Source organism: Sceloporus occidentalis, unplaced genomic scaffold (assembly GCF_023333645.1).
Source record: "Sceloporus occidentalis isolate IW3139 unplaced genomic scaffold, rSceOcc1.0.p SCAF_21, whole genome shotgun sequence".
NCBI classification, from domain to species: Eukaryota; Metazoa; Chordata; class Lepidosauria; order Squamata; family Phrynosomatidae; genus Sceloporus; species Sceloporus occidentalis.
In genome coordinates this window covers 6,645,001-6,750,009 of record NW_028317001.1, presented here as the reverse complement: position 1 = coordinate 6,750,009, position 105,009 = coordinate 6,645,001, and the positions used below count along the sequence as shown (strand labels likewise).

Genomic DNA, 105,009 nt, shown 5'->3' with positions numbered 1-105,009 from the left:
CCCCTTGTACACAGCGTTGGGACATTGTTTGCTGGAAGTGACCAAAGTGCAGGGCCACCAGGATCCCCCTGCCCACCTGATGGCCAACACAAAGGCCAAGCAGACGGAGCTGGGCTCCAACAGAAAGAGGCTACCGAGGGTTAACAGCTCTTTGGTAAGTTGCCATCCTGACTGTTATTTTCATCTGTGTCTGGGCTGGATCATGAAAGCAAGCAGAGAAGATACTGTCCCAGTTTGGCAGAGAGAGTCCTGGTTAATCCTCTGTCTCCTCATTTTTTCAGGGGCTTAGGAAATGTCCTATTTCACTCTTCTCCTCCCATTTCCTCCTTTCTCCTCAGGTCCGTTCAGTTGCTGCAAAGTGCATTCCAGGTTCAAAAGAGTCTACAGCCCATCAATGCAAAAGAGGGGAGAGGGGAGGAGAGAAGGGGGCAGGGTCTTGCCCTTGCCAGGAGTCTGAGCCAAAAGCAAAATGCTGTACCCTTTCTCGCTTGTGTGATCTTTATCATTAACAACTTTGGCCATCTTGACCCACTTCTGGTGTTGCTTGTCCACATGTGTGTTGCTTTCCCCATCTGTGAAATGCTGGATGATATGGAAGAATATCTCTGGACTTAAATTGAGGGTGGGCCCAGTGGCCCTGAAGCCCAGAGTACTCTCCAGAACTGTTTTTCAAAAATGAAATTTGCCTCTGAAATTAGGTGAAATATGGCTAAATGAAAACTAATATACATGTTGGAATAGCCAGTATGTTAATCAATCAATAATATTCCAGAAATGGCCGAAATTATATTGTTTATCATATTGTATATTATATTGAAAGGATTCGAGACAAACTGGATCTCAAAGGCTGTAGCTTTTTGCTTTCTTGCAGAATTTAAAGTTTATTTCCTGCACTGAATTCTGAAGTGATGAAATAATATTTGCAATGCACCATGTGCTTTCCTCCCCTTTTGTTTAGTCACTCTCTGGATCAGGGCTATTTTCTATTGCAGGTGACCTTTGCAGATGTGGCTGTATATTTCACTGAGGAGGAATGGAAACTGTTAACGAAGAAACAGAGACTGATGTACAGTTATGTGATGATGGAGAATTATGAGAATGTAGCCTCTGTGGGTAAGGAACCTGAATCCATTTCCCTTCCTGTGAAGACTGAGGGCCCTTTCATAATTCACTGTCAGAGTGCTATGATTCCACTTTAGAATTATAAAATCAAAGAGTTGAAATAGACCACAAGGACCATCCGGTTCAATATTCTGCCATGCAGGAATAGACATTCAAAGCACCCCCAAGAGATGGCTATCCAGCCTCTGTTTAAAGACCTCCAAAGAAAGAGACTCCACCAAACTCTGAGGGAGTATATTCCACTTTTGAAGAGCTCTTACTATCAGGAAGTTCCTCCTAAGGTTTAAGTGGAATCTCTTGTCCCTGTAGCTTGCATCCATTGTTCCATGTCCATTAATTTGAAATTAATAATAATAATAATAATAATAACCATAATGCGATGCCACCATGCTCTGATGGAGTATATTCCACTGTTGAATAGCTCTTATTGTCAGGAAGTTCCTCCTAATATTTTGGTGGAACCTTTTTTCCTGTGGCTTGTGTGATCGAGTTTGGATTCATATAAATTTTGGGTACCAAGCGATCAAAAATCATGACCCCTGACTGACCCCATCACAGCCGCCATTATCCCAAAAGCGAGCTGACCACGTAGCCAGACAAGCCTAGTAGGCCATCGCTAAAGCAGAAAGGTAGATTTAAACCTTTAAAACCAGTTCTGGGAGTTGCCATTGTCGCAGGCAACCTGAATGAGGACAAAGGAAGTTTGCCTCACCTATTGATGGTATTAAGTACCCAGCCATCTACATAGTAGTCTTCTCCCAAAGAAGTGGCAGACCCTTTTGTGTATCCATTGTTTAACTTTAGTCTTAGTCAATAGATAGCCATGAAGACCTTTGTTCCGCAGGTAGCTATAGCCTGAGGATACGTTTCGCAGTATAAATAAGACCCAGATTCCAGCCCTCCTTTGGGCTTTCTGAGCTACAGTTCCAAACCTCAACTCTGTCGAGCAATCGCTCCGGAGCTCTCTTGGGCACTGTGCCCTGCTGAAATCACTTGGGCAAGCCAAAGCCCACTGTCTCTTTCGGGCCTCTTGTTAGCTTAGCCCGCTGGAACTTAGCTCCTAGCCATCGCGGTTGCCGCTTGCTTTCTGTTCCCCGCTGCCGTGTTCACTTACCAACATCCCTCACATCTGTCACTTGGAGAAGACTCCTAAGGTAAATATTTCAATGGTGCCTCTATCCTTTCTCCTTTACCCCCAACTCTTCCCCTCCCTTGCTTTAGCATTGAATGTGCGTGTGCGTGTGTGATCCCTTTTTGGTTGTGTGGCTTTAATAAATGTTTATGTTTTATTTGCAACTCATTGACATTGCAGTCTCTGTTTCTTGGGGTTCGACTATATGACCTCTGGTATACACATAGGGATCCAATCTGCTGCGTGCGTTGTTAGGACACGCCTCTTGTAAATTTGAGCTAATTAAATTTCCCTGATTCGATCCTTCCGAACACTTGCGTCCATTGTTCTGTGTCCTTTGTTCTAGAGCAGCAGAAAGCAAGCTTGCTCCATACTCAGTATCTCTTCAAATACTTGAACAGGGCTGTCATATCCACTCTTAACCTTCTCTTCTCCAAGCTAAACATACCCAGCTCCCTAAGTCATTCCTCAGAGAGCATGGTTTCCAGACCATTCACCATTTTGGTTTCGTTCCTCTGGACATGCTCCAGTTTCTCAACTTCTGTTTGAATTGTGGTGCCCAGAACTGGACACAGGATCATTGCAAGTGAGCCCTGACCAAAACAGAATAGAGTGGAACTATTACTTCCCTTGATCTTTTGGAGGGCTGCCGACCTATTGATACAGCCTAGGATCACATTGGCCTTTTTAGCTGCTGCATAACACTGTTGACACATGTTCAACTTGTGCTCTACTACCATTCCTAGTTCCCTTTCACATGTAATTTAATTGCCATAACAACTTCCTGTGGAATCTTGGAATTTCTAGTTTTAGTGAGGCACTATTGTTCTCCACTTTGTAAGGATTCTCAGTATCCAATCCTAAACTGCCAATTCTGGAATTTTGTGGGAAGGAGCCATGGAGATTAATGCTTTTTGCCCCTAAATGGTCCTCAGCCCATTCCTGAGCAAGTTTCTTGGCTTTTGTGGCCCCTCTTCCAGCCCTTTGAGGCTCTGGAGAGGCTTCGTGGGAAAAAGGCCTCCCTTGGCCCTGCAATGGATCAGAGAGGGCCCAACAGTGGCAAAATGGCCTCCACTTCCACAAAGGGATGCTGTGGGATATTGAGGGGCAAAACATTATACCATATTTTTAGGCAACACAATTTGGGGTTTCCCCTGAGATCCCCTGTGGTCCAATGTGACCACCCCACTTCCGAACAGTAGTCCATCTCTGTCTTAGAGATGCCTTAAGGTTGTTTTAAGGCTCATCCCTCACACTTGACCCTCACTAATATCAGAAACCAGATCCCAGACTCCTTGTTCTGCCTTTCCTAATGCATTAGTTGTATAATGATTGTCTTGCCTTTCTCAAGAAATGAGCCTCAAAGTGTCCCTTTTGTGCATCACACTCTGTGGGTGTGTGTCTGTGATAGAGAGATGGAGGCAATGTGAAAAACAGAAAGGCAGGGAAGAGATGCTGAAGGTCAAATGGTAAAGCAGTGCATATGGGCAAGAGGCAGGGTTGGAGAGCGGAGGGAGAAAAGGAAGGGGATCAGGCCTCTGGGATCCAGGAGGGGAAGGCAGGAGCAAAGCCAGGATCGCCTAGCTTGAAAAACACACAAAGCATCACAAGAAGTAATTTGTATTGTAGCAATAAGGGTAAACATCAATCCATAAAATGAAATCCTAAACCTGGCAGGTAAAAATTGTCCCAAATAACTTTGAGAAATATAGACTTAAAATAGTGGCTTTGGCACGGTTGCTTAGAAAGTTGTATCCTAATCGAGTATCTCCCAAGCTGAGTTATATAACATTTCAAGCAGAATACAAGCTGCACATGGCGTGTTTATAGTGTTTATAGTGGCAGTCCACTCATTAACTTCAAACTTCTAAAATGATTCATATAAAACAGAACAGTCAAATGGATATAGTGCAGAAAACACCGTATACAATCCTATTAATTCCAAAATGGAAGTTGTATAAAAATGTAATAGCCTGACTCTGGGTCATAATTATTTCAAGATATTACATGGGTGTTTCTACATCTGTTCCAAAAAAAAATCTGCTACAAATAATCGCAGATGCACAATATCTGGCAACTTTAACAGTTACCTGCTCCTAATAATACAATTATTTGCAAGCTCTCCTCTCTGACTTCCATCTACTTCACCATCTCTTGTACACACAACTCTAATCCACACCAATCCACATGTGAGCTGTATACTGTATTGGTTGTGAGTCATCTCCTGGTGCCACACAGCATGAAGGGACCTCTGCAGTTAGCTTCCATCATGCCTTGGTCTCTGACTCAGGACTTTATGGCAGTCTCACAGGATATAATGCCACTTGCCAATCAAACTATTTCTCCACATGTTTAATAAAATATTTTTGCAACATTCCTTTTTCTGACTATCTGCTTCCAGTGATTCCCTTAAGTGCCCCTCCAATCTCTTCTTTGTTAACTCCTATAAATAAGGATACAATTGTTCCATGGATTTAGGGGCATAAGTAGTACGGTCATCCTTGGGTTACTAACAGAAACTCTCTTAATTTAATCTCTAATAAGGAGGGGTTAATGAGGGCTAAATCATGGGTAACACCCTCCTCTCTTAACATTGATTTTCAGTCTTATCTGTCACTCTGCTTCTTTACAGAAAAATATTTGAGTCATGAGAGAATCCACACAGGAAAGAAGTCACATAAATGCCACCATTGTGGGAGACATTTTGCTTACAAGTCAATCCTTGTCATGCATCGAAGGGTCCATACAGGAGAGAAGCCATACAAATGCCAGGATTGTGGGAAATGTCTTTCTCAGAAGTCAGACCTAGTGAAACATCAAAGAGTCCACACTGGAGAGAAGCCATACAAATGCCAGCATTGTGGGAAATGTCTTTCTCAGAAGTCACACCTAGTGATACATCAAAGAGTCCACACTGGAGAGAAGCCATACAAATGCCAGCATTGTGGGAAATGTTTTTCTATGAAGTCACACCTAGTGATACATCAAAGAGTCCACACAGGAGAGAAGCCATACAAATGCCAGCATTGTGGGAAATGTTTTTCTATGAAGTCAGTCCTAGTGAGACATCAGAGAATCCACACAGGAGAGAAGCCATACAAATGCCAGCATTGTGGGAAATGTTTTTCTCAGAAGTCACACCAAGTGAGACATCAAAGAGTCCACACAGGAGAGAAGCCATACAAATGCCAGCATTGTGGGAAATGTTTTTATATGAAGTCAGTCCTAGTGACACATCAGAGAGTCCACACAGGAGAGAAGCCATACAAATGCCAGCATTGTGGGAAATGTTTTTCTCAGAAGTCACACCAAGTGAGACATCAAAGAGTCCACACAGGAGAGAAGCCATACAAATGCCAGCATTGTGGGAAATGTTTTTATATGAAGTCAGTCCTAGTGACACATCAGAGAGCCCACACAGGAGAGAATCCATAAAAATGCCAGCATTGTGGCAAATGTTTTTCTCAGAAGTCAGTCCTAGTGGCACATCAGAGAGTCCACACAGGAGAGAAGCCATACAAATGCCAGCATTGTGGGAAATGTCTTTCTCAGAAGTCAGACCTAGTGACACATCAGAGAGTCCACACAGGAGAGAAACCATACAAATGCCAGCATTGTGAGAAATGTTTTACTTCAAAGTCACACCAAGTGAGACATCAAAGAATCCACACTGGAGAGAAGCCATAAAAATGCCAGCAGTGAACTAACATTATTTTTGTCAATAAGGAATAAAAAAATATATTTGCAGTCCTGCTGTGCTAAGAAAAGGCCTTTCTGATTTTGTTTTTCTGTCCATATGTCTGTTTATGTTTTAAAATTGTATTTTGTTAGATTTAGGTTTTAATTGCTAATAGGATAGATAATTGTTTTGGGTTGTAACTTTGGCTGGGGATTGTGGTTCGTGGTAAAAGTTAGCTAAATGGGGGGATGGGATTTGTTGCAGTTGGTTAGAATAGTTTTGGGAATGATAGCGTTTGGAATTTGTGGGATGTTGGCTGAAGAAAGTGGAGGCTGATATTAACAGGAAGGTGGCTAGTTTCTGGGAATGGCAAAGGGGGGCTTGTTACCTGTGGGGCATAGACTGTGGGAATTGAAGGTGGGGGCTAGGTTGTAAGAGGGTGGAGTTTTAGGTTTGGGGGTTTTAATGTATTGTTTGGATTTGAGTGGGCAGTTCTGACGTAAACGCTGAATTTCTGACTATGTGTTCTCAATAAAATTCTTTGTTGTTTCAACAGACTGGACTCATTGGTGTACAGAAGTTCTGCATTTGCCCAAAATTTACCCTTTCTTCTCTCCTCAGCCATCATCTCCATTCCCAGCTATAAGAACAGCAGAGGCAAACACACATACATTTATATATATGTATATATGTGTGTGTTTGTGTGTGTGTGTGTATTATATCTACATACATACAGTATACATAGACTTTATTTCCAATGCAGAGCCTTCCTTTCTTGCCTTTCCTGGGCTCCATTGTGGCCTCTTCGAAGTGTCCTCAAAATAAGGAAGGAAGGGGAGGTTGCTGAACCCCCGGCACACTCCTTCCCTTCCCTCAAAGGCCGCCAATGGAATAAACAGCAGGAGCAGTAAAGCCCTGGTGATCCCTGCGCATGATCAGAAGGGGTCTTCAGATGTATGTGCGCATGCACAGTCTCAGCCCTAAAGCCATTGCTGCCCTCACACTCTGTTCTGAGGGAAGGAAGGATGGAAATGGGGGGAAACCATTCTTTGTTCAGAGGAATGGCTGGAATGTCTTCGGGGGGGGGGCTTGGGGATTATAAGAAGAAGGAATCCCCTCTTCTGTCCCCAACCAAAACGCAGGGGGCCTGCCAGGTCTCCTCTCCCTCTTTCCTTCCCTGCCCCTCCTCGGGGGATTCCTTGGGGCCCTGGTACTTGGGGTTATCATGAGAAGAGAGGGAAGGGGGACCATTGGAGACAGGCATGACCATGGAGGGGGGTCCAAAGATAAAAAAAGGCTTTGAGGAGCCCCCTCCATCCTGGAAAGTGGGGCAGAGGAGAGGCCCTCCCTTCTGATGCCTCATTTGGAGAAGATTTGGCTTCAATAGCATTGGAAACAACATTATTTGGGGGGGGGAGTTTTCTCTGGGGTCTTGGGGGGAGGAGGGGGGAATCTGGGACCTGACTCAGGCACTCCCCCCCCCCCCCGAACCCATTATTAGAGCCTTCCACAGCTCACTGTGATGCTTTAAATTGCCATTTTGCAAATAAAATCTCTCAGATAAGAGCCAACTTGGATGCTGACATTATTGCTGATGCTATAGGTGAGGTGTCCAGTGACTCTGTGAATGGGATCATCCTGGATGAATTTAAATCTGTGAGTACTGAAGACATGGACAAGCTCCTTGGAAGTGTGAAGAAGACAACTTGCCCTCTCAACCCTTGCCCTTCATGGCTAGTCATCCAAGGAGGAGATGCACTTAGGACTCACCTGAGATATATCATAGATGCATCTCTGAGGGAGGGCTATTTTCCATCTTCCATAAATGAAGCGATGGTACAGCCGCTTCTGAAAAAGCCCTCCCTAAATCCCTTGGACATGAACAAATACAGACCGGTCTCCCATCTTCCATTTCTAAATAAGGTGATTGAGAAAGCTGTTGCTCTTCAACTCCACGTGGTCTTGGATGAAACAGATTATCTAGACCCATTTCAAATTGGCTTCAGGATGGGATACGGAGTCGAGACTGTTATGGTCGCCTTAGTAGATTATCTCCGCTTGAGTATGGACAGGGGAAGTGCAACCCTGCTGGTGCTTTTGGATCTCTCAGGGTCCTTCGATACCATCAACCATGGCATCTTTCTTGAACGTCTGAAGGAATTGGGGACGAAGAGGCAATGCATTGCAGTTGTTCTGGTCCTATCTCTTGGGCAGATTCTAGATGGAGATTCTTGGGGATAGTTGGTCCTCTAAGAGGGAGCTTAAATCTGATGTTCCTTAGGACACATAAACATGAAGCTGCTGGGAGAGATCATCTGGAGACATGGCATGGGGTGTTATCAGTATGCTGAGGAATCCCAGATATATCTCTCCATGTCCCGGACTTCAGCGTCAACTAAGAAAGGCATCTCCCCTCTGAATGAATGTCTTGAAGAATTAATGGGCTGGGTGAGAAAAAAACAGAATGAAGCTGAATCCAGATAAGACAGAGCTGCGTAATGCTGGAGATCCTAATCCAGGTATGGAGGTTTGACACGTGTGATCCACCTGTATAAGGGGTCACACTTTCCCTAAAGGACTATGTTAGTAGTTTGGGGGATGCTCCTGGATCCATCACTCCAGATGTCAGCTCAGATACATGTGACGGCGAGGAGTGCCTATTATCTCCTTCAGTTGATATGCTAACTGCACCCAGTCCTGGAAGCTGAAGACCTAAACACTATAGTTCTGATCTTAATTTTATTTCATTATATTTATCAATTATTTCTATTAACTGATTTTCTGAATATATATCTGCTCACCTTTTTCCTCAAATAATTTTTCAAAATATGTAGTGAAAGTATTTTTAATTTTCCCTTGTTCCGTTATGATTGTGTTATTTTGTTTAATTTTAGTTATCATTTTCTTTTCTCTCTCATTCTTTAATCTATTAGCCATCCATCGGCTTATTTTATTAGCATTCTCAAATTGATTTTGCTTTGATCTTCTTAAATTTATAGCTATTTCCTCTGTCATTTTTTTCTCTAATTGTTCTTTCAATAGTTTTATTTCATTCATTATTTTTATCCCCTTTTGTTTGTTGTAGTTTTTGTTCTCTAATTTTAAATTCATTCCTAATTTTTTCCTCTTTCTGCTTTTCTCATTTTTTATTTCCATTGTTCTTTGTATAAATAGTCCCCTTACAAATGCCTTACTAGTATCCCATACAACCTTCATTTTTACCTCCTTTCCACTGTTTCCTTTAAAAACCATCTTTAACTCTCTCTTTACCTTATTTACAAATTCTTCGTCATCTAGGCTATCCTCTTTCATTCTCCATCCTATATTTTTGTCCCAATTTATATTTAATTCCAGCTCTATCATATTATGATCCGACATCGTCCTTGGCCAAATTTCAATTTTTTTCACTTTAGTAACCAGTTGCTTCGTCACGAAAAACATATCCAACCTTGAGAAGGATTTATGTGCATCTGAATGGAAGGTATACCCTCCTTTGTTCCCATTACAATGTGACCAAACATCTAACAAATTAAATTCCTCTTTTAAAACAAAAAACCTCTTGGTAATTTTCCTTGTGTTTTCTTAATTACTTTTTTCTGGGATTTCCTGTCCCAAATTGGATTTAGAACTCCATTGAAATCTCCTGTCAAGATTAATTTGTCATTATCAACTTCTCTCATAACCTCCGCCAAATTTCTGTAAAACGGTTCCTTCTTCTCTAATGGCCCATAAACATTAATCAGTACATATTTAACATTATCTATCAAAATCTCCACACACAAGAATCTACTGTCTTTATCTTTCTTCTTTATATCTCCATCTTTTATTTTTGTTTCCTGTAAACACAATCAATCAAAATTATTCTTCCCTAGATACTGCATTACATGCTTTCTCTTTCTCTCTTGGCTTATTCCTTTTACATTCCACGAAACTATTTTAAGCCCCATTTTCCTTTTAGAGAGGTTCTTATGTCTTTTATGTAGACTTTCCTATCTCTCCTGAGTAACCCTCTTCTGAGCTTTTGTTTCCCAAATTGTCAGTATTTACCTCCTTAATCCCTAGATTATCTCTCCTTCCTTGCCCTTTTCTCTGGGTCTTTTCTTCTCTTTGTCTATTTACACTTTCTCCTTCCTTCTTGTCCCTTTCTTTATTTCTTTCTTCTTGCTCTCTGTTATCTCTGCTTAATCTCTCATAAAAGGCTTTTGCTTGTTCTATTGTACTTATCCTATATCTCCTCTGATGGTAATGAAAGATCACTCCTTCTATCTCATCCCATTTGTACAGTATCTCATTCTTATTGCAAAAGAATATTGTTAGGAATTTATATTCCTGTCTCTTTCTAATTATTTGCAATGGTAAATCCTTATAAATTTCCACTATTCTATCTTCCACAATCAATTTGTCCTCATAATTTCTTTGCAATATTTGCTCTCTCATCCTTGAGCTTGTAAAACATACCGTAATGTCTCTGTCCAATTTCCTTTCCTTTGCTGTCTTTGAGCTAAGTCTAAATATCTTATCAATCTGTGCCTCCATCAAATCCTCCTCAATATCCACATATTTTGCCAGCATAGGTATAATTTTGTGATATATTTCTTCATCTTGTTCTTGTTTAATTTCCCTAATTTTAATTGCCCTTTCCCTATATCTGACCTCCTGCAGAAGATTACTCTGTTGTTCCCTTAATTGAGCCTTTTCCAATTCTTCTGGTTTTTTCCAGACTTTCCGTTCCTTCTAATACTTCCTCCATCTCCACTTTCACTCCTGATATCTCTTTAGCTAAATTGTCTATTTCCCCCCCTAATCCATCTATCTCTTTCTGCATATCCTCCCTTATCTCTTTCCTGTTATCCTTCAATTTATCCCGTATCTCCTTCTTAATTTTTTTTAATTCCGTTAGTTCTTGTAGTATTATAGTAGAGATGTCCGCTTGCCCCAATGATCCTCTTCTCGCTGTCATACTTCTAGTTTGCATTCACTTATGTTTTACCTATTACCTTTTCTCCTAATTTCCTTACTCACTTTAGAGGATTACAATCCCTAATTTACTATTCATGCAAAACCAATATCCGTACTAAAGTATCCATATATCAAATACCAATATGGGAATCAGATAATTATAGTCCTTATTGCTTTAGATGTTTTCCCCTTAATATGTGGGTGCCTTGAGTCTGATTCTCTCTTCCATCACTGTCTAGTCTTTTAATTCCACCTTCTTTCCAGCTGTTTATAGTGAGGTCTGGTTGTTATCTTTATGCTGTTATTTCTCTCTCTTAATTTACTCAGCCTGTCCTCCCAGCTGTCCGTAATGAGCTCCAGCTGTGTTCCTTTCGCTGTTTTATCTCACTTTTGAATTGCTGTCTTCCCCGCTGTCTGCAGTCAACTCCCAATATTTCCAATTTCTTTCGTTGTCCAACAATTACACTCTCCAAATTAATGTTTAAAGTTTGTTTTATCAAGATATCAAATGTCCAGTCCAGTGTCCAGTATCCAATCTTATTCAAATCCTTCTGTTAATTCAAATGCACCAAAGAAAACCCCTTTTGTAAACACAAACATTCAGGTATTCCAATGCTTTAGGATCCGTTATTAACTTTCTACATCAATTTCATACAACTCAATACTTAGTGACTTTCAGCTTAGATACAACAAATAGTCTGTAAAGGAGTAGCAGGCACCTACCACAGAAAAATAAGTTCAGAAGCTTACTCCTCTTTTTTACCTCCGTGTTTATCAGTAATTTACAACAGAGTCCAGCTTTCCTCAGTCCAAGGTTTTCTTTTCCCACACTCTTCCTGGTAAGGAGCTACTGCTCACAGATTCAATTATAACACAGAGAGTTATCAAAATCTTCTTCCTTCTTCAATGTATAAAGTAAAGTTTGCGACGTTGCATCAGAGAATCCACACAGGAGCAAAGCCCTACAAATGCCAGCATTGTGGGAAATGTTTTTCGTCGAAATCAAACCTAGTGATACATCAGAGAGGCCACACTGGAGAGAAACCATACAAATGCCAGCATTGTGGGAAAAGGTATGCCTACAAATCAGTCCTTGTCATGCACTGGAGAATCCACACAGGAGCAAAGCCATACAAATGTCAGCATTGTGGGAAATGTTTTTCATTGAAGTCATACCTAGTGAGACATCAGAGAGTCCACACAGGAGAGAAGCCATACAAATGCCAGCAGTGTGGGAAAGGTTTTTCTTGGAAGTCAGACCTAGTGAGACATCAGAGAGTCCACACAGGAGAGAAGCCATACAAATGCCAGCATTGTGGGAAATGTTTTTCATCGAAATCTTACCTATTGATACATCAGAGAGTCCACACTGGAGAGAAGCCATCCAAATGCCAGCATTGTGGGAAATGTTTTTCTCAGAGGTCAAGCCTAGTGAGACATCAGAGAGTCCACACTGGAGAAAAGCCACACAAATCCCAGAAGTGAAATGACATTATTTTTCTCAAGAAGGAATACAAAGAATATATTTTCAATCTACTGGAGATAAGAAAAGGCTCTTGTGATCTTGTGTGTTAAGTTTGTCTGTTGATATGTCTGTTTAAGTTTTAAAGCTATATTTTGTTAAGTTTTGGTTTTAATTGCTATTAGTATATTTCTTTTCTTTAGTTTATAAATTTGGCTGGGGATTATGGGTTGTGGAGTAGATTAGCTAGATAGAGGGGTGGGATTTGTGGCAGCTGGCTAGAATAGTTAAGGGAATGATAGCTTTTGGAATTTGTGGGATATTGGATGAAGAAAGTTGGTAGTCAGTATTAACATAAAGAGGGCTAGTTTCTGGGCATGGCAAAGGGGGCTTTTTTACCTATGAGGCATAGACTGTGGGAATTGGAGGTGGGGGCTAGGTTTGGAAGAGGGTGGAGTTTTTGGTTTTAGGGATTTAATGTATTCTTTGGCTTGGGGAGGGCAGCTCTGATTTAAAAGCTGAATTTCTCACTATGTATTCTTAATAAAGTTCTTTGCTGTTTCAACACACTGGACTCACTGATGGACAGAAGATGTGAATTTGCACAAAACTGACACTTTCTTCTCTCCTCAGTCCTCAGCTCCATTCCCAGCCATAAGAACAGAGGCAAACACACACACACACAGATACAGATACAGATATAGATACACACACACACACACACACTCATACTCAGAAAAACAGAGCTATATGTACAAAGCAGAGCATTCCCAGCCCTTTTCTCCTGAGTCCAGCTCCGCTGGTTGGGCTCCATTCTGGAAGGAAGGAAAGAAGGACGGAAGGAAGGAAGGGCATACTCCTTCCCTTCTTCCAAAGGCCGAGAGTGGAATAAGCAGCAGCAGCAAGGGCCTTGCGATCCCTGCGCATACTCAGGAGGGGCCTATGGCTGCTAATGTGCATGCAGAGTTTCAGCCTCTGAAGCCATTGCTGCCTTCACAGCCTGCTCTGAGGGAGGGAAGTGGAGGAGAGCCCTTGTTCGTTTGAAGGATTGGCTGGAGGGTCTTCGGGGGGGGGGGGAGGGGGCGGTTGGGTTGTTGTAAGAAGGAATGAAACCCCGATCTCCCCCCAAAGAAAGGCAGGGGACCTGCCAGTCCGCCTCTCCCTCTTTCCTTCCCTGCCCCCTCCTTCAGGGGGTCCTTGGGGCCCAGGTACTTGGGAGGTTATTATGAGAAAAGAGGGCAGGGGGACCATTATTTGTGCCAAATAAAGAACATCACACAGCATAGGCTTCAATAGCATTAGATCAATCAATCAATTTTTTTATTAATGCTTAAGCCAAAGGGCATTCGCATGATTAAAATGTAAAATCGGTGACAGAAATTCAGAATTATAAAATGATCCATCAAATATACATTAAACATAATAAAATCCCAGACAATTAAATAAAACAACATTAAAAATACCTTCAAAGTTTAGATAAGATCATCCCCATGACAATCAACTGCAATGTCCGCTATTATCCTTGCCCGAATTTTGATTGCTGCTGAGGCAAACAGTGAAACCTTATAAGTTACCTGAGAATCAATATCAGACAGGAGAAAAGAAATCTTTTCAGAAGTGGTTTTAGACTCTAAATTGGACAGAATAGATCCCATAAATTTAGTTCTTGGATCAGTATATAGTGAGCAAAAAAGCATATAATGAGGCAAGTCCTCGATTTCTGGAGCTCCACAAATACATAAACGGGAATCCGTAGGTGTGTGTGAATATCTACCATCGATCATGGCTGCAGGCATTGTTTGGAAACGAAGAGCTGTAAAAGCCTGCCTAAGCTTTGGGAATGTAAGCTTCCCTAAGTAAAAAATCCTCTGATGGTCCAATTTATATAATGTAAACCATTTGGAAAATGTCGAATTGTTAATAGCCAGTCTATCCAGATACACATCATGGTTAAAAATGTATTCACGAAGCTTCTCTCTTGAATTCCAGGTAGAAGGATTTTCAGTTAGAGCAGGATATGATTCAAGCAACCTATGGTATCTTAAACTCCACACTTTGCAGCTTGGTAAATGTTGGAAACACAATTTAGGAAAAACCTTAACCAGAGAACCTATTACAGATCTCCAATAGTTAAATAAAGCAAAATGAATGCAAGCTCTGATCGAAGGGAGGCCGACCTCAGCCCGAACTGAAGCTGCAGGTGTTTCAGGTGAAAGTAGAAGCAATTTCTTGAAAATGTATTCTGGATGGCCTCCAGTTTCACCAATTGGGAATCATCCCATCCCCACACAAAGCACCATATAGGATCTGAGCTATAACTTTAGAGCTGGTGCAACCAGATGACCCCCTGCCTGGTTATAGGATCTAAGAATTGCTCCAATAGATCTCACAGCCATTGCTCTACTAGCTTCTATGTGGGGCCATTTTAATAGGTCCTCTGCCCCCAACGGAGGAAATAGTGACCTTCAGCCCAACCTTGACCAGGAAACGGTCCATGGTCCATGGCAATGCAGAGATATGGACTACCTCCACCCACGGATGTGCCTGTTCCGTACAGAAGACTACATCGAGAGTATGACCTGCACAATGCGTGGGATCAGAGATTGGGATGATCTCCTGGGGTCCAAGCAGCCAAACCACAGCCCTGTTATGGCTCTTAGCCCAGCAGACCCTTAAATTCCTTAAATCACGCTGCCTCCATCCAGTGAATTATAAAAGGTTTCCCTTAACCTACACTGGGACCAGTTAAGGAACCTTATTTCTTCTTCGTGGTCTCTGCGAATCACACAAATGGGTTATTTCTGCGCATGCGCAGCAAACTTGGAAACTTCTAGAATCTCCAGGCAGAAAGTCATGTAACTTTCTGCAGCCTCTTGCAACTTTTTGGCGGTAGCCCCGCCCATCCGTATATAAGACCCCTACCGGCCCGCTCTCCTTCAGTTCCTTCATTCCGCTGCGTTTGCAGCTCGAGGAACTTCGCTTGACTTCACTGAATCTCTAAACTGGCTATTGAAACAGGACTGGACCTTTGACCACTCTCTTCGATCACGATTTGGACATTGTCTCAACTCTCTCGGACTCGACGCAGACCGGTAACGACGACCCTTATGGCTTCATTTAAGCAATGCACCAAGTGCGGGGTCAAAATCCCCATGTCCGATGGACATGATAGATGTGTCCTCTGCCTTGGAGAGGAGCACATCCCTGGGGCCTGCAGGCACTGTAAGGCCATGACTGTCCAGGCACTAAAAAATAGGGACCAAAAACTCAAGGCGTCCCTTTATGAAAAAGCCTTTCGCCCTAGTACGACGGTCCAAGAGTCGGCTGCCCAATCTACAGCCGCTGACCCAAAGGCTAAGCCGGAAAAGGCTTCAAAAAGGGCTCATGGAGACAAACAGAAAGCCTCCAAGTCCTCTAAGGACCACCGTGAGGCCAGAAGGGCCAAATCAGCTTCTCCTCCGCCCAAGTCCAGGTGCAAGGGGCCCCCAAGTACCATATCGGTTCCCCCGCCTGCGTCTCATACCGCGGCTACTCCCATTCCGGAGATCACTGCAGCATCGGCCCCGCCACCTCTGGAACCACGGGTCCTCATCTCCTCCCATCTGTCAGTACAAGACAAGGAACTGGAGATTGTTAACTTGGGAGACTCCTCAGAATCTGAAGGAGAAATCCCTGATTCGGATGCTCCCCTCTCACCACAGAGACAGAGACGTCCATCTAGATCGCCGTCCCGTCCATTGAGGCAGAGACAACCATCCAGATCACCGTCCCGACCCAGACGGGTTGGTACTTCTCCGCAAAGGAGAGATAGAGCAGCCTTGGGGACAGAAGCGGACGAAGCCCTAGATAGTGGCCATCCAAATCATTCCCCTCTGGATAGAGACCATTCGGAACGCGACCTCTTCGATACGTACCCGGACTTAGTTTATGACCATCATTCTGGTCAATATCTCCTGCCAGTTGATGTCGAATATCTTCGCCGTACTGCTTCGGACCCTTCCAGAGCGAGGCTTCACTCACCACGGCACCGACCCATTGAGTTGGATGCCGAAGATCCATCCAGACGCCGCTCCCGTAGCAGGGGCCCTTCTCCTGCCAGCCGCAGAGGCAGTCCTGCCAGCCGCAGGGGCAGTAGATCACCTTCAGGATCCCGCTCCCGCTCCGCGTCCCCTTACCTCCAGTTGGACGCTGATCAGCCTCTCTCCTTTGGCGAACCGGACGCACCTTCCCCGACGGATGACGTCCGTTCCTTTTCGGACAGGATAATTAGGATGGCTGATGCCCTTAAATTAGAGGTTGCCCACTCTGAAGAAGTGGCACTCGATCCAGTGGAGCGGAGAATCCATGGTTGTGCCCCAGCACCTCCCTCCCTGGCATTTTTACCCTCATTGGAGAAGATCGCTAGAAGGTCTTGGGACACTCCCGCTACTATTGCCTCCACATCTAGGAAGATCGAAAATCTATATAGAGTCACACCATCTGGACCCACTTGGCTATTTAACCATCCGAAGCCAAATTCAGCTATCGTAGAGGGTTCTCAAACCTCCTTCTCTGCTCGGCCCTCATCTTCCCCTATAGATAAAGAAAGCAGGAAGATAGATGGTTTGGCTAAAAAATGTTATGCTTCTGCTGCGTTGGACATTAAAATAGCTAATTACGCAGCATGTATGGGAGCATATGTCCAGCTCTTAATGGAGAAGATGGACCCAGTCATTGCCGAGCTCCCTGAGGACAAGAAGAGGCTTATGGCCGCCATCAGAAACGAAGTCCATCAGGTAGGAGGCCAGCAAATCATTTCAGTGCGCCACTCCACAGACTGCGCTTCAAAAATCCTTTCCGGATCGGTGGCCCTCCGCAGATACGCCTGGCTACGTTCCTCGGATCTGAACCCCCAGGCAAAATCCACCATCGAAGATATGCCGTTTGACAACTCCGGCTTATTCAACAAAGAAACTGATGAGAAGTTAAGCTTCAAATACAGAATGAAAACCGCCGCCAAAAAGCATGGCATGTCAGCTCCTCCATCTAGACCAGCTCGACAGAGATACACTGGCCAACGCTCTTGGTTCCATCATGGTCAACAGAGTTACAACCAGCCGGACCGTCAGTTTCAGCCTCAGGACACCCCTCAACAGGGCAGGCCATCAAGATCCCCTTCTTCTCATCAGGACCGATGTCAACCATCTCAGGGCCGCTACCAGCAGGGCTATAAAAAGAAGGATACCAGAGGCAAGAAACGCTTTTGAAGCTCCCCAGCGCACTTCGTCACCACTGTAAACAGCCTATGGCCTTTCTTTAACACCTGGGCCTCTATTACTTCAGACTCTTGGGCCCTTAACATCGTTCGATGGGGTTATGCCCTTGAGTTCTCTGAGCTCCCTACCACTGGAGCCGTCATTTCTACTACCCCCTCGGACACCCTTCTCGACGAAGTGCGCTCCCTTTTAGATAAAGGAGCTATCGAGCCTGTACATCCATCACGGGCTCGATCATGCTTTTTCTCTAAGTACTTTATAGTCCCTAAAAAACCTGACGGCCTTAGGCCCATCTTGGACTTACGTGCCTTAAATTCCTTCATAGTATACAAACGTTCCAGGATGGTAACTCTCGCTTCTATTCTGCCACTCTTGCAGAAAGACTCCTGGTTCGCCACCTTGGACCTGAAAGACGCCTACTTCCACATTGGCATTCGAGAAGATCACCGCAGATTCCTCGCCTTCACCATAGGTCAGGACCTTTTTCAATACAAGGTCCTTCCATTCGGTCTCTCGTCAGCTCCAAGAGTCTTCACGAAGTGTATGGCCCCTGTAGTCGCATACCTCCGTCAGAAGGGAATTGCAGTCTTCCCATATCTGGACGACTGGCTGTTCACTGCACCATCAAGGCAATCCCTGCAGCTCCAGATGGACTTTGCACAAAGCCTGTTACGGTCATTGGGAATTTGCATCAACCTGGAAAAGTCACATCTAACTCTATCCAGGCGGATCGATTTCATAGGCACGCTGCTGGACTCACAAGCTGCCAAGGCTTACCTCCCACCGTCCAGATTCCTGACTCTATCTCGGGCCATACGAGCCTGCCTCCATTCCAGACATCTACCAGCCCGTGTGGTACAAGTCGCAATGGGACATTTGGCTTCAACAACTTTCGTAACGCCATGGGCAAGACCACGTCTGAGACCAGTACAATCTTGGTTCCTTTCCGTCTTCGATCCCGTAAAGGACCGACCCGACAAGACGCTCACCATTCCAAGGAAAGTCCAAGCCGCGTTACGTTGGTGGCTCCAGCCAGACAACGTCTGTTCAGGCATGCCCTTTGCCCCACCTCAACCAGACATAACTCTGACAACAGATGCGTCTCTTCAAGGTTGGGGAGCCCATGCATTGGGGCTCACAGTCAAAGACAAATGGTCCCACGAAGACTCAAACCTCCACATCAATGCGTTGGAAATGTTAGCAGTGGAAAAAGCTCTCAGAGCATTCCAAAGCCTGCTCTCCAACAAAGTGGTCCTCCTCCTGACAGACAACACCACGACCATGTACTACCTCAACAAGCAGGGGGGTACGAGGTCGAAGACTCTTTTGGACATCACACTCAGAATATGGGACTGGTGCATACAACACAGAATACTGCTTCAGTGTGTCCACCTCCCAGGAGACGAAAACGAGCTGGCAGCCCAGCTAAGCAGATCCCGGTCAACATGCCACGAGTGGATGTTACACCCAGAAGTAACTGCCACTCTCTTTCAACGGTGGGGCACCCCGATAGTGGATCTGTTCGCCTCACCCAACAATGCTCAACTACAAACCTATTGCTCACAGATTCATGCAGCTGGTTCCCTGAGGAACGCCTTCCAATTTCAATGGACAAACGGTCTCCTGTACCTGTTTCCCCCCTTCCCGCTAATCACCAGGGTATTAGCAAAGATGTGGATGGATTCCACGAATGCCATTCTAATCACTCCATGGTGGCCCAGACAACCTTGGTTCGCCCCTTTGCTACAACGAGCCTAAGAACATCTCCGACTGGGCCACAGACCAGACTTGCTCTCGCTTCACGGTGGACAAGTTCACCACCCCGAGATGGAATCCCTCCAATTGGTGGCATGGAGGATTCGATCCTGAGAGCACTACCATCCGGAGTGCGAGACATTATCAAAGCAGCACAAAGACCGTGTACGCAGAGGTCTTATGCCTATAAATGGAACAAGTTCCTTACCTTCCTACGAACCAGTGATGTGTCACCGTCTAACGTTTCCGTCCCGGTAGTCCTGGACTTTCTTATGACATTGAATACCGCAGGCCTCTCTTTGAGTTCCATAAAGTCTTATTTGTCTGCTATCTCATCACATTACTTATTGCAAGACAAACCGTCCCTGTTTAGGGACCCTCTCATAAAAAGGTTCCTCAGAGGACTCAACAACTTACATCCACCAGTTGCAGATCCTTCTCCACAATGGAGCCTGGATACCGTTTTGGCAATTCTGATGTCCAAACTATTTGAACCCTTAGCTACCACAGATCTGAGACTCCTGACATGGAAAACGGCCTTCCTGGTAGCAATCACGTCAGCCCGTCGGGCCGGTGAACTGTGTGCACTCAGAATGGACCAGCCCTTCCTACGCTTTCACAAAGACAAGGTCGGTCTCCGGACGGACATTTCATTCTTACCAAAGGTGGTGTCTGCTTTCCATGTTAACCAGGACATTGTTTTGCCAACCTTAGCCCCTAGCCCGACCACGGACTCAGAGCGCCAGCTTCACTCCCTGGATGTTCGCAGGGCACTGGCGTTCTGTCTAGACAGAACTGCTGCCACCAGACGGTCGGAGAGACTTTTTGTATGCTACTCCGAGGCCAGGAGGGGACTGCCGGTTTCACCGCAGAGGTTTTCCAAGTGGGTTGCCAGTACCATTCACCTCTGCAATGAACTGGCAAAGAAGCCCCTACCAGGACAGGTTAGAGCCCATGTAACTAGGGCGGTAGCAGCATCCTCGGCCTTTTTAGCTGGGATCCCGCTCGAGGATGTGTGTAAGGCTGCTGTTTGGTCACAACCAATGACATTCATTAAGCACTATAGGCTGGACGCCAGGGCCAGGCAAGATGCAGCCTTTGGGAGGGCAGTGTTACTTTCTGCCATACATTGAGTATTTACACTGTAAATAAATAACACAGTTGTTTGGTTTACATACTTTATTCTCTGTTTGATTTTTCATGGTTGACACTCCCTCCTCCTCTGACTATAGCTCGCTAGTCTAACCCATTTGTGTGATTCGCAGAGACCACGAAGAAAAAGGACAGGTTGCTCACCTGTAACTGTGTTTCTTTGAGTGATCATCTGCGAATTCACACAAACCTGCCCATCCTCCCCTCAGTGTCTGCTCATTTGATAACGCTTGCTGCTGCGCTGTCTGCGGCTCATTCGGAACTGAAGGAGAGCGGGCCGGTAGGGGTCTTATATACGGATGGGCGGGGCTACCGCCAAAAAGTTGCAAGAGGCTGCAGAAAGTTACATGACTTTCTGCCTGGAGATTCTAGAAGTTTCCGAGTTTGCTGCGCATGCGCAGAAATAACCCATTTGTGTGAATTCGCAGATGACCACTCGAAGAAACACAGTTACAGGTGAGCAACCTGTCCTTCTACTTCTTTACTGATCTTCCCAACCATCAACCGAGCCAAAACACATGTAAAAGGAGCGTCGAGTAGTAGATACTACAAGGAGATATCTATTATAAATAATAAATACCGAAGGAAGGAAAAGATACAAACGAAGTCAAAAACTATAGACCAATTTCACTATTAAATATCGACTACAAAATTTTTTCAGCAATTTTGGTAACCAGATTAAAGAATTTTCTAAAGGACTGTATAGATAATGATCAGAAAGGATTCCTGTCTCAAAGACAAATAAGGGAAAACACAAGATTAGTACTAAATGTAATAGAATTCTATGAAAAACATAATGAAAGAGAACTAGGCTTACTATTATTAGACTTAGAGAAAGCATTTGATACAGTGAATTGGGAGACACTCTTTGAAATTATGGGGAAAATGGAATTAGGCGCTAATTTTATAGGTTGGGTTAAAGAAATATACAAAGACAAAAAAGCAAGAATTATTGTAAATGATGAAAAAACAGATTACATCAAAATTAATAGAGGTACAAGACAGGGGTGTCCCCTGTCCCCACTACTGTTTATAATTATAATTGAAAGATTGATTAAAAGGATTAAAAATAATGACTTTATTCAAGGTGTAAAAATAAAGAAACGTGTATAAGGTGAGAGCCTTTGGCGACGATTTGGTGATTTTTTTTAAATGACCCCTGCAAAAGTGCAACAGAACTACTAAAAGCAGTAGAAGAATTCGGAGAAATAACAGGTTGTAAGCTAAATAAAGATAAATCTACAGTAATAATCAAAAATATGTCCCCAGAAAAAGAAAAAAGATTAACAGAAATATTAAAGATAAAAGCAGGAAAAAAGGCTAAATATTTAGGAATAATAATATCAAGCAATCTGAGTGAATTATTTGATATTAACTATAAAAAAGCATGGAAAGAAATTAAACTGAAATTGGAAAAATGGAAAAAATATAACTTATCACTCTTGGGGGAAATAGCAGCAATAAAAATGGTAGTCCTTCCAAAAAGCTTACTCTTATTCCAAATACTCCCAATTGTAATTAAAGACAGTTTTTTTAAAATTTGGCAAAGAGATCTAAACAATTTTATTTGGCAAAAAAAGAGACCTAGAATTAGATTAAAAATAATGCAAGACTCAATTGAGAGAGGTGGATTAGGCTTACCAAATTTAAAATTATATTTTGAGGCATGCTGTTTAATGTGGACCAAAGAATGGATATTGCTAAAAGCCGAAGAATTATTAGATATAGAGGGAGATAATTTACCATTTGGGTGGCACGCATATCTGGGTTATGATAAAGCAAAGGCAAATAAAGAATTTAATTTACATTGTATCAGAAGGTCATTGCTTAAGGTATGGAATAAGTATAAATCTAGAATCATGGCAAAATTCCCCAGCTGGTTCTCCCTGCAGGAAGCTATCCAGAGATTAGAAACCAGACAAAAAACAGATTGGCTAACCTATGCAAAGTTATTAAAGAAAGATAAAAAAGGGAAATTGGAACTTAAAACACAAGAGGAATTCTTTGAGGAAGGGATAAAATTAGATTGGTTTAGGTATTGGCAGATAAGAGAAAGAGTAAAATTGGACTCTAAAATAGCAGATTTTGAAGACAAACAAAGCGAATTTGGAAAAATAATAGAAAAAGAAAATCCAAAATGGATAAAAGAATTTTATAAACTATTGCTAAGTTGGCAGCAAGAAGATGAAATAGTAAAAGAAAACATGATACAATGGGCAAAAAATATTGGCTACCCCTTAAATTTAGATAGATGGGAAGCGGTTTGGAAAAAAAGGCTAAAATATTCAGCTTCACAAAATTTGAAAGAAAGCTATTATAAAACCTTTTTTCGTTGGTACTTAACTCCAGAAAAGATATCAAAAATTTATAAATCAACAAATAACCTATGTTGGAAATGCCAAAAGGAACCTGGGACTTTATATCACTACCTCTGGACGTGCAAACTAGTCAAAAGCTATTGGGAAAAAAAATATATGAGACGATAAATACGATTATACCAGGTAAAATTAAATTTGTCCCTGAAATGTTCTTATTGAATATGTGGGAAGAAGAAGTAGATAGAAAATATGGGGAAATTCTATATTATTTAAGTTCAATGGCAAGACTGGCCTTGACACAAAAATGGAAAGGGAAAAAAAATCCCAAGTAAAAAAGATTGGTTGGAAAAAAATATACGATGCAATAGAAATGGATAAAATGACACAATTACTTAGAGATCAAACATTAGACGAAATAGAAGAAGAGTGGGCTAGTTCTACAATGTCTAGATAATGAATATTAGCAAACAAACATATAGAAAAAATATACTGTAACCAAGATAAAATACAAGATTTGGAAAGTAATTGAGATACACCAATTTTGGAGACTTAAAATAGTTGAGAAAAATAGAAGGACAGAAGGAAAAGTGAGATACGTATAGGATCAGCAAATAAGAAGCAGCAAGTGTTAGAGTAGCTGGAAAAGTTAAAGAAAGACTGCTGTACTGTCGCTGTGGTTGGAGTATTGACTCTAAAAAGTTTGAAGTATCAAAAGGGTGAAGGGAAAAATGGAACAATGATACCCAATAGGATCAGAGAGAGAAGTTGGGAAAGAATGTGGAGAGAGATTGTGGAAGAGAGAGGAATAAGGAGTGAAGGAGGATAAAGTAAGTAATAGAAGGTGAGAGTAAGTAGTAGGAGAGAAGAGAAAGCGAGTTGGAGTGTATGTTAGGTTGAGGAAAGGAAGAAAAGAAAGAAATTAATGGAAAGGAGAGAAATCGAAGTAGAAGGTAACAGTAGAAGTGAGTAGAAACCAAAGATAGAAGTGAGAAAGATAGATACATGAAAAGAGAAGAAAAAGATTAAGGAAATTAAGAACTATTGAGGAAGAAAGAGGGGATACGATACTTAAAACTTGGAACTGAGATATGAAAAGCTGTTCTTACTCTTTTTTTTCTCTTTTTTTAAAAATTTGTATGGTCCTAAGTTATGGCACTTGTATGGTAATATGTTATGTGGTTTTCTTCTATGTCTTTATTCTGCTTAACCTTCCTTATACATAACTTGATATGTAGAAGGGTGAAAGTATGTTGAAATATATAATGGATGTTATAGTTGTCTGTTTTTAAACTTTCAATAAAAATTACTTAAATAAATAAATAAATAAATAAATAATACAACTACATTATAACTGACGCGAGATATTTCATACAAGGGATTAAAACAAATAAATAAACCTAACTGTCCAATTCAGAGACTAACTTCCAAGATCCGCTCTTTAACTCTCTCTCTCGATCTCCAACCGACACAATTCCCCCAACTGTCTCTTGGTCTCTCAGGCCTTATATCTCCTTCTCACGGAAGCTTCCAGAAGAACCTTTATCTTGCTCTCTGATTGGTCAAGAGAGCCTTCCGTAGCAGTGATGTCATTCTACATTTGCATAAACCTCCTTTTACTGCCTGAAGAAGACCTCCATTGACTGGAGCCCTGTTATTACAACAACAAGAAGAACCCTCTTTTCATCAGAAGAGATTCACAACTATACCTTGTTTCCCAGCTGGAAAAATAGGAGGATTCCAGAGGTTTCCATTTCCACTAAGATTAGGAGCACCCAAATTCCTATGGAAGAGGTTTCCTAAGGCATGTGCCAGGACAGAGCAGGGAATGGGGGTTCCTCATGGGCGAATTACCATTTGTCAGCTGAACTTGGGGGTCAGGGTCCCTAAGAAGAGGAGGTGCCAGGGCCCCCCAGAATCCCCTCTGAGCCTCCAGGAGAGCAAGACTCAGGGAAGGGCCAGTCTGCGAGGGGCTGAGAGCCACTTGGACCAAACCTTGAGGGCACTTTCCCAAAAGCTGGTCAGGATTGGTTTCAGGGGCTGGCATTTTCCTCTCAGAGGACCATCAGGATCTCAAAGACTACTCCCCATTTTGGATTTTGCCTTTTGACTGTGCTGCCCTCAGTGGAGACTTGCTTACTCCTAAGGTGCCATGGAGGTGAGCATGGAACGAACGTACAGAGAAGATGGCTTTGGTAATCTTTTCCACCATTGAGCTTACCTTGTGTTGTCTTCAAGCCTGTTAGAAGAAAATAGGAAAGTAATTGGGAGGAGAAAGTCCCACATTAGCTCTCATAAGCTCCCCTGAAGCTTTTCCCAGCATGCCCTAGTCCTCAGTCTCCCTCCCAGGCTCCAGCGTTTCCTAGAGAGATGGAAACTTTCAAGGGAGAGTCCTTGGGGGTCGAGCCAAGCTCTCCTCTGCTTCCCAAGGCCTCCTTCTCCATCAACTGCTGGCCTTTGGAAGGGAGACATAGACTGCTCTTGGGAAAGTTACTTTTGGAGGGACAGGGACTCCCAAAACCTCCCAGTCTGGCTCTAACCTTAAGTATGTCAAATATCTGCAATGAACTGGGCCAGGTCTTACGCCAGGAGTTGGGATCCTGGGGCTCTCGCTCTGTATGCCATTAAGAAAAAGACTGAATCTCCATGACTGGTGCTATGTTTCATACTCTTGGGATGGGCAGCCAGGAAAACAGAATGCTTCAGAGAATTCAAAGGTTTATTGGATGGAGATAGAAGTGCAAGATGCCTTAAAAAATCATATGTTCTGAATCAAAGACAGCATCAAAGAGGCTCTAATAGTTTTACAGGACAGAATCTGGATAGACTCTCCCTCCAAACAAAAAGTATTTCGCACTTCCACTTTCTCTCCTTTCTGGAAATGCTGATGCCTCAAGGACTGGATCCTAAGCAAAACAGAGATACGGTTTGAACTGCAATTCAGAGGTCAAGGTTTGTATGTGGTTTTTGATGCAATTCACTATTTTCAAGGTCCAACTGTATAAATGATTTAATTTTTTAAAAAAAATTGTTATAATTTTAATGCCTTTGCATTGTTTTGAATTTGTACTGTATTAAATTTGTTGTTAGCCACACTGAGACCCAATATTGGGAGAAAGGATGGATGTATATAAACTAAATAAACTGGGGATCCTTTGAAGATCCATGGGTTTCTTGGTGTAAATAGCCCCTCTACCAACAGACAGAGACTGAATGAGTCTGTCCAGAATTGCTATGGGTCATTTTTGGCACCTTGGTTGTATCTCCATTGCCCAAACCTAGCACTTTGAAACCATGAAACTTAAAGGACTCTGTCCAACAGAATCCTGGGATTTCATCTTTCAGGTACTTAGAATTATATAGCAACTCATGAAGGACTGCACTGGGGCTCTCTAGCGATCTCATTCAGCCCAATGCATAAACCGCTGTGATCATAGGAATGGCGGTATATAAATAAAATTTCAATCAATCAATCAAACTCTACCAAGCATCCAGTTCTAAGCACCCCATTCCCAGGTTTCTCTAAGGTGGATCCACAGCGGTTAACATGGCACCAAACTGGTACAATTGGATAATATGTATAGGACTTTGGTTGCCTACTTTCTGGTGTCCCTCCATCTCTCTTATAGGGTTGTGAATTCAGGTCCTGAGGTTTGTGAGCTAAAACCGAGGACCTGGGGCAGGGCCTCTAGCGATCTCTTTCAGCCTAATGCATAAATTACTAACCACAGTCGCTCACAGTTTGTCATTCAGATATAATCAATATATTTTCCTGTGTAGAAATGAAGAGAGACATTTTTAAAGGTCTGTTCCCAAATCAAGGGGAAATGAGAGAATTATTCTTTCTCACTTGCTTGGAGAGACAGGATAAAAAGCGTGAAATCAAAGGCTTTCATGGCTAGCTTTCATAGCTTTTTGTGGGTTTTTCGGGCTATGTGGTCACATTCTAGAAGAGTTTCTTCTGATGTTTCGCCAGCATCTGTGTCTGGCATTTTCAGAGATGCGAGCCACAGATGCTGACGAAACGTCAGGAAGAAACTCTTCTAGAACATGGCCACATAGTCCCAAAAATCCACAAAAAACTAGGGATAAAAGGCATTTAATTTAGCCTCCTTCTTTCTAGCCAGATGGCGAATGCAGAGTATAATAGTGAGCCCTTGTACCACAACAACTGAGAGAAAGCAAGAAACTGCACCAATCCATAGACCCCCGCAATTTTTCTAGTTGAAGAAACCAATGAACTAAGCCTCGCAAATTATAATAAGCTACTGCTCTCACATCTGATCTGGATGTTTGCACAGAGCCCTTTCCTCTTTCCTGGAATTGGGCTCCCTCCAAAATGGAGAAGAGGCAGCCTCATCTCCTGTCTGAAGATCATGCATGAAAACTGGAAGCTCAATGCCAGGCCCTGATGTATCGTATCTTTACTGCCATGTGTAAAAAGGGCAAGGAAAAACACCTGTTACAGGAGAAGAAAGCAAATAAAACCTGATCCTTTCTGGTCCAGGTTTAGGTCCTGGGCAAAAGAAGGGAAACCAGGATTTGACTTGGGAGTTAGCGAATAATAATAATAATAATAATAATAATAATAAAATTTTATTTATATACCGCCTTTCCAGAGATCAAGGCGGTTTCACAACACAACACATATAACAATAAAAACCATTAAAAACATCATAAAAACAAATCATACAGTAAACAGTCTCACGCTAGCTCAACAATGCTGCTGAGAGGAGAGAGGAAGGGAGTACATCAGGGGTCATCAGGGGTCAGGGTACGCCTGCTGGAATAGGTGTGTTTTTAACCCCCTTTTAAATTGTTCCAGCGAGGCGGCCGAGTGGAGCTCGACGGGAAGTGAGTTCCAGAGCTTGGGGGCCGAGGTAGAAAAGGCTCTCGGCGTGGTGGTGACATATCTAGCCTCTGGAACCCTTAGCAATTGCTTCCCGGCAGACCTGAGTGTGCGGGGCGGATTGTATGGAGAGAGGCGGTCCTCCAAGTACCCTGGGCCCAAGCTATTTAGGACTTTATAGGTAATAACCAACACCTTTTATTGCACCCGGAAGTGAATAGGCAGCCAGTGAAGGTCTTTAAGGACAGGTGTTATATGACTGGTCCTGGAAGTACCAGTGACCAGTCTTGCCGCCATATTCTGCCCCAATTGCAGCTTCCGGGTATGGTACAAGGGTGGCCCCATGTAGAGCGCATTGCAGAAATCCAACCGAGAGGTTACCAGAGCTTGTACTACCGTTTCAAGGTCCCTCTGGCCCAGGTAGGGTCGCAACTGGTGTATCAGCCTAAGCTGATAACAGGTGCTCCTGACCGTCGCATCCACCTGAGATGTAAGGTGGAGCGACGAGTCAAGGAGCACCCCCAAACTGCGTACTGAGTCCTTCACGGGAAGCGTGACCCCGTTCAGAACAGGTGGAACCACCACCATCCCTGACCAGGAGAACCTATCACGAGTACCTCCGTTTTCTCTGGATTCAGGCTGAGTCTGTTTTCCCTCATCCAGCCCATTACCGACTCCAGACAGGCAACGAGAGGAGAGATGCCATCCTTGGTCACTGAATCAGTCGGAGACATAGAGAAGACTATTTGGGTGTCTTCAGCGTACTGAAAACCCCGCGCCCCATGCCTCCGGATGATCTCTCCCAGCGGTTTCATGTAAATGTTAAAAAGCATGGGGGACAGAATGGCTCCTTGAGGGACCCCAGATGTAAGGACCCTCTTGTCGGAGCACACGTCCCCCAGCTGCACCATCTGGAATCTCCCAAGGAGATAGGATCGGAACCACTGGAGCGCAGTGCCCCCGATTCCCACCTCTGCTAGGCGCTCCAGAAGGATACCATGGTCAATGGTATCGAAAGCCGCTGAGATGTCCAAGAGCACTAACAGGGACACACTACCCCTGTCCATGCCCAGACGGAGATCATCGACCAAGGAGACCATGGCGGTCTCATCCCCGTAACCCGCCCGAAAGCCGGTTTGAAATGGGTCTAGATAATCCGTTTCATCCAAGATCGATTGAAGCTGGATTGCAACTGCCCTCTCAATCACCTTCCCCAAAAATGGCAATAGCGATACTGGCCGATAATTATTATGCATCAGGGGGTCAAGGGAGGGCTTTTTTAGCAAGGGTTTTACAATGGCCAATTTTAAGCTAGATGGAAATTGCCCATCCCTCAGTGATGTATTAATTATGCGGTGTAACATGGAAGTTACCACCGTCCCCCCCTGAGCTGCTAGCCACGAGGGAAAGGGATCGAGAGAGCAAGTTATCTTCCGAACGCTTCTAAGGATCTTGTCCACATCCTCGGTGCTGACAGACTCAAAATGATCCAGTACGATCAAGTCCACGGAAGCTCTGGAAACCTCTACTCTGGTATCTGCACTAATACTAGCATGAAGACCTTCCCTTATCTGAGGTGTTTTATCCGCGAAGAAGTTGTTAAATTGGTCACAGCAGGCTTTAGATGGTTCCAATATAGGGTTCAGGGCAGGGGGGAGCCGGGTGAGCTCCCTCACTACCCTGAACAGCTCTGTTGGAAGCGACTCCGCGGACGCTATATGTGCAGCAAAGAACGAATTCTTTGCTGCATCTATCACCTCTCCATAGTCCTCCAACAGGAGGTCTAGGAGAGCCTTGTCGGGTAAGCGCTGGTGTCTACGCCAGTCGCGCTCTAGACGTCGCAGCACCCGCTTCCTAGCCCAGAGATCTTCCGTGAACCAGGGCTGTTTTTTGGAAGCAGGCCTGAGAGGACGCTTGGGAGCGATGTTGTGTATAGCCCTGGGGAGATCAGTATCCCAGATGTTAGTCAGGGCATCAACAGAATCGCCGTCATTTCCAACCATATAGCTCTCTAGGGCTTCTTGGAACCTATTGGGTTCCATCAGCCTTCGAGGGTGGACCATTCTAATAGGTCCTTCACCCCGGGAGGGATCTGGGTAGATGCCTTGATTTTTGCCTCCACCAGGAAATGATCTGTCCATGACAGGGCGGAAATATTAGTTATTTCCACCCACGGAATTTCCATGTCCGTACAAAATACCATATCAAGTGTATTACCCGCAGAATGCGTGGACCCCATGACCAGTTGTGACAGACCCATGGCTGTCATGGTATCCATGAATTCCCGAGCCGCACCTGATGGAATATAATTGGTCGCGAAGGGGATGTTGAGGTCCCCCAGGACCAAAAGCCTGGGGCCTCCAGCACCAGCTCCGAGATCAACTGTGTCAGCTCGGTCAGGGAATCTGTTAGCACACGAGGTGGCCGGTAGACCAACAGAATCCCTAGACTGTCCCTGGCCTTCAGGGTCAAGTAAATGCACTCAATGTAGGAAGTTTGTCTTACATGGTTCCTGGATAGTGCCAAGGTGCTCTTATGGATCAAGGCAACACCCCCCCCCCCCGCCCACCTAACCTGGTCTGGTCCTCCACTGAGTACCCGGCAGGTAGGGCCTGAGCCCACATAGCTTCCCCTTCAGGCCCAAGCCAGGTCTCAGTAATGCAAGCCAGGTCACAGTTGTTATCCTCCAGCAGGTCATAGATAATGTGGGTCTTGTTTTTAATGGACCTAGCATTGCACAGGAGCAGAGACAGGGTTTGTGGTACGGTTGGAATGACCCTCAGACCTCTTTGGTTAGAAGAGGGACAGGAAGGAGGGATAGATATTAAGCATCGATCTTGCCCTGCCCTGCCTGCCCTGGGGCCTCCCTGGGGACCAAATCCATCACCCTTCTCTTCCCCCTCAGTCAGCATTCTCACAAAGGAACCAAATTTAGGGGTCTCCCATCGACATCTTGAGGCACCCACCTTTCTTTTCCTTTCCTGCCAAGGAAACCCAGAAGGAGCCCTTCTTCCCAAGCAGCCAACGACCAAAGCCACCAGCCTTCTAGAACCCTATTCAGGCTCCATGCCAACCACTAACAATGGTCCAAGTTCAGGGCTGCTTTATTTGTCTGGCTGAATGCTAGGGAATTCTGGGAACTGTAGTTTTGTGAGATATTTAGTCTTCTCTGTCAGACAACTCAGATGCCATAATAAACTAAAATTCCCAGGATTCCCGAGTACTGAAACAGGGCAGTTGAAGTGGTTTATTTCTGCAAACTGGATTATTTCTGCAATGTGTTTTTGACCTCTGTTACTATTTGAGCGTCCACAAGGCTCTGTGGGTTTGAAGGAAAGATTTATCATCATCATCATCATCATCATCATCATCATCATCATCATTTCTGCAGTGTTTTAGAACCAGATCTGAGAGAGCCCTGCAGCCTGGATCAGCCCAAATGCCAAATATTGCCCGCTCAGCAAAGCCTGGAGATATTAACCTTTAAGGACCAGAGCTCCTCAAAGGCTGACTTTCCCAATCTCTCCTGAGAGACCCTCCTGGACCTAGAGCAGCCTCAGAGAAAGGGGTCCCATTGAATGGGGGCCCCATGTCTTTCTGAGTCTCTGGGTCCAGAGGAAGAGGACTGTTTTCCAGGACCCTCTTCCTAACCTCACAAGGCATCTCTTAGCATTTGCCCAGCATTGCTCTTGAACATGCAAAGATCAGGCAAGCAAGATCTGCTTTGCTGTTTGCAAAAAAAAAGATGGAAAAACAGTGTGCCCTTGGTATCCTTTGGGATTTGGTTTGGATAGCAAAATCCATGGGTGCTAAAGTCCTATTATATAATATGGGTGACCTTGGGTAAGTCACACTCTCTCAGCCTTAGAGGAAGACCAATGGCCAGCTGGAACGCATACAACACACACACATCTACATGAAGAAAATGGCATTCATTCTGGGCCATGAAACCAACTGCGGGGGAAGCTTGGGCAGCAGACACTCTCTCAGCCTCAGAGGAAGACAAAGGGCAAAATGGAAGGCAAACCTGAAGGCAAGGAAAACCTGGGAATAGGGTCACTAGACACAAGTTCAAGGCACGCAGCACACTCCCAACCCCCAAGGCACACTCTCTCAGCCTCAAAGGATGGCAATGGCAAACCCCCTTCGACAAAACCTACAAAGAGACTCCTGTGACAGTCTTGCCTTAGGATCGCCAGGAAGGAATTGAAGGCACACAACACTCCCCCAAAGTCTGGGAGGAAAAGGAGGAGGAAGGCTTAGAGGAAGGGTTGGAGGAGGAGGAAGTCTTAGAGGAAGAGGAGGAGGAGGAGGAGGAGGAAGGGCTGGAGGCGGAGGAAGGCTTAGAGGAAGAGGAGCAGGAGAAAGGCTTAGAAGAAGGACCTGAGGAGGAGGAGGAGGAGGAGGAGGACTTAGAGGAAGGCCGGGAGGAGGAGGAAGGCTTAAAGGTCCTGAGGAGTAGGAGGAGGAAGGCTTAGAGGAAGAGGAGGAGGAGGAGGAGGAGGAAGGGCTGGAGGCGGAGGAAGGCTTAGAGGAAGAGGAGCAGGAGAAAGGCTTAGAAGAAGGACCTGAGGAGGAGGAGGAGGAGGAGGAGGACTTAGAGGAAGGCCGGGAGGAGGAGGAAGGCTTAAAGGTCCTGAGGAGTAGGAGGAGGAAGGCTTAGAGGAAGAGGAGGAGGAGGAGCAGAGAGACCTCTGGAGGATTCTGTAGAGGAAGAAGAAGGGGCTCCTGAGCATACGCAGAGGCCTCTGGGGGAGAAGCCACCGGGAGAAAGCTCCTGGTTGTAACTTATTATTACTATTATTATCAGTAGCATTAGTATTATTAAATTTTATTGATTTATAAAGACATGGAAAGAGGTATTTATAAAGAGTATCTCAGTGAGTCTCTATATTATAGCATCAGGAAAGATTTTAGGTGTTGTTCAGGTTTGGAAATCCTATTGGGGTCCCTTCTGACTTTGGGGCCCTTTCACCCTCCATTTTGGGTTCCCTGAAGGCTGCCAACTGCCAAGCGCTGAAGCAGAGGCAGCCATCTTGTGTTCTGGGGCCATTTTGTGCTGCTTGTGACTGTGGGGAATAATGTTCCGGAACCTTCTCTGAGGCTTCAGTTGAACAGAGGCTTCTCTTTCTCTCCTGAGGCTCCAGAGTCAGAAGGAGGCCAGGCTCCTGGGGCCAAAAGGAAGGAAGTGTGTGTCTTTGTGTGTCTTTTGTGCCTCTTTTCTGAGAGGGTTTTCTTATTACACAGCTCTGCTCTTTCTGGGGAACATGGGTTTTAAAAGGGATCAGAAATGAGAGGATAGTTTTAATACAATCCTTCTTCCTTCTTCTTCTTCTTCACAAACATTGGGCTTTGGCTTCTAAGAGGAGGCTTGTCCCCCCCAAAAGGCCAACAGGAGCTCCTTTGGGAGGTTTTAAAAGTCTCCCCAGTTTCCTTATTAAGAGATTTTCAGGGAAGAAGGAAGGAGACAGACCAGACCATCTCATATTATGACCAAATAAACATAGAAACAAACAAGAACAACAAAAATAAGGATTAGACAGAAAAGCAAACTGCTTTTATTTAAAAAAAGCAAAACCATTTTCACCAGGATAAAAGTATGAATTGGGTTCTTCTATCCTTTATAACCGACTGAGGCTGTGTCTGAACTACAGAAATAATCCGGTTGGAAACCACTTTTTTTCTTTTGTAATTTGTTTATAAACAATCCTTTACAAACAAAAATGAAAAAAAAACCATACCAATACATTTGCATAACAAATACAGCTACAACAACAAAAAAGTACAAATACCTATAACATAGACATACAACATGCAATAAATAACATCCTGATATACAAAACTGTCAGAAATGTACTATTAAGTTACTTCCCAGTTAAGCTAAGATGACCCTTTTATTTAATTTACTTAAATTCCTACAAGGTATCAATACGTGTTAAACCTCTAATGTTCAAGTAGACTTTCCATATGATATCTGGGATTGTAAATTAAAAATTAGCATTACAAAATAAATCAAAGCATGACCAGTCCTCTTTAGTTTTCTCACCTGGTTTATCCCTCATGATTGCGGTTAAAATGTCCAATCCCTTTGCTTCTCTTAGTTTAATTATCCACTCCTCTATTTTAGGAATTTGGATGTTTTTGCAATACTGTGATGTACAAAATTAGTCTGGGAAATCTTTTAGCTACTTCCTTTTTCAGTTTACATGTCAGATTGAGCAAAAAGATCAAAGGGTTTAAAGGTATTTCTTCCTGTAAATGCCATCAAAGAATGCCATCAAAGAAAACCATTATCCTGAAACATGGAAACAAGCTAATATAACTTTGCTGTTAAAAGAAGATAGAGATGCAACTGAGGTAAAGAGCTATAGGCTAATTTCCTTATTAAATATGGATTATAAATTATTTTCTATGATTTTGGCCCATAGACTCAAAAAAGTTCTTAAACACTGGATTCATAAGGACAAGTCAGTGATAACATTCAAAACGTCTGAAATATAATTGAATATTTTCAAAGGCACAACGAAAAAACACTTATCTTTTTAGAAAAGGCCTTCAATAACATAGGATGGGATATGTTATTTGTGACACTTGAAAAATGGAAATAGGAGCTTCTTATTATAGATGGATAAAGGCAATGTATAAAGATCAAAGAGCCAAACTAATTGTTAACTATAAAAAAACAGAGGAATTTGAGATTTCTAAAGGTAAACTGCAAACTTTCCCACTATCACCCCTTTTGTTCATTCTGATACTTGAAGCACTGAATAATAGGATAAGATTACAAAATAAGATCAATGGAATAAAAATTAACATACATTGAGTTTAAAGTGAGAGTCTTCTCAGACGACATTTGTATTCCCTGGAGAACCCAGAAAAGAGCACAAGGGAATTGATGGATGTAATAGTGGGATTGGAATATGTTTCAGGACTAAAAGTAAACAGAGACAAAACAACATTAATAACAGAAAATATGGGGAAAAGGAAGAATAAATCCTGGAAGAAATTAGTGGATTTAAAGTGGGAAAGAAAGTTAAATATCTATGAATAAATGTAACAAATAAAAACTCATATCCATTTCAGAATAACTATGAGACACATGGAAGGAAATCAGAAAAGACCTAGAAAAATGGGGGGAATTACACTTATCGCTATTAGGAACAATATCACTGATCCAAATGAGTTTCCTTCCTGAAATACTGTTTCTGTTTCAAGCGATACCCATCATCCAGAATGAAAAACCATTGAATCTATGGCAAAAGGAAATCTCAAAATGTATTTGGAATAAAAAAAGAGCCAGGATAAAAACGAAAATACTTTGTGATGACAAAAGTAGAGGAGGGCTGGGTTTACCAAACTCAAAACTTTATGATGCTGCTTGTTGTTTAGTTTGTATTAGAGAATGGTTTGTATTAGAGAATGAACAGTTGTTATGTCCGGAGGGTGAACATTTAAGATTTGGGTGGCATGGATACCTAATTTATGGTAAAGAGAAAGTTCATAAAGAAACCTGATATCATTTCGTAAGAAAAGCTCTATTGAAGATCTGGGGAAAAACAAGTGTAGAATATGTCCAAAAATACCTTTATGGTGTTTGCCGCATGAGGCTCTTTTCGGGAGGAAAGGTATCCAGAAAACTAAATGGTTAAGATACAAGGATGTCCTGAAAGAATCGCAAGGAAAACTAGAGATCAAAACACAAGAAGAACCTAAAGAATCTGTCCTAGATTGTCACTGGTATCTTCATCGTCAAATGAGGGAGAGGTTTAAAATAGATGTGAAATTAGAAGGAATACAAAATGAAACATGGGAATTGTGGAAGCCATGCTCCATGGTCATTCCATGCCTGATGAGAGTGTTGGGTGCGAGGCATTGGAGAAGCATCCAGCTGTGTTTCTCTAGCCAGAAGCCAAAGGAAGGCATTCTCCTCTGAGGGCCACTGGGGAGGTCAGGAGGTTTCAGCAGATGATGCGCTCATTTCACATCTAGCTACAGGGACATAGCCAGGGTCCTCTCCAATTCCCCATCCCCTGACCCCCCTCCACTCTCACAAGGCATGGAGTGTCAGGACCATGGTGAACAGGTCTGAGGAAATGACATGCATGTGGCCACTAGATGGAGCTGTTGTGGAAGTCATTGACAGCTCTAGTGGCAGTTAGATGTGTCAGCATTTAAACAGTGCATCACTGGAATGTTGATGCAACTGTCAACTGTCATTCTCAACTGTCACTGAGGAAGAGTCAGACAGTGTGTGCCTCAGAGTGGGTTGTTACTGGTGTGGATGGTGGAGGGTGTCGATGTATATAGTGTTGTACACAGTGGAACTTCTTATAGGAATAAAAGCCTCATCTGAGAGAAGATTACAGTGTCTCTTTGCTCATTGAGAAAGCGACAGGTGTTTCTTCAGCTCACAATCTACTGACTACAGTCAAGGTGGAGAATCTGGTGCCATACGTTAACATGTTGCCTCACGTGCTGCGCAACATAGCAACGTCAAAAGCATTTTAACATGGAGTATCTGTTGTGTAGGGGAGCTGCAGTGAATCTATGCTAGGTCCAGGGGGCTTTGGTGAAGAGGGAGGAAGGGGATACCCATCTCTGCATTGGCCCAAAGGAGGCATATGTCACCTGTGTATTTCACTAGCACCATGCTGTTCTCTGTGTCTTTGAGTGATGTGGGATTTTTTGACAAACCAAGCCTAACCCTAGTCTCTTTTCTCAGGAACTTCATATCGGTCTCCTTGTACACAGCTTTGGGGCATATTTTGCTGGAAGAGACCCAACTGCAGGGCCACCAGGACACCCTCCCCCTTACCCACCTAATGGCTAACACAGAGGCCAAGCAGAGGAAGTTGGGCTCCAAGAGAAAGAGGCGGTTGAAGTACAACAACTCTTTGGTGAGTTGCCATCCTTAATATTAGTTTCATTTGTGTCATTGTTGGGCCAGCTCATGAAAGCAAGTGGAGAACATATTGTCCCAGTTTGGCAGAGAAAGTTCAGGTTAATCCTCTGTCACCCTACTTTTTCAGATGCTTTCAAAAATATCCCGTTTTCTCTCTCCTCCAGCCACTTTCCTCCTTCTCCTCAACTCATTTCAGTTGCTGCAAAATGACTTCCAAGGAGTTTGCACCCCATCAACTCAAAAGGGGGGAGAGGAGAGGAGATAAGTTGCCAGGATCTTCCCTTGCCAGGAGGGTGAGGCAAAAGCAAACTGCTGTGCCCTTCATAGCTTGTGTGATCTTCCCAATAAACAACTTTGGCCATCCTCACCACCTTCTGGTGTTGCTTGTCCACATGTGCCTTGCTTTTTCGGTCTGTGAAATGTTGGGGATATGGGAGACCATCTCTGGATCTAAACTGAGGATGGGCCCAGTGGCCCTCAAGTCCAGAGTGCTCCCCAGAACTGGTTTTTAAAATGACATTTGCCTCCGAAATTTGGCAAGAAATGGCTAAATGCACCATAATTCTTTTGTGGCTAAATAGAATGTATGTGTTTGGATAGTCAGTATCCTAATCCATCCTCAATAGCTGAACCATGGCCTAAATTATATTTTTATTATATTGTAGATTATATTGAAAGGATTCAGGAGAAACATCTCAAAGGCAGTAGCTTTTTTCTGGCTGACGGCATTTAAAGTTTATTTCCTGGACTGAATTCTGAAGCGATCAAATAATATTTGGATGCACCATGTTCTTTCCTCCCCTTTTGCTTAGTCACTCTCTGGATGAGGGCTATTTTCTATTTCAGGTGACCTTTGCAGATGTGGCAGTATATTTCTCTGAAGAAGAATGGAATCTGTTGACAAAGAAACAGAAACTTTTGTACAATTCTGTAATGATGGACAATTATGAGAATGTGGCTTCTGTAGGTAAGGAACCTGAACCCATTGCTCTTTCTATAAAGACTGAGGGCCCTTTCATACTATATTATCGTGTCGCTATGGTTCCATTAGAATTATAGACCAGCAACATCAGGGACTGCCTGAAGGAAGAGGCCCCTCCCTCTTCAACTGTCATCTCGGCCTCAGAGGGAGCCATCAGGCAGACCAGCTACATCAGGGACTGCCTGAAGGAAGAGGCCCCTCCCTCCTCAACTGTCATCTCGGCCTCAGAGGGAGACATCAGGCAGACCCAGAAACATCAGGGACTGCCTGAAGGAAGAGGCCCCTCCCTCCTCAACTGTCATCTCGGCCTCAGAGGGAGACATCAGGCAGACCCAGCAACATCAGGGACTGCCTGAAGGAAGAGGCCCCTCCCTCCTCAACTGTCATCTCGGCCTCAGAGGGAGCCATCAGGCAGACCAGCAACATCTTGGACTGCCTGAAGGAAGAGGCCCCTCCCTCCTCAACTGTCATCTCGGCCTCAGAGGGAGCCATCAGGCAGACCAGCAACATCTTGGACTGCCTGAAGGAAGAGGCCCCTCCCTCCTCAACTGTCATCTCGGCCTCAGAGGGAGCCATCAGGCAGACCAGCAACATCAGGGACTGCCTGAAGGAAGAGGCCCCTCCCTCCTCAACTGTCATCTCGGCCTCAGAGGGAGCCATCAGGCAGACCAGCAACATCAGGGACTGCCTGAAGGAAGAGGCCCCTCCCTCCTCAACTGTCATCTCGGCCTCAGAGGGAGCCATCAGGCAGACCAGCAACATCAGGGACTGCCTGAAGGAAGAGGCCCCTCCCTCCTCAACTGTCATCTCGGCCTCAGAGGGAGCCATCAGGCAGACCAGCAACATCTTGGACTGCCTGAAGGAAGAGGCCCCTCCCTCCTCAACTGTCATCTCGGCCTCAGAGGGAGCCATCAGGCAGTCCCAGCAACATCGGGGACTGCCTGAAGGAAGAGGCCCCTCCCTCCTCAACTGTCATCTCGGCCTCAGAGGGAGCCATCAGGCAGACCAGCAACATCTTGGACTGCCTGAAGGATGAGACTTCTCCCTCCTTTAACTGTGTTTTTTATTGTATTATGATTTTACTGTACACCGCTATGATCATTGCGGAATAGCGGTATATAAATAAAACATATTATTATTATTATTATTATTATTATAGTATCATAGAATAGGAATAGACCACAAGGGCCATCCAGTTGAACCCCCTTCTGCCATGCAGGAATACACATTCAAATCACCCCCAAGAGATGGCCATCCAGCCTCTTGAAAGACCTCCAAAAAAGAGGACTCCACCAAACTCTAAGGGAGTATATTCCACTGTATAAGAGCTCTTACTGTCACAAAGTTCCTGCTAATGTTTCGGTGGAACCTCTTTCCCTGTGGCTTGCATCCATTATGGTGTCTCCCTTTCTCTGTAGCAGCAGAAAGCAAGCCTTTTCCTTGCGCAAAATGACACCCTTTCAAATATTGAACAATGGCTATCATATCCACTCGTTATCTTCTTTTACCCAGGCCAAACATAACCAGCTCTCTAAGCTGCTCCTCATAGAGCCTGATGTTTTCCAGACCCTTCACCACTTCGGTTGCCCTCATTTGGACATGCTCCAATTTGTCAACATCCTTTTTGAATTGTGGGGCCCAGAACTGGACACAGGATTATTCCAAGGGAGGCCTGACCAAAGCAGAATAGAGTGGCACTATTACTTCTCTTGATCTAGAAACTGTTCTTGTAATGATGCACCCTAGAATCACATGGGCCGTTGTAGCTGCTGCATCACACTGTTGGCCCATGTTCAACTTGTGGTCTCCTTGGAATCCTAGAGCCCTTTAAAGCATAGTTTAATTGTGATAGCAACATCCTGTAGAATATCTGAATTTGTAGTTCAGTGAGGCACTATTGCTCTCCAGTTTCTAAGGATTCTAAATACTCCATCCTAAACTTCCTATTCTAGGATTTTGTGGGGAAAAGCCAAAGAGATTAATGCGTTTCACACCCAAATTGTACTCAGCACATCCCTGGGCAAGTTTCCTACTTTTTTTGGCGCCTCTTCCATCCTTTTAAAGGGGGAAAGACCTCTCTTGGGCCTGCAGTGGCTCAGAGAGAGCTCAACAGTGGTAAAATGGCCTCCACTTCCCCAAAGGGATGCTGAGGGGCAAAATATTATTTCATTCTGACCCCCCTCCCCCCCAGCAATACAATGTGGGGTTGCCCCTTAGATCTCCTCCAAACCCCATCAGTAGTCCATGCCTGTCTTATAGATGTTTTAAGGCTGTTTTAAGACTGCTCCCTGGCACTTCACCCTCACCAAAATTGGAGTCCAGGTCCCAGCTCCTTTGCTCTGCCTTTGCCAATGAATTATTTGTATATTGATTATCCTGCCTTTCTCAAGAAATGGGCCTCAAAGTGTCCCTTTTATGCATCACACTCTGTGCGTATATGTCTGTGATAAAGAGACGGACGGAAAGTGAAAAAGTGAAAGGCATGGAAGAGATGCTGAAAATGAGATGCTGATGAGCAAGAAAGAAGGTTAGAGAGCAGAGGGAGAAAGTGAAGGGGATCAGGCCTCTGGGAGCCAGGAGGGGAAGGCAGGAGCCAAGCCAGGATCGCCTAGCTCTGTGCGGAGAGGAAGGGACCCCTGGGAAGGGCCAGGTTTCAGTGAACTGGTTTTAGTGAACTAATGAGAACCGGCTCAGGTCATTGTTTTCAGACATATTAAGTGGTTTTATTTAGCAATTATGAGTAATATTTAGGAAGGAAGGAAGGAAAGGAGGACACAATTAGAGAAAAAGCACTTTTATTTTCCAACCTGAGCTTGCTTAGCTGCATTTTTCGTTCCAGAGGCCCTTTGTTACCCAAAATGCTGGAGTCTGGGGAAGACACTTGCAAGTGCTATGCTTTGGGGGGGGGGGGTATTTGGTACTTAGCCCAAAGAAGAGACATAATTTTGTTCAGGCAACAGTGACCTCGGAGGTCAGCCCAACTATACCAGGCATGCAATCTCACATAACTCCAGAGGCATTTCAAATGGGTTTTTATGTTTTATTTAGGGAAAAAGCAAAATACATGCACACACACACACACACACACAAGCATTCATACATACACACAAGAGGTAAGTAAAAAAGGTGGGATTGGTGAATAATGTAAAGCTATACTAATGATAATACATTTCCTAGAATGTTCTTGATTCCAATTGCTGAGGGTCCTGCAAGGGAACAGAAAGTGGTTTTGTTGAGTATATTGAGGCGCTTAGCCATGTAAACCAACAGAGTTTCTCTCTGCAATGGGACTGACGCCAAAGAACAATAACTATCGGGGTGGACATTTATACTGAAATTGTTGCTTACAGACAGAGACTGAGAGTTCAAAATGGTTTAAATCACTTTAGTATGTTTCCTGGGTGGGGAAAGAATTGTCTGAATCCAAATTGAATGCAACGGATGCTTGATGCAAATACCTCAGACAAAAGGGATTAGCACACCAGCTCTCAGGTCCTTCTTGGCTCTGAATTCCAGTCCTGTTCATAAGCCAATGTACAGCGCGATCTGAAAGCAACACTTCCAGATTCAGCTCAACAATAACATAGCAGAGTATGGAAACAAATATCCAGATATAAGTTTTGGCAATGCACTGACTACTGTCCACACTTAAAAGTAACTCACAGACACAGTTGATTTCACCCAAGTCCTTGGAGGTTCTCTATCCTGAGTTGCAAAATAATACAAATCTTTGCAAGCTCTCTGACTTCCATCAACTTCACCATCTCTTGTACACACAACTCCAATCCAGTCTACACCAATCTGCAGATGAGCTGTATAGTGTATTGGTTGTGAGTCATCTGGTGCAAAAGAGCATGAAGTGACCTCTGCAGTTAGATTGCATCGTGCTTTGGGCTCTGACTCAGTACTCTATGGCAGCTTCATAGGAAATGATGCCACTTGTCAATCAAAATATTTTAAATCATGTTTAATGGAATATTTTTTCAACAGCCCTTTGACTACAGTGGTACCCCGGGTTACGAAAGTAATTCGTTCCGCCGCCGCTTTCGTAACCCGGAAACTTTCGCTAGCCGAAAAGCCCATAGGCGCTAATAGCGAAAGCCGCGATTTCGTGTGAAATCGCGCCGAAAAGCACCAAAAAACTTTTCGTAACCCGAAAAAACCTTCGCAACCCGGAACAGTTTTTTCCTATTGATTTTTTTCGTAACCCGGAAATTTCGTAAGGCGGTGCTTTCGTATCCCGGGGTACCACTGTATCTGCTTCGACCAATTCCCTTAAGGCAGTTCTACTACAATCTCTTCTTTGCTCCTGTCTGTAGGGATACAATTGTTTCATGGATTTCGGGACATCTGCAATAGTGTCATGCTCAGGTCACTCTCAGCAACTTTATTAATTTAATATCAAATAGGGAGGGTTCAACAAGGGCTAAAAATTGGGGTAACACCCTCCTCTCTTAATTCTGATATTCATTCTTGACTGTGATTGTCCTTCTTTACAGAAGAACTTGTGAGTCATGAGAGAGTCCACACAGGAGAGAAGCCATACAAATGCCAGCATTGTAAGAAAGGTTTTTCTTCAAAGTCACACCTAGTGAGACATCAGAGAGTCCACACAGGAGAGAAGCCATACAAATGCCAGCGTTGTGGGAAAAGGTATGCCTACAAATCAGTCCTTGTCATGCATCAGAGAATCCACACAGGAGCAAAGCCATACAAATGCCAGCATTGTGGGAAATGTTTTTCTCGGCAGCCACACCTAGTGACACATCAGAGAGTCCACACAGGAGAGAAGCCATACAAATGCCAGCATTGTGGGAAATGTTTTTCTCGGCAGCCACACCTAGTGATACATCAGAGAGTCCACACAGGAGAGAAGCCATACAAATGCCAGCATTGTGGGAAATGTTTTTCTCAGAAGTCAATCCTAATGATACATCAGAGAGTCCACACAGGAGAGAAGCCATACAAATGCCAGCATTGTGAGAAATGTTTCTCTCAGAAGTCAGACCTAGTGAAACATCAGAGAGTCCACACAGGAGAGAAGCCATACAAATGCCAGCGTTGTGGGAAATGTTTTTCTGAGAAGTCAAGCCTAGTTAAACATCAGAGAGTCCACACAGGAGAGAAGCCATACAAATGCCAGCGTTGTGGGAAAAGATATGCCTACAAATCAGTCCTTGTCATACATCAGAGAATCCACATAGGAGAGAAGCCATACAAATGCCAGCATTGTGGGAAATGTTTTTCTGAGAAGTCAGACCTAGTGAAACATCAGAGAGTCCACACAGGAGAGAAGCCATACAAATGCCAGCGTTGTGGGAAATGTTTTTCTGAGAAGTCAAGCCTAGTTAAACATCAAAGAGTCCACACAGGAGAGAAGCCATACAAATGCCAGCGTTGTGGGAAAAGATATGCCTACAAATCAGTCCTTGTCATGCATCAGAGAATCCACATAGGAGAGAAGCCATACAAATGCCAGCATTGTGGGAAATGTTCTTCTTCAAAGTCAGACCTAGTGAGACATCAGAGAGTCCACACAGGAGAGAAGCCATACAATTCCCAGCATTGTGGGAAATGTTTTTACCAGAAGTCAGACCTAGTGAGACATCAGAGAGTCTACACAGGAGAGAAGCCATACAAATGCCAGCATTGTGGGAAATGTTTTTACCAGAAGTCAGACCTAGTGACACATCAGAGAGTCCACACAGGAGAGAAGCCATACAAATGCCAACGTTGTGGGAAATGTTTTTCTTCAAAGTCAGACCTAGTGACACATCAGAGAGTCCACACAGGAGAGAAGCCATACAAATGCCAGCATTGTGGGAAATGTTTCTCTCAGAACTCAAGCCTAGTGATACATCAGACAGTCCACACAGGAGAGAAGCCACTCCAATCTCAGCAGTAAACTAACATTGTTTTTGTCAATAAGGAAGTATATTTTCAATCCAATGGTTCAAAGAAAAGGACCTTGTGATTTTGTGTGTTACGTTTGTCTGTCTATATGTCTGTTTCTGTTTTAAAGTTATAGTTTGTTAAGTTTAATTGCTATTAGTATAGATAATTGCTTCAGGTTATAATTTTGGCTGGGGATTATGGGTCATGGCATAGGTCAGCTAGATGGGGGTGCTGGGGTTTTTTTTTACAACTAGCTAGAATAGTTATGGGAATGATAGCTTTTGGAAAGTGTGGGATGTTGTCTGAAGAAAGGTGGGGGCAGGTATTAACAGAAAGGGGTCTAGTTTCTGGGAATGGCAAAGGGGGCCTTGTTCCCTTTGGGGCATAGACTGTGCGACTGTGGTGGTGGAGGCTAGGATTGGAAGAGGGTGGGTTTTAGGTGTTGGGGTTTCAATGTATTCTTTGTCTTGGGGAGGGCAGTTCTGGTTTAAACACTGAATTTCTGATGTTTTCTCAATAAAGTTATTTGTTGTTTCAATGTGTTGGACTCTTTGTTGTACAGAAGTTCTGAATTTGCACAAAATACACTTTTTTCTCTCATCAGTCCTCAGCTCCATTCCCAGCCATAAGAAGAAAAGAGGCAAACACACACAAACACATACCAAACAGACAGATAGAGCTATATGTACAAAGCAGAGCCTTCCTTCCATCCCTTTCCCTCCTGAGTCCAGCTCCTCCTTGGACTCCATTCTGGCATCCTCCAGATTCCTCAAAGGAAGGAAGAAAGGAAAGAAGGGTGCACTCCTTCCCTTTCCGCAAAGGCTGTCAACAGAATAAGCCTCAGCAGCAGCAGCAAGGCCCTGGTGATCCCTGCGCATGCTCAGGAGGGGACTTTGGGGCATGTGCACATGCTCAGTCTCAGGCCCTGAAGCCATTGCTGCCCTCACAGTCTGTTCTGAGGGAGGAAGAGATGGAAGTGGGGGAGAGAAATGTATGAGAAAAAGGGGGCAGGGGGGGCTTGAGGAGAGGCATGGTCATGGGGGGAGGGGGCAGGGTCCTTAAGATGTAAAAAGGGCTTTGAGGAGCCCCTCCTTCCTGGAAAGTGGGGCAGAGGAGAGACCCTCCCTCCCTTCCTCCTCATTTGGGGGGAGATAAGGGCTGGCAAGCCCCCCTCTTTGGTCTTCCAATGGGGGCACCCTCTTCATCTCTGGGAAGAGGGGAGGCTCCCAGTCAAAAGACTTTTGTGACAAATAAAAAGCATCAGATAGCATAGGCTTCAATAGCATTGGAAACAACAGCTTTCTGGGGGGAAGGGGTTTTCCCTGGGGGAAGGGGGCTCTGTCTGTGGGGGAGAGAAGAGCCCAGATATAGGCCAAAGCCAAGAGCAGGCAGACAGAGGGAGCTCAAAGCCCCTTCTGGGGAGAGGGATACCCCCCCCCGGCAACTAGGCTTAGAGGCCCACAGGATCTGAATTAGTCCCCCCCCCACACACACACACATCCTTTCCTTACCCTTCACAACAACCCTGCAAAGATCAGTGATCCTCCTCTGGGAACAAGCAGAAAGGACATGGAAACCATTGTTAGTTCTTTGCCTGAAAGTCCCCTTCCTTGAAGGGATGGAGGTTAAAGGAAGGAAAGAAAGAAAGTGCCAAGGGAAGAGATGGCATAAAGGGGGCATTTGGATAGGACTCCCTCAGCAGCCATTTTGGGAAAGAGGGCTCTGCCTCTGGACAGAGAGACGGAGAATGTGCTCATTTGGGGAAATGTTAGGGTCCCTCTATTGGGCCACATTCTCCTCTGCCCTGGAGCCTTCTTTTGAAGCCCCATAGACAGGGAAGATCTAGACCATGCCCTCCCCAGGAAAGGAAGCCCCCTCCCTTTGCAGGCCCCATAGACGGAGGGAAGATAAGAAGATGATAAAGAGGGGAAATCCCCTGGAGTGGATGGATTTACAGCTAGATATTATAAAATATTTCAAGGGGAACTAGTGGATCCACTATATAAATGGTTTAATCCTATTAATGCAGAGGGGATTCCAGACTCATGGGAGCTAGCGAGTATCACTTTAATTCCTAAAGAAGGAAAGGACAGCTTGTTAATGACTAATTATAGACCAATAAGTTTGCTGAACACTGATTATAAGAGATTCACACAAATACTTGCCAGCAGACTGAAGGGAATTTTGAATTCGACAATTGGGAAGGAGCAAAACGGGTTTTTACCGGGCAAAAAGATTAGGAACAATATCAGAACGATTATAAATTGTCTTGAATTTTACCAGGTCAATAATGAGAAAAAATGTGCCATCATTGCTATTGACACGGAGAAAGCCTTCGACAGCGAGAGATGGGATTTTTTTTTTATAGAAGTGGTAACAAGTATGGAAATGGGAGACAATAAGGCAAATATATAATCGGCAAAGAGCTTAATTATCAACGGAGAAAGATCCCAACAATGTATGGTAAATAATGGCACAAGGCAAGGATGCCCGATATCACCGCTCTTATTCTTAGAAGTGATGGAAATTTTGACTTCCTCTATTAAAGGTAATCCAAATACTGTATAAAAGGGATTAACAGGAAAGGAAAGGAAACCAAGATAAGAGCGTTTGCGGATGACGTGGTAACAGTTTAGGAGGACCCAAATCGGGGCAGAGAACCGCTGCTACAGGAGCTAAACAAATTCGGCAAATCCACAGGACAGAAAATCAATAAAGACAAGACAGTGCTGATAACTAAAAATATGACTGGAGAAGAGGTAGAGGAATGAAAGAGGAAACCGGGCTTCCAAGTAGGAAAGAAACTGAGGTTCTTAGGAATTTGGATTTCTAAAGACAATAATTATTTAGGGGTATGGAAAGACATAAGAGAAAATTTAAGGAGATGGAACTGGTTAAACCTTTCACTACTAGGCAGAATTGCCGTAATCAAAATGGCAGTTCTACAGAAATTTATGTTTCTTCTACAAAATTTGCCAATAGAGATTAAGGATATTTAAAGGTTGGGAAGCCGAGCTAAAAAGATTCATATGGAAAGGACACAAACCTCGGATTAAATGGGAGGAGCTCAAAGATGCTTCAGAGAGAGGGGCTATTCGCTCCCAGACTTCAGATTATATTATTGGGCATGTAATCTAATTTGGATACAAAGATGGATTAAATTAGAGGACAAAGAAATGCTTGATCTAGAGGATGTGCAGTTAAGATTTGGTTGGCACGCCTTCTTATGTTATGAGAAGTTGGGGATGAATAAAGATTTCAATAATCATCCAATGAGGAAATCTTTACTACTCACTTGGAACAAGATTAAAAAGACATTTTATTTTAAGTTACCACTTCGGACATCGGCCCAGAAGGCACTCTTCGGTAGATGGATAAGCATCAGTAATTGGCTCACTTACAAACATTGGCTTAAGAAGGATCAATCAGGGAATTGGCCGATAAGATCTAGGGAAGATATTAACAAGGATGGACATAATAGACAGTGGTTTAATTTCTACCAGCTAAAACAAAGACTTCTGGTAGACAACAAAACAATAGGGATCGAAGCTAGACTAAACGGATTGGATTATTTGTTCTGGCAACCTGATAAGAAAAAGATATCCAAATGACACAAACTACTGTTGAGCAGGAATATGGAACAGGAGACTCTAAAAGAGTATATGGGGAAACGGGTGCAGGATATGGGATGCAAAATGGAAATGGAAGAATGGCAAAACACCTGGAATAGAACAAATACATTTACAGTAATGCAGGATCTAAAAGAGAATCACATGAAAATAATGAACAGGTGATATTACACCCCATGGAAGCTAAACAAACCTTATAAATTAGCACAGGGGAATTGTTGGGGGTGTTATTGTGAAAAGAGAAACATCTATCATATATGGTGACATTGCAGGGAAATCAGACATTTTGGAAGAAAGTACATGACTCAATACAGCAGATATTGGGAATAAAATTCCCAATGAGCCCTAAGTTGTACTTACTCCATATAACTTCAGTTTTAAGCCCACAGGACGAAAGACAATATTGGAGGATTATATTATATCTTGTAACAGCAGCTAGAATTGAAATAGCAAAGTTATGGAAGTCAGATGAGAACCCAAGACGGGAAAATTGGATGCAGAGAGTTAATGATTACAGGGAACGGGACAAACTCTCTTGTAGGGCTCAGAATTAGGATATGGAAAAAGAGAAGAGGAATGGGAAAAGAATGGAACTGAAATCTGAAGCTCATTGAGGTCTGAATTAACTGGAATTGAATCTACAAAGTATGTTCTTCAAACATTTCTTTAAATGTGTATTTTTATTTCCTGATTAATTATAGGTCAGTAGAAGAAAGTTTGAGTCTCCTGCTTTAAAGTAAAGCATGATAAAGAAGGAATCGAATACTGCGAAGTTATGCATACGTTATTTTGACAATAGATAAGAACATAAATGAAAACTGATATTATCAATAAGCAATTGGGATATATTGTGTTCATACGTTTTAGAGTTGTGCATAAAATGTGTGTTTAAAAGCAGAGTTCGGTTATAATATTATGAAAGTGAGCTCTTTGAAAGGCCAAGAACCAGAAAGCAGAAAGTGGGTCCAAGAAAACGGAAAGATTTGTGACAGTGATGTTATGGATACTGGATCTGTGTCGTTTTTCCCCCTATTTTTATGATTCAGAAAATAATAAAGATTATATAAACGTCAAATCTTTAATGAAGATGACTATGTATTGTGGGAAGAAATGGTAATATCTGGGGGAATATGTACAAAGGATTTACATTGAAAAGGGGAGGGAATAATTACAGTTCAAAATAAAACTGGTATAGGTCAAGTATGAAGACAAATAGAGAATTATGGACTCTCTTCCATAGAGTCGCCATGAGTCTAAATCGACTTGAGGGCAGCTAAGAACAAGAAAGATGTAAAGACTAATTAGCCAGAGATAAAAGAGGATTATTTAAAGAAAGGAGCTAGCTGTCGCTTTAGGTTTGGAAGTTTATTGTAATGTATTTTGCATTTAGAATTATATGTATATATGGTATTCCTATGTATGTTTGGTAATTTAAATGTTGTTCATTTGTTTGTTATAAGTTATATGTATTTTTTAAAATTCATCTTTATTTAAGTTTCCAAATACATAAAACACGACCAATACATAATCCAAATAAAAATAGCTTGTAAAAGCAAATCTGAGTCTTGACTGGTCATTTGGGACCCTCTTAAGTCTTCCTTTTCCATCTTCTGAATCTGAGCCCATTTCAATGTCCTTCGCCTTGAAACCTCCCTCCGAAATATGAAGTCTAGCTGTGAATTATTCTTTTACAATTTAAGTAAAAAAAGAAAGAAACTGCAAATTTTTCCATTCGATTTTACATAGAAAATTTGTCTACTTCTCTTACTATTTTGTAAGGTTAACAACAACTGAAGAAATATATATTTATACAGATGTTTACATCAATTTCATTGTATGGATCGCTCTCTGTTGTTTTTAATATACACAGTGAGTCATTCAATCATCCTCTGTTGACCTGGGATTTATATAAGAAAGCTAAAAGAAACAGAATATGCTTATATTCAATTTATAACATGAATAACATAATATTCTTAAAGGTTCTTAAATTTCATTCTCCCAAATCCACTGAGAAGAGTAAAAAGAGAGGACTTTGATTGTTCCTCCACTAGCGACAAGTTTAATTCCCATTCTTTTCCCCACTTTATCAAAACTTTCCTCCACTCCTCCTTTCTTCTGCCTTTATCATGATTTTGGGCTGTACATGAAAGTCTACCCAATTCCTTGGACTCATTTACTCTCAGCATCCAGTTTTCCCAAGTTGGTTTCTTATCAGACTTCCATAATTTAGCTATTTCTGTTCTAGCTGCCGTCACAAAATAAAGTAAAATTCTCCAAATTTTGTTTTCTTCTTTTGAATTTAGTACCGAAGTTATATTCAAAAGATACAACTTTGGGTTCATTGGGAATTTAATTTCGAGTATCTGTTGAATGGATTCATGAATCATTTCCCAAAATTTCTGAATTTCCTCACAACCCCTCCACAAATAATAATAATAATAATAATAATAATAAATGTTATTTATATATCACTTTTCCATAAAGATCAAAGCGGTTTACATAGAGTGGTAAAGGGTGCCCTTTTTGCTTTTACATCTCCAACAGTTTCCGTCCGATACTCTATACATTTTCCCCATTTTCCAGGGAGTAAGGAACCATCCATTCAAGTTATACATATTTTAATACAATAAAGATTTAAAAAAGAAACCTTCTGGGTGACCTTGGGGAAGTCGCACTCTCTCAGCCTCAAGGGAAGGCAATGGCAAAGCTCCTCTGAACAAATCTTGCCAAGAACAACCCAGGATAGCGTCGCCATAAGTCAGAAACCACATCAAGACACACAACAGCCACAATGGTTGTTTTAATGATCAGAACCTGCCTTGTGTCCCAAATCGGGGGGAAGAAGCAGAATATGAATGAAAACGGCAAGAATAAGGAGGGGTCCCAACTCCTGAGAGCAGCCACCAAGCAGACCTCTCCTGCCTTCCTCCCAAACGCACCTGAGAGGTCTGTGGGACAGCAACCAGGGCCTCCCCAGAAGATCCCAAAACCAGGACAGGTTTCACGCAGGAAAGTAGAGGAAGATCGGTTGCAAAAGACATCTCTGGCACATTTTTTGAAGGAGGAAGAACGAGAGTATCTCAGATGACAGCCTGCTCCATTGTGGCTGAGGAAGACCTCTTGTCTTGAAACGTCCTCCATCAATTCCCAAAGACAGGGATAACAGCACTTTATTCAGTTTCATATCATCTATTTTAGCATGTCACCTAGAGCAAATATATTGGAGGGAGTTTGTGTCTTGTAATTGTTCCTTTTGTTGTTTTGTTGTAGCCCATTCTTAATTATATGTATTGTCATTGTACTGAAGCCTTTGTGTAACTGTACTCACAATTGCCCTTGTTTATATACAGTCATTCTGTATTACTTACATTAGTAGGTTATTCATAGTAATAAACTGAAATTAGTTTTTACATTATCATTGTTTAGACGTTATTCTGCATTACATCAGTATGTTATTCAGAGTAGATAAATTGAAGCTGATTTGTGTATTGTAATTGTTCTTTGTATACATACCTTTTCCTCTCATTACATAGCATTACTTTCTTATTACATGTTTCATGTTCACTTAGAATCATAGAATCATAGAGTTGGAAGCGACTACAAGGGCCATCCAGTCCAACCCCATTCTGCCATGCAGGAACTCTCAATCAAAGCATCCCTGACAGATGGCCATCCAGCCTCTCTTTAAAGACCTCCAAGGATCACTGCACTCCGAGGAAGGAGTGTGTCCCAATGTCGAACAGCCCTCACTGTCAGGAAATTCCTCCTAATGTTGAGCTGGAATCTCTTTTCCTGTAGATTGCATCCATTGTTCAGGGTCCTAGTCTCTGGAGCAGCAGAAAACAAGCTTACTCTCTCCTCAATATGACATCCCTTCAAATATTTAAACAGGGCTCTCATATCACCTTCTCTTCTCCAGGATAAACATTCCCAGCTCCCTCATGGGGCATGGATTTCAGATCCTTCACCATTTTAGTCTCCCTCCTTTGGACACGCTGCAGTTTCTCAATGTCCTTTTTGGATTGTGGTGCCCAGAAGTGGACACAATATTCCAGGTGGGGCCTGACCAGAGCAGAATAGAGTGTCACTATTACTTCCCTTGTTCTAGACACTATACTTCTATTGATGCAGCCAAAAATCGCATTGGCCTTGTTAGCTGACGCATCACATTGTGGACTCATGTTCAACTTGTGTTCTACCTGGACTCCTAGATCCCATTCAGCCATTTGTCACCCATCCTATATCTGTGCACTTCATTTTTCCGCCCTAAGTGCAGTACCTTACATTTCTCTGTGTCGAATTTCTTTTTGTTCGCTTGGACCCAGCTTTCTTGTCTGTTCAGGTCATTTTGAATCTTGATCCTGTCCTCTGGGGTATTAGCTATTCCCCCTAATTTGGTGTCATCTGCAAATTTGATAACTATGCTCCCAATTCTGTCATCCAAGTCATTGATAAAGATGTTGAATAGCACTGGGCCCTGGATAGAACCCCACTGGACACCCCACTGGTCACTTCTCTCCAGGATGAAAAGGAGCCACTGTTGAATATCCTTTGGGTTTGGCCAGTCAACTAGCTTGTTTCATGTTTTTGTTTTATATACTGTTTAATTTGGTTAACTGCTATTAAGGGACATAGCTATGAGATTCTATGATATGGGGTGCACTATAAACCTTTTAATAAATGAACAGGTATTGCAATCCTATATATACATATCATCAGACATAACTCCAGGGAATGTTAGCCTTTTGGATGCCATAAGGTTCCTCTCATTCTTCAATGCAAGAAGCAACACCTCAGCTTCCTTCTAGAAGATAAAGCAAAAAGGCTTCCAAAAGAACTGAAGCCTTGGACAAGTCACACTCTCTCAGCCTCAGAGGATGGCCATGGGAAACCCACTCTGAAGGAACCTGCCAAGAAAACCCCTTCAGAGACTCCCATAAGGTCACCATAAGACCTGGAAACAACTGGAAGGCAGACCCCAAGAACAACATTGGGAAATAGCTTGTATGAATTGAATATTATATACTTACAAATTTTGTACCTGCAAGATTCTTATTCTTATTCTTCTTATTATTATTATTAACCTTTATTTATATAGCACTGTAAATTTAATATCTTGCATGACTTATATTTCAGTTATATTTTGTTATTAATAGTAAATACCTCCTTGGAGTATCTACTACTCGACGCTCCTTTTACACGTGTCTTGGATCGGTTGATGCTTGGAAGATCAGTAAAGAAGTAGAAATAAGGTTCCTTAACTGATCCCAGTGTAGGTTAAGGGAAGTCCTTTTATAATTCGCTGGATGATGGCAGCAGGATTTAAGGAGTTTAAGGGTCTGCTGGGCTAAGAGCCAAAATGTCTAAATTTCTAAATAACAATTTGTAATCCACTCTGAAAGCCTTGTGGCTGAAAAGAGGCGTATAAAAACATTATTATTATTATTATTATTATTATTATTATTATTATTATTATTACAGGGCCGCAGTTTGGCTTCTTGGACCACCGGAGATCATCACAGTGAGTCAGTTGGAAAAGCCCATTTCACTCCAGAAAATAAAGGTACTTGAGGAGTTTGCACTCTACGTCTTTCTGTAATAATAGCTACAAAACTGATAATAGCATTTGGGACATTTAGTCTTTTAAAAGCAAATGTGGTAGATTTAAATGCTGCTTTAAAACCTCTTTCCATCTGCCAGCTTTGTGTTGGTTTTGGGGGGAAATGAGAAAGTGTTGGGAGGGAGGGACTGCCAACAGAATTAGGAGATGCATTGCAGGCTATGGACAGTTTGCGGCCAAGTAAGGTCCAAAACACACGGCAGCAATAATCCAGTTTGAGAACGTTTTAACTGCCCTTGCCTCAGTGCTAGGGAATCCTGGGAAATGGAGTTTATTGTGACACCAGAGCTCTCTGACAGAGAAGGCTAAATGTCTCACAAAACTATATTTCCCAGAATTCCCTAGCACTGAGCCAGGGCAGTTAAAGCGGTCTCAGATTGGATTATTGCTATAGTGTGTTTTGGACTTAGGCGATCCTTGGCAAGTCACACTCTCTCAGCCTCAGAGGATGGCAATGGCAACCCTTCTCTGAAGAAACCTGCCAAGGAAACCCCATGATAAGGTTGCCTTAGGGTCGCCATAAGTTGGAAACGACTTGAAGACACACATGAACAGAAAAAAGTCTGCATTTATTTCACAGATTGTACATGGGAATGGGAGGCAGTGTGGTCCAGTGCTTTGAGTGTTGGCTTACAACTCTGGAGGCCAGGGTCCAGTGCCCCACTCCACCATGAAACCAGCTGGGTCCCTTGGACAAGAAGTCACACTCTCTCAGCCTCAGGGAAGGCAATGGCAAACCTCCTCTGAACAACTCTTGCCAAGAAAACCCCAGGAGAGGCTCCCCAGAAGTCTGCAATGACTTGGAGCCACTCCACAAAACACTACAAAGCCTCAAGAAAGAGCCAGCGTTATATTACCATGCATGCTGCCTCGAATGGGTCAGAGAATGGGTGCAGCTTAAGAAAGAAAAAATCTTACAATTGGAAGGGTTTGATAACGTGGTGGGGTGGCATGGTTACTTACTTTATGATCAAATTAAAATAAACAATAACTTTAACAATCACTATATAAGGAGATCGCTCTTAAGAATCTGGCTTAAATATAAACCTTTCTTTGTGACGAAAATACCTACCTGGGCTTCGATTAATCAGGCTTTCTTCAGGAGAGAAAGGATGAAAGGTGCGGAGTGGATGAGCTATAAAGACATATTGATATTAGACAAAGGGACTTATAAAATTAAAGATATGGAGGAACTTTCACAGGAAGGTTTTAATGTTAACTGGTTCCTATATAGGCAAATTGTAGAAAGATTCAAATCAGACAATAAAAAATACCAAATAGAAAAAGAAGATACAGAATTTGGGAAAATTATGAGAATAGAAACAACACATATTATAGCTAAATTATACAAGCTGTTACTCAAAACAGAATTAGAAGATGAATCTGTCAAACAATTCATGATAAAATGGGCCCAAGATTTAAGAACACCAATAATGTTGGAAGAGTGGGAAAAAAATTGGAAGACGAGATTAAAATATACAGTATGCGCTGAGGTAAAGGAGAACTATCTGAAAATGCAATACAGATGGTATATAACACCTGAAAAACTGAACAAGATTGATAAACAAAATAGAAACGAGTGTTGGAACTGTAAAGAGAAGAAAGCAAATTATTTTCATATGTGGTGGGGATGCAAAAAAATAAAAAAATTTTGGTGTCAAATCCACAAAGAATTAGAGATATTACTAAATTCAAAAATAGAATTTGAGCCTAAATTTTTCCTATTGGGGATGGTGAATGATTCCAAGTTAGAAAAGGAGTATGGGAAAATCATCTTTTATATGATTACGGCCGCCAGAATGGTTATTGCAAGAAAATGGAAGAGTAAAGAACCCCTATTAATTAAGGACTGGTATATGAAAGTACTTGGCATGATACAGGCTGACAAACTTACAAGTATTTTGAAAGATGACGGAGAAACAAGATGGGAAGATATATGGGCACCTATTATAGATCTATGTAAAGAACAAACAAAGAAAACATCAAATTAGTTCAGAAACGGAACTAGAGACTGTAATCATTATCATAGATAATATTTAATATTACAAGATGTTCGCTAATCTGACTATTAGAGTCAACATTTAGAAGCACATAAGTCTGTGATGGCTCATGTAGGAAATAATAGCACCTATTAAATATGGGATGTACGGAAGAGAATTTTATGATAACCAATATTGAAAAAAACCGAACCTAGTCGGACTTAAATACAAGATATGGATGCATCGTTTCTAGGTAGTAGTTTAAGAGTATGTGTTTAGGAAAGCAATTAGAACATAAAAGGATTTGTTAAGAAAGATCATAGTTAACAGATATCTTCAATTTGAGAGAGGGGAAGGAATTTTAATGTGTAGTGGTATTTGTCATTTGTTTTGAATTGTATTTAGGTATTTATATGTTTGTATTTTTTTTTCTTTCTTTCTTTTTCTTTTCTTCTCTGTTGATGTTATATTTGTGGATTTGTGTATTTGTACATTGTGATTTTTTTTCTTTTTTTTTTAACCAATAAAATTTAAAAATTTAAATAAAAAAAAAAAAAAGAAAGAAAGAGCCAGCGTGGTTCAGTGGCTGGAGCAATGGACTATGACCCTGGAGACCAGGGTTCGAATGCCCTCTTGGCCACGGAAACCCACTGAGTGACCTTAGGCAAGAAGTAGCACTCTCTCAGCCTCAGAGGGAGGCACTTGCAAAACCTCTTCTGGACAAATCTTGCCAAGAAAAGCCTGAGAAGGGCTTCCCTTACAGTCGCCATACGTTAGAAACAACTTGGAGGCACACAATGACAACAAGAGCAGTAACACCACTAACACAAGGCAGCTAGGGAGAAAAGAAGGAAGGAAGAAGGAAAATAACAAAGAAAGAAAGAAAGAAGATATGGGAGTTGTAGTCCTTGGTTCAGAGGGATTGGAGGGGCCTTACTGCAGGGCAGGACTAGTGTTGCTAACAATCCTCGAAAATATTTCCCGGCATGTTTTACCAAAATCCACGGAATCCCCCCCCCCAAATATTACACGGAATATTCAGTCAAAATCCCTGTAACGTTCCCGTAATGTTAATAATAATAATCATAATCATAATAGGATGTATTTATATATTTATTAATATGGCGGATCTTTTGCAAATAAATGTAACCCAAATTGAATAAAAATAATTGTAACTTATTTCAACTCTCAAAATTACCATTGGACCAAACAAAGAATCTTTCAGTCCTTCTAATACCTTTAAGATATTTATTTTGACATGAAGGGGGTCCAGGAAGCTTTGTGCCAAATAGAAACGTGTTCGGCTGCAACCACACTGCATAAATAATCCAGTTTGACACCCCTTTAGCTGCCCTGGCTCAGTGCTAGGGAGCCCTGGGAATTGTAGTTTTGTGAGACATTGAGCCTTCTCTATCAGAAAGAGCTCTGGTGCCACAGCAAACTACAATTCCTAGGATTCCCTAGCACAGAGCCAGGGCAGTTAAAGCAGTCTCAAACTGGATTATTTCTGCAGTGTGTTTTGGACCTTTGTTATTATAAATGCTCAAGATCCAATCCATACTGCAGAAATAATCCATTTTGAGACTGCTTTAACTGCCCTGGCTCAGTGCTAGGGAACCCTGGGAATTGTAGTTTTCTGAGAAAGAGCTCTGGTGCCACAATAAACTACAATTCCCATGCATCTGATGAAGTACGCTTAAGTCTAGGAAAGCTCATGCTGGCAACTTTTCTTTCGTGTGTCTCAAAGGTGCTACAAGATCTATCTCTGTATCATCATCATCACCATTATTATTATCATTATTAAATCCAAATGCAGCAGAAGAAGTGGACTTAAATTGGCAACACTGATGTACTGTAGACTCTTTCTCTGGGGCTGTGATATATAAGCGTGGAGGCAATTCTCTTGTCAAACCAGGGGATCCTGGGAATTGTAGTTTGTTGTGACATGTATGTGTATATATGTGTGTGTGTGTTGTGTGTATATATATATGTGTGTGTGTGTGTGTGTGTATAAGAGCCTTGTCTCCCGCACGTCTGCCCTGGCTGAGCTTTTCCTGAGGGCGGGGGGGGGGGGGGGGCGGACGACCACTCTCCTCTCTCTGATTGCCTGAAAACTCTTAGTGTGACTCCCAACAGGACTAGTTGCTCTGTAGCCTCGCTCTCAGAGTCAGGGCCACTGGTGCCAATTTCGGGGGTTTGTCCCGGAAATTGGGTTGTTTTTTTTCAGGGCTGGAGCTGAAATGTGCAAAAGTCCCTGAATCTCCACAGAATAGAGCCAGGCACAGCAATCACACGGAAAGCACTCAAAAATCCCAATTTCCATGTGAAAGTCACAAAATTGGCAACAGTGTACCTCTGTTCAACTGAGGCTTCAGAGAAGGTTCTGGAACATTCTCCACACTCACAAACAGCACACAAAATGGCCATTGGAACACAAAATGGCCTACAAAACACAAAATGGCCACCGGAAAACAAAATGGCTGACAGAACACAAAATGTCTGACAGAACACAAAAAGGCTGTCTCTGCCTGAGTGCTTGGCAGTTGGCATTTGAGGCCTTCAGGGGAGAGAGAGACTGAGGGAAGGAGGTCCTGGAGGGAAGGGGCCTTGGGAGATATAGGGCTTTCCTGAGATATTTGGGGTTGCTTCCTAACAAAGGGGTTTCTGGACCCATAAAGGATTTGGGGCAAACTGGTTCTGAAAGGCAGTAGCAGCCTTTTCTCTTGCCAATGGGATTTACAGTGTATTTGCTTGACTGGATCTCCCAGCATCCACAGGGCCAGAAAGAGGAGGGGTCCTGCCCTGCATTTCATGGGTCTTAGGCTCTGGGAACGTGTGCCTTTGGCCAGCGTCTGTGTGGCTGGGGCTCCAGAGTCCCTCCTGCCTTGTTCCATATTAACTGCAGGAGGAGCCTGTGAGGGTGGGGCAGGGGGCGGGGCCTTCCAGCTCCTCTGCCCCCATTGGCCAGACTGAAGAAGGGGAGGAGCTTCTGCCTCTCTATTTAGCTCTCTGCGCAGAAGAGTGAGTGAGGAGTAGAGATTGAGAAGGGGTTAGAGAGAGACAAGGAGGAAGGAGAGGGACAAGGCTTGGAAGCGGTAGGCTTCACTGCTGTGCTGAGGCCTCCAACTGCCAAGCGCTGAGGTGGAGGTGGCCATTCTGTGTTCCAGCAGCCATTTTGTGTTCTGGGGGCCATTTTGTGCTGCTTGTGACTGTGGGAATAATGTTCCAGAACCTTCTCTGAGGCTTCAGTTGAACAGAGGCTTCTCTTTCTCTCCTGAGGCGCCAGAGTCAGAAGGAGGCCAGGCTCCTTGGGCCAAAAGGAAGGAAGTGTGTCTCTTTGTGGGTCTTTTGTGTATATTTCCTGAGAGGGTTTTCTTATTACACAGCTCTGCTCACCTGCGTATGTCACCAGCAGGATTCTGTTCTCTGTGTCTTTGAGTGCTGCAGAGTTTCTTTCCAAGCCAATCCTAATCCTGGTCCCTTTTCTCAGGAACCTCATCTCGGACTCCTTGTACACGGCTTTGGGCCTCTGTTGCTGGAAGTGACCCAAGAGTAGGGCAACCAGGACCCCTGCCCACCTGATGGCCGACACAGAGGCCAAGCAGAGGGGGTTGGGCTCCAAGAGAAGGAGGCTGCGGAGGTACAACAGCTCTTTGGAGAGTCCCCATCCTGGGTATTAGTCTCATGTGTTTCACTGCTGGGCCAGTTCATGAAAGCAAGTGGAGAACATACTCTCCCAATTTGGCAGAGACAGTCCTGGTAAATCCGCTGTCACCCCACTTTTTCAGGGGCTTTCAAAAATGTCCCGGTTTTGTTCTCCTCCTCCCACTTTCCCCTTTGTCCTCAGCTCACTTCAGTTCCTACAAAATGAGTGCCAAGGATTTTGAACCCCATCAACTCAAAAGTGGGGAGAGAAGAGGAAAGAAGGGAGCAGGGAGTCCTTGCTAGGAGTCTGAGGCAAAAGCAAACTGCTGTGCCCTTCCCCGCTTTTGTGACCTTCCTCATAAACATCTTTGGCCATCTTGACCACCTTCTGGTGTTGTTTGTCCACGTGTGTCTTTCTTTTCCCACCTGTGAAATGTTGGGGGATATAGGGGAACATCTCTGGATCTAAACTGTGGCCCTCAAGCCCACAGCGTTCTCCAGAACTGTTTTTTAAATATGACATTTGCCACTGAAATTTGGCAACAAATGGATAAATGCACTATAATTCTTTGGTGGCTAAATGTAGTATATGTTTTGGGATAGTCAATATCTTAATCTATCCTCAATATCCCAGCCATAGCCTAAGTTATTTTGTTTATATCTTATCTTTGGTTTATATATGATATATTGTGTATATCGAGCTAGAATAGACCCTTTCAATCAACTACTAAACGATTCTTCAACAGATAGGTAAATTCAGCTGATTCAGTGGGTCTACTCTGGTGAGGAACAGAGGCAGTTTTGCTTATGTGAAATCGCAATACTTGTGAAACTCAGCTTATTCCACACATGGTTGTAAATCCTATGGGATCAATAGGTCTTCTTGCGCTAAAACTAACAGTATGATTCAGGCCCTTATCATGGTAATGAAAATCATTTCATGGTTCAGACTGAATAATAGTGAATCAAATATGATTGGGTGGGTTATACTTATAAGATGTAGTGATTGTGTGCAGAGGGATTTTGCAGCACCCTTGAGACCAACTGTGTGAAAGATATTGCAGCATTGAACCTGGTCTGTGCCCCTTCCTCTGGCAACAGCCCCCTGACCCTCTCCTCTCACCCCCTCAGAGCTCAGCCCCAGTGGTCAGTGGGACGGAAATGGGTCTTCCCAGCCACAACACATTGCTATGGGCTACATTCCTCTGGCCATGCAAGCAACTGCACAAGACCATTCCTGAGAGGAACAAGAAGGGATAGGAAATGTCCAAGACCCAGGTAGCCCCCTGTCCTTTTGGACTCTCACTCTGTGGGGCTCTTGCTACTGAGATGGCCTCAGGGAAGGCAGAGCAACTGACTTCTAACCTCTGGTGATGGTGGGGCTGGGGTGTCTTTTCCAGGCATTCCTCACCCTCCTCAAGGGCTGCCCCACCTTCGACCAGAGCCAGTAATGCAGCCACCATGGTTCTCCAGCTCTGGCAGAGTTTGTCCTTCAGCCCTCCCTGTTAGCTCACCATTTCCTGCAAAGGAGGCCATACTTGAAGGCCACAGACCCGGTCAGTCCCTTGGAGGGGACAGAGAGCTGGGGGGCTCTGGAAGAAAATGGAGTGGGGTGAACCCAGGAGGAAATGGATGGGAAACAGGATGATGTGAAAAGACCTTCCTATTGACACCCAGAGAATGTCAGAAACTCAGAGCTTTGCTTCCCAGATTTTATCCTACACAAACACACACACAATTGACATATCCAGCGGGAGCCATGTTGGCCATATAGCAGTAGCATCCCAAATCCACAAAACTAGGATATCGGATATGTTATATGGATGTGAATATACCACATTTTAGGCTTCACGGGAGAATGATAAAGAGAAGGCCAATGGATGGGACCTGTACTATTGGAGGTTGCTACCTCCAACAAAGGTTTTAAAATATCTTTTAAATTGGGACAGCATTGGCATGTTTTACCTTATCAACACCTACAAGTTTTCCTGTGTAAAAGCATGGAGCCTGCCTGAGAAATTCAGTTTTCTCTTGCAAACAGAGGGGCTTGTAGCCTCACAAAGGATTCGAGACAAACTGGATTTCAAAGGCAGTAGCTTTTGCTTGCTAACATTATTTAAAGTTTGTTCCCTGGGATAAATTCTGAAGTAATGAAATAATATTTGGGATGCACCATGTGCTTTCCTTCCCTTTTATTAGTCACTCTCTGGATCAGGGCTATTTTCTATTGCAGGTGACTTTTGCGGATGTGGCGATATATTTCACCGAGGATGAATGGAAACTCTTGACAAAGAAGCAGAGACTTCTGTACAGCGATGTTATGATGGCGAATTATGAGAATGTGGCCTCTGTGGGTAAGGAACTTGACTCCACTGCCCTTCCTGTGAAGACTGAGGGTCCTTTCATACTACATTGTTATGGTGTTATGTTTCTACTTTAGAATTATGGAATCATAGAGTTGGAATAGGCAACAAGGGCCATCCAGTTAAACCCCTGGTATGCAGGAATACACATTCAAAGCACCCCCAACAGATAGTCATCCAGCCTTTGTTTTAAGATCTCCAAAGAAGGAACGCTTTAGAAATAAATCTTAATAACAATAACAATGGCTCAGTACAGATTAGAAGAAAGGGGTGGCCACAGGCTGTCCCTTTCTCCTCCGGATCATTGCCGCAGCAACCTCATGGCTGCAAAAACGATCTGCAGCCAAAAGGAGCTCAGAAATGGAACTCCTTCCTGTGATGCCACCAAGGCGCCATTTGCACCTTGGAGCGTCACGGTGATATGTCTTATGCGCCGTGCTGTTTGGACGCATCACACAAGACACGTCATGGATGCATGCGCCGTATGGATGGCGCTGCGTCAAGATTGTGCTGCCCATAAGTATTAGGCTTTGAGAGCGTGCAGTTACTGCGTGCTCCCAAACCCTAAAATCACCGCCGGCATGCCACAAAGTGCCCATTTGTACCAGGCCAATAATAACAATAATGACACTCCACCACGTTCAGAGGAAGTATATTGCACTCTCGAACAGGCCTTACTGTCAGCAAGTTCCTCCTAATCTTTAGGTGGCATCTCTTTTCCTGTGGCTTGCATCCACTGTTCCTCTCCTTTTCTCTGGAATAGGAGAAAGCAAGCTTGATCCATCAAGGTGACATCTCTTCAAATATTTGAACAGGGCTATTATATCCACTCTTAAGCTTCTCTTCTCCTGGATAAATATAGCCAGCTCCTAAGCCACTTCTCATAGGGCTTAATGGTTTTCAGTTCCTTCACCTTTTTGGTTGCCCTCCTTTGGATACTCTCCAGATTCTCAACATCCTTTTTGAATTGTGGTGCCAAGAACTAGACACAGGGTTATTTCAAGTGAGGCCTGACCAAAGCAGAATAGAGTGGCACTATTACTTCTCTTGATCTAGACACTATACTTTTATTGATAAAGCCTAGGATCATATTGACCTTTTTAGCTGCCTCATGTTCAACTTGTGGTCTACTATGAGTCCTAAGCTACTTTCACACGTAGTTTAATTGTCATAACAATATCCTGTGTAATCTTGGAATTTGTAGTTTGGTGAGGCACTATTGCTCTCCACTTTCTAAGGATTCTAAATATCCCATTCTAAACTGCCAATTCTAGGATTCTGTGGGAAGGAACTATGGAGATAAATGCTTTTCACCCCCAAATGCTCCTCAGCACATCCCTCAGTAGGGCGGTTTACAGACTGCCCCTTTTGGGGTGGCCTGTACCTGCCCCTTTCATCAACGGATCGGGGCCTCAGCTGCCACAGCGGCAGCCCTGAGGCCCCAGTCCACCACTTTTCCACGCCGTGGCCTGGAAAAAGTGTCCTTGGGGCTTCAAGCCCCAACGACACCCCAACAGCGGCGTGGAAAGGAGAAAGGGGCCACTCTGCACCTTTCTCTTTTGTATCGCTGGCGCAGCTCTCTAAAGGCTGCACCAGTGACACAAATGAACGAAGGAGCTCCAAAATGGAGTTCCTTCCTGCGCCGTGGAAAGGGCGCCACAAGCGCCCTTTCATGACACCAGGACGTCACGTCCATGCCACTCCGTTTGAATGCGGCCCAGTCGTGACATCCTAATGGGCATCACCATCTGCATGTAGAATGGGCACCACCATTTTGTACGTACTGTGTGCGTACTAGGGTTGGGGGCGTCTGAAAAAGATGCCCCCGGGCAACCCTAGTACGTACACAGTACGTACTAGGGTGCCCTTCTGGAAAGGTCCTAAGTTTCCTGGCTTTTTTGGCCCTTCTTCCAGGCTTTTCAGGCTCAGGAGAGTCTTCTTGGGGAAAAGGCCTCCCTTGGCCCTACAATGGCTCAGAGAGAGCCCAATAGTGGCAAAATGGCCTCTGGTTCCCCAAAGGGATGCTGTGGGATACTGAGGAGAAAATAGTATTTCATTTCACCCCCAGACAATACAATGTTAGGTTGCTCCTGAGATCCCCTGTGGGCCAGTGTGACCCCCCCCATCCCCAACATTAGGCCATCCCTGTCTTATAGATGCCTTAAGGCTGGCACTTGACCCTCACCAAAATTGGAGACCAGGTCCCCAGCCCCCTTGCTCTTGCTTTCCCAATGACTTATTTGTACAGTGGTACCCCGGGATACGAATGCGCCGCCTTACGAAATTTCCGGGTTACGAAAAAAATCCTATTAAAAAAACTGTTCCGCGTTACGAAAGTTTTTTTGGGTTACGAAAAAACTTTTGGTGCTTTTCGGCGCTATTTCGCACGAAATCGCGGCTTTTCCCCATTAGCGCCTATGGCAATTCGGCTTGCGAAAGCCTTTCGGGTTACGAAAGCGGCAGCGGAACGAATTAATTTCGTAACCCGGGGGACCACTGTATATTGATTATCCTGCCTTTCTCAACAAATGGGACTCAGAATGTCCCTTTTGTGCATCACATGCTGTGGATGTGTGTCTGTGATAGAGAGATGGAGGGAATGGGAAAAACAGAAAGGCAGGAAAGAGATGCTGACGGTGAAAGCTGAAGCAGTGCGGATAGGCAAGAGGGAAGGTTGGAGAGTGGAGGGAGAAAGGGAAGGGGATCAGGCCTCTGGGGGCCAGGAAAGGAAAGCAGGAGCAAAGCCAGGATTGCCTAGCTCTGTGTTGTTGTTGTTGTTGTTGTTGTTATTATTAACCTTTATTTATAAAGCGCTGTAAATTTACACAGCGCTGTACATACAATCTTTTTAATTGGACGGTTCCCTGCCCTCTGTCTTTCAATCTAAAAAGACATGACACAGAAGGAGAAGGGAGTGGTGGTGGCTAAGGGGCCTGTCTACTAAGATAATACATATAAAATACATAGCAATACCGGAAATGATTCAATAAAACAGACAAGAAAAGAACATCAAATAGCAAGTGACAATTATGCAATGCCTGGGAACGCTTCTCTGAACAGGATGGTCTTCAGCTCCGTTTTGAAGCTGGTTAATGAAGTGATGGCTCTTGCTCGCGGGGGAAGAAGGTTCCAGGAGTGAGGGGCAGCGAGTGAGAAGGGGCGAATCCGAGATGGGGCAGAGGAAATCCTGGGCTGGGACAGCAGGCTTGACTACCAGAACGGAGGGCCCTAGTGGGAAGGTGAGGGGAAATAAGGTGAGGTATGTGGACAGGAAAGGACCTCTGGGAAGGGTCAAGAGAGGGGCCTTGGGGATTGGGAGGCAGCCACCAACCTGACAGGTTTTAAGAACTGAACTGGTGAGAACCGGTTCAGGCCCTGGTTTTCAGACATATTAAGGGCTTCCATTTAGCAATTATGAACAATGTCTATGAAGAAAGGAGAGGCAACACAAAAATTCCTTTTTCTCTAATGTTTCTTTTTCCTACCTGAGCTTGCTTAGGGTCTTTTACCTGAAATGCTGGAGTTTGGGGAAGACACCTGCAAGTGCTATGCTTTTAGGGGAATTAGATACTTAGCTCAAAGGGGAGATATGGTTTGATTGAGGCAACAGTGACCTCAGGATCCAGCAAAGCTATAGCAGGTCTGCAATCACACAGAACTCCAGAGGCATTTGAAAGGCAAAATGCACACACATGCACACAGAGAATTAGGTAACAAAGGTGGGAGTGGTGAATAAATGTAAGCCTTTGCTAATGGTAATATGTTGCCTGGATGGATCTCAATCCCAGTTGCTGAGAATCCGGAATGGGGAGAAAAGTCAGTAGCTCCCATGGCAAGTGGGGTTGGAGAGTGTATTGAGGTGCTTAGCCATGTAAACCGACAGAGGACCCTATCGCATGGGATAAAAAAAAACAGCTTAACTTTTCTGAATTGAATTCTGATTCGGGCTGCATCCGGTTCCTATCATATGTGAATCTCCGCTGAATCCACCAGCCAAATCCATCCTGGATTCAGCCCAAATCCCCACAGCACTTCAGCGGCCATTTTTTTAGTGTTGGAAGCTTCCACTTAAAAAAGAGGGGGGATGCCTGAGCATGCCTCGGACCCAGGCTACTTCTGGGATGGATTTGGCCAATAGATTCGGCAGTGATTTACATAAGATTGGACCCGGACATAGCCCGAATTAAAATTCTGTTTGGGAAAGGTACCCTGGCTTTCTTACCCCATGCAATAGGGAGCAGAGTGTCTGCCTGAAACTGGACTGAGGCTGAAGAACAGCCACTAGGAGCAGATATTTATGCTGTAATTGTTGCTTAGTGGCAGAAACTGAGGGTACAAAAAGGTTTAAATTGCTTTAGAATGTTTCCTGGGTGAGGAAAGAATGGTCTGAAACCAAATTTAATGCAATGAGGGCTTGGTTTAAGTTCTCCCCATTTACTGTGACTTCCTTCACTCTGTCCATCACTTCTTCTCTTAAATTAATGAGGAGAATTAAATTAAATTAAATTAAATTAAAATTATATTCTGGCCTCAAAAAGAAGAGCCCTCCCTCCGCCCCAACTGTCATCATCAGACCTAGGAGGGAGTGAAAAAGACAGGCCCAATTTCCATCAGGCCTAACTGTGAATTTTACTGTAACTCACGTCGCTCTGTTTTATTTTACTGTATTGTATTTATTTTTGTATTTTATTTTATTCTCTTTATTTTTATTGTTGTAACCCACCCGGATTCCTTGTGATTGGGCAGGCTATAAATAAATCATCATCATCATTATTATTATTGGTGCAAGTACCTCAGACAAAAGGGATTAGCACACTGATTCTCAGAGCCTTTTTCTGACTATTTCCTTCCAGTCCCATTCCTTAGCCATAATCCCTTCAACCTCTACAGACATAAATGGATCATGCAGCTAAATCCATTCATTTTCTCAAGGCAGGTTCTCCTACAATCTCTTCTTTGCTACCTCCTATGAGTAGGGATCCATACCTGCAAAAATGCTAAATTCAGGGCACCCACTCCAACTTTATCAATTTTATATCAAATAGAGAAGGGTTAACAGGTGGCTAAATCTTGGGGTAACACATTCCTCTCTTGATTCAGAGAGTCAGTCTTGTCTGTCATTGTTCTTTTTTTCTTTCTTTTCAGAAGAACATGTCAGTCTTGAGAGAGTCCATACATGTGAGAGGCCACATAAATGCCAGCACTGTGGGAAATGTTTTCCTTCAAAGTCAGACCTTGTGAGACATCAGAGAGTCCACACAGGAGAGAAGCCATACAAATGCCAGAATTGTGGGAAATGTTTTTCTTCGAAATCACACCTAGTGAGACATCAGAGAGTCCACACAGGAGAGAAGCCATACAAATGCCAGCGTTGTGGGAAAGGTTTTTCTCAGAAGCCCAACCTAGTGACACATCAGAGAGTCCACACAGGAGAGAAGCCACACAAATGCCAGCATTGTGGGAAACGTTTCTCTCAGAAGTCAGACCTAGTGAAACATCAGAGAATCCACACAGGAGAGAAGCCATACAAATGCCAGCATTGTGGGAAATGTTTCTCTTCGAAGTCATACATAATGATACATCAGAGAGTCCATGCAGGAGAGAAAGCACATAAATGCCAGCAGTGAACTAACACTGTTTTTGTTAAGAAGTATTACAAGAAAAATATTTTCAATGCATTGGTGATAAGAGAAAGCCCTTGTGATTTTGTTTTTAAGGGTTGTCTGTTCATAAAGTTATTGAGTTTTGTATGTTGTTGTGTTGTTGTTGTTGTTTTTATTTTTTTTATAGAATTCTAGAATAAGAATGGACCACAGGACCCATGCAGTCCAACCCCCGACACACAGGATGACAAAGCATGGATTTATAGGATTCTGGCTTTGTAAGGCACCACAAGTGCCATCGAGTCCAAGCCCCTGCCATACAGGAAGACGTAGCATGGTGGGTAGGTGTGTTATGTGTGAATGTGACAGAATTAGAAGATGAAGTATGAGATGAAGGATCTGGCACAGAGAAGCAAGAAAAGCTCAAACTGAATGTGCAAAAGATAAAGACACCATAATGTAAGGACATGAAACTGAATGTACTAAAAGAAGAATGGACTGTGTATAACACAACTTGATGTAAAGAGCACTAGAACAAGAATGGAATGGGAACAAGAAGTCACTCATCAGGAAAAATGATGCACATATTAAAAAGCATAAAGGAATCTTCAAAACCATGGTGCTAGTGTGCCAAAATCAGCTGGAACTGGCACCCATCGCTCTTTCAGAAAACTGATCGACCTCTGGGAAGATTTGTGTGCATGGGCATTGTATGAATGTGTGCATGATTTGAGGCCTCTTGATATGTAATATATTAGAATGAATGTCCCTAATGTTAGAATAAATGTTACATACAAAGTGTTTGAACCCAGATCTGGTCTCTTATGTGTCTGATTAAAAGTTTTATAGTCCAATTCTGTATTTACTCACCACTCTAGATGTAAAGAAGAACACCTAGATTGGTGACAGGTGTGTGATCTCTCATTTCACCTTCTGGAGCTTCTGCACTGATCCCTGAAAGTGGAAAGAGAACTAACCAAGCAGTGGGGACACACTTCCTTTGTTAACCCATTACGATTCGACTATAAGAGACAGCCCTTGGAGTTATGATCCACTGCCAGCCGTAAGGTTTGGTTTAAAATATGGGGGGTTGGTCATCGCTTGCAGCCTCTGGTTCCGCTGGAGGCAGGGCCTCTTCTCCAGCATCACCTGGAACAACGGACCAGAACAATGGACAACAACAGATGTATGTGGCATGTGTGTTTGTGCATATACATCTGTATATATATGTATGTATGTGGAGGCATCTCTATCTAAGTGCATTCAGACTTATACTTTTAAGAGCCTACACACACACAGACATGGAATGTTTAAAGTCTATAGATCTTGCATACAATACCCATAGATACATCTCTACATACCCATAGATACCTGTGTACGCACATGTATTTATTTTTATATATATATATATATATATATATAGAGAGAGAGAGAGAGAGAGAGAGAGAGAGATGCAAACACATGTACACATATATGTTGGATCATATATATACGATTTATATATTTATATATACTCTTCTACTTGCATACAATTTAAACATAAGGAAATGCATAGAGAAATATGTAAGTACATATGAATGCGCATGTATACACCCCCCAGGTTCTGGTCAACATCAGCCTGTATATATAATTATAATTGTATATATGTTTACTTCCGGTCATAACAGTATAACTGCCCTGCAATTACTGCAATTGGAATGTCTATACTTTGTGATGCTTTTATGATATGTATTTTACACATGATTGCCTCCTGAGGACACTCTGAGGTGCTGCCATTGGCTGGAGTCCGCACACTCCCATCATCCCTGGCCCTGATTGGCTGGAATCATACTCCTTCCCACCATCCCTGGCCCTGATTGGCTGGAATCCCAGTCCCTCCCTCCATCCCTGGCCCTGATTGGCTGGAATCCCAGTCCCCCCCACCATCCCTGGCCCTGATTGGCTGGTATCCCAGTCCCTCCCACCATCCCTGGCCCTGATTGGCTGGAATCCCAGTCCCTCCCTCCATCCCTGGCCCTGATTGGCTGGAATCCCAGTCCCTCCCACCATCCCTGGCCCTGATTGGTTGCAATGCCTGTCCCTCCCACCATCCCTGGCTCTGATTGGCTGGAACCCCTGTCCCTTCCACCATCCCTGGCTATCTTGTGTTCTGGCATCCATTTTGTGTTCCAGTGGCCATTTTGTTCCAGAACCTTCTCTGAGCCTCAGTTGAACAGAGGCTCCTCTTTCTCTCCTGAGGCTCCAGAGAGAGAAGGAGGCCAGGCTCCTTGGGCCAAAAGGAAGGAAGTGTGTCCCTTTGTGTCTCTTTTGTGTCTCTTTTCTGAGCGAGTTTTCTTATTACACAGCTCTGTTCCTTCTGGGGAACATGGGTTTTAAAAGGGATCAGAAAACGGGAGGATAGTTTTAACACAAGCCTTATTATTATTATTCTTCACAAACACTGGGCTTTGGCTTCTAAGAGGAGGATAGTCCCCCAAACAAGGCCAAATGTAGCTTCTTTGGGAGGATCCAGTTTTCTTATTAATAGATTTTCAGGCAAGAAGGAAGGAGGCAGACCAGAATAACTCATATTACCAAGAATTAAACAAGACTTGGGTGCTTCTACCCTTTTACAACCAACTCTGGCTGTATCTGCACTGAAGAAATAATCCAGTTTGAAACCGCTTTAACTCTCCTGGCTCCATTTTGTGGAATCTTGGGATTTGTAGTTTTTTGTGGCACCAGAGCTCTCTGGCAGAGAATGTAAAATCCCAGGATTCCATAGCACTGAGTGGTTAAACCGGTGTCAAAGTGCCTTATTTCTATAGTGCAGATGCAGCCTTCTTGGGAAAAGGGCTGATGATGGGGAAAAGCACTGGGGAACTCTGGAGGTTTCAGCAGATGATTTATTTATTTATGATGCACTCATTTCACATCTAACTACGGGGACATAACCAGGGCCCTCTCCAATTCCCCATCCCCTAATCTCCAACCACTCTAAGAAGGCATGGAGTATCTGTTGTGTAGGGGAGCTGCAGTGAATCTATGCTAGGTCTGGGAAGCTTCGTTTGGTGCAGAGGGAGGAAGAGGATACACACCTCTGCATCGGCCCAAAGGAGGCATATGTCACCTGCGTATGTCACCAGCAGGATGCTGTTCTCTGTGTCTTTGAGTGCTGCAGGGTTTCTTGCCAAGCCAATCCTAACCCTGTCTCTTGTCTCAGGAACCTCATCTCGGCCTCCTTGTACACGGCTTTGGGGCCTCTCTTTCTGGAAGTGACCAAGTGCAGGCCACCAGGACCCCTTCACCACCTGATGGCCGACACAGAGGCCAAGCGGAGGGAGTTGGGCTCCAACAGAAAGAGGCTGCCAAGATACAACAGCTCTTTGGTGAGTGACTATCCTATTAGCTTCATCTGTGTCGCTGCTGGGCCAGTTTGTGAAAGGAAGCAAATAAAATACAGTCGGCCCTTCTTATACACTGATTTTTTATACACGGATTCAAGCATACACGGATTGAAAATGTTCCAAAAAAGTATAAATTTACCTTGATTTTCCATTTTTTATAAGGGACACCATTTTGCTATGTCATTATATGTAATGGGACTTCGGCATACACTGATTTTGTTATACACGGGGGACCTTGGAACCAAACCCCAGCGTATAAAAAGGGTCCACTGTACTGTCAGAGTTTGGCAGAGACAGTCCTGGTTAATCCTCTGTCACCCCACTTATTCAGGGGCTTTTAAAAATGTCCCAGTTGGTCTATCCTCCTCCCACTTTCCCCTTTCTCAGCTCACTTCAGTTCAGCTCAAAAGTGGGGAGAGGAGAGGAAAGAAGGAAACTGGATATGGCCCTTCCCAGGAGGCTGAAGCAACAGCAAATTGCTGTGCCTTTCCTAGCTTGTGTGATCTTCCTCATAAACAACTTTGGCCATCTTCACTGCCTTCTGGGTTGCTTGTCCATATGTGTCTTGTTTTTCCCATCAATGAAATGTTGGGGACCATGGGAGAATGTCTCTGGATATAAATTGGGGTTGGGCCCAGTGACCCTTAGGCCCAGAGTGCTCCCCAGAACTGCTTTATAAAAATGACATTTGCCTCCGAAACCTGGCAAGAAATGTCTAAATGCACTATAATTCTTTGGTGGCTAAATGTACTATATGTGTTGGGACAGTCAGTATCCTAATCCATCCTCAGTATCCCAGCCATGGCCTAAACTATATTGTATATTATATTGAAAAGATTCGAGACAAACTGGATTTCAAAGGCAGTAGCTTTTTTCTTGCTGACAGCATTTAAAGTTTATTTCCTGGACTGAATTCTAAAGTGATCAAATAATATTTGGATGCACCATGTGCTTTCCTCCCCTTTTGCTTAATCACTCTGTGGATGAGGGCTATTTTCTGTTGCAGGTGACCTTTGCTGATGTGGCGATATATTTCACAGAGGACGAATGGAAACTGTTGACGAAGAAGCAGAGACTGATGTACAGTTATGTCATGATAGAGAATTATAAGAATGTGGCCTCTGTGGGTAAGGAACCGGAATCCACTAGCATTATAAAATCATAGAGTTGAAATAGACCACAAGGGCCATCCAGTTCAACCCACTTCTGCCATGCAGGAATACACATTCCAAGCACCATCCAGCCTCTGTTTAAAGGCCTCCAAAGAAGAGAACTCCACAAAACTCTAAGGAAGTATATTCCACTGTCGAAGAGCTCTTACTGTCCCAAAGTTCCTCCTAATGTTTAGGTGAAACCTCTTTCTCTGTCGTTTGCATCCATTGTGGTGTCTCTTTTTCTCTGTAGCAGCAGAAAGCAAGATTGCTCCATTTTCAATACGACCCTTTCCAATATTTAAACCTGGATATCATATCCGCTGTTAATTTTCTTTTCTCCAGAGTAAACATACCCAGCTCTCTAAGCCGCTCCTCATAGGGCTTGATGGTTTCCAGATCCTTCACCATTTTGGTTGCCCTCCTCTGGGCATGTTCCAACCTGTCAACATCCTTTTTGAATTTCGGAGGCCAGAACTGGACACAGGATTATTCCAAGTAAGGCCGGACCAAAGCTAAATAGAGTGGCACTATTACTTCCCTTGATCTAGAAACTATACTCGTATTGATGCAGCCTAGAATCACATTGGCCTTTTTAGCTGCCGCATCACACTGTTGGTCCAAGTTCAACTTGTGGTCTACTAGGAGTCCTAGATCCCTTTGAAGCATAGTTTAATTGTGATAGCAAAATCCTGTAGAATATTTGAATTTGTAGTTTAGTGAGGCACTATTGCTCTCCACTTTATAAGGATTCTAAATACTGTATTGTAAACTGCCAATTGTCAGAAGCAGGTTCTGTGGTTCATCCAGAATAGTATTGGGGTTTAGGGGGGATTGTTAGTAGTTTAAATGCTAGTAGTTTTAAGTAGTTACTAAGGATATTGGGGCCTAGAATGGCTTCGGGGAAGGGAAGCAGTTGTGGAGGGTATTAACTGCCTGGTCTGTGAACTCTGGGTGGCAGACATGCCCCAGTGGGGAGAGGCGCATGTGAACGGTGGAAGAAGAAGGCAAGAGGTACCTTGGCAGCCGGGCTGGTTAGGGGCTGAAGGGGAGGAAAAGGGAGGAGTGTGAAGGTAGTTCATGACGGAGGGAAAAGGTTTAGACACTTCAGAGACAGCTTAGACTTATTAATGGATCCTTTTGCCTGAGTTTCTCAATAAACCTTTTGGTGGAAGCAAAGGACTTTTTAATTCTGAAGCTAAGTTCTGGCCCCAGATATCTCACCAAAGCTAGGATTTTGTAGGAAGACAGCATGGAGATTACCAGTAATGCATTTCTCATTGAAATGGTAGCACATCTCTGAGTATTTTTCCTTTTTTGGCCCTCTTCCAGCCTTTTGAGGTTCTGCTTCACTTCCCAAAAGGGATGCAATGAGATACTGAGGCACAAAACTTTATTCCTATTTTAAGGCAATACAATGTGTGGTTGCCCCTGAGATCCCCAGGGGGCCAATGTGATGCCCCCAATCCCCAACAGTAGCCCATCCCTGTCTTAGAGATGTCTTAATACTGCTCCCTGGTGCTTGATCCTCACCAAAACAGAAGTCCAGGTCCCAGCCCCCTTGCTTTGCCTTTCCCAATGAGTAATTTGTATATGGATTATCCTGCCTTTCTCAACAAATGAGCCTCAAAGTGTCGCTTTTATGCATCACATAAATGGGTGTGTGTCTGTGATAGAGAGAAAGAGCGAATGTGAAAAACAGAAAGGCAGGAAAGAGATGGTGAAGGTGAAATACTGAAGCAGTGCAGATGGGCAAGAAGGAAGGTTGGAGAGCGGAGGGAGAAAGGGAAGGGGATCAGGCTTAAGAGGGAGATGAAATAACAGATATAGGATGGGGGACACCTGGCTGAATGAAACTACGTGTGAAAGCGATCTAGGAGTCCAAATAAACCACAAGTTGAACATGAGTCAACAGTGTGATGCGGCAGCTAACAAGGCCAATGCGATTTTAGGTTGCATCAATAGAAGTATAGTGTCAGGATCAAGGGAAGTTATAGTGCCATGGTATTCTGCTTTGGTCAGGCCTCACCTGGAATATTGTGTCCAGTTCTGGGCACCACAATTCAAAAAGGATGTGGAGAAACTGGAGCATGTCCAAAGGAGGGCGACTAAAATGGTGCAGGATTTGGAAACTATGAGGAACGACTTGGGTAACTAGGGATGTTTAGGCTGGAGAAGAGAAGGTTAAGAGGTTATATGATAGCCCTGTTTAAATATTTGAAGTAATGTCAAGCTTGTTTTCTGCTGCTCCAGAGACTAAAACACGGAACAATGGATGCAAACTGCAGTAAAAGAGATTCCACTTCAACATTAGAAGGAACTTCCTGACAGTAAGGTCTGTTCGACAATGGAAGAAACTCCCTCTGAGATTTAGGTGGAGTCTCCTTTCTTAGAGATCTTCAAACAGAGGCTGGATGGCCATCTGTCAGGGATGCTTTGATTCCTACATGGCAGAATGTGGTTGGACTGGATGGCCCTTGTAGTCTCTTCCATCTCTATGATTCTAGGCCTATGGGATCCAGGAGGGGAAGGCAGGAGCAAAGCCAGGATTTCCTAGCTCTGTGCGGAGAGAAAGGGACCTCTGGGAAGGGCCAGGAGAGGGGCCTTGGGGATTGGGAGGCAGCCACCAACCTCACAGAATATACTTATAATAATAATAATAAGTTTTATTTGTATTTACCTGCCTCTCTCAATGGAGTGAGGCGGTATTACAACCGTAAAATAGCCACAAAACAACAATAGCATCCAATTTACACACAGTAAAACAACAAAACGCTTAAAACTCAATTTGGGACAAATAAAAACATCATTTAAAATGCACAGTTGTGATCAGAAGTGGGATTTTTCCTTAAGTTCTTTACAAGAGGTCAGCTGGGTAAGCCTGTCGGAAGGGATCCGTCTTTCTTGAAAGCATCCAAGGTGGTGTTAAGATGGATCTCCTCCGGCAAGTTGCTGCATAACTTGGGGGCCATGGCTGTGTATGCTCTGTGAGAAATTGTTCTTAGCCTGACCTTTGGGTAATCTAATAGATTCTTCCCAGATGTTCTGAGAGTGAGGGGCGGATGGTGTAGGGAGAGGCCTTCCCTCAAGTAGCTCAGGCCCAAGCCATGTCGGGCTTTAAAGGTAATAAGCAACGCTTGGTATTGCGCCCGGAAGCTAATTGGCAGCCAATGTAGGGATACTGGTGTTATATGGTCTGACCTAGATGTTCTGGTGACCAATCTGGCTGCCACGTTTTCAACTCACTGAAGCTTCCAAACTTGGTACAAAGGTAGCCCCATGTAGAGCACTAAACTTAAGAACTGAACTCGAAATCAGGCCCTTGTTTTCATACATATTAAGGGTTCCATTTAGCAATTATGAGCAATGTCTATGAAGAGAGGAAAGGGTATCACAAAAATTCCTTTTCCTCTCATGTTTCTTTTCCAACCTGAGCTTTCTTAGCTCTGTGGTTGATTCCAGAGGCCCTTTGTCACTCGAAATGCTGGAGTCTGGGGAGGACACACACAAGTGCTATGCTTTTAGGGGAATTTCATACTTAGCTCAAAGGAGAGATTGAGGCAACAGTGACCGCGGGATTCATCCCAACTATACCAGGCCCAGAAGCACACACAACTCCAGAGGCATTTCAGATAGGCTTTTGTGTTTTATTTAGGGGGAAAGCAAAATACATGCACGCACAAACAGATATACACATATAGGTGTTCACGCACCACATGCAAGAACTAGGTAACAAAGGTGGGAGTGGTGAATAGTGTAAGGCTTTGCTAATGGTAATACATTACCTAGATGGATCTTGATTCCAATTGCTGTGGGTCCAGAATGGGGAGAGAAGTCAGTAACTGCTATAGCAAGTGGGGCTGGCGAGTGTAGAGAGGTGTTTAGCAATGTAAACCAATGGAGTGTCTGTCTGCAACTGGACTGATGCTGAAGAACAGCCAGTTGGGGCTGATATTTATACTGAAATTGTTGCTTGGGGGCAAAAACCGAACATTCGAAAAGGTTTAAATTGCTTTAGGATGTTTCCTGGGTGGGAAAAGAATTGTCTGAAACTGAAATAAATGCAATGGGTGCTTGGTGGAAATACTTCAGCCAAACAGGATTGTCACACCGGCTCTTAGATCCTTCTTGGCTCTGAATTCTGGTCCCATTCAAAGCCAATGTGTAGCACAGTCTGAAGCCGACACTCTCAGAGTTCAATAATTTTTTTTAATCTTTATTGAAATTATTTACAACATAAAAAGGGCAGTGCTAAAGTTTGTACTAAAATTTAATAAATTTATAATGAAATAGGGGAAAAAAATAAAATAAAAAGGGCAGTACCAAAACATTTCCAAATTCTTATTCCAATATTTCTTAACCCTCCCCTCCCCCACCCACCCCCTCACTTTCTATTTCACTTACTGCTTAATTATTAGCTATAAAATCTCTATTTCTCAAAGATCTATCATCCTTACTTCCTTATCTCATCGTCTTTCATTCTATTTTGCTTAAATCCTAAGTTTATACAATAATTAACTCTTTATCTATAATACTACACAGCAACGGTATCACGTATCTAACATAATTTACCTTCACTCCTTATTACCTTATTTAACCTTTCCCTTTTGAAACAATTCTCTTATTCTCAACCAAATTAAATTATCTTCTTCTCGTGTTTCATCTTTTAATTTCAAAGTTATGGTATCCATTTCTATAATTTCTAAACACTTTCCTAACCAATCCTCCACTTTCGGCACTTCCTTATTTCTCCAGACTTTGGCAATTGTTATTCTGGCAGCGGTGATTAAATATAATAATGGTTTCAATTTTGGTCTTAAATCCTTGTTTTCTACTATGTTTAAAAGACAGAGCTCCGGAACCAGAGGGAATTCCAATTGTATAATTATTTCAATTTTCTTGTGTACTTTTCTCCAGAATTTTTTTATCAGAGGACAACTCCACCACATGTGGAAAAAACTTCCCGTAATTCGTTCACATTTCCAACATTTTCCTCTATCTTTTGTATATATTTTCGCTAATCTATTCGGTGTCATATACCATCTGTGCATCATTTTGTAGAAATTTTCTTTTAGATCCATACACAATGTAAATTTTAAATCCTGTCCCCAAGCTCTTTTCTACGCCTCGTACTGTATGTTCTTCCCTATATTCTGTGCCCATACAATCATACAATGCTTAATTTGTTCTTGTTCCAATTCAAGCCTCAAAATTAGATTATAGAAATTTGTTATTTTTTTCTTATCCTTATCCATCCATATTACATCCAATTCTGTTTCTTTAACGTTATACCAACATTTTTTCTGTCTGCTTTATATTTTTCCGTTAATTGGTAATATAAATACCAATCTATTTTAATTCCCTCTTTTAGCATTTCTTCCCTAGATTTCTTTGTAATTTTCCCCTCTATTATCTTTACATAATCTTTATATTTTAGCCAATCTCTTCCCTCAATCCTGCCCTTCTTTAATATTGCTTCATGAGGAGAAGCCCACTCTGGTAACTTTGTATAATATTTTTCCTTGTATTTTGTCCATACTTTATATAATGCTTTCCTTACAATATGCTCTTTGAATTCCTTGTTTAGTTCAACTTTATTCCACCACCCGTATCTTAGATTAAATCCCTCTAAATCTAATAATTGCTCATCCTTTAATTCCACCCGTTTTGTTATCCATTCCAAGCAACATGCATAAAAATATAATTTCAAATTTGGCATCCCTAATCCTCCTCTTTCTTCGCTGTCCGTTAATATTGTCCAATTGATTCTGGCTTTCCTTCTTGCCCACACAGAGTTCAATAATAACATAGCAGAATACAGTAGCAAATCTCCAGATATAGGCATTGGCAATGCATTAACCACTTTCCACACTTAAAAATAACTCACAGACACAGTTGATTTCCTCCATGTCCTTGGAGGTTCTTTAGCTTGAGTTGCAATAGAAAACAAATATGTACCAGCTCTCCTCTCTGACTTTCATCAACTTCACAATCTCTTGTACACACAACTCCAACCCACATCAATCCACATGTGAGCTGTATACTATATTGTTTGTAAGTCATCTCCTGGTGCCACACAGCATGAAGCATCCTCTGCAGTTAGCTTGCATCATGCCATGTGCTCTGACTCAAGACTCTATGGCAATCTCACAGGAAATCATGCCACTTTTCAATCAAAGTATTTTTACATATATATATTGGAATATTTTTCAAATGCCTGACTATCTGCTTCTACTGATTTCCTCATGACAGTTCCCCTTCAATTTCTTCTTTGGTAGCTCTGAGTAAGGATACAGTCATTATATGGATTTGGGGCATCCAGAACAGGGTCATGCTCAGGTCACTCACACCAACATTATTAATTTAATCTCAAATAGGGAGGGATGAACGTGGGGCTAAATCTTGGCGTAACCCTTTCCTCTCTTAACACTGACATTCAGTCTTGTCTGTCATTGTCCTCCTTTACAGAAGAATTTGTCACTCACGAGAGAGTCCACACAGGAGAGAAGCCATACAAATGCCAACATTGTGGGAAGTGTTTTGCCTACAAGTCAGTCCTTGTCATGCATCGAAGAGTCCACACAGGAGAGAAGCCACATAAATGCCAGCATTGTGGGAAATGTTTTTCTTCAAAGGCACACCTAGTGAGACATCAGAGAGTCCACACAGGAGAGAAGCCATACAAATGCCAGCGTTGTGGGAAATGTTTTTCTTCAAAGTCAAACCTATTGGCACATCAGAGAATCCACACAGGAGAGAAGCCATACAAATGCCAGCGTTGTGGGAAATGTTTTTCTTCAAAGTCATACCTATTGGCACATCAGAGAGTCCACACAGGAGAGAAGCCTTACAAATGCCAGCATTGTGGGAAATGTTTTTCTTCGAAGTCATACCTATTGGCACATCAGAGAGTCCACACAGGAGAGAAGCCATACAAATGCCAGCATTGTGGGAAATGTTTTTCTTCCAAGTCAAATCTATTGGCACATCAGAGAGTCCACACAGGAGAGAACCCAAACAAATGCCAGGGTTGTGGGAAATGTTTTTCTTCCAAGTCAAATCTATTGGCACATCAGAGAGTCCACACAGGAGAGAACCCAAACAAATGCCAGGGTTGTGGGAAATGTTTTTCTTCCAAGTCAAACCTAGTGACACATCAGAGAGTCCACACAGGAGAGAAGCCACACAAATGCAAGCATTGTGGGAAATGTTTTTCTTTGAAGTCAAACCTAGAAAGACATCAGAAAGTCCACACAGGAGAGAAGCCACACAAATTCCAGAAATGAACTAACATTATATTCATCAAGAAGCAAAACAAAGAATATATTTTAAATCTTGTGGTGATAAGAAAAAGCCCTTGTGATTTCGTGTGTTAGGTTTGTGTGTCCATATGCCTGTTTATGTTTTTCAATTATATTTTGTTATTTTGAGGTTTTAATTGCCTTTATTATAGATTATTGCTTTCGTTTATAAATTTGAGTGGGGATCATGGTGGTGGAATAGGTTAGTTAAACAGAGGGGTGGGATTGGCTGCAGCTGGTTAGAACAGTTATGGGAATGATAGCATTTGGAATTTGTGGGATGTTGGCTGAAGAAAGTTGGGGACAGGTATTAACAGAAAGGGCTAGTTTGTGGGAATGGCAAAGGGGGCCTTGTTATCTGTGGGACATAGACTGTGGGAATTGGAGGGAGGGGGCAGGTGTGGACAAGTGTGATGTTTTAGGTTTTGTGGTTTTAATGTTTGGTTTGGGGAAGGCAGCTCTGACTTAAACACTGAATTTCTGATTATGTGTTTGAAATAAAGTTTTTGTTGTTTCAACACACTGGACTCATTGGTGTACAGAAATTCTGCATTTGCACAAAATGTACCCTTTCTTCTCTCCTCAGCCCTCAGCTCCTTTCCCAGTCATAAAAACAGAGGCAAACACACATATATACTCAGAGAGACAGAGCTATATGTACAAAGCAGAGCCTTCCCAGCCTTTCCCCCCTGACTCCAGCTCCGCAGCTTGGGCTCCATTCCAGAAGGAAGGAAAAAAGGCTGTAGTCCTTCCCTTCTTCCAAAGGCCGACAATGGAATAAACAGCAGCAGCAGCAGCAAAGGCCTTACGATCCCTGCGCATGCTGAGAAGGGGTCTTTGGGGCATCTGAAAGGAATGAAGGTGCCAAGGGAAGAGAAGCATAAAGGGACTGCTGAAGTCCGGGGGGGGGATTTGGGACCTGTTTCAGGCACCTTCCTCCCGGAACCCATTATTAGAGCCTTCCACAGCTCTCTATGATACTTTAAATGACTATTTCACAGATAATATCTCTCAGATAAGAGCCAACTTGGACATCAGCATTATTGCGGAGGCTATAAGTGAGGTGTCCATGAGTAAGATCATACTGGATCAATTTGAATCTGAGTACTGAGAGTGTGGACAAGCTCCTTGTAAGTGTGAAGAGGAGAACTTGCCCTCCCGACCCTTGCCCTTTTTATATCACCTGAAATATATCATAGATACATCTCTTACTTAGGGCTATTTTCCATCATGCTTAAAAGAAGCAGTGTTACGGCTGTTTATGGAAAAGCTAGATCTCTTGGACATGAACAATTACAGACTGGTCTCCCGTCTTCTATTTCTAACCAACATAATTTTGAGGATAGTTGCTCTTCATCTCCAAGTGGTCTTGGATGAGACAGATTATCTGGACCCATTTCAAACTGCCTTCAGGATGGGATATGGAGTCGAAACTGTTATGGTTCCCTTAGTAAATGATCTTTGCTTCAAGGTGGGATGTAACTTACCAAACTTTAAGGTGTATTATTATGCAACTTGTCTCAAATGGTTAGAAGAATGGTTCAAATTAGAAAACAAGAATTTATTGAATACAGAAAAAGCTAACCTGAATATTGGTATACATGCATATATGTGGTATACAAAACCAAAAGATAATGATACTTTTAACCATCATGTTATAAGAAGATCATTGCTTAAAGCATGGTATAAAATGAGACATCAATTTTGGGTGTCATTGCAAGAAGCCTATTACAATAGAACAAAGGACAAAGATACTCCATGGCTAAGATACAGAGATTTAATAAACAAAACACCAGAAGGAAAATACAATATGAAATCTATGGAAGAAGTTAATGAAAGAGGAAACATGAAGGATTGGTTTTTATACAACTAATTAAACAATCGTTTTAAGGCAGACAATAAAGCTCCTGGGTTAACAATGGATAACAATGAAATAGATAAAATTATGATGGACAAAAAAGGTAAACACATATCCAAATATTATAAACTATTGAAAGAGATCTAGAAGATAAAATTATTAAACACAGAATGGTAAGATGGGGACGTGATATAAATAAAACTATAACTGTAGAGGAATGGGGAAAATCATGGAAAGGAACAAATAAATTCACTCTGTGCCAAAACTATAAAGAAAATGATATCAAAATGTTATACAGGTGGTATCTAACATCCCAAAAAACCCACCAGATACACAAAACTGGCAATACTAAGTGCTGGGCTTTAAAGGTTACAACCAACACCTTGTATCTTGCCCAGACACTAATGGGCAGCCAATGGAGGGATTTAAGATCCGGTGTAATGTGGGCAGTTCTAGAAACTACAGACTACAAATTCCATGATTTCACAGGATGTTGCTATAAAAATTGAATTCGGACCAGTGTTGCATGCAATGTAGTGTTCTAGAGCACTTGCCCCCATTCTATAGGAAGGGCGATGTGTCCTTACCCACAGAGGGTCATCACCTCTTTGTACAGAAATTCCTGCTTTGGACTCAAGAGTGGCCATTCCTCCTCTGTGAAGAACACTGCCACATCTCAAAAGGTGATCTGCAATAGAAAGCAGCCTTCGCTGAAAGACAGAGGATTGTAAATAACACCCCCACTGCATCCTAGTCAGTCAAATTCCCAATGGCTCCACCACAAAAAAGGAGGTCTGGACACTAATCTGTCTGGAGGTCTTCTTTCCTCCAGTTTCTTCCACAAAGGAGGAATTGAGGGTTGTTTCTCTTCTCTCCCTTCCTTTGGAAGCCATCTTGGTTCTTTCCACACCTGCAGAAAATATGTGTTTTTATGTGCACACATTTATGCACATTTCACAGACCACGGAAAGTACAATTCAACAGCGCTAAGGGCAAATCAAACCTGAATCTTCCCTAAATTCAAAATAAATCCTTTGGAAAGCAGGATATAAATTATTGATGATATTATTATTATTATTATTATTATTATTACTATTATTAGTCTCACCTCCAAACCCTCAGAGAGAGAATCTTGTCAATGCTGGAAGACTAAGACAGTTCACTGGGCCTTTCGAGGCGTAGAGACCAGCATCGTTGGCTGGCATGAGGGCGAAGATGGAGTCTGCACAGCGCACTCCCTGACTCTTCCCGCATGTGTGATGCTGCACATTGCACCATATCACAGGTGACATCATGGTGTTCTTCTGGCGCTACATCGTGATGATGCAGAAAAGGAGTGGAGAAAAGCCACACCATTGGCAGATATGGCACTTTTTCCCTGGCGCAGAAAGGAGCTCCTTTTTGCCCCACGGAAAGCCCACATCAGGGCCACAGCGTAGCTTTATCATAGTGGAAAAAGGAGCTGCAAAAAGTAGCGTGTTTGTCGTGGCCCTGATCTGGCGCTAAAAGGGGCGGCCTGTACATCCCCTTAATTTCCAGAAAATGGGGCTAGGATTGGAGTCCTAGGGTTGGCCCCAGCGTTTATCACTCCCAAAGATGTCAATAGGAGGAGGGCTGGGTAGGACTCATGGGTCTGATTGATTTTAATGGATGCATTTTTTTCTTGCAATAATCTACATAAAATCATAATGTATAGATAGACAGCAATAACAACAACCCAATAACAACAACCATAGCAATTGCAATACAGTGGTACCCCGGGTTACGAAATTAATCCGTTCCGCGGAGCCCTTCGTAACCCGGAAACTTTCGCTAGCCGAAAAGCCCATAGGCGCTAATAGCGAAAGCCGCGATTTCGTGTGAAATCGCGCCAAAAAGCACCAAAAAATTTTTTCGCAAGCCGAAAAAAAAAACGTAACCCGGAACAGTTTTTTCCTATAGGATTTTTTCGTATCCCGGGAATTTCGTAAGGCGGTGCTTTCGTATCCCGGGGTACCACTGTATTTAAATGTCTATATTTAATGTTTCCCATTGCCTTCCCCTAAGGCTGAGAGAGTGTGGCTTGCCCAGTCACCCAGAGAGTTTCTATGTTGGAGATGGGATTCAAACACTGATCTCCAGAGTTGTAGTTCCACTATGCTCAAACCACTAGGCCACACTGGCTCCTATATCATGGACATCATTTCACTGGACCATTGTATGCCATGGACTTGGGCAGCTTCCTCATCCATGGAGGTCATTTTGCAAGCCCCCTTCTCCTCCTCCATTTCCAGGCCCAGCTCCTTCTGCATACCCTCCATCTCTCCCAGTCTGGCAGGGACCCTCCCCTTGTTCATCCTCTGCCCTCCCATCTTTTCAGCTGTGCTTCAAAGGCCACAGTTTCCTCCTCCTGCTGCCATTTCTCCCCTTCTCTTGAGCCCACTGCCATTGCTGCAAACTGAGTCCAAAGGGCAAAAGGAGTTTGCCCTCCATGAAGACAGTGAAGGAGAAAGGAGAAGAGGGGCCCTTCCCAGCGGCTCAGGCAAAGGCAAACAGCTGCAGCCTCTCCTAGTTTGCCTCTCCTTCCTCAGAAAGAACCTTGCAGTCTTGATCATATTCTGAGGTTGTTTGGTCCCAGCCTCCCTTTGATTCTCTTGGATCCCACTCCAAATTCTCAGGGCCCCACAGAGACTCCCAAGAGAGGAGAGGATGCCTGGCAGCTGGAGAAGAGGGGAAGAGGAGGGGGGCTTCCTTGCTTCCAGCCCCCAAAGGCTGCCTCCCTACAGAAGACCCTCCAGACCCCATCCTTGGCTCCAAAATGGGGGCTCTTCCCTTTAGCCATCCTTCTCACAGAAGACCCAAATTTGGGGGTCCCCCATCGCCATCTCGAGGCCCCCACCTTGCCTTCCCTGCCAAGGAATCCCAGAAGGAGCCCTTCTTCTTCCTAAGCAGCCAACGGTCAAAGCCACCAGCCTTCTAGAACCCTATTCAGGCTCCAAGCCAACCGCCAGCCTTTCCCAGAATTCCACGCTCTCCCTCCTCCCAGCGGAGGAGACCGGGAGACGGAGCAATGGGTGCAAACGCCAGGGAAAGAGAGTTTATTGTCTTAAACTTGTAATTCCAGTTGTGTCCCTTTATGAGGGAGAATGAGATTATTATTATTATTATTATTATTATTATTATTATTATTATCAACAACAATTATGATAATTAGTGTCTTGTTCCCAAAACCACAGAGCCTTGTGAAATCTCAAAGACTGTGTTTATCACACGGAGGTTTTGCAGCTCTTTGCAGCTCAGATCCGAAGCCACTGCGGGTCCAATGATGCGAATTCATGCGACAACGTTTTGTGTTATCACACGCGATTCCTTTCTATGGGGCTCCTTCCGTGGGGCTTCCGAAGTGATTCCAAAGTGACCCCTCATTTTGCTGAAATCGGTAACAAGCGAATGCACAGAAATCGCTTCCAAGCTCACTCCGATTCCACTCCGAATTGGTCTGGTGTGGAATGTAGCTTCGCTTCTGCTCTGTTTCACCACCGCAAACCCCCCGGTTGCAAACTTCCCATGATGCAGCGCTGCAATTCCCCCCATTTCCTTCCGGTGCTCCTTTCACTTTCAGGGCAACCAGGGGGGTGCGTTGTTCACTCCATTGTTGCTGGGATAAGGCTGAAACCTTTCGTGGGGAATAGGCAGCCAATGGGAGTGGAGGAAAGTCCAGGTAATGGGAAGGAGGCCACACCCCCTCAGGAATGGGGAGCCAATGGAAAATCACATTAGTCCCCATAGACTAATGTTTTAATCAATAAAGAACATTCCTAATACAACGCTGCCCTCTGGTGGATACTCAGGGCACTGCAGCCTCTTTGGGCTTCTCATCAACTTCTATTCTGGAGCGCCACCTGGTGGCCACTCTTGGCAATTCACTAATAGCAGTTAACCAAATTAAACAAGCACTGGGCCCCAGACAGAACCCCACTGGTCACTTCTCTCCAGGATGAAAAGGAGTCATTCTTGAGCACCCTTTGGGTTCGGCCGGTCAATCAGTTACAAATCCATGTAACAGCTGCCTTGTCTAACTTGTTTCATGTTTTTGTTTTATATGCTATTCAACATCTTTATCAATGACTTGGAGGACAGAATTGGGGACATGCTTATCAAATTTGCAGATGATACCAAATTAGGAGGAGTAGCTAATACCCCAGAGGACAGGATCAAAATTCAAAATGACCTGAATAGACTAAGAAGCTGGTCCAAACCTAACAAAATGAAATTCAACACAGAGAAATGTAAGGTACTGCATTAAGGGAGGAAAAATGAAATGCACAGATATAGGATGGGGGACACCTGGCTGAATGAAACTACGTGTGAAAGGGATCTAAGAATCAAGTAGGCACAAGTTGAACATGAGTCAACAGTGCAATGCAGCAGCTAAAAAGGCCAATGCGATTTAAGGCTGTATCAATAGAAGTATGGTGTCTAGATCAAGGGAAGTAATAGTGACACTCTATTCTGCTCTGGTCAGGCCTTACCTGGAATAGTGTGTCCAGTTTGGGTGTCCCAATTCAAAAAGGATGTTGAGAAACTGGAGCACCTCCAAAGGAGGGCGACTAAAATGGTGAAGGATTTGGAAACCGCAATGGGACAATCTCAAAGCTTCAGGCAAAGAGCATCAGACTGAAGTCACAATGGGACAGTCTCAATGCTTCAGGCAAGGAGCATCAGACTGAAGTCACAATGGGACAGTCTCAATGCTTCAAGCACGGAGCATCAGACTGAAGTCACAATGGGACAGTCTCAATGCTTCAGGCAAGGAGCATCAGACTGAAGTCACAATGGGACAGTCTCAATGCTTCAGGCAAGGAGCATCAGACTGAAGTCACAATGGGACAGTCTCAATGCTTCAAGCACGGAGCATCAGACTGAAGTCACAATGGGACAGTCTCAATGCTTCAGGCAAAGAGCATCAGACTGAAGTCACAATGGGACAGTCTCAATGCTTCAGGCAAAGAGCATCAGACTGAAGTCACAATGGGACAGTCTCAAAGCTCCAGGCAAAGAGCATCAGACTGAAGTCACAACGAGACAGTCTCAATGCTTCAGGCAAGGAGCATCAGACTGAAGTCACAATGGGACAGTCTCAATGCTTCAGGCAAGGAGCATCAGCTGCCCTCAGTTTGCCTCTGACGTCTTCCTACTCCACATCTTTGTTATGCCCAAGTTTGTAAGGGCAACCTGTTTAACCTGAGAGCGTGTAATGAAAATGTCTCTTTCTGTGGACTGATTCAGAGAAGGGATAACACAGATAGTGAGACACCAAAATTTGAGTTTAAACATAATACATGTAACATTTATTAAATCACAAACATAATACAAACATTGATTATCAAGAGGTCTTTCATTCACTCACAGATTCATACAATACTCTCACACACTTTCCTTCCACCGGACATAGATCATTTGTCCTCGAAGGCTGGGGATGACATCATTGCTGCGCGGTTGGTGCCAACAAAATTAGGGTGAAAGCCAAGGCTCCTTATACTTTTCTTCTCTCTGGCTTTTGGTTGCTGAAGTCTTGCAATATTGCCGCCCATTACTCAACTTCTTCTTTTCGGGAGGAGACAGCTGTTCAAAGGCAGGTCGTTCTGTTCAAATTAGTCCATTGTCCTGTCAGTTCCTCTTTATTGTGACTCAGGAGAAAAAGCACCTTCCTGGTCATAGTTCGACACACCTGAACAGCACCCGGCTTCAGCTTCCAAATTCCTCAGCCTTTCCTCATCTCAGTTGCCAAATCCCTCCTTCACATCAATGCTCTGCGCGGAACCATCTTGTTTAGTTCTTTAGCTTGTTTTAAAACACCATTCCTTGGTTCTTTGGTTCTTCAGCTCTGGGTTTAAGTCAGAACTCACACATTTCTCTTACATCTTTAACTTGGACACCATCCCCTTCATACGGTCCTTTAATTCCTTTCTGTATTCCTCCATTCAATAAACTTCTACCTGGGGTTCTTCTTTGCTGGGGCGGCTATCAAGCGACTCCCCCACTGCCAGGTCCCAGGCTGTCACTTTCCCCCCCTGACAGCCTTCCTTTCCCCAGTTTGGGGCCGGAAACCCAAATCCTCCAGTGGTGGCCTGGGTGCTGTGAGCTTCAGGGGGTTTCCCAGTCTTGGGCTTGGCCCTAGTTCCTCTGAAGAAGGCACCTGCTCAGACTGAAGTCACAATAGTACCGTCTCAATCCTTCATCCAAGGAGCATCAGACTGAAGTCACAATAGGCCAGACTCAGTCTCTCAGGCAACGAGAATCAGCCTGAGATCACAATGGGCCAGTTTCAATCCTTCAGGCAAGAAGCATCAGCCTCAGGTTGCAATGGTCAAGTCTCAAACGTTCAGGTAAGTAGCATTAGCCTAAATTCACAATGGTCCCATCTCATTGCTGCAGGCAAGGAGCACCAGCCTGAGGTTGCTATATGTCACGAATCCCTTTATTCATGCATTTATTAATTTAGGGATTCATGCCATAAGGGTTTAGGATTAAATTAGAGTTAAGATAAATGGGATTTATGGTGGGTTGAAATAATATGTTTGAATATGTGCTTTAATAGAAGATACTAGAAAGAGGTAGAGAGATCATGGCTAAAGTATGTTCTTGTTTGCTAGGATTGGAATGTGTGGGAATCACCCTTCTAACAGAAGCTGGAGTTTAAAAGACTGGTCTCTGTAAAAGGAGGGAGAACATAGAGAGTTATTGGTATTTTTATATTGTAATATGTTGTCATGGGTTTATGCTTATTATATTTTCATATGGTATCATATTAGATTGGGATTGATGGGGTTTCATATATATATTGTTAAGCCATAATGTTAATTAAAACTATTGTGTCGCTGAGTTCTGTGGTACAAGGCCACAGGTGCAGTGGTTGAGATAAGGCACATGAGAGCTTAATTGTTTTTAGAAACACTGCCAGAATCCCGGATGAAGGGCTATCTAATTAATTAGCTTTATTGGTTATAGGATGGGGTTAATTGATATGGTTATAAAAGTGAAATGTATATACATACTTTCTTTCATTCCTGACAATAAAAGTCACTTCTATTGCATGTATCTTCTTTTTCAATAAAAGCTGTTCCTTTTTCAAAGTACTGCCTTTTGTGTTGCAAGATGGGCTGCAATTAGGACCCTGACAGATATCTATCTCCCCTTCCATTCACCCTGCTATCCCAAAAGGGCTGGAGACCAGACCAAACCAGCCACAGAACCTTTCCCTGCTCTTGTCTAATTCCAGGTCAGTCAAAAATACACCGCAGATAGTCCAAGATCTCTTACTGGACGAAGAGGCTGAGCTGGATTGTTTCACGGAGACCTGGCTGGGTGATGATAGCTCAGCCACCTGGGATCAGGCCTTACCAGCCGGGTTCTCCATCAGTGAGCAGGTAAGGGGACGTTGCTTTGGTCCATGAAGACAATCTTGCTTTGGCCAGGATCCCTATCCATAAAATGGACCACATCAAATGTATTTGCCTCAGCTTAAAGACTAGGGAAAGTCTGGGGATTCTGTTGGTTTAATGTCCATCCCGTTGCTTAACATAAATACTCTCTGGAAAAGATAACATCAGAATTAACACAAACCAGGGAAACAGTGACATTCCTGGGGGAAGAAAATAAAAAATTGGGAAAAGAGATAGAGAGATTAACAAAAGAACATACTGAAGATACAGCAGAAAGAATTAAGTTAGAGCAAAGATTTAGGAAGTGATATCTTAGAATAAGAGGTCTTCCCGAACAGAAGGATGAAGATCTATATAAAAGGATAATATCGGCCTTGGCTGAATTTATGGACCTAGATAATGAAACTTTTCTCCTTGAGGTGGACAAGATGTTTAGAGTAAGCTCCTGGGTCGCAAAACAGAAGAGACTGCCCAGAGATATCGTGATTTATTTTGTTAGGACTCAAATGAAAGAAGCAATTCTCCAACAACACTTTCATACAAGATTCAGAATTGAAGAAAATGAAATTTTAATGTTTAAAGCTATCTCTGGGAAACTGTTAAGGAAGAGGAAGGAATATGGACCACTGACTAAGGTTTTGCGCAGCAATGGGATCTACTACAAATGGGAACTAACTCAGGACCTATCTTTATAATTCAAGCAAAAAAGATACCAAATCAACTCGGTACAAAAAGAAATAAATGTTCTACATGAGAATGAAAAAGAACTTAATAAAGAGGTCAGTCAGAAAGAAGAAAGAAACAACCGCAGAAAAGGAGAAGAGGATAAGGAGGAAGAGAGCTTAGAAGAAGAAACAGAAGAAGGAGATTTGCTTAGGAAACCAAACACAAGAGAGGACGATATAGATGGAGAATATGACGAAATGGGAAAAGACGGACATCCTATCATCGAATGTTAAAGGAATTAACAGCCCAAAAAACCGAGGTAAACTTTTCCATTATTGAGGGAAACAGAGACTTGATGTCATTTGCCTTCAGGAAACCCATATAAAGGAAGAGGATATAAGATTGTTGAAGAACGCCAAACTGGGGAAAGAATACAGAGCAGCCTCAAAAGAGAGGAAAAAAGGTGGAGTGATTTATGTAAAGGATAAATCAGAATCTAAAGAGGTATTCTGAGACCCCAATGGATACTTGGTTGGTGTAGAAGTTTTTACAAGACCAAAAGATCCTAATGGTGGGAGTTTATGTACCCTTAGAAAATAAAGGACTGTGTTTTGAAAAACTGAAAAAACAAATGCCAGACCGTATGAGCGATAGGACCTTAATGATGGGAGATTGGAATGGACTGATAGACCCCCAGATAGATAGAAAAGCAGACAACAAAACATACTTAAAGCAAGGGAAATTGCCGAAAAATTTCTTTGAATCAAAAGAAGCCTTCACATTAGAAGATACTGGAGAATCAAGTATGGTCTGTCTAAGGATTCACGTTCTTTTCAAAGACCCATCAATCCTGTTTGAGAATAGATATGTTCTTGACTTCCCCAACTATTAGCACAATGGTGGAAGCAGGAGAAACTCTACTAAAAATCCTATCGGGTCACAACCCAATTTTATTGTTTTTGAAGAATAAACCTAAGGAACTGATATGGAGACTAGATGAGACTTTGTTAAAAGACGGAAAAATTCTAGATAAAGCAAATCAAACCCACTTAAATCCTTCTTTGAAGAAAATCTGAATGGAGACATCAGCCCAGAGATCGTCTGGGACACAAGCAAAGCGGTAATGAGGGGTTTCTCTGTGAAACAATCTTACAAAAGGGGAAAAATAGAGAAAAGAATTGGAAAGAACTACAGGAAAAGTTAAAGGATAAGGAACAATTACTGAAAGAAAACCCCTAAAACAAAATGATTCAACAACAGATTAAGAAGATTGAAAAGGAAATATCCACAAAGCTAATAGAAGACCAGGAGAAAAAAATCAAGATACATCAAACAGAAACACTTTGAGAATGCTATTAACCTGGTAAATGTTTAGCATGGAAACGGAAAAAGGGAAAGGAGAAACGGATCTTTTCAAGGGTTAAAGAAGGGGTTGAGATTTATTCCAACCAAAAACATATGAAAAAATGTTTATATAAATATTTCACAAATCTATACAAAGATGAATATATTTCCCAGGAGAGGATACAAGAATCTTTGGACAAACAAGACGTAGTAAAGATTGATGAAGAGCAGAGAATCAAACTTAATAAACCAATAATGGCTACTGAGGGGCTAGAAGGAATCAGTAAAACCAAGGCACCCAAAGCGCCAGGGACAGATGGCCTAAGAGCAATATATTACAAGAGCTTACAGAAAGAGCTAATTAAACCCTTGTAGAAATCATGAATAGACTCTCCGAAAGAATAACGCCTGACTCTTGGAAGATAGATGATATTGCACTGATTCCTAAGGAAAGTAAAGGAGGTGCTGGAGGTGAAACATTTCAGACCGATTTCTCTCCTGAACAACGATTGTAAAATCTTTGCAATGGTCTTAGCAGAAAGATTTTTTTAAAACCCTACAAAATATCATAAACGAAGACCAAACAGGCTTCCTCCCAAAAAGGCCCCTTAGAAACAACACGAGGAATTTACTAGATATTATAGACTTCTATGAGAAGAAAATAGATGAAAAGCAGCTATGATTTTTCTTGAGGCTGAAAAGGCGTTCGATGAAGTTAATTGGAACTTCATGTTGGAAACCTTATGAAAAATGGTTCTAGGAGATAACTTTATCAGCTGGATAGATGTAATCTATAGAAAACAAACAGCGAGACTTATTATTAATGGGGGAAAAGCGAAGGCGTTACCTGTAAGGAGAGATACCCATCTCACCTTTACTATTTATGGCCACTTTAGAGACTCTGAGTCCTAGCATTAAAGAAGATAAGAAGACCAAAGGCCTGGAAATGAAGCAGGAAGAGTACAGACTTAAACTATACATGGATGACGTGGTGATATACTTATCTGACCCAATAGAAAGTGTTAATCCCCTGCGCTATAAATTAAAGGAATATGGACAGCATTCAGGTTTCCAGATTAAAAGGGATAAGACAAACATTTTACCAATGAATTTTACAAAAGAACGATCAGGAAAATCTACAAGAGGAGACTGGCTTTAAAGTAGGAAAAAGGTCAAATATCTAGGTGTTGCGTTCACCTCTAAAAACCGAGACCTCTTTAAAAACAACCACAAGAAAATATGGGTTGATATCAACCAAGATCCCAATAGATGGGCTAAACTCAACCTGTCCCTCTTGAGTAGGATCAGGGCAGTTAAAACGAACGTACCGCCTAAATTACTATTTTCATTGCAGACTATACCTATCCTTCTTAATGACAAACCATTTTTAGAACGGCAGAAGGACCTGCAAAAGTTCATCTGGGAAGGAAAAAACCTAGATCCAGATTTAAATCTCTAATAGATGATGTAACAATTCACAATCATCTCTTCTATTTTGACCTGACACTTCTTTGGGTGTTTGAAGGACAGTCGTGTGGATGGATTTTAAAACACAGACCAAGCGGCTGATTTAACAAGAATATAAGTTTATTTTTAACACAGAATAGGCAAAGGTATCTTTGAGATGGAATTGTTACTATGTCTTCTTTCTTTACATATATACAGGGCTGGTTTTAACTCAATAATAATAATAATAATAACAACAACAACAACAACAACAACAACAACTATGCCCCGCAGGCTATACTATCACTCAAGAAATGCTGTAAGCCAAAGCCCTATTCCTGAGTCTGGCTCCACTGAGTCTCTCTCCTCTAGACTCTCCAGAACTAATCCTGTCCCTCTCTGGACAAAGCAGTTCCTTAAGTAACCATCCCTCAGGAACTATGGGAACCCAGTCCTCTCTTGGACTCTACTGTTCCCATCCTCTCTATAACTATCTCCCACTGAACTCCCGCTTCATCCCTCAGGATTGCAAACCCTAACTGACTCCACCCAACTGCCAAGCGGAATCTTCAAACTCCTCAGGCAGCACCTGATTGGCTTAGAGTCTCTGGCTTCTGATTGGCTGGTTTGTAAGTCAGTCCGTCACACGCCTCCCCCCTTTAATAGGTTCATTGAGACACAGAACCAAACGGTTCTATGGTCCAAGGAACTCCCAGTTATCAATTATACTTACCCATTATATATAACATTATACACACATCAGGTGACACATGTGATATACTTCATATACTTGTTTTATCAATAACCATTTCCAACTTAAATATCTTTGGTATTTTCCTGTATGTTCCCCTTTTTAACATATGTCTAATATCAGTTCTACCTGTTATAACAACTTACCATCATTTTCTTGTAAGTTTAGCATATTATAACCATATCCCTTATCACTTGTTGGGTTTTAATATTTTAATAACACTTAAATAACCTTTTCCCCCCAACTTTAGATCTTTATATGTTCCATTTAAATGTTGTTATCAAACATATTTAATCTTTTAACCCTTTTCTCTTATTGGATTAAAGACTGATGGATCATCCTCTCCAACCACTTTGCCCCGTTCCCAGTATGGTTTTGAAAACATTTCATCTTCCATTATACTAATGGCAAACTACAATATATTGGTTTTCTAGTCTATCAACTCAATTATATCCTTGTCCTTTTTAGGAGTCTTCTCTGGATCAGTCCTTGTAACTGACCACGTGTTTCTTTTTACCGGCTGTGGACTTAACACCTCATCTAGTAAAAAGTCTTTGCTTCCTCCTGTTTCACTGGACCACATTCCTTGAGTGCATTGAGCAATCTTTACATCTTCTTCTGTAGACCGTAAAGTGTCCCTTATCCAAATCATCCCGTTCTCTAGATAGTTCATCACAATCTTTGGTCTTTTCCCCTCTGTTGAATCTCCTTTTCCAGTTGGTTGATGGCTTTTGGGGTCCCACCAACGCTTGTCTGTCATCTGGTCGCCACCAGTATGTTTGACAGTGAAGTTTATAGACGTGAACATGTTCTGCATATACACATCTATTCTTTCAACTTTTACATTAAGATTCTTCCAGTCTCTGTGAACTAAACCTTTTTCTTGGGTTATATCACCCATTTGCCAAACTACATATTTTTCAACATTGTCCCATTTAATATATACCTTCCAGAACCCTGAACTCTTTATTAGAACCTACAAAAGCCTGTTGTGATGCTTTTAATAACTACTTCACGGACAAAATCTCTCAGATGAGAGCCGATTTGGATGCCGGCCTTACGACAGAGGCGACAGGAGAGGTATCTAGGGCCTCCGCCCATACTGTTATTCTGGATCAATTTGAGTCATTAGTACAGAGGATGTGGACAAGCTCCTTGGGAGTATGAAAACGACGACTTGCTCTCTCGATCCTTGTGCGTCTTGGCTGGCTGTCCAGGGGGAGATAACATCAAGATGCTGGTAAAAAACATAACTAATGCATCTTTCAGGGAAGGCTGTCTTCCATCTTGCCTCAAAGCGGCGGTGGTTAAACCACTTCTAAAAAGCCTTCCCCTTGACCCTCTGGACAGAAACAATTACAGGCCAGTTTGGATCTTAATATTCTTAGGCAAGGTAATGGAGAGGGCAGTCGCCATTCAACTCCAAGCAGTCTTGGAAGAAATGGATTTTTCTACATCCATTTCAAACTGGATTTAGGACGGGTTACGGAGTTGAGACGGCCATGGTCGCCTTAGTCAATGACCTCTGTTTGAGCATCGACAGCTCTTTGAAAAGGGGAAGTGTGACCCTGCTGGTGCTATTGAAGGCCTCTCAGCGGCCTTCAATACCATTGACCACAGTATCCTTCTGGAACATATGGAAGAGTTGGGAATTGGGGCACGGCTTTCCAGGGGTTCAGGTCCTACCTCTCAGGCAGATTCCTGTCACTTGGGGACAGTTCTTCGTCCAAGAGGGAGCTCAAGTCGGGCATCCCTCAAAGCGTGATTCTGTCCCCAATGCTATTCAACATTTACATGAAGCTGCTGGGTGAGATCATTCGGAGACATGGGGTGGGAAGCAGGGAGACCTTGAAACAGTAGCACATGCGCTGGTCACCTCTCGGCTGGACTTCTGTAACGCACTCTACATGGGGCTACACTTGTGCCAAGTTCAGAGACTTCAATTGGTACAGAATATGGCAGCCAGGTTGGTTATGGGCTCTTCTAGAACTGCCCACATTACACCGGTTCTTAAATCCCTCCACTGGCTGCCCATTAGTTTCTGGACAAGATACAAGGTGTTGGTTCACTCTGGAACGACCTGCCAGATGAGATCCGTCCTATTAACACCTTGGAAGCCTTTAGGAAGGCTATTAAGACGGGCCTCTTTCCAGACCAGATGAGATCTATTGACTTACCTCCCCCTCCCGCTGACCCTTACCCTTGCCATCGTTAGTGTGATGGAAATTGCTATTGATGTATATCGTTCCTGCCCTCCCACCTCTCCTTCAGAAAATGACCCATTTCTTGCCCGAAAAAACTTTTTTACTGTATTGTGTTATGAAAGTTTTTAATTTTCTTGCTGTTTAATAGGATTTTTAAGGGTTGATTAATGTTTTTATAATTGGGAGAAGGGTTGGGGGTTTGGAATTTTAATTGTATTTCTTAAATTGTATGTCATTTTATTACTGTAATCCGCTTTGATTCCCATGAGAAAAGGCAGAATATAAATAATAAGAATAAGAATATCTCTTCAAGGGGGTCAAAAGCCCTTTCAGTATGCTCCCAGAACTGGGGGGGGGGGGGTGTTTCTGGGGCTGTGGGTCTCTGTTGGTCCTCCTCTGCAGGGTTGTTGTGAAGGAAAAGGTAAGTATGTGAGGGAGGATGCCCAATCTGGATCCTGTGGGTCTCTAAGCCTATTTCCCAGGTTGACAGGGGATTGCCAGAGTTTTGAACTCCCTCCGTCTCCCTCCTCTTGGCTTTGGCCAAGAGGATTTTGGCTCTTCTCTCCCCCCCAGAGTCCCCTCCCCCAGGACTCCAGAGAAAACTCCCCCCCAAGAAAAATGCCATTGAATTCTATCCAGTGCGATGCTTTCTATTTGGCACAAAACTCTTCCCCAAATGAGGCATCAGAAAAGAGGGGTTCTCCTCGGCCCCACTTTCCACGAGGGAGGGGGCTCCTCAAAGACCTTTTTACCCTTGGATCCCCCTCCTCTCCATGGCCATGCCTCTCTCCAAGGGTCCCACCGGCCTTCATGTCTCATAATAACTCCCAAAGTACCCAGGACCCAAGGAATCCCCCAAGGAGGGGGCAGGGAAGAAAAGAGGGATAGGAGGCCTTGCAGGACCCCTGCCTTTCTTTGGGGGGAGAAGAGGGGTTTCTCCCCTCCAGCCATTCCTCTGAATAAACAAGGGCTCTCCCCACTTCCCTCCCTCCCTCAGAACAGACTGTGAGGGCAGAAATGGCTTCTGGAGCTGAGACTGTGCAGGCGCATATAGTCCCAAAGGCCCCTCCTCAGCATGCACAGGGATTGCCAGGTCCTAGATGCTGCTGCTTATTCCGCTGACGGCCATTGTGGGAAAGGAAGGTATGTGCTGGGGTTCAGTGGCCTCCCCTTCCTTCCCTCCTTTCTTCCTTTGAGGAGACCGCAATGGAGGCCAAGGTGCAGTGCTGGACTCAGGAGGGAAAGGCAGGAAAGGAAGGCTCTGCTTTGGAAATATAGCTCTCTCTGTGTATCCTGTATGTTTGTGTCTGTGTGTCTGTGCTGTTCTTATGGCTGGGAACGGAGATGAGAACTGAGGAGAGAAGAAAGGGTCAGTTTTGGGCAAATTCAGAAACTCTGTGCATCAAAGTCCAGTGTGTTGAAACAGTAAAGAACTTTATTGAGAAGACATAGAAATTCAGTGTTTAAGCCAGAACTGACCACTCCAATACAAACAATATATTAAAACCCCTAAAACCTAAAACATCACCCTCTTCCAAACCTAGCCCCCACCTCCAATTCCCACAGTCTCTGCCCCACAGGTAACTAGGCCCCCTTTTGCCATTCCCAGAAACTAGCCCTTTCTGTTAATACCTGCCCCCACCTTTCTTAAACCAAAATCCCACACATTGCAAAAGCTATAATTCCCATAACTATTCTAACCAGCTGCAACAAATCCCAACCTCCCATCTATCTAACCTATACCACAACCCACAATCCCCAGCCAAATTGACAACCCAAAGCAATTATCTATACTATTGGCAATTAAAACCTAAACTTAACAAAATCCAACTTGAAAACATAGAGACATATTGACAGAGAAATTTTACAAATAAGATCACAAGAGCCTTTTCTGTATTCTGTATTTTTTGTATTCGTTATTGACAAATATAATGTTAGGATTTGTGTGGCTTCTCTCCTCTGTGGACTCTCTGATGTTTCACTAGGACTGACCTCCGAGAAAAACATTTCCCACAATGCTGGCATTTGTATGGCTTGTCTCCAGTGTGGACTCTCTGATGTGCCGTTAGGTGTGACTTCTGAGAAAAACATTTCCTACAATGCTGGCATTTGTATGGCTTGTCTCCAGTGTGGACTCTCTGATGTGCCGTTAGGTGTGACTTCTGAGAAAAACATTTCCCACAATGCTGGCATTTGTATGGCTTCTCTCCTGTGTGGACTCTCTGATGTTTCACTAGGTCTGACTTCTGAGAAAAACATTTCCCACAACGCTGGCATTTGTATGGCTTCTCTCCTGTGTGGACTCTCTGATGTATCATTAGGATTGACCTCCGAGAAAAACATTTCACACAATGCTTGCATTTGTATGGCTTCTCTCCTGTGTGGACCCTCTGATGTGTCACTAGGTTTGACTTCTGAGAAAAACCTTTCCCACAATGCTGGCATTTGTATGGCTTCTCTCCTGTGTGGACTCTCTGATGTTTCACTAAGTCTCCCTTCAAAGAAAAACATTTCCCACAACGCTGGCATTTGTATGGCTTCTCTCCTGTGTGGACTCTCTGATGTATCATTAGGATTGACCTCCGAGAAAAACATTTCACACAACGCTGGCATTTGTATGGCTTCTCTCCAGTGTGGACTCTCTGATGTTTCCCTAGGTATGACTTCCAAGGAAAACATTTCCCACAATGCTGGCATTTGTATGGCTTCCCTCCTGTGTGGACTCTCTGATGTATCATTAGGATTGACTTCCGAGAAAAACATTTCAAACAACGCTGGCATTTTTGTGACCTCTTTCCTGTGTGGACTCTCTCATAACTCAAATGTTTTTCTGTAAAGAAGGACAATTACAGATGAGACTGAAAATAAGACTTAACAAAGGAGGGTGTTACCACATGATTTAGCCCTCATTAATCCCTCCTTCTTAGAGATTAAATTAATAAAGTTGCTGTGAGTAACCTAATCATGACCCTGCTGCTTATGCCTCTAAATCCATTGAATGGTTGCATTCTTACTCATAGGAGCTAGCAAAGAAGAGACTGTATGGGGACTGCCTTGAGGGAATCAGTAGAAGAAGATAGTCAAAGGACTGTTGAAAAAAAATATTCAATTAAACATGTGCAAAAATACTTTGATTGACAGGTGGCATCATATCCTGTGAGACGGCCATAGACTGCTGAGTCAGAGCACATGGCATATGCAAGCTAACTGCAGAGGATGTTTCATGCTATGTGGCACCAGGAGATGACTCACAACCAATACAGTATGCAGCTCACATGAGGATTGGAGTGGATTGGATCTGAGTTGTGTGAGCAAGAGATGGTGAAGTTGATGGAAGTCGGAGAGGAGAGCTTGCAAATATTTGTATTATTTTGCAACTCAAGATAGAGAACCTCCAAGGATTTCGATGAAATCGACTGTGTTTGTGACTTATTTTTAAGTGTGAAAAGTCGTCATTGCATTGCCAATTCCTATATCTGGATATTTGCTTCCGTACTCTGCTATGATATTTTTGAGCTGTATCTGGGTGCATCACCCTCAGATTGTAGTGTACATTGGCTTGTGAACGCAATCAAAATTCAGAGCCAACAAGAATCTGAGAGGCAGTGAGCTAATCCCTTTTGTCTGATGTATTTGCATCAAAAACCCATTGCATTCAGTTTGTTTCACACCATTCTTCCCCCACAAAGGAAATATTCTAAAGTGATATAAACTTTTCTGAACCCACAGTTTCTGCCTCCAAGCACCAATTTCAGTATAAATATCAGCCCCGACTTGCTTTTCTTCGGTGTCAGTCCAGTTACAGATAGACACTCTGTTTGTTTTCATGGCTAAACACCTCAATGCACTCACCAACCCCAATTGTCATGGGAACTACGGACCTCTCCTTATTTCAAATCCTCAGCAATTGGAATAAAGATCTGGATAGATAACGTATCACCATTATCAAAGCCTTACATCTATTCACCACTCCACCTTTGTTACCTAGTTCTTGTGTGTGTGCATGAAGACTTATATGTATGTGTCTGTGTGTTTTGCTTTACCCCTAAATAAAACACAAAAACCTATTTCAAATGCCTCTGAAGATCTGATTGATTCAGGACCTGCTATAGATTGGCTGAGTCCAGAGGTCACTATTGCCCCAGTAAAACTATTTCACTCTATTGAGCTAAGTACCAAACTCCCCTAAAAGCATAGCGCTTGCGTCCCACAACATTCCAGAATTGGCAGTTTAGGATTTGATATTTAGAAACCTTACAAAGTGGAGAACAATAGTGCCTCACTAAAACTAGAAATTCCAAGATTCCATAAGAAGTTGTTATGACAATTAAATTATGTGTGAAAGGGAACTAGGAATCATAGTACAGCACAAGTTGAACATGTGTCAACAGTGTTATGCAGCAGCTAAAAAGGCCAATGTGATCCTAGGCTGTATCAATAGGAGTATAGTGTCAAGATCAAGGAAAGTAATAGTGCCACTCTATTCTGTTTTGGTTAGGGCTCTCTTGCAATAATCCTGTGTCCAGTTCTGGGACGACAATTCAAACAGATGTTGAGAAGCTGGAGCATGTCCAGAGGAGGGAAACCAAAATGGAGAACGGTCTTGAAACCATGCTCTCTGAGGAACGACTTAGGGAACTGGGTATGTTTAGCTTGGAGAAGAGAAGGTAAAGAATGGATATGACAGCCCTGTTCAAATATTTGAAGAGATGTCATATTCTGGATGGAGCAGGCTTGCTTTCTGCTACTCCAGAGAAAATGACATGGAAAAATGGATGCAAGCCAGAGGGACAAGAGATTCCACTTAAGCTTTAGGAGGAACTTCCTGAGAGTAAAAGCTCTTCAACAGTGGAATATACTCCCTCAGAGTCTGGTGGAGATTCTTTCTTTGGAGGTTTTTAAACAGAGGCTGGATAGCCATCTCTTGGGGATGCTTTGAATGTCTCTTCCTGCATGGCAGAAGATTGAACCAGATGGTCCTTGTGGTCTATTTCAACTATTTGATTCTATAATTCTAAAGTGGAATCATAGGGCTCTGACAGTGAATTATGAAAGGGCCCTCAGTCTTCACAGGAAGGGAAATGGATTCAGGTTCCTTACCCACAGAGGCCACATTCTCATAATTCTCCATCATAACAGAACTGTACATCAGTCTCTGCTTCTTCGTCAACAGTTTCCATTCCTCCTCAGTGAAATATATTGCCACATCCGCAAAGGTCACCTGCAACAGAAAATAGCCCTCATCCAGAAAATGACTAAACAGAAGGGGAGGAAAGCACATGGTGCACTGCAAATATTATTTCAACACTGCAGAAATCAGTCCAGGAAATAAACTTTAAATTCTGCAAGCAAGAAAAAGCTACAGCCTTTGAGATCCAGTTTGTCTTAAATTCTTTCAATATAATATATAATATGATAAACAATATAAATTAGGCCATTTCTGGAATATTATTGATTGATTAAGATACTGACTATCCCAACATGGATAGTACATTTAGTCACCAATGAACCATTTAGCCATATCTCACCTAATTTGAGAGGCAAATTTCCTTTTCAAAAAACAGTTCTGGGGAGTACTCTGGGCTTGAGGGCCACTGGGACCACCCTCAATTTAAGTCCAGAGATATTCTTCCATATCCCCCAGCATTTCACAGATTGGGAAAGAAAGACTCATGTGGACAAGCAACATCAGAAGGTGGTCCAGATGGCCAAAGTTGTTAATTATAATGATCACACAAGTGAGGAAGGGTACAGAAGTTTGTTTTTGCTCCGACTCCTGGCAAGAGAAAGATCCTGCCCCCTTCCCTCCTCCCCTTTCTCCTCTTTTAAGTTGATGGGACGCACACTCTTTTGAACTTGGAACACATTTTGCAGCAACTGAACTGACCTGAGGAGAAGGGGGAAAGTGGGAGGAGGAGGAGTGAAATAGAGGATTAACCAGGACTCTCTCTGTCGAACTGGGACAGTATGTTCTCTACTTACATTCATGAGCCGGCCCAGACACAGATGAAATTAACAGTCAGGATGGCAACTTACCAAAGAGTTGTTGTACCTATGAAGCCTCTTTCTGTTGGAGCCCAGTTCCCTCTGCTTGGCCTTTGTGTTGGCCATCGTGTGGAAAGGGTTATCCTGGTGGCCCTGCACTTTGGTCACTTCCAACAAAAGACACTCCAAAGCTGTGTACAAGGTGTCCAAGATGAAGTTCCTGAGAAAAGGGACAAGGGTTAGGCTTGCTTTGGCTAGAAACCCTGCAGCACTCAAAATCACTGTGTCATCATGACTGATGAGAATCTGACTTCTCTTTCACACAGAGGAGGAGCGGGAGGACCTGCTTTATGTCCCAGGTGGAGAAGCTGTAGCTCCTGGGCTGCATAAGAGCTACATTACCTTAGAGATCTGATCCATGGTCTCCCCTCATCATGGCCCCCTCCCCATTTAGACACTGGTCAAAATAATTATTTCATTTTTGTAGATGATACTATTTCTCTAAGCGTAACTGCTGTTTTTGTTATGTCAGTCATAGCAGGAGCATGAAGTATGCACCTCCTCCCTCTGCTTGCTAAAGCCACATAGAAATTGAGGCATGTACATTTGTGTGCATTGTTTCTGAATGGATCTATTGTCAAAATGACGATTTCTTCACTTTTCCTTGTATACTTTTTAAAAAGATGCACACTGCTGAATATGTTGCACTTATACAACAAAAATCAAATGTATAGGCTGGCGCACTGTGTCTCTGGGGTCTGGAAATTTCACTTCCACCTTTTGGAAAGACAATGCTGCCAGAGACTGAATTTGGGGCTTTATGCCTGCAAAGCATGGGCTCACTCTCTCAGCTGCAACCTTTCCACACAATCCTGGACTGAAACATTTAAACAAAAGTCCTCTTCCAGCTCCAGGAATGAAGGCCTACCTTCAGTACAAAGACCCTGATTCCTGCAGCCCCAGAAAGGGCTCTTCTGCAGTCCTTTATGGCCGGAGCTTCCCCGGGTCAGAGGCCATCTCCTCAGCCGTAGAGAAGGGTTGCTCTGAGTGCGAAGGAGGAGGAGGTCCACAGGGCTGAGGGAGGGAAGGCAATGGGGAAAGGTCAGTGCCAATGGCCATAGAGGGCAGAAGGTAATGCATAGGAAACTCCTCTGAGTCCCAGCCATTTTAGGAATGAGTGGCAGGAGTGACTCTAGGGGGCTGAGGGGGTCTCCTTTCCCAAAGGGGGAGGCAAGGACCGGTGGGACCCTCCCCAGCTAGGGCCCAAAGGGAGGGTCTTTTTCCCACCTCTCTCCCAGCCCCCAAAGCCCAGCCTCCACACTGGCCCTCAGTCCCCTGCCTCCTCTTCCTCAGACCCCCACAGACCCCTTCCTTCCTTCCTTCCTCCCTTCCTTCCTTCCTTCCTTCCTTCCTTCCTTCCTTCCTTTCTCCTGAAATGGAGGGCCAGAGGCACAAAGGGACACACTTCCTTCCTTTTGGCCCAAGGAGCCTGGCCTCCTTCTGACTCTGGAGAAAGAGGAGCCTCTGTTCAACTGAGGCCTCAGAGAAGGTTCCGGAACAATATTACCCACAGTCACAAGCAGCACAAAATGGCTGCCAGAACACAAAATGGCTGCCTCTGCCTCAGCGCTTGGCAGTTGGCAGTTTGAGACCTTCAGTGAACCCAAATGGAGGATGAAAAGGCCCCAAAGTCAGAAGCGACCCCAAACAGGATTTCTGATCCTAAAGAAAGTTTTCCTGATCGCACCTGATGGCTGTGAGAACACAAAAAGTCCCCAAACAGTATTTCCAAACCTTCACAACACCTAAACATTTTCCAGATGCTATTGAAAGGAGGAACCTGATCCCCAACTTAATTACCATCAATAGTGAGAGATATCAATATTAATATTAAGAGTGTCCATCGTCCACAACCCAGCTCAGGTCTTGACTGCTCAGGGAGGCCAGTCCAGCTGCAGGTGGCCCTCCGTCCGTCCGTCCGTCCTCCTTTCCTTCTGCATTCCTCCTCTTTTCCCCAGCATCAGCCCCTTTCCCAAGAAGGCTGGATCCGCACTATAGAAATAAGGCACTTTGACACTGCTTTAACTGCTCAGTGCTATGGAATCCTGGGATTTTACCTTTGGGACACATAGCCTTTTCTGCCAGAGAGCTCTCATGCCACAAGAAACTACAAATCCCAGGATTCCACAGGATGGAACCAGGAGAGTCAAAGTGGTTTCGAACTGGATTATTTCTCTAGTGCAGATACAGCCTGAGTCGGTTGTAAAAGGATAAAAGTACCCAAGTCGAATTTTTATCCTGTTAAAAATGGTTTTGATTTTTAAAAATATAAGCAGGTTGTTTTTCTGACTAATCCTTATTCTTGTTGTTGTTTGTTTGTATGTTTGTCTTGGTCATATGAGTTATTCTAATCTGCCTCGTTCCTTCTCCCCTGAAAATTTCTCAATAAGGAAACTGGGGAGGCTTTTAAAACCTCCCAAAGGAGCCACTTTTGGCCTTTTTTGCAGCACTAGACTCCTCTTAGAAGCCAAAGCCCAATGTTTGTGAAGAAGAAGAAGGAAGAAGGCTTGTATTAAAACTATCCTCCCCATTTCTGATCCCTTTTAAAACCCATGTTCCCCAGAAGAAGCAGAGCTTTGTAATAAGAAAACCCTCTCTGAAAAGAGACACAAAAGACACACAAAGGGACACACTTCCTTCCTTTTGGCCCAAGGAGCCTGGCCTCCTTCTGACTCTGGAGCCTCAGGAGAGAAAGAAAAGCCTCTGTTCAACTGAGGCTCAGAGAAGGTTCTAGAACAATATTCCCAACAGTCACAAGTAACACAAAATGGCCTCCGGAACACAAAATGGCTGGGTCTGCCTGAGTAGTACATTCTCTAAGGAGATGATTATAATAAATAACAAAATATAACTAAAATATAAGTCATACTAGATATTAAGAATCTTGCAGGTACAATATTTGTAAGTATATAATATTCAATTCATAAAAGCTATTAAAACAATAAATAAACCTAAGCGTCCAATTCTGAGACTAACTTCCAAGATCCGCTCTTTAACTCTCTCTCTCTCTATCTCCAACCGACACAATTCCCCCAACTGTCTCATGGTCTCTCAGGCCTTATATCTCCTTCTCACGGAAGCTTCCAGAAGAACCTTCATCTTGCTCTCTGATTGGTCAAGAGAGCCTTCCGTAGCAGTGATGTCACTCTGCATTTGCATAAACCTCCCTTTTCTGCCTGAAGAAGACCTCCATTGACTGGAGCCCAGTCATTACACTTTCCCAAGGCAAGGCTTGCACCTATTTCCCAATGTTGTTCTTGGGGTCTGCCTCCCAGTTGTTTCCAGGTCTTATGGTGACCTTATGGGAGTCTCTGAAGGGGTTATCTTGGCAGGTTCCTTCAGAGTGGGTTTCCCATGGCCATCCTCTGAGGCTGAGAGAGTGTGACTTATTATTATTATAATTATTAGTAGTATTAGTATTAGTATTATCATTGTTTATTTCTACAGTGGTACCCCGGGATACGAATGCGCCGGCTTACGAAATTCCCGGGTTACGAAAAAAAAATATTTAAAAAAACTGTTCCGCGTTACGAAAGTTTTTTCGGGTTACGAAAAAACTTTTGGTGCTTTTTGGCGCTATTTCGCACCAAATCGCGGCTTTCGCTATTAGCGCCTATGGGCTTTTCGGCTAGCGAAAGTTTCCTGGTTACGAAAGCGGCGGCGGAACGAATTAATTTCGTAACCCGGGGTACCACTGTATAGCACTGTAAATGTACACAGTGCTGTACATACAAATGATCAAGTCAATAAAAATAAAACCTGCCAATCTACAAAATATGTATAAAACAATAGGCAATAATATAAAATAGAATTGGTTAAAATAAGCAAGCAACAATTAGAAACATCAACATCAACATGAGGGACGTTTTCGCCATGCTTCTGGGAAGTGAGCGGAGGACACCTCATCTTATGGCATTATATTGACCCAGGGGTCCCACAAAACATGGCGGAAATGCCCCTCACATCCCAAGATCTCGAAAAGACCCCAGACATTTTTGACCGCTGTGGGTTACAGAGAAGTGCCTGATGCATGGAGCCGTGGGTCATGCTTTGCCCACCATATTTTAACCTGAAAGGGAAGCCCAGGGTGGGATGGGGAGAATCTGGTGTCACTTTTAAGGCATGTATTATTTAAGCATGAGCTGTTGTACATTATTTCAAATGTGTATTTTTATTTCTTGCAACATAGTAGGGCCCAGGGCAGTTCACCAATGCTCCCAGAAAGGGATTTCAGAGAGGACTATTTTGGGTTCTTGGTGGGAAGAAGCAGTTGTATTCCATGGGCACAAAAGGAAGGTCCCAGAAGGTCCAATGCTTCAGACAGCGACTCTTCCCCAACCGCAGAGGCCCTGCTCCTAGGTCTCTGGCCTCTCAGCCTGGAGAGATACAGCTTCTTTCCCAGGGAGCTCTCCATTCGGCCTCCCTCTCTCCTCTCCCAAAATGGAGGACAAAAGACGGTTCTGGCTACTAGGGTTGCCATGACTCTCTTCTACAAACCTCCAGACGCAAGTCTACAAAAGCATATGCTACAACTTTTTTTCACTCAGTCTGAAAGGTGCTACAAGATCCCTTAGGATAATGATATTCCTGAATAACATGGCTTCTGGTTGAATCTGCACTGCAGAATTAATGCAGTTTGACATCGCTTTAACTGCCATTTCTCAATGCTATGGGATTCTGGGGTTTGTAGTCTGTTTTCACACTAGAGCTCTCGAGAGAGGCTACATAGCTCAGAAAACTACAGATCCCAGCTCTCCATAGAATTGACCCATGGCTGTTAAAGCAGTGTTGAAGTGCACTATTTCTGTAATGCAAATTGAACCTATGTCTCTGAATCCTAGCCCCTTGGAAGAGCCCTTCGCAAAAGTGAGTCCCCCTTGACTTCTATGGGGCAGAGAGGGAGGGAGGGAGAAAAGACCCAAACAGCCATGAGACAAAGAGGGATTCCTACTCTAGGGATCATTTCCAAATGTTGCCATGCTGGCTGGACCATACAGCAAACCACAATAACACCCACAATCCCCAAAACAGGGATACCTTTAGTGGCCAACCAAAATGCACAAAAAAGATGGAGGAAAAAACTTTTGAAGCTCAGCTGGGTTCTTCATTGTGAAAAAGTGTTAAACATCAAACAG

At 43.2% G+C, this 105,009-nt stretch overlaps 1 protein-coding gene and 1 pseudogene across 2 annotated transcripts in view; one reads left to right on the top strand and one right to left on the bottom strand.

Annotated features, from left to right (window-relative positions):
• Positions 1-4,884: 4,884 nt before the first annotated feature.
• Positions 4,885-78,149, top strand: LOC149301500 (uncharacterized; annotated as a pseudogene). The gene is made up of 8 exons (XR_016272240.1): positions 4,885-5,931; positions 11,849-12,318; positions 42,067-43,447; positions 65,881-66,310; positions 67,666-67,673; positions 69,501-69,666; positions 70,691-70,811; positions 77,304-78,149. The product of XR_016272240.1 is annotated as an uncharacterized LOC149301500 (transcript).
• A 17,278-nt stretch (positions 78,150-95,427) lies between these two features.
• The window catches only part of LOC149301496 (uncharacterized), a 303,670-nt gene continuing 294,088 nt past the window's right edge, over positions 95,428-105,009 (bottom strand). The window contains exon 8 of the mRNA XM_089484296.1: positions 95,428-96,409. Within this exon, the coding sequence (XP_089340422.1) occupies positions 95,764-96,409 (646 nt within the window). The 3' untranslated portion in view covers positions 95,428-95,763. The remainder of the gene's footprint in view (positions 96,410-105,009) is intronic.